Source organism: Pseudorca crassidens, unplaced genomic scaffold, assembly GCF_039906515.1.
Source record: "Pseudorca crassidens isolate mPseCra1 unplaced genomic scaffold, mPseCra1.hap1 Scaffold_64, whole genome shotgun sequence".
NCBI lineage: Eukaryota > Metazoa > Chordata > Mammalia > Artiodactyla > Delphinidae > Pseudorca > Pseudorca crassidens.
In genome coordinates this window covers 1,859,970-2,004,148 of record NW_027136316.1, presented here as the reverse complement: position 1 = coordinate 2,004,148, position 144,179 = coordinate 1,859,970, and the positions used below count along the sequence as shown (strand labels likewise).

Below are 144,179 nucleotides of genomic sequence, written 5' to 3'. Positions count from 1 at the left end.
CCCTTCCCACGCCCTGCCTCTGTGGACCACAAATCGGACTGTTATTGGATGAGTTTCTTTGCTTGTTGGTTGACTGTTGAAATATAACTGATCTACAACACTATGTTACTTCTTGTTACACAACAGAGTAATTTGGAATTTCTATACATTTCAAAATGAGCACCATTTCCTCTGCTTGGGGAGGGGCCAGGGCACCGGCGCTTCTGAGGCCCTGGGCCCCGCCGCCAAGTTCAGGGAAATGCCCCTGTCTGCGGAGGATGAGGCAGCCTCCAGGTGCCAGAGGATATGCTGGGATCGCGCCCCTTCTCTCTGTCCTCCGACCCCAATTTCCCGTGGCGGCGGCAGAGACACCGGGCTGTTCTGTGCGCCGAGGGAGAGAAGCGGGTGCGGTTCCTGCCCCGCGGGGCTGAGCCCGGCCGGCGGGAAGCCCTCTGCCGGGCCGAGGATCCGCTGTACCGCCCGGGGTGCTCCCATGACTGCCGCTTCCCGTGAGCGCGGAGGAGCGGGACCATCTCCTGGGCCTGTAGGCCGCCCCGCTCCTCTCCTCGCCGCCTCCAGGGCTCCCGCCATGCATCCAGCACCTGTGACGTCAGCGACGGAGGCAGGAGCTCGTGCGGGGATGGGCCCAGCAGCGATCGCCGCCCCAGCCCGGAGCCCTGCCGTGTGCTCCGCCCGCCCCGCGGTCACTCCTTCCCGGAACTGCTGGCCGAGCTGCAGGCGGAGCCGTGGAGACACTGACGCCAGAGGCGCCGTCGGGGTTCTCCTAGCCGGTCCGGCGACACCGGGCCGCTTCCACTTCTGGCTCCACGGGCTTCCCGGTCTGTAGCCTAAGAGCCGATGGACGCAGCGCCGGGCCGCTTCGCTGGCTGCAGGCTGCGGGCAAGGCCGGCACTGGAACAACAACGCAGGGGTCAACTACTTACTGCACCCCGCGTGCTACTTCTTTGATCCTTGTCTCTGGTGTGAAAGGGCCCAGATTTCCCATCCTGGACGAAAGAAATGTTCTTTATAACTGTTTTGTAGAAGGTGCTCTGGCCCCTGCCAAAATAAGACGTTTGGTGACTTGAACTGTCAGAGTCATCCGCTGGTGTTGGCCGTGAGGCTGAAGAACAGGTCACGGCCCCAACCCCATTTGGGTGCAGAGAACCCACAACAGCTGCCAGACTCCGCTGGCCATTAACCCTCAGAGAGGCTTGACTCTTAGCGGCTGGACTCCAAGCCAGGGGTGGGGCTGGAAAGGTGGCCTTCTGTCCCTCTGGGAGCCACAGAAGTTAGTAGTGAATTGATGGATGAGGATCTGTGCCCCGTAAATAACTATTGCTGAGAACTCTTTGGCTCCCTGCATGCGGTCGGACAGGGAGCACAGGGACAGGACAGTCTCACTCACTGCTTGTGGCTGGGAACGCCAACAGGAGGGGACCATACATGAGCAGAGGGGGGCACCCTGGGGGAGGAGTGAATCCCCTCACATCTTGGGCAGATTTCGGTAACTTGTTTTTTGTTTTGATTGTAGTTTTCATATTTTCTGGCGCAGGGCTAGTACAATCAATTCGTTTTCGAATGCTGGTCTCTAATGAGGGATGTTTGCACTGTAACTCGAGAGAACAGGCCCTTGCATCCTACATCCCATTGGCCAAATTCCACACCCAGCTTGTGCTGGTAGGAACTGCAAGCTAAGAGTGGTTTTTATATTTTTAAATGGCTGAAAATAATTCATAAAAAGATTATTTGCAACACACGAAAATTATATAGCATTCAAATTTCCTGTCAATGAATAATGTTTTGTTGAAACACAGTTATACTGCTTTATTTACATTTTACTGTAGCTGCTTTTTGGCTACAATGACTGAGCTGAGTAGAAACAACAGACATCATATGGCGAATCTAAAATATTTACTCTCTGGTCCTTTACACAAGTTTGCCAACCCCTGCTCCAGAAAAGTGGGAAAAAATGTTTTTGAAACTCATATGCTGGGATTTATACTTTTAAAACAATTAAACTTTTAGCGAATTTTGTCCCTGGAAACAAACTTTAGGGAGAAGTAATTATGTTACATTACTCTCAGTAATCTCAGTTAGAATAAACACTAATTCACAATTATTCCTGCACTGAGGAAAGGAATCCACCTGCAGATATTTTTATTTTCATCTCAGAAATAATCACAAATTAGTGTAACTAAAACCTAGCACCCACACAAATTAACATCAACTGCATAAACTGCTACATATTTCTGAGCCTCAAAATAGAACATTGTAAGCCATAAAAGTATTTACTTTAAATTTTGGTTTGGCGACATCTCTTGCCTGTGGCAGTATTTACCAAAGTTAATTGATCACGGAGAATTTCATCAAGAATCATTTTCTAATAGAAAACTATCAAGAGTTAATGCACTATAATTCACACTGGAGTAAAATAAACCAGAAAAAAATCACATTGATGAAGCAACGAATATGTAATTTACAAAAGAATATAAAAATATATAACAACAAAAAAATCACTTATTACCTTACTTTCTGTTATTAAATATAAAAACAGATTATGCAACTTCCAGGTATTCTTGCATCTGGTAAGCCATTTCTTTCTTAAAAGGGCATTATTGCATAATGAAACATATAGGTAAATGCATTTTTAGATTTTTATTTTGTATTTAGGAATACATTTAACTTCAAATTTACCACGAGTGTATATAATCGCATTGGGACTATATACACTACAGAACACACTGGGAAATTCTAGATTTTATGATAATAATGTGTTATTTTGGATTGCTTTGGGCTATCAAAAAACTTAGAAAGAAATTAAGAGCCCAATATAAAGAGCAAGATAGCAATCCTCTTTTCTGTTATCCTTTAAAATGATAACCAGTTGAATTTTGAATAAAATGGATAATGAAAGGAATTTTAAGAGGCACATGCAGCAGAATTTTTATCCTTATAAAAATCGTTACTGATTTTCAAACATGTAGTTTTGAATTCTAACAATTTAAAATTTTTATTTTTATTTTGGAATATAGAGAAGAGCAAACCTGGATCTTAAGACAGGAAATCTAGCTTTGCTCTCCCCCAATTCATGAAGACAAGCTTTTCCAAAATTGAGACTTTTTGTAAACTAGTTTTACTAACCAGTCTTTCTAAAAATATATAACTTTTCAAAGTTCCAGAATTGAGACTGTTTTAAATGTCAATTTTATTTTATGAAGTGCCAACTTTTTATTGTAGACCAGTAGTGATATTTTGTGACTATACAATGTATGAACATGTCTTTTTTTTAATGTCAGAAATTTTGTTTTGCAATTTATTCTTATTGCCTGCGTTAGAATATAGAGTTCTATGAAGAGAAAGGCGTTCTGTTATTTATGTTTAATCATCATAAAAATCCAGGTTCTGAAATATTGGAAGTTCTCATTAAATATTTAATAATTGAAAAGTTTATAAATAAGTGAACAGTTTATAAATGAATGAAAAGTTTATAAATGAATGAGCAGTGATTTATCTTATTTTTCTCCTGCATGAATCCTTTATGCTAATAATTCCTGAATCGCATTTTCCCTTTATGATCAGATAGTTGTTACACTGTCCCTCCCTTGAATGGGTGTCTGTGTGTGCATTCAGATGCATGTACACACAGTAATGTTGCAGGTAATATCATGGGTTTTTTAAAAAAATATTTTAAGATTTTTTTTGATGTGGACCATTTTAAAAGTTTTTTATTGAATTTGTTACAATATTGTTACTGTTTTCTGTTTTGGTTTTTTGCCTGCGAGCCATGTGAGATCTTAGCTCCCTGACCAGGGATCGAACCCGCACTCCCTGCATTGGAAGGTGAAGTCTTAACCTCTGGAATGCTAGGAAAGTCCCCATGATGGGCTTTATAGGCCCTAGAATACCATTTCTCAACCCATTAGACTTCAATGGACCTCAGGGCTATAACGGATGTTTTGGCCAACAAAGAAAAAGAAATTGAACTGAAAAAGGGCCAGAACTCATCATGCAGCCTGTACACTCTCCCTAGCTAGCTTCTTGAAGGTTTAATTGACAAAATAGACATTGTCTCTATGGTGAACTTTCTCCAGGCACTTTTTTTAGTAACATTTTTCTACATCAAACAGTAAAGCTTTAAAGGTAGACTTACCAATGGCTCTCTGAGGGATCTCCATTGTGTTTACATGATTTAGTATATGCACCCCTCAATGTTCTAATACATTCTTTAAGTAGAACTCTTTTTATGTCTGCAAAGATCTTTCACCTTCTCAGTCCTGAAGATATCTATCTGTTCTTCTTGGACAAAACGAACAAAGAAACCCTTGGCTACAAAATGCTAAGGAAGGATTAAACCACCGTCTGACTCTGAATTCTTGAGTTCTTCCTGTCCATGTACCCACAATTATTCACCTTTCTTTAAATATAATTAATGTATATTTTTTTAAGTCATACGGGAAATAGTAAATGCAAGTTAAGTAATAGAATTAATTGAAGCAGCAGAGGTTAATCACAAAGTATGTGTGTATTTATCCTTGAAGCCATTCATCCTGAATGTGTATACACATATTTGGACGCTAATGTAAGTGTTAACACACATCATACTATGCTTTACATTTTCAGTTAACATTCATCGTTGTTTCCTGACTGATCCCAGTCTTTGTAATTATGATGATAATTTTATAAAGACAGAAAGTGTCTAACTGATCAACAGTGACAGAGTATTAACAGAAAATGGGCCCATTCTTACGTATCACAATATTTCATGATTTTGAATGACACATTTGAATGATCTACTGAAGCAGGTTTGCCTCGTTTCTTCTTACTTGATACTGAATATTGCTTGCAGCACTTCTCAAACCCCTTCACCATCTACATCTTTATATTGTATATTTAATAATAAGACAATTGCTGAAGGACTTAATTATTGGCTCAGTTGCATGCTAACACATTCTTTATAGACTATTTTCCCAGTATGAGTTTTCTGATGTGAATAGCAAATGAAAGATTTTCCACATTGTCTATAGAATTGGCATCTCCTCAGTGTGAGCACTTTCTTTTTCAGTCAGGAATAAGGAATCACTGAATAATGTCCTTCCTTCATTACACTGAGACTATTTTTTTCAGTGTGAAACCTCTCACGTCTAATGACTCCATGACTAATGGAACTCTAGCATTCATTTCATCGGATTTCTTCTACAGCAGTGATTAGATGGCTTACACCAAGAGCGTTCTCCTCGTAGTAAACCTTGGGATGTCTTCTCTACTGTGTCAGGGATGCAGCCCACTCTGAGTTCTCTGTGTATTCTGAGGCTGGAGCTCCAACTGAAGGCTCTTCCACCATGATTACAGGGCCAGGGTTTCTCTCCACATGACTTTCCTGGTGGTTGAAAAGGGATAATTTCTGGCTGAAGGCTCAATATCCTTGATTACAGACACAGCGTTTCTACTCAGTATGAATTCGTTGGTGTTGATAAAAGTGGGAGCTCTGGGTAATGGCTACACCACATGGATTCCAGACATAGGGTGTCTCTCCTGCGAGTTTTCTAGTGCGTATAAGCATGAGAGCTGCGTTTAAATGCTTTTCCACATTCATTGCATTTGTAGGGTTTCTCATCAGTGTGAATTCTCCCCCATGACTAAGGTTATGGCTTGAATAAGTGTTTTCTCACATAAATGATATTAATTGTGGTTTCTATCTTGTGTGAATGTGCTCATGATATTAAAGTGTTGGATGGTCACTGTAAGCTCTTCCACAGTCATTCCAAACATAGGGCTTCTCTCCCCTGTGAGGCTATTGGTGTGAATAAAAGTCAACTCTGTCGCTGCATTACCTTTATAAGGTTCGTCTTCTCCAGTGTGAGCTGTTGGTGTATAAATGCGAGGCTTCAGCTGAATTATTTCCCACGTTCAGGACATTTGCAAGAGTCACTCCAGGGTGCACTCTCTCATGTTGTCTAAGGTTGGAGGGTGACTAAAAACCTTCCACATTCTGGTATCTGCATGGTTTCCTAGTATAATTAGCTTATGCTAATTCAGTGATGAATAAAGGCTGAAGTCTCTCCCATTCGGGCTGATAGTGTAACACACGTGGAGTTAAGGTTGTTGTATGTGACATGTCCTCATATTCATTGCATTCAGTGGGCTCTTCTCCAGCATGAAATCCCTGCTATTGACAAGGAAAGAGAGGCTGTTAAAAATTACTCACATAATAATCATTCAGTCATTTCTCTACATGTGACTTCTAGGCGGCTTCCTCAGTGATGGTCTTCATTGAAAATCTCCCCATGTTAGTTACATGCACAGGTAATGTTACTTTGTTGAATTCACACAGATTTTCTATCTGGTAAACCCTCACTTGTCATAGCTTTCTGATTAAGATTTAGGTCTTCTTTATGTTTCCAACACTATATCCATGAGCTATGTTTAATCAACTACTTTTTCATCAAAGCCCAGGTTAGTGTTTGACATGTAATGTCAAAAGACATGGGTCCACAGATTGTTCCATCCTCCATTAAATTGATAGAAAATCTCCTGACCACATGTCCAAGGACATGGAGGGTAGAGCTAGGGTTGAGTCTCTGATGTTGCTGATTTCCACATGGGGAGGAACCAAGTGACTGAGGGCAAGGACATCCAAGGTGGCGGGGGGCGCAACAGGGAAGGTAGGGTGCTAAAGTCCTGGAATGGGTGTTGGAGAACAAATGACGCTGCCTTTCACCAAGAATTATTAAATGAGAACTTTGCAAGAGGTGTCCTTGATGTGGAGACAGGACTCTCCAGGAGATCATGGTAAGGGTTACCTGGGAATAAGTGTTAATCCTAGGAACTGAATATTACTAAAATAATAAGTGAACAGTAAGTGGAATCAAAGTATAGAACCCCATAATTTGCATTGTTTTCTGCAAAATGGGGATATTATATCCTCTGCACATGCCGAGTAGCCAATGCAGCCTTGTTCTTGACAATGGGAAGAAAAAGCGTTCCTTCTGTCTGCGCATGTCTGTGGGTAAGGTGGGAGGAGTCACTCCCAGGTGAGTGGTTGGGGATTGATGCCTGATGTATCTAACAATACTTTGAAAGGCTGGGTTCTCATGGCTGTTTTCTCTTTCTTCAGATTTATCTGCTTGATTTCTGCATTGTCCCTGCATAAGGATGCAGAGGAGCGCAGGTAGTGGCAGAGTTCCTGATAATGAAACAACAAGTGAGAAAAAAGCTTACTTTGATTCCTGTATTTATCCATCTTTTGCCAAATGGTCAGGTTTCTACTTTGGGTCCGGGTCTTCTAAGTGCACCCAGGAAATATTAACGCCAGTTATGTTCACCACCCTGTTAGGGATATGGCAGGTCAGGGACCAATGTAGAAACACTCTCTTTCCCAACATTTACTTTCACTTGCTCCAGCCTCCATTAAGGCTGTGACCGCACAGAAAACAGGAGAAGTATTTTCCTTCTCTTTTTTGAAAGGTCATTCCTTGGGCTCAGTGGCCTCCTTCATCATGTTACTGGCTGCAGTGGACTTAGGAATGCGGTGAACACAGGGGATAGAGAATGACTCAGAACAGAAATCTCTAGGCCAGTGGGGAGCAGACGTTTCATCAGGTGAGTCCTATGTTATAGGTGCTGGGGTGAGTGGGGTTTGGTGAGAGACAGCAATAAAGGATCATTTATTTTTTCTAATTTTAAAAAGATTAACCTTTTACAGACTACTCATTAACATTTTGATAGCTTCAAAAAGATAAAGGTAAGTTCCTTAGCAAAATTATTCACATAACTCTGTTCCTTTGTGTTCTTAACCTTCATTCAAATTAGAAAGTTGAATTCAATGCCTGCAGATTCTTATTTTCTTAATTATGACTGTGTATGGACGAGAAGGGGCATAGTACACAAAACGAAGTGTAGAGCACTGGACAGCAAATGACAGTCTGTGGAGCTCCAAGACCTCACTCCCACACAGATCCATCAGTAAAACAACCAGGATCTGCCTGAATGAGCTGGGATTCTAGCCCAGGGAACCCCAGAAGTGGGAAAAATGGGCTTTCTGATCCCACCATTGCCAGCCCTGGTAAGTTTTCCTATTAGACCCGGGGATGTGTGTGTGTGTGTGTGCGTGTGTGTGTGTGTTTCTTCTTCCGGACACCCCTGTACTTGCTGAGTGTTTGTTACTGTTGCATGAAAGCTATGCTCATGTGGTGCTAAAGTTATAAGACCCTCTCCGTCTTGTATCTTCCTGCGTTGGATACATAAAATTTCTTTCATAGGTCCAGATGCAAATGTTCAGTTGTCTCCTTGGCTCCTACCTGCAATGGCATGGGGCTGTCTTCCTTGGGAAATCAGCTCTAGGCTCATGGAGAGAAGACCTGCACAGGTGTAGGGTGGGCAGAGATAATTGGAGCAACCAAATGAATTGCTAAGGTCTCCTGATAAGGAGGTAAGAGGCTGGGCACTAAGGGAACCCAAGTGTCCAGAGTCAGGGTTCTGACTGCAGAATTCTCCACATTAGCGTGAGGAGCGCATCTCCTTCGCGACATCCTCCTGCCCAAATCTTCCCAGCCCCGTCCGCTGCTAGGGGCCGGTAGCTCCTAGGTGGACGGCCCGAGACGAACTCGAGCGTTTGGGCGGTCGGAGCTGATCCCTCGCCGTCCAGCGATCAAAATCCATCGCGCTGACGTTCAAGCCCGTTGTCGGGAGCCATCTGGCGGCCGCTTTTATATTGTCCCTTCCCTCCTGAGCTTTGGCGACCTTCGCGAGGGATGTGACTCGCCCTCCAGGCGCGGGCCAGAGCTCCGGGAGGCCGACGACGCTGGTGGCGACCATGCCGGTGCTGCGGAGTGGTGGGCGCCTCCTGCTCTCACCAGAGATTGAATGTGGAGCGATGTGTGTTGTGGGGCCGGGGCTGAGCTCTCTTGCAGGTTTTGGGGGAGGTCTGCGCCGGTCGACCAGCATTCCCTGGTGCCCCTTGGCCCGCGGAGACCTCACGTCCTGTTACGTGTGACCACGACGCTGTGAACAGCGTCGTACACCGTGTGTCACGATCCGTCGGTGCCTCCTCGCCGACTTGGGGGCCCGGATCCATCCTGGTGCAGCTTTGGCGTTGGGGCTGCTCAACAAGGGCCACTTCATTTTCTCCGGGTTCCACGCGATGCGGTCACGGGGGCGGGTATCGCCCTGAGGCAGGGGCATGGGATGCGGGTCAACAGATGGGATCCACCCGGCAGATTGAACCAACGTCTACGCGGGGAGCTCCCTTCCCCACTCTTTGGCCGCCTCGTCAGCGTGGCGCTTGCGTTTCCAACCTGTTCAGGTCCCCTCACCGCGGACTGTCGAGGGCAAGCGTGTAGGGCGCTCCTGGAGGGGCGGCAGTTCTTCCTAGGCTTCCGTGGTCGTAGGTCGTAGCCGTTTCTCTTTGGGAAACAGGGCCCGCCCGGGGCATCCGTGATGGTCGGGAGGAAATACGAGCCAGGCCGCGGTCCTGGGTGGGCGCGGTTGTCGGTAGCTTCTCTGAAGAAGCTCTGCAGACAGTAAACGACCTATAGACGAGTGGGCGCAGGGGAGGATCACCCAGGGGGAGAAATGAGACCGATGGTGGCCTGGGTCGAGGACGGGTGTCAGGCACGATGCGGTGCGCCTTCGCCCGTGTGCGATCTGGATACTTACTGTTGAAGTTCACAGCAGTTGCACGTCACTTGGCGTCTGCAGCGGCAAGGTCGACCAGATGGCCAGATTTCGGTATTGGGGCAAGAAGAAATTTCAATGAATTGAAATTCTTTTTGTTGTGAGAGTCACTCCAATGTGAACATTAGTGAAATAAGAAATCCTCAGATTTACAGTAAACCCACATTACTGTAATAATTACTATCGTTTGCAGCTTTTTTTCACAAAGTGTTTATCTATGAAATTTAAAATATATTTAGTACATTTTTTTGCGATACAAATCTGCTAATGAGAAAAATGGAATTCTTTGACAAGGGGGATGCCATTTAGCTTATTACAGATTCCTATCATCAAAATTTCAGTTGTTAATGCTGACTTATAAGGAGATTTTGCATGGTTTATATGTTTCATATTTGAAAATTCTTTTCACACAGATATGTACTACCAAATACTGCAGTTCATGAGTGTGTGATTTTAATTGACCATATTCATTGTTTGGAAGGAATTTATAAAATTCTGTTTGATTCTTCTATTAATATTTGCCTTTTAGTATGTCATTATATTGTACATTAGTCATTGACAATTCTGTTTGCAGTTAATTTTAAAAACATTGATTCAAGTTTCTCTATCCACAGAGTATCTGATTGATTGAAGATGATGAAGAAGGGTTTTGGGATGCAGAATTTTCTAAAACCACCTGGAAGCCTGGGAACCTCTCCCTCCAGCCACAAGGCCCTGCCCCACACCCTGCAGCAGCCAATGTGGAAAATCAGACTCCAACCACCGCAACAATGCACCCCAAGGGTCAGGACTTGGTCAGTGACTCACAGCTTCATCATTTTCAGTCCTTTCCATGTAGAACCAAATGCGGGGAAAGCCAAATATGTTCCCTTAAGTAATCACTTAGGACGACCCTCTTCCTATCAACTTGTCTCCAGCCTCCTCACATCACAAGCTCTGGGGAGCACATGCCTTCCTTTTTTTGCCACCAGAAAGTGTCCCCACACTTATGTGTGCCCTGAGTCTCAGCCTGATGTGAGTGGTGGTGGCTGACTCCTGTGCTCTATAGACAAGTTCTGAGTAAATAGTGCTTGTTCTCATTTGGTGTGTGTGTGTTGGGGGGTCTTTTTTCATATCTACAGAGCTTAGGATGGCAGGAAGCAAATAAAACTCATGATAATGTTTCCCATGTTATTTTAAAAATCACATTTATTAATCACCATTTTTTAAGTTGAGACATAATTCACATACTATAAAATTCACCCTTTGAAAAGTGTAGAATTTAGTGACTTATAATCTATTCACAAAGTTGTGCAACCATTGGCACTAATAACAGAACATTTAATCACCTCAAAAAGAAACCTCATCCCCATTAGTCTCTTCTATTCCACCTATGCTCAGGCCGTGGCCACCACAAATCTGCTTTCTGTCTCTACAGATATGCCTATTCTCAATATTTCATGTGACTGGAATCATACAATATGTGCCCTTTATGTCTGGCTTCTTATACTGAATATCATGCTTTTGAGGCTCATGCTTTAGAATGTATCAGTAATGTACTCCTTCGTTTGGCCTAAGAATTTTTCTTTTTAAGCCATAAGGTTTTACGTACATTCACATGCCAGGGTTTTTGGAGGTTTTTTTTTAATTGTAAAACATATATTTTCCATTTTAACCATTTAAAGTCTACAGTTGACTAACATTGAGTACTGCTTCCCTGCCTGGCCCCAACTTACCCCACTCACCTGGAGCTGCCAGTAGGCCCAGAGGACACAAGCCCAGCCATGCTGCCCTTCCTTGGAATCCCCAACATCATCCAACATGACCATGACCCCACTATTAGTGTCCCTCATTGTGGCAAAATGAAGTCCGGACATGGAGAGACTCTAGTGAGGAGGGAAGCTGCCCCCAGGCAAGTTGTTGTGCTTGGGACAAGGAAGCAGTGCCCTGCGACCTGCAGTCACCCTGGGGTCACATGAGGTACAGTGCTGGTCTCCTGAGGGCATATTCTGCTGAGGTCACGGCCAGGCCCCTATGGAGGAGAACCAGTGAACCCTTAGGGACATCTCTTGTCATTCTTTTCTTCCTTCCTTCCTTTCTTTCTCTTTTTCTCTTTCCACCCGGAAGAGGTAAATCTTGACAAGAAAAAAAATAAATGACTTTCTAGACCATCCATATTTCAGGGCTGCCTCATGGACCTGTCCTTATTTTCTCAATGAAAACCCTCCAAGGAACTAAGATGTGCTATGTGTTCCATGCACGCTCACCTGTGTGCCTGCCCCGCACAGTCCCCCATCTTCCCTTCCCTCTTCCAACACTTCACTCCACTGTGGGGGTTTATTCAATGGCAAAGATTGCTGTGAGTTCCAGCATGGTGTCTGCCTCACCCACTTCGTGACTGTCTTGCTGACTCAATAGCCTGTGTTCTGGTTGCTCTGGAACCCTTGTCTGTCCTCTGCTCAGGGACACTGCTCATCATTAGGAACGTCCACCTGTATTCTCCACTGTTCAGGCCCTGGGAAATCGGCTGTCCTGACCTGGGACAGCTTTAAATATAAGAAATTGCTACCTTCCACCGCTGGGGTCAGAAGGTTGTGTGTGTAGCCCAAGGCTCTCGGAGGTGTTTTGCATCCTCCCAGAATCTCCTCTCACCTCCCTAAGAAACTCTACTACCAGGACACCTCCAACCAACACCTTCCATTAGGTGCTGAGCTGTCAACATTTCCAGCCCAGAAAGACCACAGCCTGTGTTTTGCAACAGGGAAAACCCTCCCCTCTACTTCCAGTCCATCCAAGTGTCCCCACCGTTACTCAGCTCGCACAGCCCACAGATGTTTTCTGAGTCTGTACAGCAGGTGAAGTCCCATAGGTGTCAGGTCCTGAGTCTCTTCCAGCTACCATGTTCCACTCAAACCTACATGACGAGTCCACGGTCCTCTGGGAGTGTAAGGGCCCCTCCCATGTGCCTCTTCTGGCACTGTTGCTGGATCTCCTTCCTCCTTAAATCAGGGCAAGAAGCTTGGTTTCTCTGGGCCTGTGAGTGGGGAAGGGTAGGAGGAGACGAGCGGCCTAGAGAGTCCAGTCTATTCTGCATCCCGTGGGCCCATGACTCTGGTGGGTGGAAACAGAGAGGGTAATGGGACAGCGAGGCTCTTGGCCTGCTTAGTGGCTTGGGATTTAGGGCACATTCAAGTGGAGGCTGAACCTAGTGGAGAATGTTGGTCAACAAGCAATTTCTGCATGTGTAGGAGCTGAACCAGTTCACCAAGCTCTCTCAAAACTAATAAACACTCTTACTTCTGGTAACAGGGGAAGGGCAGACGATGTTCCAGGAAACTTCTCCCTACCATCCTGGGAACATTCTGACAGGGTCTTTGAATATGCAACAAATGTCTGCTTTGGTTAAGAAGACATTGGATGATTTGAAGGTACATTCTGATAATGTAGAAAACGAAAGTACTTCAAAATTAAAATCCTATTTTATGATTTAGAATCTACTGTACTTAGATGACTGATAAATTATTTAATGAAGGCATTGGTAAAAATAAAAGCTGAGAGCTAAAGAGTTCTTTTTTTTTTTTTTTTTTTTTTTTGCGGTAGGCGGGCCTCTCACTGTTCTGGCCTCTCCCGTTGTGGAGCACAGGCTCCGGACGCACAGGCTCAGCGACCATGGCTCAGGGGCCTAGCCGCTCCACGGCATGTGGGATCTTCCCAGACCGGGGCACGAACCCGTATCCCCTGCATCGGTAGGCGAACTCTCAACCACTGCGCCACCAGGGAAGCCTGAGAGCCACAGAGTTTTAACATTACTTTCTACTTTCATAAATTTTAAATTATAGTCTACAACTGTGGCATGCTTTCCTATTTGTCCATCTATCTCTCCTTCTCTCTCTCTCTCTATAGTTTTAAGATGTTTGTCACTATTTTGAAGGTGCCAATTCTTCTGCAACACGCACACTTCATTGTGTAGGAGAAGTGGTAACGTTTGTTCACAGGAGTGTAAGTGAGGAGGTGATGCGCGGTCGGGCTGGGCCACTGCAATATGGTGAAAGAAGGACAGACATTGTCCAGGGGGGCTAGTCCCTGGACCCTAGGCTCCTGCTTTCATCCAGACATCTGGGGCTCCATTATTCACTCTTGACCCAGTAAACAGGGTGCCTAGAAAAGCTCTGTGAGCAGCCCTGGCCAGGAGCCCTTCACATACTTCTCTCCATTTACATCGTGGGCATGGAGTTCTCTCAAAGATCTTCAAAGTTCTCAGATCTTCTGCTTTCTATAGGCTTCACTTTTCTTCTTGCTAAGGATGTCACTAACTAAATCAGCCTATGTATGATTAATATGAACATATATTATTGATATATTAATAAATAGTATTATATTAAAATAACATTAGTATATCATATTTAACATTTTATTTACATTATATGTACATATATTTATATAGTATTATTTTATTATAATAAAATAAATAAATAAATATAAATAAGCTATTAATATGAATATATATTACACCTGTGAGTCAGGATTTGCCTCCAAGGTGCTCAGCTCTGCCCACTGAGCCAGACTGTTTGCCTGAAAAAATGAAGACTTCAGGGCCAACTGAAATGTGAGGGGGAGGTGGGCAGAGAAGACCCAACCTGCAGTCACAGTGAAGAATGAGGTGTGTTCTCAAGACCAGCTTGAAGCGCACATTCTTAGTGAGGGGAGTGGATGCAAACACTGTCGCCCGCCCCGTGCGCCCCGTCTGGAGTGGAGAGGGGAGGAAGCGTCCTCCAGGTATTTCTTCACCGGCTCCTCCCACCTGACCCCCTCTCCTCCCCAGTCTCTGCTGTGACACTTGTGTTTTGCCACCTGGAGGTGAATTGACCCCTCCCCCACTGTTCTCCTCCATCCTCTCTCTCTTTTCTTTCCCCTCTTTGAGGCTCTCAGGCCTGCTATCAGCCTGGCTGGGGGCCACAGCCAGTCATAAGCACCTTCTCTGCAGCCGGCGAGCTGTCCTTGCCCCATCTTCCTCCTTTCAGAGCTGTTCCATGGGCCTCGCTCCAGGCTGGTCTGTGCTGACGGCGTGATACATGGTGGGACTTCCTGAGTCCCCCGGGGGCTGGAGGCCAAGGTCAGGCACATGGTGGTCCCCACATTGACGTGACAGACCCCAATAAACCCTGCATTACAGGATTCAGGTGGGCTTCCCTGGGCTGTCACAGCCGAGGAAGCTGGACCCTCCTCATCCCCTGTCCTCGCTGATTTTAACTTGCATCATTCGCCATAATAAACCCTGGGTATAACAGATTCAGGGAATTCTGGGAGCTAGAAAAAAGAAGCCGCAGAGGGGGTCCCCGACTCTGCAGTTGGGGTCAGAAGTCGGTGGGGAGGATCTTGGGGCCCTGGAATCCGAAGGGCCCCCTACCAGGGGAGGGGTAGGAGACCCTGGGTGGTAGTTAAGCTGAGTCCAAGTCCCTCCTGCGTAGGAGGTTTCCTAGCCCCGGGGATCCTGAAGAGGCCGGCTCCCTCCTCCCCTCCACCTGCAGGCCTGGTCCCTGCTCTTGAGAGATTCCCTAGGGTGGCGTCCTGGTGCTGGAGGTGCCCCGATGCTGTGGCCTCCTGAGTCTCCAGTGAGGATAATGGGAGTGGGGGAAGACCTGTTCACAGAAAGGGAGCTTCTGCCGGAACAGAGCCTGGGTCTGCTGCCCCCGACCCCAGGTGCACTGGGGCAGGAATGTGAGAGCTAGAATTTGGCTAGAATGCAACTGTGAGACCCTGAGGGGTGAGGATTGGCTGACCTGGGCAGCCTAACCCTGCCGGCCACCCCTCCCCAGGTGTGCCTGCGTTGAGGTCAATATAAACACAGCTCCAGGCAGCAAGAGCCCCTGCAGCTGTGACTGACGCCATATTCTCTGCCCTGTCAGTAGTCTCAGGGCCGGGCTGCTGGGAGGGAGTAAGGGGCCACGGCTCTATGGGTGGCCTGGTGTGAGTGGGTCTCTGCTGGACTTTCTGCAGGAGTTGCCGGGCTGCCACCTGCTAAAGAAGAGGATGTGTCACCCATACCTTCTGCTGGAATTTCTCCCCGGGGCAGAGGTGAGGAAGGAAAAACACAGTGGGGGCCGGGACAGGAGGGGTACCTCAGGCAGGGAAATGGAAATCTTCCAGAAGAGCGCCGGGGGCCAGGACCATCCTGGCTGGCCTGCAGGCACCAACTCAGCCTGCGTGCTGTGGCTGGTGTGACTCCAAGCCCTTTCCTCTAGGCTTCAAGTCCTTGCACACATTCAGGTGTTTTACCTGGGAAGGGTGGGAACAGTTCAGCAGCAGCTGGCCTGGGGCTCAGCTCACGTTTACTCACAGACGCCTTGGCACCGTCCCCCAGCCTTGCGATGAGGACACTCCTTGCGGGGGAGCTGCTGGCTGCATGGGAGACGATTCCCCACCTTTGACCAACTTCAGAATTGTTTACCACTGGAGCAAGTGCCCTGATAGGGTTTTCCTCTGTATAACTAGTGGGTTCTTGATTAGCAACATGAGGGGTGACATCAGAAGTCCTGAATCAGGATGGAAATACTTATCCCCAACAGGTACAGGCGTAAAACCCTGGGGAGGCCGTGTGCAGCCGGCACATTTAGGGTTGGGCTTCCGACTGACCCTTCAACATTCTGGTGTCCAGTCACTGCTTTAGGATTTCTGAGGCCCAATGCTGACCCTAAGGGTTCTGTAATCCAGCCTCTGTGGGCCTTTAATGAGACCCGCACTCCAGGATCCTACAGAGCAGGGTCTGTGTGACCATTCTGTGGCTTCTGTAAGAAATGACCACAAGCTGGGTGGTTGAAAACAACAGGAATTCATCCTCCCCCAGTCCTGGAGACCAGACATCTGAGATCAAGGTGTTGCAGGACAGAAGTCTCTCCAAAGGCTCCAGGATAGGGTTCTTCCTGCCTTTTCCAGCTTTTGGGGGCTCCAGGCATTCCCAGGCTTGTGGCTGCATCCCTCCCGTCTCTGCCTTTGTCTTCACGTGGCTTCTCCTCTGTGTCTGTGTTTCTCCTTTTTGTGTCTCATAAGGACTCTCTCAATTGGATTGAGGGTCACCCTAACCCAAGATGACCTCAACTCGAGATACTTAACTACATATAGAAAGACCCTGTTCCAAGATATGGTCCTGTTCATGTGTTCAGCGGGGGGCACATCTTTCGGGGCCAGCATTCAACCCATTGCCTGTGTATAAAATAACCCTCATTTTAGGAGATTGCCAAGGTCCCGTATAGACTGGCACAGACAGCAGCCATGTGGGTGGGGTCTGGGCAGAGTGAGGACCCTGGAATCACCTGGAAAGAATGAAGTCGTGGCTGCATTAGGTGAGCTCTTCTACCACGGGGCACGTGGAAACAGCCACTCCACTCTGTCCGTGGAAAGGGACCCAGTGCCGAGTCCAGAAATGGTTATATTGGAAAGCTGGCTCTTCTGGGATTTCATCATCAATAGCATCATGTAAACAATAAATACAGGCTTGGGGGAATCGGTTTCTGGCATGTGATGACAGCACTGTCTCTTTAGGCTCATCCAGCCTAGAATAGGAATGTTTGAAGGAGAAGAGTTTGGGAGATTGTGAAGCTTTGTTGTCCAGGAAACTGAGAAGGTTTGTCAAGGAAACTTCTCCCTTAAACTGAAGGCAGGGCTGGGAGAGCTGAACTCCAGGGATCTTTTAAAGGGGCTTCTCTGAAGCACCATCCCCTGAGAGGTGGTTTCAGCGTGAGCTGGGGTTTGAGAAAAGTGTGATGAGATGAAGCCTGACTTTCTGTGACAGCTGGGGAGGGGTTTGTAAAGCACGTTGGCTTTTAAGACAAAGTTTGTTGCTCGAACAAAGTGTCTCCCAAAACTGGGCTGGAGCTCAAGATATGTATGTCCCCTTCTTGTGAGAGTCCAGGGCATGTGAGTGTCAGGTCCCAGGCTCTGGCCCCCTTGTTTCTCCTCCCTGCTTCCAGGTGAGGTCTCCAACCAGCAGGGTGCGATGAACAGCTGGGTTTCATGCCCTCTGTTGTAGGATGCAGGCTGGCCAAGGCCCTCACCAACTTCAACTGTTTCCCTTGATAACAGGAGACACTACGCCCCAGGTGGAAAGGGTGGGAATGCTGGGAGGTGCAGGGTAGCTGTGAACAGGAAAAAGGGAAATGGGTTCTGATGGCCAGCTGCGCAGCCCTGTTGTGACGGTCACCTGGAAGGTAGCCCACAGACACTGGGTCCTGTGAAGCTTCAGTGCTTTGTGGTTCTGGAAATCCTATAGGACACGGTCCACAGCAGGTGAAGCTAATGCTCTCAGTGGAGCTGGTGAAGCCAAAGATCTGCAGTTCAGACTGAAGGTGCCGATGTACATACAGGAGAAAACCATCTCGTGTGATTGGACTTCAGGCACGTTTAACATGAATGCAGCCATGTTAATGCCTAGCATCTTCTATCTTGTGCCTCCCCTCAGGGGCCCCCTCCTCAATTCCTGCGGTTCCTGTAACCCACGTACAGGGGGATGGAGAGTGGGCTGTGTCCAGTCTGAGCCCTGAGTTAACCCTGCGTGTGAGTCTGCTCAGGACCGCCGTAACAAATAGCACAGACAGGGCAGCTTGGGTAACAGACCTATCTCCCAGTCCTGGATGGTGTCGGAGATCAAGGTGTGTGCACGCTGGCTTCTCCTGAGGCCTCTCTCCTTGGTGGTTAGACAGCCATCTTCTCCCCAGGTCCTCACAGAGGAGATTGGTGTCCTAATCTCTTCTTGTAGGACATCAATCCTGTTGGATTAGGATCCACCCTAGTGACCTCATTTTTACCTTGATCACCTCTTTAAAAATCCCATCTCCAAATACAGCCACATCCTGGGGTCCTGGGAGTTAGGGATTCAGCATGTGAATTTGGAGGGACGTGACTGAGCCTGTACCATCCTCCTTAGGAACCAAGTGTGCTTCAGTCCTTCCTTCCGTCAAGTCACACGAGTTGATGTAATGGCTCAAGGAGAGGCCACTCGTGAGAGTTTGTGTCCCAGCTGGGGAACCCTTCTCTGCTGTCTCTGATCAGGTCGTGGCAGTGCCGGCGCAGTCCTGAGGTGAGCAGTTCTGGGGTTTCCTGCCGTGTCGCCCGGCCTGCTGAGGTGCTCATTGTCAGGGAACTCAGGAGCCAGCAGCCTAGTGGGGATGCTGGGGACCCTCAGGGCCTTGGCAGATGTCTCTCCCGGCAGATACCCTAGCGAAAGTGGGGAAACATTTGGGGGATTACAGGCGGGAGAGAGTCAGTCTCGTTTATGCTTCAGAAAGACCAGGTTGGGGTGGGATGTGAGACACACCGTGCGGGCAGGGAGCTTTGTCAGGCCTGATGGAGGAACCAGGCACCAGATCGGGCTTGGGCCAGGGCTGTGGGCGTAGAGGGGAATTAGTGTGGGAACTGGCCACAGACTGTTGTCGAAATCTCGGCTTCCCTGTGCACCGAGGCCGAACAGAAATACGGAGACAGGGATTTTGGAGGAAGAGAGAGATGGCTTTATGTTTCTGCCAGGCAGAAGGGAAGACACAGCTGGCTAGCGCCTCAAGAACTGGACACCACCCCCCTCCCTCCTTGAGAATCAGGAAAAATTTTATACGTGGAGCTCTCGTGGTCCAGGGTATAGGGTGAGGATAAAAGTAGTGAAGGTCTTGCATTCTTCCTTTCCTTTGCATTATTTCAAAACAGTCATAGCTGGCATCAGGCCGCATGGTAATTGGGGTCCAGCAGTCTGGTAATTGCATACGTTTGCCTCTGGTTTATCGGCGGTGACCTCATTTCTGAAATGCAAACGCTATAGGGGGTGATTTGTTATGAGGGGCTTATAGAATGTAAGTGCTGGACATAATAAGGTTAGGGAGTGAGAGTCAGGGGATGTAACTCACAGAGTCAGGGGTGATGGGTGCCGAATGTAAATTACATAGTGTCAGGGAGTGAGGTTAGCTTCGTAAAGTACAAATGTAGTTATTACAGATTAGTGACAACGTAAAACAAGGAACGATGAACTCTTGCAGGCCAGGTTATGTTTCTTCTCTAGCCTGTTCGCTGTTCCCTTTGTTTTACTTGTCCTCGGGGGAAGGAAAACTTCATTTCTACTTTTGCTGCAACAAGACTGGAGGAGCAGATGACAGTCTCTGGGGCATAAGGAGGGTGGGAGGCTGGGAGGCCCCAGTGTTACCGAACAAAACTTGGGTCCCCTTGCCCGAGTGCAGTAAAGCCAGTCTACTGACACCGGGTGTGGTGAAGGAAAGTGCAGCTTTAATTGTAAAAGTGCCAATACAAGGAGGCCAGGTGGCTTGTGCTCCAAAACCCCAAGCTCCCTGAAGGATTTCAGTAAAGCAATATGAAAGGCCAGGTGAAGGAGGGGCGTCGCAGGGTATGTGATCAGCTGGTGCACAATTCTCTGGTTGATGGTGAGGTAACAGGTGGTTAACATTATAAATTCTTAGGCGCCAGAAGCTCCGGAGCTACCTGTTCATGATCATCAAGTAGTTAAGTTCTTCCACTTGGTGGTAGAGGAAGCGTGCATCAGGCCCTGTTATCCAGGTACTTCAGAGAGGAGCTACAGCAGAGGATGTGGGGGCTGTGTCTGTCCTGGGAAGGCCCCGTAGGGCACAGCTTGGTTACAGCCGGTGCCTGGGCTCGGCAACCTGGGAAGGTGGGGCTGCTCCTGGGTGTGGGGAGCTGTGGGCCCAGTCCTCTGAGGGGCCTGTTAGCCCCCAAGGTGAGATGGGGGTGCAGTGGCTGGACAGAGGCGTCTGGCCTGGGAGAGGGGTCCAGGCTGGAAATGTCACGGGAATCATCACAGGGAGGGAGAGGAAAGGCCAATGGGGGCAGGTAGGTCACAGCAGACTACGTGCAGGTGACTGCGGTCCTGGTGGAAGCAACTCAGAGCCACAAAGGAGTGGCCGTCAGGGGCTCAGCTCCATTCTCCTGTGCCTTTGTAAAACCGCTGTGTCAGAGTTTGAGACACCGCCAGGAGACGTCTGGGCCCACTGCTGCCATGGCTTCATCAAAGGGCCCAGGGGGAACAGAGAACCACTGCAGGCCCCGCCCACGTCCGCACTGCGAATGAATCCCATCGGGGCTCCTGGGCTCACAGACTTGAGGGAACCTCTGTCCTCAGGACTGGTCTTCCTCCCTCCTCTCACCTGCTGGTCAGAGGCCCAGGAACCCCCAACCTGGCTCCACCCACAGGGCCTGGATTCTGGGACAGCTTAGGGGTAAGCAAGACCCTCATGCTCCTTTATCTGCCTGGGGGTGAGAATGTCTTAAACGCTGCAATTGACTGATTATGGAGGGCTGAATGTTTCCAGCAAGTATGGGTGGAAAGATGGGGTGGGTAATTCCTATGTCTGCAGGGTCTTCCAAGCATGAAGATCTGTGTGTTTCCCCCACCAGTCAACATCCTCCCAGGAAGCCCAGGTCCAGGATTACGAGGGCAGAGGCTCTCCCCTTGCTTATCTGTAACTTCCCACTCCCACAGCAAGGCTGTGGCTGGCTCCCTGGCTCCCACCATCTGCCATTTATCTGTGCATTTCTCCTTTCCAGGTTACATGTGCAGAGGTTTCAGAATTGTTAGCTACTACAGCCTGGAAAGAACTTCGTAGAATAAAGCCCACTGTTTATATACGGTCCATTTTGCCTTTAGTCTACAGATTCCATTCATTTCCAAAGGTGACTTAGGTCAGCACCTTTTATCCCATCCCCTACAGTGAGTTGCTTCCATATATTTCTAATACACTTAGATTCTGTGACATTATGTATTCCATCCTGCAACACTCCTACATCCTAAATAACTAAGTTTGAATAGATTATGATTGGCCCCTTGGGCTATGCACATCTGTGGGCTTAGACAAATGCATAGTGACAGGTATCCACTCTAGAGTATCACATGGACTACTTCAAACCCCCCACCCCATGATCTGCTTATCAGCTACGGAGCTTTGCATTTCCCGGAATGTCATCAATGGGGTCATACTGTGTGCAGCCTCCGCAGACTGGAGTCTTTCACTTAGCAGTATATACTGAAGATTTATCGATGTCTTTCCATAGGTTGGTGGTGCATTCCTTTCTGCTGAGTAGTATTCCACTGCACGTGTATCAGAGGAAAAACAATTTTCCCTCTACTTTTCTAAGTTCTTGGTTGAGGCCCCCCCCCGCCCCTGTAATAAAAGACAGATTACCAGGAGAAAAGCCGAAGTTTAATAACATGTATACCTTCTGGATACAGGGGTGATACCACGGAAAACTGAGTCACTCACTCCCTGTAATGACCAAAACCATCCCCTTAAATACTGTCTTCAGCTAAAAACAGAAGAAAGATGCTGGGGAAGGGGGGAAGGCCAGTTATGGCAGGTTATCATGCAAAGCACAGTAAACAAGGGTATGACTGTTTGCACATTTAAGTCAGGACTTCCCCATTGAAAAAAGTTACTTAATATTTAATTATCCTTCTATTTTTGGTGAAAAGAGGGACATACCCTTATAAATGGAGATTTCTGTTGTAAATGTCCTTCATAAAACGGCAATCTCAGTTTTCTGAGAGTTTTTAAAAAATTTATTATTTTTGGCTGCATTGGGTCTTCGTTGTGCGTGCAGGCTTTTCTCTGGTTGTGGCGAGCAGGGGCTACTCTTCATTGCGGTACGTGGGCTTCTCATTGTGGTGGCTTTTCTTATTGCGGAGCACAGGCTGTAGGCGTGTGGGCTTCAGTAGTTGTGGCACACGGGCTCAGTAGTTGTGGCTCGCAGGCTGTAGAGCACAGGCTCAGTAGTTGTGGCTCACAGGCTTAGTTGATCTGCGGCATGTGGTATCTTCCCAGACCAGGGCTCGAACCTGTGTCCCCTGAATCAGCAGGTGGACTCTTAACCACTGAGCCACCAGGGAAGCCCGTTTTTGTTTTTTTTTAAAGCAGACCAATAATGCTTATGCCAGAGAGACATATTTTGGGGTGCCTTATTTTACTCACGTTGACATGGATGTAACCCAATTTGCTTATGCATTCATCTTTTGAAGGATATCCTGATTTCTTCAAGTTTTTAGCCATTATGGAAGTGCTGCTGTGCATAATTGCATCCTTTTTTGCATTTGGACATAGATTTTCAAAGCAGTTGCCTAAATACTGGAAGTTGGATCCCAACGTGAGACTTGTTTGGTTTTGGAAAAAACTGCCAAATTGTCTTACAAGGTGGCTGCACATGCATGCCCCCAGCTATGAGGGAGAGTTCCTTTTGTTCCTCACCCTCTAGCAATTGGTATTGTCATATTTTTGGAGCTTAGCAGTCCTAATAGGTGTGCTGTGATTGCTCATGATTTTAATTTGTAATTCCCTAATGGTATATGATGTTGAGCTTGTTTCTTTCTTTCTTTCTTTTTTTTTTTTTTTTGCTGTATGCGGGCCTCTCACTGTTGTGGCATCTCCCATTGCGGAACACAGGCTCTGGACGCTCAGGCTCAGTGGCCATGTCTCACGGGCCCAGCCGCTCCGCGGCATGTGGGATCATCCCGGACTGGGGCATGAACCCGTGCCCCCCGCATCGGCAGGTGGACTCTCAACTACTGTGCCACCAGAGAAGCCCTTGAGCTTGTTTCTATATGACTTTTATTGTCTGTATATCTTTTTTGGCGGGATGTCTGTTCAGATCATGCTGTTCACGTTCATGCTGAGAGGAGCCCTGTCTCCTCAGGACCTGCTGGGGCTTTGGCTTCTGGAAGACGCAGAGCTGAGTCCACGCTGGTGGGCGGGCTTCGGGACAAGCCGGGGTCGGGTCCACACTAACAGAAGCCGGTTCTCCTCACGACCCGCTGAGCCTTCAGCTTTGGGACACTGTGGGGTCCAGTTCATGCTGACAGGAGCCTGGTCTCCTCAGGACCTGCCAGGAGGTGATGCCGCTGAGGGAGAAGGTGAGCAAAAGTGGGCAGAAGGTTCCTGTGCGTGGCTGACCGCTGAGGGTGTCTGTCTTCAGAGGATCCAGGAGAGGAAGGGCTTGATGTGGAAAACTGGGTTTTTGGCCCCTTTTGTGTGTGGTGTAGACAGAGAGCAGTGTTGCTCTTTGCCGTGTGGCATCTGGTTTTCCCAGCACCGTTTATTGAGGGGACTGCCCTTTCCCTGGTGTATGTTCTTGGCTCCTTTCTTGTGAATTAACTGACCACATACCTGTAGGTTGATTCCTGGGTTCTCTGCTCTGTTCCTCTGGTCTGTGTGCCTGTTTTTGTGCCAATTCCACACTTTTTGGGGACTGTAGCTTCGTAATGTAGTTTGAAATCAGTGAGGGAGATGCCTCCAGCCCGTTCTCCTTCCTCAGGGTCGCTTTGGCTCTTCTGGGTCCTTTGTGGTTCCACACACAACTTAAGATTATTTGTTCTGTTTCTATGGAACATGTCATTGGACTTTTGGGAAGGATTGCATTGAATGTGTACATTAATTTGGCTAGACTGTATATTTGTTTTAAATTAAACAAAAATTTGGGTCACACCATGTAGCATGCAGGATGCGGGATCTTAGTTCCCCAACCAATTATCGAACCCACGCCCCCTGCAGTGGGAGCTCAGAGGCCCAACCCCTGGGCGGCCAGGGAAGTCCCACCTTATAATTTTTCATATTTTCACTGTATTATTCTTTTTTTTTTTCTATTTGCGGTACGTGGGCCTCTCACCGTGGTGGCCTCTCCCGTTGTGGAGCACAGACTCCGGACGCGCCAGCTCAGTGGCCATGGCTCAAAGGCCCACCTGCTCCGCGGCATGTGGGATCCTCCCGGACTGGGCCACGAACCCATGTCCCCTGCATCGGCAGGCGAACTCTCAACCACTGCCCCACCAGGGAAGCCCTATTTTTTTTTTTTTTTTTGCGGTATGCGGGCCTCTCACTCTTGTAGCCTCTCCTGTTGCAGAGCGCAGACTCAGCAGCCATGGCTCAGGGCCCAAGCCCCTCTGCGGCATGTGGGATCTTCCCGGACCGAGGCTCGAAGCTGCGTCCCCTGCATCTGCAGGCGGACTCTCAACCACTGCGCCACCAGGGAAGCCCCTCCATTTATTTTCGTCTGTTCAGTGTCCTCTATCAGTGTCTTCCAGTTTTCAGTGTGCCGGTCCCTCACGTCCTTGGTTAAATTTACTCCTAGTTATCTTTTTGGATGCAACTGTAAGTGGGATTTTTTTTAAAATTCTTTTTCTGATGGTTCATTATCAGTGTATAGAATCACAAATGATTTTTGTGCATTGATTTTTCTTTTTTTCTTTTTGTATCCTGCAGCTTTACTGAATTCATTTTTCAGTTGTAACAATTTTTTGGTGGTTGAATGTGAAAAACTAGATTTCAGAAATCCCACTGTTTCATCTACATCCAGGCATCCACAGCACCCAAGACATAGTGGCTCTGAATGTAATCTTCCCATGGTGCCTCTTGTAGTATGTGGACTCCTACAAGGGTGATTAGCATCCCCACTGTGGGTGAACTGGATCTGGGTAGGGCTCGGCCTCTATAACAGAGTGTGATGTCTGTATTTCTGGCATGGTATGACATGGTTGTTTAGATAAGTACTTTATTTTCTAGTAAATTTCAAGTGTATAAAAGACTTTAAATAGCAGTATAAAGTTTTCCACCTTCACAAAATACTCCAGTTTGTTTTACCCTGTGAGAGTGGGAGGGCCACTCTCCCAGGGAACCAGCACATAACCCCAAAGTGAGGAATAATTAAGGTTTCCACATTATAATCCTATCCACAGACCCGCTTCAACTTTCACCAGCTGCCCCAGCTTTGTGGAAATGTATTTTTCTATTCGAATCCAGTTTTCTCTTCTTGGAACCATCACTGGGGCTTTTCCTCACTTTAAAAACCTTGCTGGATTGAAAGTGTACAAGATGAGCATGATCTGGGTGGGTTTTCTGTATGGCTTCTTTCACTTAGGATGTTTTCACTGTTTATCCACATTGTAACATTGATAATTATTTCATTCATTTTTTCCATTGTGATTAAAAACACATAACATTTGTCATTTAAACCATTTTTTAAAACCTTTTTTAAAAAATATTTTATTTTATTTTCTATTTTTTGGCTGTGTCGGGTCTTTGCTGCTGCACGGAGACTTTCTCTAGTTGCGGCAAGCGGGGGCTACTTTTCGTTGCCGTGTGAAGGCTTCTCATTGCGGTGGCTTTTCTCGTTACGGAGCATGGGCTCTAGGCGCACGGGTTTCAGTAGTTGTGGCACGAGGACTCAGTAGCTGTGGCTCGCGAGCTTAGTTGCTCTGCGGCATGCAGAATCTTCCAGGACCAGTGCTTGAACCCATGTCCCCTGCAATTGGCAGGCGGATTCTTAACCACTGTGCCATGGGGAGAGCCCTATTTAAACCATTTGTAAGTATCCAGTTCTATGGCCTTGAGTACATTCACATTGTTTTAAAAATATCCTCACCATCCATCTCCAGAACTTTATTTTCCCCATGTGAAACCGTAGCCATTAAACGCTAACTAACCTCACCCCCTGGCAACCTTATTCTACTTTGTCTTTGGATTTGACTTATCTGCATACCTCATACTAGTGGAATCATAGAACGTTTGTCCTTTTCGTGTCTGGCTGGTTTCACTTAGCATAATGACTTCAAGGTTCATCCACATTGTAGCATGTGTGAGAATTACCTTAGTTTTAAAGGTTGAATCATATTCCATTGCATATATACTACACTGTACTTATCCATTCATCTGTTGAAGGATGTGTTGTGTTGCTTCCACCTTTTGGCTATTGTGAATAATGTTGCTACGAATATGGGATACAGATATCTGTTCCAGTCCTTGCTTTCTAATATTCTGGGTGTACAGCCTGGAGTGGAATGAAGGGATCATACATTTTCCATGTTTTTGAGGAGCCACAATACAGTTTTACACAGCGGCTGTATAATTTTACTTTATTCCTTTATATGACAGAATAATGCAGCTTATGGATCTACCTTATTTTGCTTATCCGTTTACCTGCTGATGGACATTTAAATCTTTCCTACCCTGGGCTATTGTGAACAGTGTTGCTATGAATAATTGGTGTACAAGTTTTTGTTTGAACGCCTGTTTTCCATTTTTTTTGATATATAACTAAGAGTGGAGTTGTTGAACCACATGTTAATTATATTTTATATTTTTGAGTAAATGCTAAAGGTTTGTACACATAGACTGCACCATTGTACATATCCACAAGTAAATTTTAAAGGTTCCAATTTCTCTGCATTGTTGCCAACGTTTGTTATTTTTATTTACATATTTTAAAATTTATTTTAAAATTTATTTTTATTCTAGTGTGTGTGAAGGGACATCACACTGTGGCTTTAATTTGCATTTTCATAATGACTCCTGACGTTTGACATCTTTTCATGTCCTTGTTGATGATTTGTATGTCTTGCCTGGTGAGCAGTCCATGCAAGTTATTTGTCTGTTTCAAAAATTGTGTTGTTTGTCATTTTGTTGATGAGTTGGAAAAGTCCTGGGTACATTCTAGGTAAAGAGCCTTATGAGATATATAATGTGCCAATATTGTCTTCTGTTCTGTGGGCTGTCTTTTTACTTTCTGGATAGCCTCTTTTGATGCACAAAGGTTTGTAATTTTGAGGAAATCCAATGTATCTATTTTTTTCTTTCATTTCTTATGCTTTACTGTCAAATCTAAGAAACCATTGCTAAATTCATGGTCGGGAAGATTTAATTCCTTGGTTTATTTGAGAGTTCATTCAGTCATCCCTCGGTGCCCACTAGGCCAGGCTTTAGGCCTGGGGCTGAGTCAGTGTGACGGTTCAGCGGTCACGGTTTAGGGTTATGGGTCATTGTTGGAGAGTCATGGTGGAGGGTTGTGGTTAAAGGGTCAGGGATTAGAGTTTAGGGGTCCGTGGTGAGGGTCTAGGGGTCTGGGGCTAGGGTTGTTAGGGGGTTACGGTTAGAGGTTAGGGTTCTTAGGGTAAAGGTTAGAGTTAGGTTTAAGCACAATTGGCCCTTATTGTCCTCCCCTCTCCTTCTCTGTGAAGCCTCCAGAATGGATAGGACTTGCCCAGGGTCAAACAGGAGTCAGGGAGCTGAGGTGAATAACTGTTTTTCTGGCCTGCCTTCCCCCAGTCCTGGGCTCTGAGAGAAGAATGAACTGTCTGTTCTTGTCTAGGACTGTTTCTTATCCAACTCAACTTCTGTCAAGGATTGGGGAGGGTGTCAGAAATCATGCGTGGTTTCCTTCTGCCCTCCTACCTGGGAAGGGTGATGCTGGCCCTACTCTGCCTGGGCAGCCCCAGGTTCCAGCACAGCCCAGACAGGAGGGCACTCAGTGGACATGTGTGGATTTATACAGGACTGGGTGCAGTGACCTGCCAGCCCCCAGATGCTGCCTTCTTGAGGGCTGCTGGGGCCCTCCTGGCACTGGAGGCATCCTTTGTCCCATCTGAGTGGGCATGAATAGATGATCAAGTCTCAGGCAGGACAGCCCTCGACCTCTGACTATCCAGGCAGGCATCTGTGGTCCTCTAGCTCAGTCCAGCCTGGGCATTGTCAGGCCCTCATGTACAGCTACGGAGCTGACCATGATGCCGGGCAATTTAAGAGCTACCTGGGCAGTGTAGACATTCCTTTGAAAAGTTTCAACTACCAACATGCATGTGGCTGAGAAAAAGGCCTCCCGCTCACGGCCTCATAGGGTGCCAAGAGAGGTAGTAATCCTGTAGACATTGGAATGTGGCCCTGACACAACATCCATGCAGCAGACCATGGCCCTGCAATCCTCTGTCCTTTCGGTCGTTAGTAACTTTTCACATGCATATTCATTAAGAATCAAAGATATGGGAGCAACTGGACCTCCCAGTGTGAGGTTTACACTGCCACTGCCATTGTCTTGGAGAGCCATATGCATCTGTCCTTTTGGTCGTTAGTAACTTTTCACATGCATATTCATTAAGAATCAAAGATATGGGAGCAACTGGACCTCCCAGTGTGAGGTTTACACTGCCACTGCCATTGTCTTGGAGAGCCATATGCATCCATGTGGACTCTGGAAAGGCTGCCAATTTTGGGTTCCATGGTATGGAATAATTCTCGAGCCTCCCGTTACTTCATTGCACAAGTGTCCTTACCACCCTAGCATTTGGTTTCTTCCTCTTAGTAAAGGAGAGAGAAGAAACTGGAAAAGGAGCAGTATTGTTTTTCAGGGATGGGCAATTAATATGGCAAGGGAGATGACATAACTCAGGGCTCCCTCCTCTCAGGGGCAGGAATGAGGTGTGTGTGCCTTCTGAGGGCACATGGACTGTTCTGGGCCAGCCTCTGAGATATGAGGACCTGTAGCCCAAGGAAAGAGACTTGAGTTTACCACCACCAATGATCCTGACTTTTCAGCAAGTGAAAGAACTTCTTGCAGTCTTGGGAGGGACAGTAAGAGCACTGGATGAGTCGCTGCAGCCCCTGACCCTAAGTGAACCCCTTTCTTCCTTTTGTGTCAGATTCTGTGCTGTGCAGTGAACTGTCATTGACATAGAATCTGTTGCTTTCTCCCAGCCAGCATCTGTTCTCAGGCCCAAGTGCCTCAGTTTTCCTTTGGGAATTACATGTCACCTGCTTCCAGTCCGAACAGTTGCAGAAGGATGACCCCATGTTCCACCCAACCCGAAGATGGGTTTACAACCCACATCTAGCCAGTCCCATTTTCCATCTTCTGGTGATGGGTCAAGGATGAGAATGCAGCCCAAGCCAGACCAAAGGCATTTAAAACCATGAGTTTCTTGGAATCCAAGAAAAGGAGAAACTCTTTCTCGGAAAATGGATGGTGAGTGGTTGCCAGCCTAGAACTGCTGTTGGCCCAAGTGCAGTGAGAGAGCCTGTGCCTGTGAATGGGGTCCCCCAAAGGCACTGAGCGGGACAAAGGTTTGGAGAGAAACAAGGTCACACTGAGACAGTGTGAGCCCCTTGTCCTGCCAGGTCCAAACCCATTCTTCAACTTGCCACTTGCAAGTATTAATGTATTTCTACCCTTACAATAAATACTAATTTATTTTACTTCCGTAAGTGTGTCCAGTCAGTGGGAAAAGAAAAAGTCCTCGTTTATACATCTGAGTCAGTAATCCCTGAGCCTTCCTCAGGTGTCCTCACTGGGTAGGCATGGCTGGGGTAGGTGAAGACACTGGGTGGGGTCATAAATTAGGGGAGCTGGCAAACAGCTCTCTCCCTGCTCCTTCCCTGTCCCGGGAGAGGGAAAGCCTGGAACAGTGATAGGATAGCCAGTAGGGGAAGAGGTTCCTCAGTGGTTAATTGGTCTTTTTGTGTTTTCCTTCATTTAGGGTCCATTTTGGTAATGCGTTTTTACAAAGAAATCCCCCTTTCCCTCTAGATTTCCAGTTTGTTACTGTAGGTTTCTCTTATTTGACGTTTAATTTTTCCTGTCTAATTTTCTACAGAATCATGACAAATAATGAACAAAATACTGATACTTTACTATTAACTGAAGTCCTATTCACGTTCCCTTTGTTATACCTTTCCTTGTTCCAGGGTCTCAGAGGACATGGGGTCATCATGTCTGTTTAGTCTCTTCTGGGCTCTGACAGTTGCTCAGATTCTCCTTGTTTCCATGACCTTGACAGCATGGAGGAGGGTTGCTCAGGTATTGTATAGACTGCCGGGCACTGGGATTTGCTTGGTGGTTTTGTCGTGGTTAGACTTGGCTTTGAAAAAGCAGACCACAGATGTGAAGTGCTTCCTCTTCACTATATATCAAGAGGACAGACTCTTAAGGGAACTTCTCCCTTATATTCTTAATTTTGGCCACCTAGCTGAGGTAATGTTTGTCAGGTTTTCCCACAGTGAGGTTAATTCTTTCCCATGTCCATCCTGTGTGTCTGTAGGAGGCAGTCATAATGCAGAAGCCACACTTGAGGAGAGAGGGGTTAGCTTCACATCCTTGATGGACAGCTGAGTGGCTATATACATTGTTTAGAAGCTTTCTGCATAGGAGATTTCTGTTTAACACCATTCATCAAAAACTATGTAATTTATTTATACCAGTTTGGACACGTGAATAATTATTGTAATCTTTTGGTTATAATCCAGCACTACATTATTAGACTGCTTAGTTAATTCTTGCTTTGGCTGTTGAGAGCTTCTTCCATTTGCTCTTGTTTTCATTTTACATATTTTTTCTTTTGTGGGTTTAAAAAATTTTTGGTACTTCTTTACTTTCTGATATTTTAAGATTATCCTGCTTCATAGATTTACTGTCTCAGTCCTAGCAGCAGCCCTTTCTTCAAAGAGCCCTTGTTCCTTTTATTAGAGAATGGTATTAAAAACTTACATGTGGGAGCTAAATATGCTCAGCTGACAGTACATCGAAATATACGCATGTATCCCAGCCTATGCATATACACATAATTATAAAGATTTCCATGTGGAACTATGTGTAGGCTAAAGATAGTTAATACTGATATCTCCAAGGGGATCTGTTATGACATGGATATTGTAACCTTCTCCCTTTGTTTGACTGTAACATCCAACTCCAATGGTAAGAAACCTGGCTTCCACCATTTGTCATTTATGAAATTCAGTGCTTGTTCCATTTGATGACTGATATCGTAGTTTCAGTACTGTTAGCTGCTGCCCCTCCTGGGAAAGAACATAGAGTCCCCTGTGTGTGTACGGCACATTTTGTCTTTGGCCTACAGATTCTGTACATTTCCAAAGTTAACTTAGGTCAGCCCGTTTGTCCCACTACCAACAGTGAGTTTTTTCATACATTTCTGAATCAGTTAGCTTCTTCGTTACCTTCTGTATTGCAGTCTTTGACACTCCCATATCCTAGGTAGCTAAGTTTGGATAGATTGTAACTTACTTGTTGGGTTGTAAAAATCTGTGGGTGTAGCCAAATGCAGTGACAGGTATTCACCACTGAAGTATCATATGGACTATTTCAGCCACATATTCCGTAAACTGTTTACCGTGTCAGTTTTGCCCTTTCTAGAATGTCATATAAAGGAGGTCATACAGTGTGTAGCTCTTCAGACTGGATTCTTTCACTTAGCAATGTAAGTGTTAGATGCATGTATTTTTTTTTTTTTTTGGCACAGGTTGATGATCCATTCCTTTATATCTCTGAATACTATCGCACTGCATGTATATGAGAGGAAAAATAATTTTCCCTCTACACTTCTGTGTTCTTTATAGAGATCCCCCTTGTAATGAAAAAGACACGAACTGGAGAAAACAATCAGAAGTTTAATATATACCATGCGTACCTCCTGTATACTTGAAAGATACCCAGGAAAACTGAGTCACTCCTTGAAATGGCCCAAGCTGTTACCTTAAATGCTTCTGCTGAGAACAAAAAAAGATGTTAGGAAATGGAGGCAGCCATTTAAGGGATGTTATTAGGCAAAGCCCAGTAAACAAGGGTATGGTTGTTACACAGGTTTACATTCAGGCCTATTTCATTGACAAGCTTTTTTTTTTTTTTTTTAACATTTATTTATTTGGCTGCGCCGGGTCTTAGTTGCGGCCTGTGAAATCTTTAGTTGCGGCATGCGGGCTCTTAATTGCAGCATGGGGAATCTAGTTCCCCGAGCAGGGATTGAACCCTGGTCCCATGCATTGGGAGCATGGGGTCATAACTACTGGACCAGCAGGGAAGTCCCAACAAGCTTTTCTTTGTATTTAGTCATCATTCAATTCCTGGTCCAGAGAGGGGCATCCCTTACGAATGGAGATATCCTTAATAAATGTAAATTTACCTCCTAAAAGGGCATTTTCTGCTTAGTTTTGAAAGATTCTCCTGGGTCTGCTGTTTCTTAAATTAATCAGTCCAAAATAATCCTTTTGTCAAATGGGCATATTTTGGGGTGGTGTATTCTGCTCCCCTTGACATGTATGTGCCCTAATTTGCTTATGAATTCATCTACAGAAGAACATGCTGATATCTTTAAGTTTTTAGCCGTTATGAATAGAGCTGCTGTGCATTGCTTGATGCTAGTTTTGGTTTGAACACAGTTTTTCAAAGCAGTTGTCTAAATACAAGAGGTACACTTCTTGGATCCTAAGGTGAGACTTTTTGATTTGGAAAAATCTGTCAAACTGTCTTTCAAAGTTGGTTGTACATGCATCCACCAGCATCTTGAGTTTATTCTTGTATGCTTATTTACTGCCTGTTTATCTTCTTGGGCCAGGTGTGTGTTTCAATCTTTACCAGATTTTAATGGCATTGTTGGCATAATTTGAGTACAAATCCTTTATCAGATATGTGTTTTGGAAATAGTTTCTTGCAGTTTGTGGTTTGTCTTCCGGTTTTCTGAATAAGGTCACCAGACCCAAAGTCATGTAGATTGCCTTTTTTTTCCCTAGGATTTTTATAGTTTGGTAATTAAAATTTGTCTGTGGGCATTTTGAGTGAATTTTGGGTTAAGTCGTAAAGTTTGTGTCTACATTCATTTCATTACATATGGTTTGTAATTAATTGCTCCTTAACCATCTTTTGAGAAGATACAGTGAGATACTTGGCTCCATTTCAGTTTGGATTTCCAAACTTAGCATATACAGCAGAACTGCCTCCCAGACGAGGCCTCTGGGTTTGTGAGTGCGGCACTCCTGGCACTTTTCTCACATCCCACAGGGGGCGCCGAACCCACCTGTGTGACCCTAGGGGCACAGGTGCACCCTTTCCACAGACTTTGCTCTGTGACAAGCAGACAGGAGCTTTGTCTCCTGTCAGGGCCTAGGTTTCTGGACTATGAGGCATTGTCCACACTGACAGGAGCTGGGTTTTCTCAGGAACCACTGGCGAGGAGACTCCACAAGAGGAAAAAATGAGCAAGTGTAGAGCATCTTCCTGTGCAGCTGACTGCTGGGTGGGTGGGGTGCATCTTCAGGGGATTCAGGAGAGAAAGGGTTTAATGTGGAATACTGTGAACTTTTAGTTAGTTTTATGTGCAGTGTAGATGGTGACCAGTGTCGTTCTTTGGAGACTGGTGTCTAGATTTCCTGGCACTGTCTGTTGATGGCTTTAGGTAGAATAAACATTTTTTTTACACCTTTATTGGAGTATAATTGCTTTACAATGGTGTGTTAGTTTCTGCTTTATAACAAAGTGAATCAGTTATACATATACATATGTTCCCATATCTCTTCCCTCTTGCGTCTCCCTCGCTCCCACCCTCCCTATCCCACCCCTCCAGGTGGTCACAAAGCACCGAGCTGACCTCCCTGTGCTATGCAGCTGCTTCCCACTAGCTATCTATTTTATGCTTGGTAGTGTATATATGTCCATGCCACTCTCTCACTTTGTCACAGCTTACCCTTCCCCCTCCCCATATCCTCAAGTCCATTCTCTAGTAGGTCTGTGTCTTTATTCTTGTCTTACCCCTAGGTTCTTCATGACATTTTTTTTTCTTAAGTTCCATATATATGTGTCAGCATACGGTATTTGTCTTTCTCCTTCTGACTTAGTGCACTCTGTATGACAGACTCTATGTCCATCCACCTCATTACAAATCGCTGAATTTCATTTCTTTTTATGGCTGAGTAATATTCCACTGTATATATGTGCCACATCTTCTTTATCCATATATCTGATGATGGACAATTAGGTTGTTTCCATCTCCTGGCTATTGAAAATAGAGCTGCAATGAACATTTTGGTACATGACTCTTTGAATTATGGTTTTCTCAGGGTATATGCCCAGTAGTGGGATTGCTGGGTCATATGGTAGTTCTATTTGTAGTTTTTTAAGGAACCTCCATACTGTTCTCCATAGTGGCTGGACCAATTCACATTCCCACCAGCAGTGCAAGAGTGTTCCCTTTTCTCCACACCCTCTCCAGCATTTATTGTTTCTAGAGTTTTGGTGATGGCCATTCTGACTGGTGTGAGATGGTATCTCATTCTAGTTTTGATTTGCATTTCCCTAATGATTAATGATGTTGAGCATTCTTTCATGTGTTTGTTGGCAGTCTGTATATCTTCTTTGGAGTAATGTCTATTTAGGTCTTCTGCCCAATTTTGGATTGCGTTGTTTGTTTTTTTGTTATTGAGCTGCATGAGTTGCTTGTAAATTTTGGAGATTAATCCTTTGTCAGTTGCTTCATTTGCAAATATTTTCTCCCATTCTGAGAGTTGTCTTTTGGTCTTGTTTATGGTTTTCTTTGCTGTGCCAAAGCTTTGCAGTTTCATTAGGCCCCATTTGTTTATTTTTGTTTTTATTTCCATTTCTCTAGGAGATGGGTCAAAAAGGATCTTGCTGTGATTTATGTCATAGAGTGTTCTGCCTATGTTTTCCTCTAAGAGTTTGATAGTTTCTGGACTTACATTTAGGTCTTTAATCCATTTTGAGCTTATTTTGGCATATGGTGTTAGGGAGTGATGTAATCTCATACTTTTACATGTACCTGTCCAGTTTTCCCAGCACCACTTATTGAAGAGGCTGTCCTTTCTCCACAGTCCATTCCTGCCTCCTTTATCAAAGATAAGGTGACCATATGTGCGTGGGTTTATCTCTGGGTTTTCTATCCTGTTCCATTGCTCTATCTTTCTGTTTTTGTGCCAGTACCATACTGTCTTGATTACTGTAGCTTTGTAGTATAGTCTGAAGTCAGGGAGCCTGATTCCTCCAGCTCCATTTTTTGTTCTCAAGATTGCTTTGGCTATTCGGGGTCTTTTGTGTTTCCATACAAATTGTGAATTTTTTTGTTCTAGTTTTGTGAAAAATGCGTGGTAGTTTGATAGGGATTGCATTGAATCTGTAGATTGCTTTGGGTAGTAGAGTCATTTTCACAATGTTGATTCTTCCAATCCAAGAACATGGTATATCTCTCCATCTCTTTGTATCATCCTCAATTTCTTTCATCAGTGTCTTATAATTTTCTGCATAGAGGTCTTTTGTCTCCTTAGGTAGGTTTATTCCTAGATATTTTATTCTTTTTGCTGCAATGGTAAATGGGAGTGTTTTCTTGATTTCACTTTCAGATGTTTTCATCATTAGTGTATAGGAATGCCAGAGACTTCTGTGCATTAATTTTGTATCCTGCTACTTTACCAAATTCATTGATTAGCTCTAGTGGTTTTCTGGTAGCATCTTTAGGATTGTCTATGGATAGTATCATGTCATCTGCAAACAGGGACAGCTTTACTTCTTTTCCAATTTGGATTCCTTTTATTTCTTTTTCTTCTCTGATTGCAGTGGCTAAAACTTCCAAAACTATGTTGAATAAGAGTGGTGAGAGTGGGCAACCTTGTCTTGTTCCTGATCTTAGTGGAAATGCTTTCAGTTTTTCACCATTGAGGACGACGTTGGCTGTGGGTTTGTCATATATGGACTTTATTATGTTGAGGAGAGTTCCCTCTATGCCTACTTTCTGTAGGCTTTTTATCATAAATGGGTGTTGAATTTTGTCGAAAGCTTTGTCTGCATCTATTGAGATGACCATATGGTTTTTCTACTTCAATTTGTTTATATGGTGTATCACATTGATTGATTTACGTATATTGAAGAATCCTTGCATTCCTGGAATAAACCCCACTTGATCATGGTGTATGATCCTTTTATTGTGCTGTTGGATTCTGTTTGCTAGTATTTTGTTGAGGATTTTTGCATCTATGTTCATCAGTGATATTGACCTGTAGTTTTCTTTCTTTGTGACATCCTTGTCTGGTTTTGGTACCAGTGTGATGGTGGCCTCATAGAAGGCATTTGGGAGTGTTCCTCCCTCTGCTATATTTTGGAAGAGTTTGAGAAGGATAGGTGTTAGCTCTTCTCTAAATGTTTGATAGAATTTGCCTGTGAAGCCGTCTGGTCCTGGGCTTTTGTTTGTTGGAAGATTTTTAATTACAGTTTCAATTTCAGTGCTTGTGATTGGTCTGTTCATATTTTCTATTTCTTCCTGATTCAGTCTTGGCAGGTTGTGCATTTCTAAGAATTTGTCCATTTCTTCCAGATTGTCCATTTTATTGGCATAGAGTTGCTTGTAGTAATGTCTCATGATCTTTTGTATTTCTGCAGTGTCAGTTGTTACTTCTCCTTTTTCATTTCTAATTCTATTGATTTGAGTCTTCTCCCTTTTTTTCTTGATGAGTGTGGCTAATGATTTATCTATTTTATTTTCTCAAAGAACCAGCTTTTAGTTTTATTGATCTTTGCTATTGTTTCCTGCATTTCTTTTTCATTTATTTCTGATCTGATTTTTATGATTTCTTTCCTTCGGCTAAGTTGGGGGTGTTTTGTTCTTCTTTCTCTAATTGCTTGAGGTGCAAGTTTAGGTTGTTTATTCAAGGTGTTTCCTGGTTCTAAAGATGGGCTTGTATTGCTATAAACTTCCCCCTTAGAACTGCTTTTGCTGCATCCCATAGGTTTTGGGTCGTTGTGTCTCCATTGTCATTTGTTTCTAGGTATTTTTTGATTTCCTCTTTGATTTCTTCAGTGATCACTTCATCGTTAAGTAGTGTATCGTTTAGCCTCCATGTGTTTGTATTTTTTACAGATCTTTTACTGTAATTGATATCTAGTCTCATGGCATTGTGGTTGGAAAAGACACTTGATACAGTTTCAGTTTTCTTAAGTTTACCAAGGCTTGATTTGTGACCTAAGATATGATCTATCCTGGAGAATGTTCCATGAGCACTTGAGAAAAATGTATATTCTGTTGTTTTTGGATGGAGTGTCCTATAAATATCAATTAAATCCATTTTGTTTAATGTATCATTTAAAGCTTGTGTTTCCTTATTTATTTTCATTTTGGATGATCTGTCCATGGGTGAAAGTGGAGTGTTAAAGTCCCCTACTATGAATGTGTTACTGCCAATTTCCCGTTTTATGGCTGTTAGTATTTGCCTTCTGTATTGAGGTGCTCCTATGTTGGGTGCATAAATATTTAAAGTTGTTATATATTCTTCTTGGATCGATCCCTTGATCATTATGTAGTGTCCTTGTTTGTCTCTTCTAATAGTCTTTATTTTAAAGTCTATTTTGTCTGATATGAGAATTGCTACTCCAGCTTTCTTTTGGTTTCCATTTGCATGGAATATCTTTTTCCATCCCCTCACTTTCTGTCTGTATGTGTCTCTAGGTGTGAAGTGGGTGTCTTGTAGACAGCATTTATATGGGTCTTGTTTTTGTATCCATTCATCCATTCTGTGTCTTTTGGTGGGTGCATTTAATCCATTTACATTTAAGGTAATTATCGATATGTATGTTCCTATTCCCATTTTCTTAATTGTTTTGGGTTTGTTATTATTGGTCTTTTCCTTCTCTTTTGTTTCAGGCCTAGAGAGGATCCTTTAGCATTTGCTGTAAAGCTGGTTTGGTGGTGCTGAACTCTTTCAGCTTTTGCTTGTCTGTAAAGGTTTTAAATTCTCCATCAAATCTGAATGAGATCTTTGCTGGGTAGAGTAATCTTGGTTGTAGGTTTTTCTCCTTCATCACTTTAAATATGTCCTGCCTGTCCCTTCTGGCTACAGAGTTTCTGCTGAAAGATCAGCTGTTAACCTTATGGGGATTCCCTTATGTGTTATTTGTTGTTTTTCCCTTGCTGCTTTTAATATGTTCTCTTTGTATTTAATTTTTGACAGTTTGGTTAATATGTGTCTTGGTGTGTTTCTCCTTGGATTTATTCTGTATGGGACTTTTTGTGCTTCCTGGACTTGATCAATTATTTCCTTTCCCATATTAGGGAAGTTTTCAACTGTAATCTCTTCAAATATTTTCTCAGTCCCTTTCTTTTTTCTCTTCTTCTTCTGGAACCCCTATAATTCAAATGTTGGTGTGTTTAATGTTGTCCCAGAGGTCTCTGAGACTGTCCTCAGTTCTTTTAATTCTTTTTTCTTTATTCTGCTCTGCAGTAGTTATTTCCACTATTTTATCTTCCAGGTCACTTATCCGTTCTTCTGCCCCAGTTATTCTTCTATTGATCCCATCTAGAGTATTTTTAATTTCATTTATTGTGTTGTTCATCATTGCTTGTTTCCTCTTTAGTTCTTCTAGGTCCTTGTTAAATGTTTCTTGCATTTTCTCTATTGTATTTCCATGATTTTGGATCATCTTTACTATCATTATTCTGAATTCTTTTTCAGGTAGACTGCCTATTTTCTCTTCATTTGCTAGTCTGGTGGGTTTTTATCTTGCTCCTTCATCTGCTGTGTGTTTTTCTGTCTTCTCATTTTGCTTATCTTACTGTGTTTGAGGTCTCCATTTTGCAGCCTGCAGGTTCGTAGTTCCCGTTGTTTTTGGTGTCTGTCCCCAGTGGCTAAAGTTGGTTCAGTGGGTTGTGTAGGCTTTCTGGTGGAGGGGACTAGTGCCTGTGTTCTGGTGAATGAGGCTGGGTCTTGTGTTTCCGGTGGGCAGGTCCACGTCTGGTGGTGTGTTTTGGGGTGTCTGTGGACTTATGATTTTAGACAGCCTCTCTGCTAATGGGTGGGGTTGTGTTCCTGTCTTGCTAGTTGTTTTGCATAGGGTGTCCAGCTGTAGCTTGCTGGTCGTTGAGTGAAGCTGAGTGTTGGTGTTGAGATGGAGATCTCTGGGAGATTTTCGCCGTTTGATATTACATGGAGCTGGGAGGTCTCTTGTGGACCAGTGTTCTGAAGTTGGTTCTCCCACCTCAGAGGCACAGCACTGACTCCTGGCTGCAGCACCAAGAGTCTTTCATCCACACGGCTCAGAATAAAAGGGAGAAGAAGTAGAAAGAAAGAAAGAAAGAGGACAATAGAAAATAAAATAAAGTAAGGTAAAATGAAATAGTTATTAAAGTAAAAAATAATAATTAAGAAAAAATTTTTTTTAAAGTAGAAAAAACAAACAAAAAGGACAGATAGAACCCTGGGACAAAAGGTGAAAGCAAAGCTATGCAGACAAAATCTCACACAGAAGCATACACATACACACAAAAAGAGGAAAAGGGGAAAAAATCATAAATCTTGCTCTCAAACTCCACCTCCTCAATTTGGGATGATTCGTCGTTTATTCAGTTATTCCACAGATGCAGGGTACATCAAGTTGATCATGGAGCTTTAATCCGCTGCTTCTGAGACTGCTGGGAGAGATTTCCCTTTCTCTTCTTTGTTCGCACAGCTCCCGGGGCTCAGCTTTACATTTGGCCCCGCCTCTGCGTGTGGGTCGCCAGAGGGCATCTGTTCTTCGCTCAGACAGGACGAGGTTAAAGGAGCTGGTGATTGGGGGGCTAGGCTCACTCAGGCCGTGGGGGAGGGAGGGTCACAGAGTGCGGGGCAGGCCTGTGGCGGCAGAGGCCACCATGACGTTGCACCAGCCTGAGGAGCGCCGTGAGTTCTCCCGGGGAAGTTGTCCCTGGATCCTGGGACCCTGGCAGTGGCGGGCTGCACAGGCTCCCCGGAAGGGGGGTGTGGATAATGACCTGTGCTCGCACACAGGCTTCTTGCTGGCGGCAGCAGCAGCCTTAGCATCTCATGCCCGTCTCTGTGGTCCGCGCTGTTAGCCGAGGCTCGCGCCCGTCTCTGCAGCTCCTTTAAGCAGCGCTCTGAATCCTCTCTCTTCGCGCACCAGGAAACAAAGAACGAAGAAAACGTCTCTTGCCTCTTCGGCAGGTCCAGACTTTTCCCCGGACTCCTTCCCGGCAAGCCGTGGCGCACTAACCCCTGCAGGTTGTGTTCAGGCCACCAACCCCAGTCCTCTCCCTGCGCTCTGACCAAAGCCCAAGCCTCCGCTCCCAGCCCCGCCCACCCCGGCAGGGGAGCAGACAAGCCTCTCGGGCTGGTGAGTCCCGGGCGGTACTGATCCTCTGTGCGTGAATCTCTCCACTTTGCCTTCCGCACCCCTGTGGCTGCCCTCTTCTCCGCAGCCCTGAAGCTTTCCCCCTCTGCCACCCACAGTCTCCGCCCGAGAAGGTGCTTCCTAGTGTGTGGAAACCTTTCCCCCTCCCACTGGTGCAGGATCCATCCCTATTCTTTTGTCTCTGTTTATTCTTTTTTTTTTTTTTTTGTCCTACCCAGGTACGTGGGGAGTTTCTTGCCTTTCGGGAGGTCTGAGGTCTTCTGTCAGCGTTCAGTAGATGTTCTGTAGGAGTTGTTCCACGTGTACAAGTATTTCTGGTGTATCTGTGGGGAGGAAGGTGATCTCCGAGTCTTAGTCTTCCGCCATCTTCCCTCTCTCCCAAACATTTTAATAATAGTAATTTTTCTGATGCATGAGCATGGAATACTGTTTTCGATTGTGTCTTCAGTTTCTTTATCAATGCTTTATAGTTTCCTGAGTATAGGTCTTTCATGTCCTTGGTTAAATTTATTGCTAAATAGTTTGTTCTTTTTGATGGAATTGTAAATGGGATTGTTTTCTTAATTTTTCTTGCTGGTGGTTCATTATTAGTGTATAGAAACAAAACTGACTTGTGTATATTGATTCCATATTTTGCAACTTTACTGAATTTTTTTAGCATATTTTTTGAAGTAATGTGAAAAATTGCAATACTAAAATCTCACAGTTTCTACTGCACCCCAGGTAATCCACAGGACCCAAGAGATGGTAGCTACTAATGTACTCTTCCCACGGTGCCTCTTCATACCATGCGGACTCCTACAAGGGAAATAAGTATCACAACTTTGGTTGAACGTGGTCTGGGTAAGTCTTGGCCTCTATCACAAAATTTGATGTCTCCCTTCTCTGATTTTCTGGCATGATATTGACATGGTTGTCTAGAAAAGTAATTTAGTTTCCAGTAATTTAAAATGTACCGAAAAGTTGCAATAATGGCAAAAAGTACTCACGTTTGCCATTTCACACAAAATGCTCAGTGTGTTTTGCCCCAGGAACCAGCACATAACCCCTAAATGAAGAAATCCTGATGTCCACATTATAATTTAATACTCAGCCCCACTTCAACTTTCACCTACTGTCCCAACTGTATGAAAATGTCTTTTTCCATCCTGATCCAGTTTTCTTTTTCTGGAACCATTACTGCGTTTCTCCCTCATTTGGACATCCTTGATGGATTTGAAGCAGACAAGATGAGTATGGGATCTAGGTGGCCTTTTCTATATGGCTTTTTTCAGTAAGAATGTTTTTAATGTTCATTTTTGTAACAAATATCAGTGCTGCACTTTTTTTCATTGTCATTAAAAATACAAAACACGACTTTAGCATTTAATTCACTTTACGCATACAGTTTTGTGGTATTAACTACCTTTATATAGTTGCACAAACAAGTTAAGTAACATGTGTACCTCCTGTGTGCATGGCAGATACCCAGGAAATTGAGTAACACCCTGAAACGGCCCAAGACATCACCTTAAATACCGTCTTCATCTAAAAGGCAAAAAAAGGAAGGCTATAGTTGTTTGTCTACATTCATTTGATTGTATATGGTTTCCAGTTGATGTTGTTTAACTAGTTGTGGAGAAGTCATGGGGTAGGTGGCTTCATTTCAGTTTGAATTTCCAAATTTACTGGATTCTGCAGGCTTGATACAAGGTTTACAAACTTCATATCGGGTCAGGACATCCCATGGTGTAACTCAATTAAACAATTGAGTTCAACAATTAAAGCTCTGTGTGATGTGAGTTCATCCCGGAGTAATCCAGGTTAGTTTCTGTTATACATTTGTCCCAGGATGAAAGGACAGGAAAAATAAGACCTGATTTATAAAAGTGCCTTCAAACTAATTAATACTGAAGTATAGTTGACCTACGATATTGTGTTAATTTCTACTGTACAGCAAAGTGATTCATATATACATACATACATATACACATATTTTTCATATTCTTTTCCATTATGGTTAATTACAGGGTATTGAATACAGTTCCCTGTGCTGTGCAGGAAGACCTTGTCTATCCATCCTATATATAATAATTTGCATCTACTAATCCCAAACTCCCAATCCATCCCTCTCCCCTGTCTTCCCCTTGACAACCACAAGTCTGTTTTCTATATTTGTGAGTGTGTTTTGTTCTGTAGATAGATTCATTTGGGTCTCACTTTATAATCCACATATAAGTGATATGATATGGTAGGTGTTGTTCTCTGACTTACTTCACTTTGTATGATAATCTCTAGGTCCACCCATGTAGCTGCAAATGGCATTATTTCATTCTGTTTTATGGCTGAGTAATATTCCATTGTATATATGTACCACATCTTCTATATCCATTCATCTGTTGAGGGACATTCAGGTTGCTTCCGTGTCTTGGCTATCGTGAAGAGTGCTGCTGTGAAAGCTGGGGTGCACGTATCTTTTTGAATTATAGTTTTGTCTGGATGTGTGCCCAGGAGTGGGATTGCTGGTTCATATGGTAATTCTATTTTTAGTTTTTGAGGAACCTCCATACTGTTCTCCATAGTGGCTGCATCAATTTACATTCCCACCAGTAGTGTAGGAGGGTGCCCTTTTCTCCACACCCCTTCCAGCATTTATTTCTAGACATTTTAATGATGGCCATTCTGACCACTACGAGGTGATAACTCACTGTAGTTTTGATTTGCATTCTCTAATAATTAGTGATGTGGAACGTCTTTTCAGGTGCCTCTTGGCTATCTGTATGTCTTTGGAGAAATGTCTGTTTAGACCTTCTGCCTATTTTTTGATGTTTTTTTCTTTTTTGAGTTGTATGAGGTGTTTGTATATTTTAGAATTAAGCCCTTGTTGGTCGCAAATACATTTGCAGGTATTTTCTCCCAAACAGTGAGCACAGGTTCTGGAACAACGGGATACCCACATGCAGAAGAGTAAATTTGGACCCTTACCTCCCCCCACCCCATATAAAGAATCAACGCAAAATGGACCAAAGGTCCAGATGCAAGTACCAAAATTATAAAACTCTTAGAAGAAAACATGAGAGTAAATCTTCATGACCTTGGATTTGGTCATGTTTTGTTAGATCTACCAAAAGCACAAGCAACAAAAGACAAAATAGATGAATTGGACTTCCTCAAAGTGAAAAACAGTTGTGTATAAAAGGAGCAAGGAGTAAGATAATCCACCATCCAAAATGGCCCAAGATGTTTGCAAACCATGTATCTGATAAAGGACTGTAGCCCAGCAGCCAAGCTCCCGGTGGTCCAGGGGAGTGTCTGTGCGGCCCCTCGCGTCCTCGGTGATCAGGGGATTTCAGGCCCCACAGCACCCGAGGGGTGGACACGGGTCATCCTCAGCACCCTCAGGGAGTGAGTGTTGGATGGTTTTGAGCCCAGATGCACTCCCATTACTGCCCTCAAAGGCTGAAGGCTTCAGCATGCCTCCAGAAGGACACAGAGTATTTGCAAGTCTTTGAGAACCAAGGGGACAGTCTTCACTTTTCTGAAAGGGCATCTTATTATTTCACAGCATGACCATTTTCCATCTGGCTCTCAGGGGTGCCCTCCCACCTTCCTGATATCTCTGAGAGTGGCCATGGGGGTTTGGCTGTCCCCAGTCCTCACACCAGGTGACCAGGCCAGTGGGGCCAGACCCTGGTGGTCCTTAGCTTCGCTGGAGACTAACCCAGACTCTCAGCCTGTGATTGAACGTGGATGCCCCTGCTTCCCCCCGTCACCAATTCTCATCTCCTCCTCTGTCTCTCTTCCTCTTGCTTTTCAGTCTCAGATTTACCTGACGGCCACCACTCACAGCTCCCGAAGAGCCCAGAGATTTCTCCTGGAAGGAAAGGTTCTGGAAAATCAGAGAGATAAATAAAGGATGCAGCTGATTCCCGCCTTGTGCTGATGCCCAAGAGGGTGAGGAGAGTGAGTGTTTTCTCATTAGAATTTTAAATCCTCCAAGTAATAGATCATTGGGGGGGAGGCATCCAGTGTTCTCCTGCTCATTCTAAGAATGTCATTCCTAGATTTTAATGTGGTAAATAATTTATATTATAAATATGCAGAGGGGGGATATCCATTTAAAAATGTTAGAGGTAACTGCAAGGGATTTACAACAAACAAGGACACAGAACCCTGTGTCCAGACACTGGCTGAGAGGCTCCTACCCTGAGCCTCAGTCCCCTGGAGGGCGGAGTGGCCATGAGTCTCCTACCGCAGGTAAGCCCACACAGGCACATCCCACATGGGTCCACTGTATCGCAGAATCTTAGAGGGGCCGATGGCAGGCAGCTGGCTAGAGATGCGGACAAGAGAAAACTGCCCAGCAGCCTGGGACAACCCCGGGGTGAGGCCTTAGGAAGGGCCAGTGTCAGAGCCTCAGAGATAACTTGAAGAGAGTTCAGGCTGTTGAGGACATCATCAGAGATGCACTTAGGGACATATTCAGGGCCTTACTTATGGACAGGATCAGGGCATTATTTAGTGACAGCTTAGACTATAAGGGACAGCATCAGGGCCTAAGTTAGGGAGAGTGTCAGTGCTTCACTTAAGAGATAACGTGAGAGCCTTAGTTAGACATAGTTCAGGCTGTTATTAGGGATATCTTCAGGGCCTTAGAGCCAGCATCATGGCCATAATTAGAACCAGTGTCATGGTATTAGTTAGGGTCCAAACTAGGGTGTTAGTTAGGGAAAGAGTCAGGTCATTAGTTAAAGACAGTGTCAGGGTTTTAGGTAGGGACAGCGGCAAGTCCTTAGTTAAGAAGAGTGTCGGGGCCTCACTTAGGGGCAGCGTCAGGATGTTAGTTAGGGAGAGTCAGGACATTAGAATTTCAGATTCTAAAGTAGAGACAGCATCAGGGCCGTAGTTAGGGACAGCATCAGAGACTTACCTAGGGACATATTCAGGGCCTTAGTTATGGACAGGATCAGGGTGATACAGAGGAACGCCTAAGCATATTAGGGACATCTTCAGGGCCTCAATTAGCGATAGCATCAGGGTATTAGTTAGGGAAAGAGTCAGGCCATTATTATAGATAGTTTCAGTGTCTTACGTAGAGAGAGCATCAGGGCCTTAGTTAAGGACAGCATCAGAGACATACTTAGGGACACATTCAGGGCCTTGGTTATGGACAGGGTTAGGGCGTTATTGAGAGATACATGAGGGTATTAGGGACAGCATCAGGGTGTTCGGGAAAGAGTCGGCCGTTATTATAGACAGTGACAGTGCCTCAGGTAGAGACATCATCACAGCCTTAGGAAGAGGGTCAGGGCCTTGGTGAGGGACAGGGTCAGGCCAACAGTGAGGGACATCTAAGTCTATCAGGGACATTGTCAGGGCCTTAGATAGGGTCAGCATCAGGGCTGTAGTTAGAACCAGTGTCAGGGCGTTATTTAGGGACAAAACTAGGATGTTAGTTAAGTAAAAAGCCAGGAAATTAGTTACAGCCAGTGTCAGCTTCTCAGCTAGAGACTTCAAGGTCTCAGTGAGAGCATCAGCATCTCAGGTAGGAGCTGCATCAGGCCATTACTTATAGACAGTGTCAAGGCCTTAATTAGGGAGAATGTCAGGGCCTCAGAGAACAACTTGAGGGCCTTAGTAAGAGACACTTCAGATTGTCCGTTAGGGACATCATCAGAGCGTTATTTATGGACAGGGTCAGGGTATTAGTGAAAGACAGCTCAGGCAATTAGGCACACCATCAGGGCCTTGGGTAGGGGCAGCGTCAGGGAGTAGTTGGGGAAAGAGTGAGGCCGTTAGGTAAAGACAGACTCAGGGCCTTAGTTAAAGACAGTGTCAGGTTCTTTGTTAGGGACACTGTCATGGGCTCAGTTAAAGATAACTTGAGGGTCTTAGTTACAGATAGTGTCAGGGCCTTAGTTATGGACATCTTTATTGCCTCAGTTAGAGGTAATTCGAGGGCCTTAGTAGGAGACATTTTGGGTCATTAGTGACATCGTCTGGACCTTCGTGCCGTCTTCAGTACATCATTTATGGGCCGCATCAGGGCAATAATGAGGGACAGCTCATGTTATTAGGGACTGTGTCAGGGTCTTAGTTAGGGAATGTGTCAGGACCTTTGTTAGGGAAAGAGTGAAGACAGTAGTTAAAGACAGACTCAGGGCCTTAGTCAGAGACAGCCTCAGTTCTTAATCAGGGCCACAGTTAAAGATAAGTTGAGGGCCTTTGTTAAGGACAGCCTGCAGGCCTCAGTTAGAGACAGGTTCATGGGCTCGAGACTAAATTCAGGGTCTTAGTTAGGGACAGCATCAGGGATTTAGTTAGCATAAGAGACTCGACATTAGCTAAAGACAAGGTTAGGTTAAGGTCTAGGAATAGCGTCAGGAAATGATGTAGGGATAGTGTAAAGACCATAGCTACTTATAGCATCAGTGCCTCATTTAGAACCAGTGTCAGGGCTTCAAGTAGGGACAGCGTCACAGCCTGACTTAGGGAGAGCGACAGGGACTGAGTGAGGCCTAGAGTCAGGGTCTTCGCTGGGGACAGTGTTAAGGCAAGACTTAGGAACAGCATAAGGGCCTCGGTAGGAACAGCGTAAGGAGTTTCTTAAAGACATTATCAGGGCTTCTGTGAGAGACAGCCTCAGCCTCACATAGGGACAGCGTCAAGGCTTACTTTGGGACAGTTTCAGGAGCTTATTAAAACATGGGCCAGGATATAATAAGCTCAGGATACTGTCAGGACTTTAACTGTTGACAGCAGCAGGGCCTTAGTTATGGACAGTGTCAAGGCCTTAGATACGACTAGCATCTGGGTCTCTGTTAGGTACCGTGTCAGGGCCTGAGTTAGCAAGAGTGTTAGGGCCATATTTAGGGACAGTGTCAGGGCCGGATTTAGGATGAGCATCTAGGCCTCGGTTAGGGACAGTGTCACAGCCTTGGGACTAAATTCAGGGCCTGAGGTATTCACAGCATAAGGGCTTCAGTTAGCATAAGAGGCAGAACAGTTGCTAGGGACAGGCTTAGAGTAAAGTTTAGGGATCGTGTCAGGAAATGACCTAGGAGTAGTGTCAAGACCTTAGTCACTGAGAGTATCAGGGCCTTAATTAGAACCAGTGTCAGGGCTTCAGGTAAGGACAGCGTCAGAGCCTGACTTAGAGAGAGCCACAGGGACTGAGTGAGGCCTCGCGTCATGCCCTTAGCTGGGGACACTATCAGGGCATGATGTAGGAGTTGCATCAGGGCCTTTGTTGGGTCAGGAATAGGGTCTTAGTTAAAGACACGATCAGGGCCTGAGGTGGTCACAGCGTCAAGGCCTCAGTTAGGGATAGTTTCAGGGCCTAAGTTAGGCACAGCCTCAGGCTTTCACTTAGGGACAGAGACAGGGCTTTGTTAGTGTTAGTGTCAGGACCTTGATTAGAAATGGGTTAGATTCTGAACTCATGATAGTGTCTGGATTATAGTTATTGCCGGCAGTAGGACCTATATTAGTGACAGATTCCGGGCCATAGTTAGAAACAGTGTCATGGCCCTAGTTAGGACAAGTCTGGGCCTTACTTAGGGAGAGCATTAGGGCTTCTGTGAGGATAAGAGGCAGGAAATTAGCTCGGTAGAGAGTCAGGTTCCAGGCCAGGGATAGTGTCAGGAAATGAGCTAGGGATAATGTGAAGACCTTAGTTATTGAGAGCATCAGGGTCTTAGTTAAGACCAGTGTCAGGGCCTTAATCAGGACCAGTGTCAGGGCTTGATGTAGGGATAGCGTCAGAGCGTAACTAAGGTACGGCAACAGGGGTTAAGTGAGGCCTATCTTTAGGGCCTGAGTGAGGAACAGTGTCAGGGCACGACATAGGTGTTGTATAAGGGCTTCTGTACGATCAGCATTAGGGTCTTCGTTAAAGACATTCTCAGGGCCTCTGATAGAGACAGCCTCAGGGCTTCCCTTAGGGACAGCGTCAGGGCTTACTTAGGGACAGTTTCAGAACCTTGGTAAGACATGGGTCAGGATATTAGCTCAGGATAATGTCAGGACTTTAGATATTGACGGCAGCAGGGGCTTAGTTAGACACAGTGTCAGGGCATGCGTTAGGACTAGCATCTGTGCCTCTGTTAGGTACTGTGTCAGGGCCTGAGTTAGGAATGGCGTTAGGGCTTTAGTGAGGGACAGTTCTGGGCCATATTTAAGAAGAGCATCTAGGCCTCTGTTAGGGACAGTGTCACGGCCTTGGGACTAAATTCAGGGCCTGAGTTAGGCTCATCATAAGGGCTTCAGTTAGCATAAGAGGCTCGACATTAATCAAAGGCAAGGAGAGGTTAAGGTCTCGGGATAGTGTCAGGACATGACCTAGGAATAGTGCCAAGACTTCAGTTACTTAGAGCATCAGGGCCTAATTTAGGACCAATGTCCGGACTTCAGGTAGGGACAGCATCAGAGCCGGACTTAGGAAGAACGACAGGGCTTGAGTGAAGCCTAGTGTCAGGGCCTTAGCTAGGGACCGTATCAGGGCATGACTTAGGTGAATCATAAGTGCCTCGGTAGGATCAGACTCGGGCTTTGCTAAAGCCATCATCAGGGCCTCTGTTAGGGACAGCCTCAGGGTCTCACTTAGGGACAGTGTCAGGGCTTATGTAGGGACAGTTTCAGGACCTTGGTAAAAGATGGGTCAGGAAATGAGCTCAGGATACTGTTAGGACATTATATATTGACGGCAGCAGAGCCTTAGTTACAGACAGTGTCAGGGCCTGCGTTAGGACTAGCATCTGGGCCTCTGTTAGTTACAGTGTCAGGCACTGAGTTAGGAATATTGTTAAGGCATTAGTTAGGGACAGGACTGGACTGGATTTAGGACGACCATCTAGGCCTTGGGTACAGTGTCACGGCCTTGGGAGCAAATTCAGGGCCTGAGGTATTCACAGTATAAGGGCTTCAGTTAGCGTAAGAGGCAGGACAGTTGCTAGGGACAGGGTTTGGGTAAAGTTTAGGGATCGTGTCAGGAAATGACCTAAGGTAAGTGTCAAGACCTTAGGCACTGAGTGTATCAGGGCCTTATTTAGAACCAAGATCAGGGCTTCAGGTAGGGACAGTGTCAGTGCTTCACTTAGGGAGAGTGACAGGTACAGATTGAGGCCTACCATCATGCCCTTAGCTGGGCACACTGTCAGGGCATGAGGTAGGAGCTGCATAAGGGCCTTTGTTGGGTCAGAGATAGCGTCTTAGTTTAAGACATGATCAGGGCCTGAGGTGGTCACAGTTTCAAGGCCTCAGGTAGGCATAGCTTCAGGGCCTGAGTTAGACACAGCCTCAGGCCTTCACTTAGGGACAGAGACAGGGCTTTCTTAGAGACAGTGTTAAGACCTTGGTAAGAGATGGGTCAGGACATTAGCTCAGTATAGTGTCCGGATTTTAGTTATTGCCGGCAGCAATATTTAGTTATTGCCTATATTTGGGACTGATTCTGGGCCTTCGTTAGAGACAGTGTCGGGGCCTTAGTTATGAATAGTCAGGGCCTTAGTTAGGGAGAGCATTAGGGCTTCAGTGAGGACAAGAGGCAGGAAATGAGCTCGGGACAGATTCAGCTTCCAGACCAGGCATAATGTCAGGAAATGAGCTAGGGATAGCATGAAGACATTAGTTATTGAGAACATCAGGGCTTTAGTTAGGACCAGTGTCAGGGTCTTAATCAGGATCATTGTCATTTCTTGATATAGGGACAGCGTTAGAGCCTAACTAAGGTACGGGAACAGGGCTCAGTGAGGCCTATCTTTAGGACCTGAGTGACGGACCCTGTCAGGGTACTATAAGGGCCTCTGTAGGATCAGCATTAGGGTCTTCTTTAAAGACATTCTCAGGGCCTCCCATAGGGACAGCCTCAGGACCTCACTTAGGGACACCATCAGGGTTTACTTTGGGACAGTTTCAGGACCTTGGTAAGACATGGGTCAGAATATTAGCTCAGGATAATGTCAGGACTTTAGATATTGATGGCAGCAGGGCCTTAGTTTGACACAGTGTCAGGGCCTGCATTAGGACTAGCATCTGGGCCTCTGTTAGGTCCGTGTCAGTTCCTGAGTTAGGAATAGTGTTAGGGAATTAGTTTGGGACAGTTCTGTGCCAGATTTAGGACGAGTATCTAGGCCTGAGTTAGGGACAGTGTCACGGCCTTGGGACTAAATTCAGGGCCTGAGTTAGGCACAGCATAAGGGCTTTAGTTAGCATGAGTCAGGACTTTAGCTAGGGACAGGGTCAGGTTAACATCTAGGGATAGTGTCAAGACCTTAGTTACTGAGAGTACCAGGGCCTTACTTAGAACCAGTGTCAGGGCTTGTGGTAGGGACAGCATCAGAGCCTGACATAGGGAGAGTGACAGGGCCTGAGTGAGGCCTAGCGTCAGGACCTTAGCTGGGGACACTGTCAGGGCATGACGTAGGAGCATCATCAGTTCCTTTGTTGCATCAGCAATAGGGTCTTAGTTGCTAAGCAACATCCAGGCTTGTAGCCCTTTGGAGTCACTCTGTGTATGCCGTGTGTAGGGCAGCACACTGCACTGTTTCTTTGGGACAGCTTGATTTACCCAATACTCCCACGGTTTCACGAACACCTTTCTAGCATGTGCAACATGTCGTGGAAGTCTGACTCATTGCCCTAATCTAAGCTGCACTGAGAAAAACACTTGGCTTCGCATTGCATCTAAGACCTCCTACCTGAAGTCACACTGCCTCAAAGAATAAGTCGGCTTGCGTTCCTACTGCAACTAAAGATCAATTCTTCGAGTAACACTGCAGGCTTTTGAAGAGGCACAGGCCTGAATTCCTACCTAGGGCGTTCCTTGGTTGACATAGTTCACTAGATGCAGAACACCTTGCTTGGAGATTTTGATTCAGGGAAGAAACCAGTGTGTAACCTGTGTCTCTTTTGACTTGTTAGAAAGCACAGGGATGTATGCTGCGTGTGCCCATGGAAATGGGGGCCTGATGGAACTAGCCTTGCTTTCCCATTTTGAAAGCTCCCTTCATGTTGCCTTGAAGCTACGTGAAATTCACTGCTGTTGACAGAACTCTAGCCACTGTAGGCATGGCTCTGCAAAGAAAGAGAGTTTCCTCTAGCTAAACAGAGTTCTTCCAGTGCTTGGGTGGGGCTCAGGCTGCCATGCTCTAGAGCTAAATAGAAACTCAACTTGAGTACTTGCCTCGAGGTAAGGCCCTGAGTAGACATGCGGTAAGTGAGGCATGCGGCTGTTTCCATGAGGTTTTCATCGGGGTTCTGCCTTATTTTAAAGAAGTGCCCTTTCAGGACTCCTAGGCCCCTTGGGTGTGCATCACTTTCCCTCCAAGATCACTGAGTACCTCCAGACCTCGTGGGCCTGCTGAGCAAAATCGAGACCCATAGGTCCCTTGGAGGTCCTCTGTGTTTGACGAGTGATGGGCAACACATTGATCATTACTTAAGGAAAGCTACATTGCCAGAGCACTCGAACAGCATCAGGACCACATTTATAGCCAGTCCAAGGTGCCATGGAAGTCTTCATCATGGCTCTCGTCTGAGCTGCGATGAGAAATCACTCTGCTTAGAATTTTTCAAGGACCTCGTACCTGAGGTCACTAAACTCAGGTAGGAAGTCAGCATCCTACCATGCTGTGTCACTAATGGGACATTAAACGAGAGCACTTGCCTCGAGGTGAGGCCCTGAATTGCCAGGCAGCAGTGGAGGCGTGCAGCAGTTTCCATGAGGCCGTAGCCGCTGCTCTGCAGTATCTTAACGGCAGGACGCTTCTCAGGACACCTAGGAGCGTCGCGTGGCCACCTTGTTCCCGGCAGGAACAGTGAGTACCCCCAGCCCCCCCTGGGCCTGCTAAACAACTTCCAGGCTCGTAGCCCTTCGGAGTCACTCTGTGTATGCTGAGTATAGGGCAACACAGTGCCCTCTTTTTTGGGACAGCTTGATTTCCCCAGTACTCCCACAGGTTCAGGTAAACAGTTCTAGCACGTCCAACATGCCTGGTAAGTCTGACTCATTGCCCTAGTGTGAGCTGCACTCGGAAAAACATTCGGTTTCCCATTCCATCTAGGACCTCCTACCTGAATTCACACTGCTTCCAGGATAAAGTCGGCATACGTTACTACTTGAACTAAAGCCCAGTTCTTTGTGTAACACTGCAGGCTTTTAAAGAGCCACAAGCCCAGAGTTCCACCTAGGGGGTTCCTTGGATGACGTAGTTCACTAGATGCAGAACACCTTGCTTGGAGAAGTTGAATCAGGGAAGGAAGCAGTGTGTAATCTGTGTCTCTTTCGACTTGTTAGAAACCACAGGGATGTATGCTGCTTGTACACATGCAATGTGGGGCTGATGGAACTAGCCTTGCTTTCCCATTTTGAAAGCTCCATGCATGATGCCTTGAAGCTACCTAAAATTCACTGCTGTTGACAGGCCCCTAGCCAGTGTATGCCTGACTCTGGGAAGAAAATGAGTCTCCTCTATCTCAACCAGTTTCTTCCATGGCTTGGGTGGAGCTCAGCCTGCCATGCTCTAGAGATATAGGGAAACTCAACGTGAGTACTTGCCTTGAGGAAAGGCCCTGAGTACCGTAGAGAAAGGGAAGCATTTAGCGGCTTCCATGACGTCTTACTCACTGTTCGGCTCTATTTTAGAGGAAGTACCCTTTTCAGGACACCTAGGCCCCTCTGGTGTGCATCATTACCCTCCAGGATCACTGAGTACCTCCAGAACCCTGTGGGCCTGCTGAGCAACATCGAGGCCCATAGGTCGGTCCCTCCTAGGCCCTCTGTGTATGCAGACTGATGGGCAACACAGCGAATGTTCCTTAAGGAGAGCTACATTTCCAGAATTCTCGAACTGCCACAGGACCCCATTTCTGGACAGTGCGACGTGCTTGGAAGTCTTCGTCATGACCGTCGTGTGAGCTTCCTTGGGAAAACATTCTGCTTTCAAATCGTCGAGTAACTCGTACCTGAAGTCACTCTGCTCGAGGAGAAATTCAGCATCCTACCATGCTGTGTTGCTAACAGGACACTCAGTGTGAGCGCTTTCCTCAAGGTAAGGCCCTGAATTGCCGTGCGGAAGCGGGGGCGTGCAGCAGTTTCCATGAGGCCGTAGCCGCTGCTCTGCATCATCTTGAAGGCAGTACGCTTTTCAGGACACCTAGGAGCCTCGCTTGGGCACCCTATTACCGGCAAGAAGAGTGAGTACCCCCAGGACCCTCTGGGCCTGCTAAGCACCTGCCAGGCCCGTAACCCTTCAGAGCCATTCTGTGTATGCCGAGTATAGGGCAACACACTGCCCTCCTTCATGGGACAGCTTGAAATCCCCAGCGCTCCCACAGGTTCACGAAGACCCTTCTAGGATGTCCAACATGCCTGGTAAGTCTGACCCATTGCCCTAGTCTGAGCTGTGCTGAGAAAAACCCTCGGCTTCGCATTCCATCTAGGACCTCCTGCCTGAAGTCACCCTGCCTCCAGGAGAAAGTTGGCTTGCGTCTCGACTGCCACTAAAGCCCGATTCTTCATGTAACACTGCAGGCTTTTGAAGAGCCTCAGGCCCGAGGCCCAGCTAGGGCATACCTTGGTTGAGGCATTTTGCTAGATGCAGAACACCCTGCTTCGAAGAGGTGATTCAGGGAAGGAAGAACTGGGTACCCTCTGTCTCTTTTGCCTTGTTAGAAACCACAGGGAGGTATGCTGCGTGTGCCCATGGAAATGGATGCCTAATGGAACTAGCCTTGCTTTCCCATTTTGAAAGCTCCATGCATGCTGCCTTGAAGCTACCTGAAATTCATTTCTGTTTACAGGCCTCTAGCCAGTGTAGGCCCGGCTCTGGGAAAAAAAAGAATTTTCTCTATATAAACCACGTGCTTCCATGGCCGGTGTGGAGCTCAGCCTACCGTGCTCTAGAGCTAAAGGGAAACTCAACGTGCGTAGTTGCGTCGAGGACAGGCCCTGAGTATGCGTACAGAAAGGGAGGCATGCAGCTGTTTCCATGATGTCTTAGTCGCTGTTCAACTGTATATTAGAGCAAGTACCCTTTTCAGGACTCCTAGGCGCCTCGGGTGTGCATAATTCCCTCCAGGATCCCTGAGTAACTCCAAACACCTGTGGCCCTGCTGAGCAACATCGAGGCCCGTAAGTTGGTGCCTAGGAGGTCCTCTGTGTATGCTGAGTTTTCGGCAACACACTGAATGTTCCTTAAGGAGGGCTACATTTCCAGAATTCTCGAACTGCCTCAGGACCACATTTCTGGCCAGTCCCATGTGCCATGGAAGTCTACATCATGACCGTCGTCTGTGCTGCCATGGGAAAACGTTCTGCTTACAATTCTTCGAGGAGCTTGTACCTGAAGTCACTCTGCTCAAGGAAAATTTCACCATCCTACCATGCTGTGTCGCTAACGGGACACTCAGCGTGATCACTTGCCTCAAGGTAAGGCCCTGAATGGCCGTGCGGAAGCGGAGGCGTGCAGAAGTTTCCATGAGGCCGTAGCCGCTGCTCTCCATTATCTGAACGGCTTTTCAGGACACCTAAGAGCTCCGCGTGGGCTCCGAATTCCTGGCAGGTTCCCTGAGTACCCCAGGCCCCCCTGGACCTGCTAAGGAACGTCCTGGCGCGTATCCCTTTGGAGCCTGTCTGTTTATGCCGAGTGTAGCGCAACACAATGCACTCCTTCATGGGACATCTTGCAATCCCCTGCACTCCCAAAGTTTCAAGAACACGCTTGAAGCACGTGCAACATGCCTGGTAAGTCTGACCCATTGCCCTAGTCTGAGCTGCACTGAGAAAAGCCCTCGGCTTCGCATTCCATCTAGGACCTCCTGCCTGAAGTCACCCTGCCTCCAGGAGAAAGTCGGCTTGCTTTCCGACTTCCACTAAAGCCCGGTTCTTCATGTAACACTGCAGGCTTTTGAAGAGCTTCAGGCCTAAGGCCTAGCTAGGGCATACCTTGGTTGAGGCATTTTGCTAGATGCAGAACACCCTGCTTCGACGAGTTGATTCAGGGAAGGGACAACTGGGTACCCTGTGTCTCTTTTGACTTGTTAGAAACCACAGGGATGTATGCTGCGTGTGCCCATGGAAATGGATGTCTAATGGAACTAACCTCGCTTTCCCATTTTGAAAGCTCCATTCATTCTGCCTTGAAGCAACGTGAAATTCACTGCTGTGGACACGTCTCTAGCCACTGTAGGCCTGGCTCTGGGAAGAAAATGAGTTTCCTCTATCTAAACCAGGTGTTCCATGGCCTGGGTGGGGCTCAGCCTGTCATTCTCTAGAGCTAAAGGGAAACTCAACGTGAGTACTTGCCTCGAGGACAGGCCCTGAGTATCCGTACAGAAAGGGAGGCATGCAGCTGTTTCCATGAGGTCTTAGTAGCTGTTCTGCTGCATTTTAAAGGAAGTACCTTTTTCAGGACTCCTAAGCCCCTCGGGTGTGTTTCAGTTTCCTCCAGGATCATTGAGTACCTCCAGACCCCTGTGGGCCTTCTGAGCAACATCGAGGCCCATAGGTCGGTCCCTCGGAGGCCCTCCATGTAGGCCAAGTGATGAGCCACACACTACACGTTCCTTAATTAGAGTTGCATTTCCAGATCCCTCGAATATCCTCAGGACCACATTTCTGACCTCTCCGCCGTGCCATGGAAGTCTTCATTATGGCCGTGGTCTGACCTGCCATGGGCAAACATTTCGCTTACAATTCTTCGAGGACCTCGTACCTCTAGTCACTCTGCTTGAGGAGAAATTCAGCATCCTACCATGCTGTGTCGCTAACGGGACACTCAGCATGAGCACTTGTCTCGAGGTTAGGCCCTGAATTGCCGTGCAGAAGCTGAGGCACGCAGCAGTTTCCATGAGGCCGTAGCCACTGCTCTGCATTATCTTAAAGACAGTATGCTTTTCAGGGCACCTAGGAGCCTCGCGTCGGCACCCTATTCACAGCTGGAACACTGAGTACCCCCAGGACCCCCTGGGCCTGCTAAGCAACACCCAGGCACGTAGCCCTTCAGTGTCACTCTGTGTATGTCGCGTGTAGGGCAGCACACTGCACTCTTTTTTGGGACAGCTTGATTTCCTCAGCTGTGGCAGCAGTTGCTTTTTCATGGTGCCTGTTCTTCCCCTCAGCGTCCCCTGCTGGTTATTCTCTTGTCTGGTGACTGCTGGCCAAACTGACACCTGTAGCTCTTTTAGGAAACAACGTCCTTCCTCGAGGAGGCTCCCCACCCCACACCCTGGTCTGGCCTGTCCACCACAGCCCCTCGGCCTCCTGTTGGCTTAGTTGTTCCCCTTAATGTTCCGTGTCATAACACTTGTCACGCCACACTGTTATTTTCTGTCTGTCTGTCCTTTCCAGTATTTGTAAGTTTCCTCTGGGGCCGCCTGGCTGGCTGATAGGTAGAGGAATGGATCCTGGACCTGTTGTCCTAGAACAGGATGGGCAGGCAAAGCTTTTTCTCTCCATGTGCCTGCAGTCTTGGTGGAGTACAGGGCCTGGGACAAGGTGGGCCTGGGATTTGGGGAACATTCCAGATGCAAGTTCTGTGAAAGCAGATTCTGCCTGATATCTTTAGCTAACCACGTAACGTAACCACGTAACGTGGCCGTTGCTCTGTGGCAGAAGGCGTTTAGGCCTGTAGAGGAACTGCTTGCAGATAGGAACATCCGCCAATGTTTAAATTCCCAAGGGACTTCCTAAATCACTGGCTAATTCCCAGTGAAAAATCATTCTTTAGTCTTTAACTACAGACTGGTTAAAAGTTATTACGTACAATTAAAGGTTGAAGACAGACACAGTGGAATCACCCCAAGAAAAATAGTTCCAGACAGAAATTATAGTTGGTAAATGGAATTGGTGTGGAGTATAGATCTGAAGCACCTGTGTTCCCACAGTGACAACTCATATGATCGTGCAGTTCCTGGGGGTTGTAATGAGATCTACTAGCTACACTTTTTATGAGCTCCTGGGGGGGCAGAAGTCTGACAGCCTTGACAGAAGAGGCTTGAGCCTACTTGGGGCGCACAGTGAGAGTGGGCGGCCAGCTCTGCACTCAGGCAGACCGTCTGGACACTTGTCACTATGGCTTGACCTATACAGCCAATCTCATCGTTTCTGCCCTCCCTCCTCTCTCCCCAGTTTTCTGCTCCCAGACGCTCCCCGTGATATGTCCCGTCTGCCATCCCACCTCACCTGCCCAACAATCACCGAATCTCGTCTACTGCCTGCACATGGTCCCCTGGTGCGATCTTGTTCTGGCGTCTGCTTGGATGTGTGCACCATTTCCTAGCTGCTCTCTGCAGGGTGTCGCTCCCCTGCATTGTCATCACAGGGGCCCAGGGCTCACTCTAAACCCTGGAGCCTCCCAACCCTCTATCAGGGCCGCCCCGTTGTTCCCACCAGAAGCTCAGCCCCCCTCCTCAGGGGCCTGTGGTCCTGTCCACACAGTGTGTCCCGGGCCTGCCTTATGAGGCAGCCTCGCTGGCCGTAGCCCTGGGAATCTTCCCTTCCTCACCAACCCTCCTCCTCCTGCGGCTGCCCCTCCCACCCCGCATCCCCCATAGGGATCCTCAACTGTGGCTGGCTCTGGCACTTCCACTCTGGGGAGGGGCACAGGAATTATTCTCTGCCTCCCCCATCAGCCAGCACCTTGAGAACAGAAATTCTGCTTTTGTGTATTTATTCATTTAGGCCGGGCCATGCAGCATGCGGGATTTTAGTTCCCCCACCAAGGATTGAACCTGCCCCCCTGCAGTGGAAGCCCTGAGTCTTCACCTCTGGACCAGCAGGGAAGTCCCAGAGATTCTGCATTTAAACTCTATATCTGCCCAGTTTCTGTGTCCTGTGTTCCTGAGCGGCACGTGTTCGTAGAAGGGAGGTAAGATGTGTGGACTCTCTTTTCTGGTTGTTGGCTGAGTATCTAATGTCCACTGTGGGTCATCTAAGGGCAGAGACCAAGTACTCTGTTCCTGCTGTGACCCGTGCTTCTGCTACCACATACTGCACAGGGTAAGTACCTCAAAGTCCTAGCTGAACAGCTAATAGAGAGACAGGTCTCACCGTTGCTTCTCCACCTGCATCTTACAGAAGTGGAAAGTAGGAACTGCAGCCCAGCAAGCCACGGACCCAGGCAATCCTAAAACTGCAAAGTCGCCTGTGTTGATTCCAGCCAGCTTTTAGTAATTAAATCCGCGACTCCTGTAAGAAGAGATTTCAAAGGATGTGTACCTTCTACAGAATTCCCATTTAGTGAGGGGCGTGTGAAAAGGTATACACAATTTTAATCTATTTATTTGACTAATAACATATCTTAATGATTGAAAAATGGACTTTCCTGTAAATAAAAAGAAAACCAGAAAGTACTCATACTTTACACACCTAGTGTTCACGATCTGATGGGCCTGCTTCGACTTCCGCTCTCTCGTCTATCTGAGACTCCACGATGGACAGGACTCTCCTGGTGCAAGTGACGTGGGGTCAAGCTGGACTGTTGGTTTTCTGCTCCACCTCTGCTTCCTCTCTGCATCCTGGACTCTAAAGAAGATGAAAGAAATGTCTGCTCTGGTTGCTGACTGTTTCATCTCCAATTTAACCTCAGTCTGTGGTTGTGGAATGCCTCAGAAGTCGGGAAGGTCCCCTCTGCCAACATGGGGAGTGTGGGGCTAGACCCAGGTTCCAGCCCAGCTCTGACACGCAGTGTGCTCAGTGGGACGTGTTGGCATGCATGCAAGGCTGTAGTGCTGCCAGCCCCCATATGCTGCCTTCTTGAGGGCTGGCGGTGCCCTTCAGGACTGGCTGCATCCTTCGTCCCATTTGAGTGGGCAGTAGCAGATAATAAAACCTCAGAATATCCCTTGACCACTGACCACCCAGGCAGGCATCTGTGGCCCTCCAGCTCAGGCCTGCTTGGGCCTTGTCAAGTCCCTGTGGCCAATCACTGAGCTGACCTTGCCGCTGGGCAATCGAACAGCTACCTGGGCAGCGTAGACGGCCCCTTGGGATGTTTCAGTTCCCTACATCCACGTGATTGAGAAAAGGGCCTCCTCCCTCATAGCCTCCCAGCCTTCTGAGAGGAAATAACCCTCCAGACATTGAGTGTGGCCCTGGCCACCCTCAGCATACAGCAGACCGTGGCCCTGCAATCCCCTGGCCTTCGGGTTGTTGCAAACCTTTGACATTCATGCTCATGAAAAATCAAAGGTATGGGAGCAAGTGGCTTCCCAACTGGTGTTTTCCCACTGAGGCAGCATGGTCTCCAGGAGCCATGTGCATCCCGGACCCAGTGCCTGTGTTCTCCGGAAAGCCAGCCTACTGAGGCTTCCACGGTATAGAATAATCCTTGAGACGCTGTTCCATTGAGAAACAGTTTCCTTACCACCTACCATTTGGTTTCTGTTCTGTGTAAAGGAGAGAGCAGAGACAGGAAAATGAGCAGATGTGTTCTGTGGAGATGGGTGATTAATATAGTCAGAGGGCAGGTGTGACTCCTGGGCTCCCACCTCCCAGGGACACAAATGAAGTCTGTGTGCCTTTTGAGGTACACAGGCAATCAGGGCCAGCCTCGGATGTGATGCCCAAAGCAAGAGTCTTGAGTTTACCACCAACAGCAAAGTTGCTATTTTAGCTAGTGGAAGAGCTTCCTGCCATTAAGGGAGGACAGCCAAAGCCCTGGATAGGTGACCACAGTCACTGACCTTAACTGAACCACTTCTTTTCTGTTAAAATGGACATTGAGTGAGTGTCACCTGCAGTTTCTGGAAGCCCTGGACGCAGTGAGAGAGACTGTTCCTGTGAACGGGGCCACCCAAAGGCATTTACAGGACAAAGGATTGGAGAGAGACCACACCATACTGCAAGAGAGAGAGCCACCAGAACTGCCAGGTCCAAATCCACTCTTAAATCTATCTCTTGCAGTTATTCATTTATTTATATCATTTAAAAATAATGTTTTTATTTTACTTTAGTAAGTGTGTCCAGTCCATTGGAAAAAAATGTCATAGCTGATACATCAGAACAAATAATGCCTTAGTTAGGCACTGTGTCAGGGCCGGATTTAGGAAGAGCATCTAGACCTTAGTTAGGGACAGTGTCACGGCCTTGGGATTAAATTCAGGGCCTGAGGTATTCACAGCACGAGGGCTTCAGTTAGCTTAAGAGGCAGGACAGTTGCGAGGGACAGGGTTAGGGTAAAGTTTAGGGAACGTGTCAGGAAATGACCTAGGGATAGTGTCAAGACCTTAGTTACTGACAGTATCAGGGCCTTATTTATGACCAGTGTCAGGGCTTCAGGTAGGGATAGCATCAGATCCTGACATAGGGAGGGTGACAGGGCCTGAATGAGGCCTAGTGTCAGGCCCTTAGCTGGGGACACTGTCAGGGCATGATGTAGGAGCTCCATCAGGGCTTTTGTTGGATCAGCAATAGGGTCTTAGTTAAATACGTGATCAGGGTCTGAGTTAGTCACAATGTCAAGGCCTCAGTTAGGCATAGCTTCAGGGCCTCAATTAGGCACAGCCTCAGGTCTTCACTTAGGAACAGAGACAGGACTTTCTTAGAGACAGTGTCAAGACCTTGGTAAGACATGTGTCAGGATATTAACTCAAGATAATGTCAGGCCTTTAGATATTGATGGCCGCAGGGCCTTAAGACAGTGTCAGGGCCTGACTTAGGATGAGCATCAGAGCCTTAGGTACATTGTCTGGGACTGAGTTCGGATGAGCTTCCAGGCCTCAGTTAGTGACAGGGTCACGGCCTCGGGACTAATTTCAGGGCCTTAGTTAGGGACAGCGTCAGGGATTGTTTGCATAAGAGGCTGGACTTTAGTTAAAGGCAAGGTTAGGTTAAGGTCTAGGGATAGTGTCAGGACATGACCTAGGCATAGTGCCAAGACTTCAGTTAGTTAGAGCATCAGGGCTTAATTTAAGACCAGTGTCAAGGCTACAGGTAGGGACAGTGTCAGAGCCCGACTTTGGAAGAGCGACAGGGCTTGTGTGAGGCCTAGTGTCAGGGCCTTTGCCAGGGATAGTGTCAGGGCCTGAATTAGGAGCAGCAGAAGGGCCTCAGTAGGATCAGCCTCAGGGGCTTTGCTAAAGCCATTATCAGGGCCTCTGTTAGGGACAGCCTCAGGGTCTCACTTAGGGACAGCGTCAGGGTTTTTTAAGGGACAGTTTCAGGACCTTGGTAAGAGATGGGTCAGTGAATGAGATCAGGATACTTTCAGGACATTAGATATTGACGGCAGCAGGGCCTTAGTTAGAGGCAGTGTCAGGGCCTGCATTAAGACTAGCATCTGGGCCTCAGGTACCGTATCAGGGCCTGAGTTAGGAACAGTGTTAGGGCTTTAGTGAGGGACAGTTCTGGGCCGGATTTAGGAGGACCATCTAGGCCTTAGTTAGTGACAGTGTCATGGCCTTGGGCCTAAATTCAGGGTCTGTGTTAGGCACAGAATAACGGTTTCAGATAACATAAGAGGCAGGACATTTGCTAGGGATAGGTTTAGGGTAAAGTTTATGGATTGTGTCAGGAAATGACCTAGGGATAGTGTCAAGACCTTAGTCACTGAGAGTATCAGGGCCTTATTTAGAACTAGTATCATGGCTGCAGGTAGGGACAGCGTCAGTGCCTGACTTAGGGAGAGCTAAAGGGCTTTCTTAGGGACACTGTCAGGACCTTGGTTAGAAATGGGTCAGGATAGTGTCCAGATCATAGTTTTTGCTGGTAGCAGGACCTATATTCATGAAGATTCCGGGCCGTTGTTAGAGACGATGTCAGGGCCTTAGTTAGGACTAATCTGGGCCTTAGTTAGGGAGAGCATTAAGTCATCAGTGAGGATAAGAGGCAGTAAATTAGCTCGGGACACAGTCAGCTTCCAGGCCAGGGGTAGTATCAGGAAATGAGCTAGGGATAGCTTGAAGACCTTAGTTGTTGAGAGCATCAGGGTCTTAGTTAGGACCAGTGTCAGGGCTTTAATCAGGACTAGTGGCAGGTCTTTAATCAAGACCAGTGTCAGGGCTTGATATAGAGAGTTCGTCAGAGCCTAACTGAGGTACGGCAACAGGGCCTAAGTGAGGTTTATATTTAGGGCCTGAGTGAGGGACTGTGTCAGGGCATGATGTAGGAGTAGTGTAAGGACCTCTGTAGGATCAGCATTAGGATCTTCATTAAAGACACGCTCAGGCCCTCATTTAGGGACAGCGTAAGGGCTTAATTTGGGACAGTTGTAAGACCTTAGTAAGACCTGGGTGAGGATATTAGCTCAGGATAATGTCAGGACTTTAGATATTGACGGCAGCAGGGACTTAGTTGGACACAGTGTCATGGCCTGATTTAGGATTAGCATCAGAGCCTTTGTTAGGTACAGTGTCAGGGACTGAGTTAGGAGTAGTGTCAGGGCCTTGGTTACAGAGAGTATCGGGGTCTGAGTTAGGTGTAGTGTCAGGGACTTATTTAGGCTAGAGCCTCCAGGACCTTCCCTGAGTTCCAAAGGGCAGATTTGAACAGTTGCTAATCAGGGAAGGGTGGGGTTTCAGAGACAATGGAGGAACCATCAAGAAACAATAGTGCAGACTTGGGGTAGGATCCTGGTTTTGCCTCAAGGGATACAGGTATGAGTATCTTTGGACTCTTTACCAACTTAAAGCCCCCACAAAATAGAAGATTTTAGTCTTCTTTATTTCAGAGAAGCTCATCAAGAGACCATCTGAGGCCAGATTAAAGGGAGTTAAGGCCCTGTACACCCACTATTCCTTAGGAGCAACTGTGTCCTTAAACCATTGCTGTAAAACTCCTCACCAGATCCTCCCACATTGGGACACACGGTTTTTGAGGGCACGAGTTTTCTGTGTCCCCCTTTGGCTGCCAAAGCAGTAAAGCTGTTCTTTTCTACTTCCTCCAAACCTCTGTCTCTGAGATTCTATTTGGCACTGTTCCACAGAGGTCTAGTTTTTGACAAGAAATTTATTACCCAATGTAGGGCTGACTTGGGGATGGCCTCTGTGGGTTCCCTGACTCTTCCAGACACTGAGATTTTCTCTATGTCAGCCTCTTTCGAGAGACTGTAGGGTAGGAGAATTCCTTAAGAGGCCAGACCACCTGGGACTCTTGCCTGGAAAGACCGAGCCCCAGTCATCCCAGCAGTTAGAACTCTGAGACAGGAATAGATGGTTGAAGAGGGACCACCCTAACAGCTGCCCAGGCCGTCTTTGCCTTGAGGACGTTCCTCTCTTCCTCCTGCCTGGGCTACCCCGAATGTCCTACTCCAAGGGATTATTTTGGGGAACCAGAAAAATAGCATTTTGGAGGCTGCAGCACCTCAGCCAGTGTGTGGTAACTCCCCTGGCATGCAGTCTGAGGTCCTTTTAGCCCTGTACATTTGGGGGAACCGTGGTTCCCATTTGGGTGACTTTTCATTCCAGGAAATCTCATTTGGAAGGTGCACCCCTTGGACAGAGGTCACAGGCTAAGTTGAGACTTGGAAGCTGATTTGAGTCTTGTGCTGTTTGGTTCTTGGTTTCAGTTTGCTTTCTGGTTCCTTTGGTTTGAGGCTTCATTTGGTGTTTAGGACTTTGTTTTGTTTTTTTCCGTGTGTGAGTGTTCTATGATTCAAGCATAAGAAGTGCTTCTTCTTCAGTTCCATGTGATAGCCAATGGGCAAAATCCTGGCAGACTGGTCAACCTATAGTTGTAAACCTAAGACTAAGAAAAGAATGAAATTCTATTGTAATTTTGTCTGGCCAATGTATGGATACATTCTTGAAAAATGAGGAATGGTGGTCTTTGAAAGGTAGCCTAAATGACTATACCATCCTTCAGCTAGAGTTCTTTTGTCACAGGAAGAGAAAGAGAGAAGAAGTTCCATATGTTCAAGCATTTATGAAGCTACGTGATAAGGAAAGTGAGCAGCTAGGTAACAGGCTGATGGTACCAAGAGAAAAGAAAGTCCCTTTGTAGTAGAGCTGGTTGTGTCTGAATGCGGACAAAAATAAGGGGCAACATAAGATGGATACAGAAGGTGATGAACATTTGTGCAAAGGGAACACTGAGGAAAGAGTTGTGCATGACCAGGATTTTCTAAGATGGGTTTTTTTGGAAGTGGGTTAGGGCAAGCCTGGATTTGGTTTCTCCCTCCAAAGTTTTCTTGGAATGCTGCTTTTGATTGTGAACAGCTTGTGAGTTCCTTTGTCTGTGTCTGTGATCTGTATTTTTGTTCGAAATCTTTTTACTTTGGTTCAGTGAATAAGTGTTGTTTGGCCAATTCTAACAGTTCTTTTGATCTCCAGCTAACTTTGAGCTGCTTTCGAAGGCCCTTGAGCCATCTCAGAGAGAAATGTTTGATTAATATGTTAAATTACATGGAATTCCTAAAAAGCTAGTATGTCCTGGTAAAATTTCATCAGTCATAATTCTAGTTATTTTTAAATGTTGTATGTAACAGCAATAATGGTTTCTTTTGTCATTTACATTGTGGTCAAATGTTTAACCATGACATTTTAAGTCTTCATGTGATTTATAGATAGTTACTGTTGTGCTCTAACACTTTGCAAAAGTGCTCCATCTTCAAGAAGATCTATGTGAAGGACCTTTTGGCAAGCACAGGTCTCTGATAAATTTCATATCATAATGCCACACTGGGTAAGAAATGAAAAATCTTAATGGAGAATCGGATGGCTTCATAAAAAGTTAACAAGGATTGGTTACTGAGTAAACTGCTGAATATGGTTATAAGGTTTTAGTGTTTTTTTGCTACTGGCTTTGATCTGTGTTTTCCAGACACAGGGAAGTCCTTCCCCTCAAGCTACTTAGGACTTGGAGCAATTGGATAAATGACCCCTCTGTATGGAAGTGTGTATTTATGAAAGTTACTGTGTTGGCTTCATTTTGCCCTGATGTTTAAGAGGAAAGGAAAATTACCTAGTGAAGTTATGAGAATGTAACTACTCATGATGTACCACTGTTTGCTTTAGGTCTACTGCTAAAAGCACACGTGCAATGTTTGTGTGACAATTGGGTATGAATAATAAAATGTATGGCCTATATAAAGCGTTTTCTCATTAACATTCCTCTGAGCATGTTCACGATACCTGATCAGTATTCCCCCAATGTAGATTAACTAGGCAAATATAAAGGAGGCCTAATGCTGAGGGACATGATCTACACATGGGCCAAACAGCTGAATCATGCTGGCACTGAGGGATTGACATTTTAATCATCAATGCTTTCTATTGAAAGACTTGTAATCAAAAGGGAAAAAAACTCTTCACATTTTGAGGTGTGAGGAAGTCACTCTGGCTTATACATGGTTTAACTTAAATTTTACTGCCCAAAGTGGCCTGTTTTGTGGTCTTTTGGATATGAATTGTACATCTGCTTTGGCATTGAGGAGGGGAACGCATTTGACTGTCAAAAAGGAGTAACTGTGGTTCAGACATACGAGATAAACCTAAGTGTCCATTGTAGATGTGATTTAGATGCATTCCCGTATTCTTTGTTTTCTTTTTTTTCCTAAATCTTTATTGGAGTATAATTGCTTTACAATGGTGTATTAGTTTCTGCTTTATAACAAAGTGAATCAGTTGTACATATACATATGTTCCCATATCTCTTCCCTCTTGCGTCTCCCTCCCTCCCACCCTCCCTATCCCTCCCCTCTATGTGGTCACAAAGCAAGGAGCTGATCTCCCTGTGTATATCTTTTTGAATTCGTGTTTTTGTTTCCTTCAGAAAATTCCCCCAAGTGTAATTCCTGCATCACATGGTAGTTCTATTTTTAATTTCTTGAGGAACCTCTGTACTGTTTACACAATGGCTGCACCAATGAACATTCCCAAGAGAATGTGTGAAGGTTTTCCTCATCCTCACCAAGGCTTGTTATTTGTTGTCTTTTGGACGATAGCCAAGTTTTTAGGTGTGAGGTGATAATCTCATTGTTCTTTTGATGTGCGTTTCCCTGATGATAAGTGATATTGGTCATAGTTTCATATGTCTCTTGCCCATCTGTACGTACTCTTTGGAAAAATGTTCGGTCCCAAGTTTTAATTGGGTTTTTGGTTTTTGGAGGTTCAGTTGTGTGGTTCTTCATCTATTTTGGATATGAACCCCTTTTCAGACATATTGTTTGCAACTATTTTCTCACATTCGGTAGGCTGCCTCTTCATTTTGTGGATGGTTTCCTTTGCTATTGAAAAGCTTTAAAGTTGGTTGGAGTCCCACTGGTTTATTCTGCTTTTGTTCCCCTTGCTTAGGGAGGCACATCCAGAAAATATTGCTAAGACGGATGTCAAAGAGCATACTGCTTATGTTTTCTTCGAGGAGCTTTATGGCTTCAGGTCTTACGTTGAAGTGTTTGATTCACTTTAAGGTTGCTTGTGTAGGTGGTATAAGAAAGGATTCCAGTTTGATTCTTGTGCATGTAGTTGTCCAGTTTTCCCACCACCATTCATTGAAGAGGCTGTCTTTTCCCCATTGTATAGTCTCACCTCCGTTGTCATAGATGAATTGACCATATATGCCTATGTTTATTTTGGGGCTCTCAATTCTGTTCCATGGATCTCTGTGTATTTCTTTTGTTCCTATACCATACTGTCTTGATTATTCTAGATATGTAGTATAGTTTGAAACAGGGAGTGTGATATGTCCAAGTTTGTGCTTCTTTCTTAAGATCGTATTGACTATTCAGGTTCTTTTCTGTTTCCTTACACGTATTAGAATTCTTTGTTCTAATTCTCATAAAATTCCATTGGTATTTTTATAAGAATGGCATCAAATCACTAGCTTGCTCTGGGGTGTGGAATCATTTTAACAATATGAATTCTTCCAATCCATGAACACATTATATCTGTCCATTTGTCTGTGTCATCTCCAATTTCTTTCATCGGTGTCTTCCAGTTTTCTGAGTACAGGTCTTTTACCTCCTGGTTAGATGTATTCCTCTGTTTTTCATTTTTGTTAATACCATTGTCAATGTGTTTGTTTTCTTAATTTCTCATTCTGAAAGTTTGTTGCCAGTGGATAGAGATGCAACTGATTTCTATAGGTTAATTTTGTATCCTGCAACTTAACTGAATTTTCCAATGAATTCTCTTTGTTTGGAGGGTCAATTTAAGGATTTTCTAAATAAAACATCATGTCGGGACTTCCCCACTGGTCCAGTGGTTAAGACTCCGTGCTCGCAATGCAGGGGGCCTGGGTTCGATCCCTGGTCACGGAACTAGATCCCACATGCATGCCACAACTAAGAGTTCACATGCCACAACTAAGGAGCCTGCCTGCCGCAACTGAGGAGCTCACCTGCCACAACTAAGGCCCAGCGCAACCAGAATAAATAAATGAATAAATAAATAAAAAAATAAATGAAATATAAAACATCATCTCATCTACAAACACTGACAGTTTTACCTTTTCCTCTGCCATTGGATTCCTTTTATTTATTTTTCTCATCTAGTTACTATGTCTAGGACTTCCTAGACCATGTTGAATGAAAGTGGTGAGAGTGGTCACGGTTAGAGTTAGGTTTAAGCACAATGCACCCTCTTCCCCTTCCTCCCTCCCCACATCTCTGCGGCCTCCAGGAAGGACAGGACTTGTCCTGGGTCACACATGACTCAGGGAGTTGAACTGGACCACGGTTTCTCTGCCCCCCAGTCCTGGGCAGAGTTTTGTATACTATCTCTCTACCTTCTTTGTCCAGGTGTCTATTTAGAGCTTTCCCTATTTTTAATGGGGTTGTGTTGTAGTTCTTTGTATATTTTGAGACAAATTCTTTATTAGATATGTTTGCAGTTTTGTTCCCCCAGTGTGTGTTGTCTTTCGATTGTCTGAATGAGGTTTTTCACCCAGTAGAAATCTTTAATTTTATAAAGTCCACAGAATCCCTTGTTTTTCTTTCTGGACTGCTTTTTTGTGTTGTGTGTTAAAACCACGAAGCTTGTGATGGACATGACCAAGCCCAAGCTAATATCAATTTTCTTTTATGTTTTCTCCTATAATTTTGAATAGTTTTGCATTTAAAACTTGTCTCTGAATCATTTTGAGTGAATTTGGTGTAGGTTGTAAAGCTTGTGTCTACATTCATTTTATTCCATATGGTTTCCAATTCATTGTTCCTTAAGTACTTTGGAGAAGCTATGGGATATTGTCTTCATTTGTTTGAATTTCCACAATTTAATGGGTTCAGCAGTTCTGCCAGCAGGGTCGCTGTCTCCAGTGACCCGTGAGGGAGGGGCGGCCTGCACTTCCCGCACCGACCACAGGGTGACGCTGATCCCACCTCTCTGACCCACAGCGCATGCGCGTTCCCCGCGGACCGAGCTCTGAGCGCAGCTGAGGAGAGTTGTGTCTCCTCAGGCACCGCCGGGTTGTGGCTGCTGACGGGCGCTCGGTCTCCTCAAGGACTCTCTGGGGTTTCGGCTTCAGGACAACGTGGGGCTGCGTCCATGCTGACGGTGAGGATGCAGGTGACGCCGGAGGAATAGGTGAGGGGAAATTGAGGAAAAGTGGGGAGAAGCTTCCTGGGGGCCACTGACGGCTGCTGGGGTCCGTCTTCATGCGACCCAGGAAGGGCTTGGTGTGCAAAGCTGGGTTTTTGGTCAGGCTGGTGCGCGGTGGAGCCGCGTGGGTTACGGGGTGTGCAATTTCCCCGCACCGTTTACCGTGGGGCTGCCCTTCCGCTCGGTGTGTCCCTGGCCCCCTTGTCGTAACTTAACGGCCCCCTCCCCACCCCCCCACCGTGCTGGGTGGGTTCTGGGCTCTCCGTCCCGTCCCTCTGGTCTGTGCTCCTGTTTTGAGCCAGTTCCGCACTTTTTTGGGGACTGTAGCTTCGTGATGAAGTGTGAAGTCAGGGAGGGTGATACCTTCGGCCTGTTCTCCTTTCTCAGGGTCACCTTGGCTCTTTCTGGTCCTTTGTTGCTCCACACACATCTTAGGAGGATTTTCTCCATTTCTGTGAAAAACACCATTGGAACTTCAGGACGGCCTGCCTTCCCTGTGTGCACCGCTTTGGGTAGAACGGACATTTTAGCAACAGTAATTCTTGCATTCCATGAACACGGGGAGTCTTTCCACCGACTTGTGTCTTCTTCAATGTCTTCATGAGTGTCTTAAAGTTTTCAGGTCTTTCACATCCTCCGTTAAATTTATTCCTTGGTATTTTGTTCTTTTTGATGCAGTTGTAAATAGGGTGTTTTTTCTCTTCTGTTGGTTCATTATTAGTGTTTAGAAATGCAGTTGAGCTGTGTGTACTGATTTTGTGTCTTTACTGAATTCATTTATTATTTCTAACAGTTTTTTTTTGGTAGAATGTTGTGGAAAATTGAACTTCCAAAATCCCGCTCTTTCTACCACATCCAAGTCATCCACAACAGGGAAGAAAGGGAAGTCCTTTATATTGGGAAGTCCTAATAAGTCTTTCCACAGTGCCTCTAAATGACATGTGGACTTGGGGTGAACTGGATCTGGGTAAGGCTTGCCCTCTGTATGGAAGTTTGATGTTTCCTCTGCCTTTCTGGTATGGTTTTGACATGGTGTTTTGAAAAGTACTTGACTTTCCAGTAATTTCAAACATACAGACAGCTTTACATACAGAAAAGCAAGTCTTGTATGTTGATTAAATATATTCCTAAATATTAATGTTGACATTATTTAAAATGGACTTGTTTTCATAAGTTCTTTTTCAGATTATTTATTGCTAGTATATATGTATAAGATAGATTTTTGTGAATTGATATTTTTTTCTATAACTGTTGAATTAGTGATTAGTCAAATAATTTTTTGTTGTTATCGGAAGTTTTATATATAAGATGTTGTGATCTGTGTTCTGTGAATAGACACAGTTTTAATTTTTCCATTCACATATGGATGCCTTTGGTTTCTTCCCTCAAAACTCTGGGTAGAACTTCCAGTACATTATTATCAGTGGTGGAGGCCAGCTTCCTGGTCTTGTTTCTGATTTCAGGAGTAAATCTTTCAGTTTTTAACATTGCACATGTTGTTGGCTGTGGCTTTGTATACTCTTCTTTTTCATATAGAACAAACTTCCTTTTATTCCTACTTTCTTGAGTGCTTGTATCATGAAATAACACTGGATTTTGATTATAGCTTTTCTTGCAGTAATTGATAGGATCATGTGCTTTTACTTCACTTCTTTATAGTTCTTCAGTACATTGCTTAGGTTTAATATGTTGAACAACCTGACATTTCCAGTGTAGAGATACTTGCTTATGGCATTATCCATTTAATGTTCTGTTGGCTCCATGTCGTTCTATTTTTGTGGAGGATTCTTGCATTCATATTTCTAAGGTATACTGGTGTACTTTTCTTTCTCATGATGTATTTGTGTGACTTGATTAGATGTGGCTTGGCTTTGGTGCTTTGAAGGGTCAGCATTAGGGCTGGGACTGGGTTATGGTTGCCCTAAGCGACCCTGACATTGCAGCCCAGGCCGCCCGCCTCTGACAGCCGCGTTCCCCCGCCAGCTCTGGGGTGGCTCTCTAGAGACGCCCCCCATCCTTGGAGGGCAGGGCTGACCGCCCCTCGGCCTCCCTCCCCCCTCTGCCCATCCGTCCGTCCTCCCTGAGTCAGGACACCCCGTCCTCCATGAGGCTCCTGAATTCCGGCCTGGGCGACCCACACGCCCCCACGACCTGTGTCGACCACGATAATTGTCACCTCAAGAGGCCCCGGAAGACAGACTCCACGGGACCTCAGTATGGGACTTTGTGTACAGATGGGCCACCACAGAGCTGCCCGTGGTGAGCCGAGGTTACTGACCGGTGTGCGGGCGTCCTCATGGGGCGTATTTGGACCCAGACACATGGGGGTGAAGGTGATGTCATGGCAGAGACGGAGACGGGGCTGGGAGTGGCCTGGGACTGACGGACCCCAGAAGCCGCGGAGGAGCGGGCCCCCAGCACCTTGACCTTGGGCTCCAGGCCTGAGAGGAAGTGTCCCCTGTCCCAACCCCGCCCCCCATCTGGTGTTCTGTGCTGGGGCCACAGGAATCCCACACCCGGCCTGCGGGGCACGGCGCTGTGCTTGCTGACACCCAGGACCGTCACTGGTCTCCCCCACTCTGGGCATGACCCCCACTCCTCGGGGAGGGACCCAGGGCCCAGGACCCCCGTCCCACAGTTCCCCATCACAGCAACCTCCCCCACTCCCCCAGCCACCCCTGGGGCATCTCAGGCCCCAGAAAGGAGCCACAGCAGCGTGGTGACTTGGAGAGGGGTCACAGGCCACCACACCCACCCCGAGACCTGAGTGTGGCCATCTGAGAAGGGACCCACAAGCCCCCCGACCCAGGAGCCCCGTTTCACAGGGCAGGTCCTCTTGCCGAGTCTCTGGAGGGGAGTGTCGAGCAGGGGTGACTGAGGCCTGTGAACATGTGGGCCAGAGAGGTCCTCCCCAGGAGTCCAGGCACAGTGAGCCCGTGGCGTGTGCATCCCTCCCCTCCTGTACCCCATGGAGTGAGGATAAAGCCCCAGTGACCCCCAAGAAGAGACAAGACACCCAGAGGACTAGACCCTCCATTGACCAGGGACTGAGTGTCCAGCTCATTTCCCTGGAGAGAACAGTGTGTTCACCGGGACTGCAGCCGGGCCCATGTGCCCACAGACACCCAGCTTTAGTGAACCAGCCACACAGCAAACCCCCTTCCAGGGTCCCCTGTGTTACTATACACAACCTTCAGGGCAGGGGACAAGCCCAAGTGAGGATGCATGTGCTCCAGCGCTGGACATGCACTGCCCGTCGCCCTGCCCATCTCCCGGCCCCCTCCTGCACCCTGTGACATCACCCCCTCAGGAACCCTCCTCTCCAGGCTCCGAGCACCCACATTTCCCACCTCCACCCCATCACTCTCCACTTCAGTGTGCCCGTTTCCCCGCCAGGTGAAGTGGACAGCAAACGTCCCACACTGGTGTTTTCAGCAGCGGAGACGGGGCTTCCTTTTTCTTGCCGGCTGGGGTCTGTCCGGACATCAGGGTCTGGCCCTGCAGGGAGCAGCCCTGATCTCGCCCTGAGTATAACAGCTTCTGGGAATTCTGGGAGCAAGAAAAAAGAAGCCGTGGAGGGTGTCCCCTACCCTGCAGTTGGGGTCAGAATGCGGTGAGGAGGATCTTGGGGCCCTGGAATCTGAAGGGCCCCTCTACCAGAGGAGGGGTAGGAGACCCTGGGTGGCAGTTAAGCTGAGTCCAAGGCCCTCCTGCGTAGGAGGCTTCCTAGCCCCGGGGATCCTGAAGAGGCCGGCTCCCTCCTCCCCTCCACCTGCAGGCCTGGTCCCTGCTCTTGAGAGATTCCCTAGGGTGGGGTCCTGGTGCTGGAGGTGCCCCGATGCTGTGGCCTCCTGAGTCTCCAGTGAGGATAATGGGAGTGGGGGAAGACCTGTTCACAGAAAGGGAGCTTCTGCCGGAACAGAGCCTGGGTCTGCTGCCCCCGACCCCAGGTGCACTGGGGCAGGAATGTAAGAGCTAGAATTTGGCTAGAATGCAACTGTGAGACCCTGAGGGGTGAGGATTGGCTGACCTGGGCAGCCTGACCCTGCCGGCCAGTCCTCCCCAGGTGTGCCTGCGTTGAGGTCAGTATAAACACCGCTCCAGACAGCAAGAGCCCCTGCAGCTGGGCCTGACGCCATATTCTCTGCCCTGTCAGTAGTCTCGGGGCCGGGCTGCTGGGAGGGAGTGACGGGCCACAGCTCTGTGGTTGGCTCCGTGTGAGGGGGTGTCTGCTGGACTTTCTGCAGGAGTTGCCGGGCTGCCACCTGTTAAAGAGAGGATGTGTCACCCATACCTTCTGCTGGAATTTCTCCCCGGGCAGAGGTGAGGAAGGAAAAACGCAGTGGGGGCCGGGACAGGAGGGGTACCTCAGGCAGGGAAATGGAAAGCTTCCAGAAGAGTGCCCGGGACCAGGACCATCCTGGCTGGCCTGCAGGCAGCAGCTTGGCCTGCGTGCTGTGGCTGGTGTGACTCCAAGCCCTTTCCTCTAGGCTTTCAAGTCCTTCCACACACAGGTGTTTTACCTGGGAAGGGTGGGAACAGTTCAGCAGCAGCTGGCCTGGGGCTCAGCTCACGTTTACTCACAGACGCCTCGGCACCGTCCCCCAGCCTTGCAATGAGGACGCTCCTTGCGGGGGAGCTGCTGGCTGCATGGGAGACGATTCCCCATGTCTGACCAACTTCAGAATGGTTTACCACTGGAGCAAGTGCCCTGATAGGGTTTTCATCTGTATAACTAGTGGGTTCTTGATTAGCAACGTGAAGGGTGACATCAGAAGTCCTGAATCAGGATGGAAGTACTTATCCCAACAGGTACAAGCATAAAAACCTGGGGAGGCCATGTGCAGCCGGCACCCTTAAGGATGGCCTCTGACTGACCCCTCAACATTCTGGTGTCCAGCCACTGCTTTAGTATTTCTGAGGCCCAATGCTGACCCTAAGGGTTCTGTAACCCAGCCTCTGTGGGCCTTTAATGAGGCCCGCACTCCAGGATCCTACAGAGCAGGGTCTGTGTGACCATTCTGTGGCTTCTGTAAGAAATGACCACAAGCTGGGTGGTTGAAAACAACAGGAGTTCATCCTCCCCCAGTCCTGGAGACCAGACATCTGAGATCAAGGTGTTGCAGGACAGAAGTCTCTCCAAAGGCTCCAGGATAGGGTTCTTCCTGCCTTTTCCAGCTTTTGGGGGCTCCAGGCATTCCCAGGCTTGCAGCTGCATCCCTCCCGTCTCTGCCTCTGTCTTCACGTGGCTTCTCCTCTGTGTCTGTGTTTCTCCTCTTTTGTCTCTCATAAGGACTTTCTCAATTGGATTGAGGGCCACCCTAACCCAGGATGACCTCACTTCGAGATCTTTAACTACATATAGAAAGACCCTTTTCCCAGATATGGTCCCATTCACGTGTTCTGGGGGGGGCACGTCTTTCGGGGCCAGCATTCAACCCATTGCCTGTGTATAAAATAACCCTCATTTTAGGAGATTGCCAAGGTCCCGTATAGACTGGCACAGACAGCAGCCATGTGGGTGGGGTCTGGGCAGAGTGAGGACCCTGGAATCACCTGGAAAGGATGAAGTCCTGGCTGCATTAGGTGAGCTCTTCTACCACGGGGCACGTGGAAACAGCCACTCCACTCTGTCCGTGGAACGGGACCCAGTGCCGAGTCCAGAATTGCTTATATTGGAAAGCTGACTCTTCTGGGATTTCATCATTAATAGCATCATGTGACCAATAACTACGGGCTTGGAATCGTTTTCTGGCACGTGATGACAGCACTGTCTCCTTAGGCTCATCCAGCCTAGAATAGGAATGTTTGAAGGAGGAGAGTTTGGGTGATTGTGAAGCTTGGTTGTCAAGGAAACTGAGAAGGTTTGTCAAGGAAACTTCTCCCTTAAACTGAAGGCAGGGCTGGGAGAGCTGAACTCCAGGGATCTTTTAAAGGGGCTTCTCTGAAGCACCATCCCCTGAGAGGTGGTCTCAGCGTGAGCTGGGGTTTGAGAAAAGTGTGATGAGATGAAGCCTGACTTTCTGTGACAGCTGGGGAGGGGTTTGTAAAGCACATTGGGTTTTAAGGTAAAGTTTGTTGCTGGAACAAAGTGTCTCCCAAAACTGGGCTGGAGCTCAAGATGTGTCTGTCCCCTTCTTGTGAGAGTCCAGGGCAGGTGAGTGTCAGGTCCCAGGCTCTGGCCCCCTTGTTTCTCCTCCCTGCTTCCAGGTGAGGTCTCCAACCAGCAGGGTGGGGTGAACAGCTGGGCTTCATGCCCTCTGTTGTAGGATGCAGGCTGGCCAAGGCCCTCACCACCTCCACCCGTTTACCTTGGTAACACGAGACACTATGCCCCAGCTGGAAGGGATGGGAAGGCTGGGAGGTGCAGGGTAGCTGTGAACAGGAAAAAGGGAAATGGGTTCTGATGGCCAGCTGCACGGCCCTGTTGTGATGGTCACCTGGACGGTAGCGCACAGACACTGGGTCCTGTGAAGCGTCGATGCTTTGTGGTTCTGGAAATCCTATAGGAGACGGTCCACAGCAGTTGAAGCTAATGCTCTCAGTGGAGCTGGTGAAGCCCAAGATCTGCAGTTCAGACTGAAGGTGCCGATGTACATACAGGACAAAACCATCTCGTGTGATTGGACTTCAGGCACGTTTAACATGAATGCAGCCATGTTAATGCCTAGCATCTTCTATCTTGTGCCTCCCCTCAGGGACCCCCTCCTCAGTTCCTGGGGTTCCTGTAACCCACGTACAGGGGGATGGAGAGTGGGCTCTGTCCAGTCTGAGCCCTGAGTTAACCCTGCGTGTGAGTCTGCTCAGGACCGCCGTAACAAATAGCACAGACAGGGCAGCTTGGGTAACAGACCTATCTCCCAGTCCTGGATGGTGTCGGAGATCAAGGTGTATGCACGCTGGCTTCTCCTGAGGCCTCTCTCCTTGGTGCTTAGACAGCCATCTTCTCCCCAGGTCCTCACATGGTCTCCCCCTGTGCCTATCTGTGTCCTAATCTCTTCTTGTAGGACATCATTCCTGTTGGATTAGGATCCACCCTAGTGACCTCATTTTTACCTTGATCACCTCTTTAAAAATCCCATCTCCAAATACAGCCACATCCTGGGGTCCTGGGGGTTAGGAATTCAGCATGTGAATTTGGAGGGACGTGACTGAGCCTATACCATCATCCTTAGGAACCAAGTGTGCTTCAGTCCTTCCTTCCCTCAAGTCACTCGAGGTGATGTAATGGCTCAAGGAGAGGCCACTCATGCAGAGTTTGTGTCCCAGCTGGGGAACCCTTCTCTGCTGTCTCTGATCAGGCCGTGGCAGTGCCGGCCCAGTCCTGAGGTGAGCAGTTCTGGGGTTTCCTGCCGTGTCGCCCGGCCTGCTGAGGTGCTCATTGTCAGGGAGCTCAGGAGCCAGCAGCCTAGTGGGGATGCCGGAGACTCTCAGGGCCTTGGCAGATGTCTCTCCCGGCAGATACCCTAGCGAAAGTGGGGAAACATTTGGGGGATTACAGGCGGGAGAGAGTCAGTCTCGTTTATGCTTCAGAAAGACCAGGTTGGGGTGGGATGTGAGACGCACCGTGCGGCAGGGAGCTTTGTCAGGCCTGATGGAGGAACCAGGCACCAGATCGGGCTTGGGCCAGGGCTGTGGGCGTAGAGGGGAATTAGTGTGGGAACTGGCCACAGACTGTTGTCGAAATCTCAGCTTCCCTGTGCACCGAGGCCGAACAGAAATACGGAGACAGGGATTTTGGAGGAAGAGAGAGATGGCTTTATGTTTCTGCCAGGCAGAAGGGAAGACACAGCTGGCTAGCGCCTCAAGAACTGGACACCACCCCCCTCCCTCCTTGAGAATCAGGAAAAATTTTATACGTGGAGCTCTCGTGGTCCGGGGTATAGGGTGAGGATAAAAGTAGTGAAGGTCTTGCATTCTTCCTTTCCTTTGCATTATTTCAAAACAGTCATAGCTGGCATCAGGCCGCATGGTAATTGGGGTCCAGCAGTCTGGTAATTGCATACGTTTGCCTCTGGTTTATCGGCGGTGACCTCGTTTCTGAAATGCAAAAACTATAGGGGGTGATTTGTTACGAGGGGCGTATAGAATGTAAGTGCTGGACATAATAAGGTAAGGGAGTGAGAGGCAGGGGATGTAACTCACACAGAGTCAGGGGTGATGGGTGCTAAATGTAAATTACATAGTGTCAGGGAGTGAGGTTAGGTTTTAAAAGTACAAATCTAGTTATTACAGATTAGTGACAAAGTAAAACAAGGAGTGATGAGCACTTTCAGGCCAGGTTATGTTTCTTCTCTAGCCTGTTCACTGTTCCCTTTGTTTTCCTTGTTCTCAGGGGAAGGAAAACTTCATTTCTACTTTTGCTGCAACAAGACTGGAGGAGCAGATGACAGTCACTGGGGCACAAGGAGGGTGGGAGGCTGGGAGGCCCCAGTGTTACCGAACAAAACGTGGGTCGGCTTGCCCGAGTGCAGTAAAGCCAGTCTACTGACACCTGGTGTGGTGGAGGAAAGTGCAGCTTCAATTGTAAAAGTGCCAATACCAGGAGGCCAGGTGGCTTGTGCTCTAAAACCCCAAGCTCCCTGAAGGATTTCAGTAAAGCAATATTAAAGGCCAGGTGAAGGGGGGGAGTCGCAGGGTATGTGATCAGCTGGTGCACAATTCTCTGGTTGATGGTGAGGTAACAGGTGGTTAACATTATAAATTCTTAGGTGCCAGAAGCTCCGGGGCTACATGTTCATGATCATCAAGTAGTTAAGTTCTTCCACTTGGTGGTGGTTTTAGCATCTGTAAAACAACTCAGGAAGCGTGCATCAGATACTGTTATCCAGGTACTTCAGAGAGGAGCTACAGCAGAGCATGTGGGGGAGGGGTCTGTCCTGGGAAGGCCCCGTAGGGTCCTGCTTGGTTACACCCGGTGCCTGGGCTCGACAACCTGGGAAGGTGGGGCTGCTCCTGGGTGTGGGGAGCTGTGGGCCCAGTCCTCTGAGGGGCCTGTTAACTCCCAAGGTGAGATGAGGGTGCAGTGGCTGGACAGAGGCGTCGGGCCTGGGAGAGGGGTCCAGGCTGGAAATGTCATGGGAATCATCACAGGGAGGGAGAGGAAAGGCCAATGGGGGCAGGTAGGTCACAGCAGACTATGTGCAGGTGACTGCGGTCCTGGTGGAAGCAACTCAGAGCCACAAAGGAGTGGCCGTCAGGGGCTCAGCTCCATTCTCCCGTTCCTTTGTAAAACTGCTGTGTCAGAGTTTGAGACACCACCAGGAGACGTCAGGGCCCAGTGCTGCCATGGCTTCATCAAAGGGCCCAGGGGGAAGAGAACCACTGCAGGCCCCGCCCATGTCCTCACTGGGAATGAGCCCCATCGGGGCTCCTGGGCTCACAGATTTGAGGGAACCTCTGTCCTCAGGACCGGTCTTCCTCCCTCCTCTCACCTGCTGGTCAGAGGCCCAGGAACCCCCAACCTGGCTCCACACCCAGGGCCTGGATTCAGAGGCCCAGGAACCCCCAACCTGGCTCCACATCCAGGGCCTGGATTCTGGGACAGCTTAGGGGTAAGCAAGACCCTCATGCTCCTTTATCTGCCTGGGGGTGAGACGTTGACTGATTATGGAGGGCTGAATGTTTCCAGCAGGTATGGGTGGAAAGATGGGGTGTGAAATTCCTATGTCTGCAGGGTCTTCCCAGCATGAAGATCTGTGTGTTTCCCCCACCAGTCAACATCCTCCCAGGAAGCCCAGATCCAGGATTACGAGGGCAGAGGCTCTTCCGTTGCTTATCTGTAACTTTCCACTCCCACAGCAAGGCTGTGGCTGGCTCCCTGGCTCCCACCATCTGCCATTTATCTGTGCATTTCTCCTTTCCAGGTTACATGTGCAGAGGTTTCAGAATTGTTAGCTACTACACCCTGGAAAGAACTTCGTAGAATAAAGCCCACTGTTTATATACGGTCCATTTTGCCTTTAGTCTGCAGATTCCATTCATTTCCAAAGGTGACTTAGGTCAGCACCTTTTATCCCATGCCCTACAGTGAGTTGTTTCCATATATTTCTAATACACTTAGATTCTGTGACATTATGTATTCCATCCTGCAACACTCCTACATCCTAAATAACTAAATTTGAATAGATTATGATTGGCCCCTTGGGCTATGCACATCTGTGGGCTTAGCCAAATGCATAGTGACAGGTATCCACCCTAGAGTATCACATGGACTATTTCAAACCCCCCACCCCATGATCTGCTTATCATCTACGTAGCTTTGCCTTTCCCGGAATGTCATCAATGGGGTCATACTGTGTGCAGCCTCCGCAGACTGAAGTCTTTCACTTAGCAGTATATACTGAAGATTTATCCATGTCTTTCCATAGGTTGGTGGTGCATTCCTTTCTGCTGAGTAGTATTCCACTGCACGTGTATGGGAGGAAAAACAATTTTCCCTCTACTTTTCTAGGTTCTTGGTTGAGGCCCCCCCTGCCACTGTAATAAAAGACAGATTACCAGGAGAAAAGCCGATGTTTAATAACATGTATACCTTCTCAACACAGGGGGGATACCATGGAAAACTGAGTCACGCCCTGAAATGACCGAAACCATCCCCTTAAATACTGTCTTCAGCTAAAAACAGAAGAAAGATGCTGGGGAAGGGGGGAAGGCCAGTGATGGCAGGTTATCATGCAAAGCACAGTAAACAAGGGTATGACTGTTTGCACATTTAAGTCAGGACTTCCCCATTGAAAAGAGTTACTTAATATTTAATTATCCTTCTATTTTTGGTGCAAAGAGGGACATACCCTTATAAATGGAGATTTCTCTGTTGTAAATGTCCTTCATAAAACGGCAATCTCAGTTTTCTGAGATTTTTTAAAAAAATTATTATTTTTGTCTGCATTGGGTCTTCGTTGCCGTGTGCAGGCTTTTCTCTGGTTGTGGTGAGCAGGGGCTACTCTTCACTGCGGTGTGCGGACTTCTCATTGTGGTGGCTTTTCTTATTGCGGAGCACAGGCTGTAGGCATGTGGGCTTCAGTAGTTGTGGCACACGGGCTCAGTAGTTGTGGCTTGCGGGTTCTTGAGTGCAGGCTCAGTAGTTGTGGCTCACAGGCTTAGTTGATCTGCGGCATGTGGGATCTTCCCGGACCAAGGCTCGAACCTGTGTCCCCTGAATCGGCAGGTGGACTCTTAACCACTTAGCCATCAGGGAAGCCCTTTTTTTTTTTTTAAAGCAGACCATCTCTCCTTATGCCAGAGAGACATATTTTGGGGTGGCATATTTTACTCGCTTTGACATGGATGTACCCCAATTTGCTTATGCATTCATCTTTTGAAGGATATCCTGATTTCTTCAAGTTTTTAGCCATTATGGAAGTGCTGCTCTTCATAATTGCATCCTTCTTTGCATTTGGACATAGATTTTCAAAGCAGTTGCCTAAATACTGGAAGTGTGATTGTTGGATCCCAACGTGAGACTTGTTTAGCTTTGGAAAAAACTGCCAAATTGTCTTACAAAGTGGCTGCACATGCATCCCCCCAGCTATGAGGGAGAGTTCCTTTTTTTCCTCACCCTCTAGCAATTGGTATTGTCATAGTTTTGGAGCTTAGCAGTCCTAATAGGTGTGCTGTGATAGCTCATGATTTTAATTTCTAATTCCCTAATGGTATATGATATTGAGCTTGTTTCTTTTTTTCTTTTTTCTTTTTTTTTGCGGTACGCGGTCCTCTCACTGTTGTGGCATCTCCCGTTGTGGAACACAGGCTCTGGACACGCAGGCTCAGCGGCCATGGCTCACGGAACCAGCTGCTCCGCGGCACGTGGAATCTTCCCGAAACGGGGCACGAACCTTTGTCCCCCGCATCGGCAGGTGGACTCTCAATGACTGCGCCACCAGAGAAGCCCTTGAGCTTGTTTCTGTATGACTTTTACTATCTGTATATCTTTTTTGGCGGGATGTCTGTTCAGATCATGCTGTTCATGTTCATGCTGAGAGGAGCCCTGTCTCCTCAGGATCTGCTGGGGCTTTGGCTTCTGGAACACGTGGGGCTGAGTCCACGCTGATGGCCGGGCTTCGGGACAAGCCAGGGTCGGGTCCACACTAACAGAAGCCGGGTCTCCTCAGGACCCGCTGGGCCTTCAGCTTTGGGACACTGTGGGGTCCAGTTCATGCTGACAGGAGCCTGGTCTCCTCAGGACCTGCCGGGAGGTGATGCTGCTGAGGGAGAAGGTGAGGAAAAGTGGGCCGAAGGTTCCTGTGCGTGGCTGACTGCTGAGGGTGTCTGTCTTCAGAGGACCCAGGACAGGAAGGACTTGATGTGGAAAACTGGGTTTTTGGCCCCTTTTGTGTGTGGTGTAGACAGAGTGCAGTGTTGTTCTTTGGCGTGTGGCATCTGGTTTTCCCAACACCGTTTATTGAGGGGACTGTCCTTTCCCTGGTATATGTTCTTGGCTCCTTTCTTGTGCATTAACTGACCACATACCTGTAGGTTGACTCCTGGGTTCTCTGCTCTGTTCCTCTGGTCTGTGTGCCTGTTTTTGTGCCAATTCCACACTTTTGGGGGACTGTAGCTTCATAATGTAGTGTGAAATCAGGGAGGGAGACGCCTCCACCCTGTTCTCCTTCCTCAGGGTCGCTTTGGCTCTTCTGGGTCCTTTGTGGATCCACACACAAATTAAGATTATTTGTTCTGTTTCTATGGAAAATGCCATTGGACTTTTGGTAAGGATTGCATTGAATGTGTACATTAATTTGGCTAGGCTGCATATTTGTTTTAAATTAAACAAAAATTTGGGTCACACCATGTAGTATGCAGGATGCGTGATCTTAGTTCCCCAACCCAGGATGGAACCTGTGCCCCCTGCAGTGGGAGCACAGAGTCCCAACCCCTGGACAGCCAGGGAATTCCCGCCATAGAATGCATATTTGCACAGTATTCTTTTTTTTTTTTTTTGCAGTACGCGGGCCTCTCATCGTTGTGGCCTCTCCCGTGCGGAGCACAGGCTCCAGAAGCGCAGGCTCAGCGGCCATGGCTCACGGGCCCAGCCACTCCGCAGCATGTGAGATCCTCCCGGACCGGGGCACGAACCCGTGTCCCCTGCTTTGGCAGGTGGACTCTCAACCACTGAGCCACCAGGGAAGCCCTTGTTTTGTTTTGTTTTTTTGTGGTATGCGGGCCTCTCACTGTTGTGGCCTCTGCCGTTGCAGAGCGCAGGCTCAGCGGCCATGGCTCACAGGCCCAGCCGCACCAAGGCATGTGGGTTCTTCCCAGACTGGGGCACGAACCCACGTCCCCTGCTTCGGCAGGCGGACTCTCAACCACTGCCCCACCAGGGAAGCCCCTCCATTTATTTTCATCTGTTCAGTGTCCTCTATCAGTGTCTTCCAGTTTTCAGTGTGCCGGTCCTTCATGTCCTTGGTTAAATTTATTCCTAGTTATCTTTTTGGATGCAACTGTAAGTGGGATTTTTTAAAAATTCTTTTTCTGATGGTTCATTATCATTGTATAGATTCACAAATGATTTTTGTGCATTGATTTTTCTTTTTTTTTTTTTTTTTTTGGTATCCTGCAGCTTTACTGAATTCATTTTTTAGTTGTAACAGTTTCTTGGTGGTTGAATGTGGAAAACTAGAATTCAGAAATCCCACTGTTTCATCTACATCCAGGTCATCCACAGCACCCAAGACATAGTGGCTCCCAATATAATCTTCCCATGGTGCCTCTTGTAGTATGTGGACTCCTACAAGGGTGATTAGCATCCCCACTGTGGGTGAACTGGATCTGGGTAGGGCTTGGCCTCTATAACAGAGTTTGATGTCTGTATTTCTGGCATGGTATGACATGGTTGTTTTGATAAGTACTTTATTTTCTAGTAAATTTCAAGTGTATAAAAGACTTTAAATAGCAGTATAAAGTTTTCCACCTTCACAAAATACTCCAGTTTGTTTTACCCTGTGAGAGTGGGAGGGCCACTCTCCCAGGGAACCAGCACATAACCCCAAAGTGAGGAATAATTAAGGTTTCCACATTATAATCCTATCCACAGACCCGCTTCAACTTTCACCAGCTGCCCCAGCTTTGTGGAAATGTATTTTTCTATTCGAATCCAGTTTTCTCTTCTTGGAACCATCACTGGGGCTTTTCCTCACTTTAAAAACCTTGCTGGATTGAAAGTGTACAAGATGAGCATGATCTGGGTGGGTTTTCTGTATGGCTTCTTTCACTTAGGATGTTTTCACTGTTTATCCGCATTGTAACATTGATCATTATTTCATTCATTTTTTCCATTGTGATTAAAAACACATAACATTTGCCATTTAAACCATTTTTTAAAAGCTTTTTAAAAAAATTATTTTCTATTCTTTGGCTGTGTCGGGTCTTTGCTGCTGCATGCAGGCTTTCTCTAGTTGCGGCCAGCGGGGCTAGTCTTCATTGCTGTGTGCAGGTTTCTCATTGCGGTGCCTTCTCTCGTTACGGAGCACGGGCTCTAGGCACACGGGTTTCAGTAGCTGTGGCATGAGGGCTCAGTAGCTGTGGCTCACGAGCTTAGTTGCTCTGCGACATGCATTATCTTCCAGGACCAGCGCTTGAACCCGTGTGTCCTGCAATTTGTAGGCAGATTCTTAACCACTGTGCCACGAGGAAAGCCCCATTTCAACCATTTGTAAGTATCCAGTTCTATGGCCTTAAGTACATTCACATTGTTGTAAAAATATCCTCACCATCCATCTCCAGAACTTTATTTTCCCCATGTGAAACCGTAGCCATTAAACACTGACTCACCTCACCCCCTGGCAACCTTATTCTACTTTGTCTTTGGATTTGACTTATCTGGATACCTCATACTAGTGGAATCATAGAACGTTTGTCCTTTTCGTGTCTGGCTGGTTTCACTTAGCATAATGACTTCAAGGTTCATCCACATTGTAGCATGTGTGAGAATTACCTTAGTTTTAAAAGTTGAATCATATTCCATTGCGTATATACTACATTGTACTTATCCATTCATCTGTTGAAGGATGTGCTGTGTTGCTTCCACCTTTTGGCTATTGTGAATAATGTTGCTATGAATATGGGGTACAGATATCTGTTCCAGTCCTTGCTTTCTAATATTCTGGGTGTACACCCTGGAGCGGAATCAAGGGATCATACGTTTTCCATGTTTCTGAGGAGCCACCACACAGTTTTCCACAGCGGCTGTATAATTTTACTTTATTCCTTTACATGACAGAATAATGCAGCTTATGGATCTACCTTATTTTGCTTATCCGTTTACCTGCTGACGGACATTTAAATCTTCCCTGCCCTGGGCTATTGTGAACAGTGCTGCTATGAATAACTGGTGTACAAGTTTTTGTTTGAATGCCTGTTTTCCATTTTTTTGGTATATATCTAGGAGTGGAGTTGTTGAACCACATGGTAATTATATTTTATATTTTTGAGTAAATGCTAAAGGTTTGTTCACATACACTGCACCATTGTACATCTCCATAAGCAACTTCTAAGGGTTCCAATTTCTCTGCATTGTTGCCAACGTTTGTTATTTGTATTTACATATTTTAAAATTTATTGAAAAATTTATTTTTATTCTAGTGTGTGTGAAGGGGCATCACACTGTGGCCTTAATTTGCATTTTCATCATGACTCCTGACATTTGACATCTTTTCATGTCCTTGTTGACCATTTGTATGTCTTGTCTGGAGAGCAGTCCATGCAAGTTATTTGTCTGTTTCAAAAATTGTATTGTTTGTCTTTTTGTTGAGTTGGAAAAGTCCTGGGTACATTCTAGGTAAAGAGTCTTATGAGATATATAATGTGCCAATATTGTCTTCCATTCTGTGGGCTGTCTTTTGACTTTCTGGATAGCCTCTTTTGATGCACAAAGGTTTGTAATTTTGAGGAAATCCAATTTATCTATTTTTCCTTTCACTTATGCTTTACTGTCGAATCTAAGAAACCATTGCTAAATTCATGGTCGGGAAGATTTAATTCCTTGGTTTATTTGAGAGTTCATTCAGTCATCCCTCGGTGCCCACTAGGCCAGGCTTTAGGCCTGGGGCTGAGTCAGTGTGACGGTTCAGCGGTCACGGTTTAGGGTTATGGGTCATCGTTGGAGAGTCATGGTAGGGGGTTGTGGTTAAAGGGTCAGGGATTAGAGTTTAGGGATCCGTGGCGAGGGTCTAGGGGTCTGGGGCTAGGATTGTTAGGGGGTTACGGTTAGAGGTTAGGGTTCTTAGGGTAAAGGTTAGAGTTAGGTTTAAGCACAATTGGCCCTCATTGCCCTCCCCTCTCCTTCTCTGTGAAGCCTCCAGAATGGATAGGACTTGCCCAGGGTCAAACAGGAGTCAGGGAGCTGAGGTGAATAACTGTTTTTCTGGCCTCCCTTCCCCCAGTCCTGGGCTCTGAGAGAAGAATGAACTGTCTGTTCTTGTCTAGGACTGTTTCTTATCCAACTCAACTTCTGTCAAGGATTGGGGAGGGTGTCAGAAGTCACGCATCGTTTCCTTCTGCCCTTCTACCTGGGAAGGGTGATGCTGGCCCTACTCTACCTGGGCAGCCCCAGGTTCCAGCACAGCCCAGACAGGAGGGCACTCAGTGGACATGTGTGGATTTACACAGGACTGGGTGCAGTGACCTGCCAGCCCCCAGATGCTGCCTTCTTGAGGGCTGGTGGGGCCCTCCTGGCACTGGAGGCATCCTTTGTCCCATCTGAGTGGGCATGAATAGATGATCAAGTCTCAGGCAGGACAGCCCTCGACCTCTGACTATCCAGGCAGGCAACTGTGTTCCTCTAGCTCAGTCCAACCTGGGCATTGTCAGGCCTTCATGTACAGTTACGGAGCTGACCATGATGCCGGGCAATTCAAGAGCTACCTGGGCAGTGTAGACATTCCTTTGAGAAGTTTCAACTACCAACATGCATGTGGCTGAGAAAAAGGCCTCCCGCTCACGGCCTCATAGGCTGTCAAGAGAGGTAATAATCCTGTAGACATTGGAGTGTGGCCCTGACACAACACCCATGCAGCAGACCATGGCCCTGCAATCCTCTGTCCTTTTAGTCGTTAGAAACTTTTGACATGCATATTCATTAAGAATCAAAGATATGGGAGCAACTGGACCTCCCAGTGTGAGGTTTACACTGCCACTGCCATTGTCTTGGAGAGCCATATGCATCCATGTGGCCTCTGGAAAGCCTGCCAACTATGGGTTCCATGGCATGGAATAATTCTCGAGCCTCCCGTTACTTCATTGCACAAGTGTCCTTACCACCCTAGCCTTTGGTTTCTTCCTCTTAGTAAAGGAGAGAGAAGAAACTGGAAAAGGAGCAGTATTGTTTTTCAGGGATGGGCAATTAATATGGCCAGGGAGATGGCATAACTCAGGGCTCCCACCTCTCAGGGGCAGGAATGAGGTCTGTGTGTCTTCTGAGGGCACATGGGCTGTTCTGGGCCAGCCTCTGCGATGTGAGGAACTGATGCCCAAGGAAAGAGACTTGAGTTTACCACCACCAATGATCCTGACTTTTCAGCAAGTGAAAGAACTTCTTGCAGTCTTGGGAGGGACAGTAAGAGCACTGGATGAGTCGCTGCAGCCCCTGACCCTAAGTGAACCCCTTTCTTCCTTTTGTGTCAGATTCTGTGCTGTGCAGTGAGCTGTCATTGACATAGAATCTGTTGTTTTCTCCCAGCCAGCATCTGTTCTCTGGCCCAAGTGCCTCAATTTTCCTTTGAGAATTATATGTCACCTGCTTCCAGTCCAAACAGTTGCAGAAGGATGACCCCATATTCCACCCAGCCCGAAGATGGGTTTACAACCCACATCTAGCCAGTCCCATTTTCCATCTTCTGGTGATGGGTCAAGGAGAGAATGCAACCCAAGCCAGATCAAAGGCATTTAAAACCTTGACTTTCTTGGAATCCAAGAAAAGGAGGAACTCTTTCTCGGAAAATGGATGGTGAGTGGTTGTCAGCCTAGAACTGCTGTTGGCCCAAGTGCAGTGAGAGAGCCTGTGCCTATGAATGGGGTCCCCCAAAGGCACTGAGCGGGACAAAGATTTGGAGAGAAGCAAGGTCACACTGAGACAGTGTGAGCCCCTGGACCTGCCAGGTCCAAACCCATTCTTCAACTTGCCACTTGCAAGTATTAATGTATTTCTACCCTTACAATAAATACTAATTTATTTTACTTCCGTAAGTGTGTCCAGTCGCTGGGAAAAGAAAAAGTCGTAGTTGATACATCTGAGTCAGTAATCCCTGAGCCTTCCTCAGGTGTCCTCACTGGGTAGGCGTGGCTAGGGGAGATGAAGACACTGGGTGGGGTCATATACTAGGGGAGCTGGCAAACAGCTCTGTCCCTGCTCCTTCCCTGTCCCGGGAGAGGGAAAGCCTGGAACAGTGATAGGATAGCCAGTAGGGGAAGAGGTTCCTCAGTGGTTAATTGGCCTTTTTGTGTTTTCCTTCATTTAGGGTCCATTTTGGTAACGTGTTTTTACAAAGAAATCCCCCTTTTCCTCTAGATTTCCAGTTTGTTACTGTAGGTTTCTCTTATTTGACGTTTAATTTTTCCTGTCTAATTTTCTACAGAATCATGACAAATAATGAACAAAATACTGATACTTTACTATTAACTGAAGTCCTTATTCACGTTCCCTTTGTTATACCTTTCCTTGTTCCAGGGTATCAGAGGACATGGGGTCATCATGTCTGTTTAGTCTCTTCTGGGCTCTGACAGTTGCTCAGACTCTCCTTGTTTCCATGACCTTGACAGCGTGGAGGAGGGCTGCTCAGGTATTGTATAGACTGCCGGGCGCTGGGATTTGCTTGGTGGTTTTGTCGTGGTTAGACTTGGCTTTGAAAAAGCAGACCACAGAGGTGAAGTGCTTCCTCTTCACTATATATCAAGAGGACGGGCTCTTAAGGGAACTTCTCCCTTATATACTTAATTTTGATCACCCAGGTGAGGTAACGTTTGTCAGGTTTTCCCACAGTGAGGTTAATTTTTTCCCATGTCCATCCTGTGTGTCTTATGTAGGAGGCAGTCATAATGCAGAGGCCACACTTGAGGAGAGAGGGGTTAGCTTCATATCCTTGATGGACAGCTGAGTGGCTATATACGTTGTTTAGAAGCTTTCTGCATAGGAGATTTCTATTTGACACCATTCATCAAAAACTGTGTAATTTATTTTTACCAGTTTGGACACGTGAATAATTAGTGTAAACTTTTGGTTATAATCCAGCACTACATTATTAGACTGCTTAGTTAATTCTTGCTTTGGCTGTTGAGAGCTTCTTCCATTTGCTCTTGTTTTCATTTTACATATTTTTTCTTTTGTGGGTTTAAAAAATTTTTGGTACTTCTTTACTTTCTGATATTTTAAGATTATCCTGCTTCATATATTTACTGTCTCAGTCCTAGCAGCAGCCCTTTCTTCAAAGAGCCCTTGTTCCTTTTATTAGAGAATGGTATTAAAAACTTACATGTGGGAGCTAAATATGCTCAGCTGACAGTACATCAAAATATATGCATGTATCCCAGCCTATGTATATACACATAATTACAAAGATTTCCATGTGGAACTATGTGTAGGCTAAAGAGAGTTTATACTGATATCTCCAAGGGGATCTGTTATGACATGGATATTGTAACCTTCTCCCTTTGTTTGACTGTAACATCCAACTCCAGTGGTAAGAAACCTGGCTTCCACCATTTGTCATTTATGAAATTCAGTGCTTGTTCCATTTGATGACTGATATCGTAGTTTCAGTACTGTTAGCTGCTGCCCCTCCTGGGAAAGAACATAGAGTCCACTGTGTATGTACGGCACATTTTGTCTTTGGCCTACAGATTCTGTACATTTCCAAAGTTAACTTAGGTCAGCCCGTTTGTCCCACTACCAACAGTGAGTTTTTTCATACATTTCTGAATCAGTTAGCTTCTTCGTTACCTTCTGTATTGCAGTCTTTGACACTCCCATATCCTAGGTAGCTAAGTTTGGATAGATTGTAACTTACTTGTTGGGTTGTAAAGATCTGTGGGTGTAGCCAAATGCAGTGACAGGTATTCACCACTGAAGTATCATATGGACTATTTCAGCCACATATTCCGTAAACTGTTTACCATGTCAGTTTTGCCCTTTCTAGAATGTCATATAAAGGAGGTCATACACTGTGTAGCTCTTCAGACTGGATTCTTTCACTTAGCAATGTGTTAGATGCATCTTTTTTTTTTTTTTTTTTTTGGCACGGGTTGATGATCCATTCCTTTATATCTCTGAATACTATCGCACTGCATGTATATGAGAGGAAAAATAATTTTCCCTCTACACTTCTGTGTTCTTTATAGAGATCCCCCTTGTAATGAAAAAGACACGAACTGGAGAAAACAATCAGAAGTTTAATATATACCATGCGTACCTCCTGTATACTTGAAAGATACCCAGGAAAACTGAGTCACTCCCTGAAATGGCCCAAGCCGTTACCTTAAATACTCCTGCTGAGAACAAAAAAAAGATTTTAGGGAATGGAGGCAGCCATTTAAGGGATGTTATTAGGCAAAGCCCAGTAAACAAGGGTAAGGTTGTTACACAGATTTACATCCAGGCCTATTTCATTGACAAGCTTTTTTTTTTTTTTATTTTTTTAAACATTTAGTTATTTGGCTGCACTGGGTCTTAGTTGCGGCCTGTGGAATCTTTAGTTGCGGCACGCGGGCTCTTAATTGCAGCATGCGGGATCTAGTTCCCTGACCAGGGATTGAACCCTGGTCTCCTGCATTGGGAACATGGGGTCATAACCACTGGACCAGCAGGGAAGTCCCAACAAGCTTTTCTTGATATTTAGTCATCATTCAGTTCCTGGTCCAGAGAGGGACATACCCTTACAAATGGAGATATCCTTAATAAATGTAAATTTACCTCTTAAAAGGGCATTTTCTACTTGGTTTTGAAAGATTCTCCTGGGTCTGCTGTTTCTTAAACTAATCAGTCCAAAATAATCCTTTTGTCAAATGGGCATATTTTGGGGTGGTGTATTCTCCCCTTGACATGTATGTGACCTAATTTGTTATGAATTCATCTACAGAAGGACATACTGATATCTTTAAGTTTTTAAGCATTATGAATAGAGCTGCTGTGCATTACTTGATGCTAGTTTTGGTTTGAATACAGTTTTTCAAAGCAGTTGTCTAAATACAAGAAGTATACTTCTTGGATCCTAAGGTGAGACTTTTTGATTTGGAAAAATCTGTCAAACTGTCTTTCAAAGTTGGTTGTACATGCATCCACCAGCATCTTGAGTTTATTCTTGTATGCTTATTTACTGCCTGTTTATCTTCTTGGGCCAGGTGTGTGTTTCAATCTTTACCAGATTTTAATGGCGTTGTTGGCATAATTTGAGTACAAATCCTTTATCAGATATGTGTTTTGGAAATAGTTTCTTGCAGTTTGTGGTTTGTCTTCCGGTTTACTGAATAAGGTCACCAGACCCAAAGTCATGTAGATTATCTTTATTTTTCCTAGGATTTTTATAGTTTGGTAATTTAAATTTGTCTATGGGCATTTTGAGTGAATTTTGGTTTAAGTTGTAAAGTTTGTGTCTACATTCCTTTCATTACATATGGTTTGTAATTAATTGCTCCTTAACCATCTTTTGAGAAGATACAGTGAGATACTTGGCTCCATTTCAGTTTGGATTTCCAAACTTAGCATATACAGCAGAACTGCCTCCCAGACGAGGCCTCTGGGTTTGTGAGTGCGGCACTCCTGGCACTTTTCTCACATCCCACAGGGGGCGCCGAACCCAGCTGTGTGACCCTGGGGGCACAGGTGCACCCTGTCCACAGACTTTGCTCTGTGACAAGCAGACAGGAGCTTTGTCTCCTGTCAGGGCCTAGGTTTCTGGACCATGAGGCATTGTCCACACTGACAGGAGCTGGGTTTTCTCAGGAACCACTGGTGAGGAGACTCCACAAGAGGAAAAATTGAGCAAGTGTGGAGAATCTTCCTGTGCAGCTGACTGCTGGGTGGGTGGGGTGCATCTTCAGGGGACTCAGGAGAGAAAGTGTTTAATGTGGAATACTGTGAACTTTTAGTTAGTTTTATGTGCAGTGTAGATGGTGACCAGTGTCGTTCTTTGGAGACTGGTGTCTAATTTTCCTGGCACTGTCTGTTGATTGCTTTAGGTAGAATAAACATTTTTTTACATGTTTATTGGAGTATAATTGCTTTACAATGGTGTTTTAGATTCTGCTTTATAACAAGATGAATCAGTTATACATATGTTCCCATATCTCTTCCTTCTTGCGTCTCCCTCCCTCCCACCCTCCCTATCCCACCCCTCTAGGTGGTCACAAAGCACCGAGCTGATCTCCCTGTGCTATGCGGCTGCTTCCCACTAGCTATCTGTTTTACGCTTGGTAGTGTATATATGTCCATGCCACTCTCTCACTTTGTCACAGCTTACCCTTCCCCCTCCCCATATCCTCAAGTCCATTCTCTAGTAGGTCTGTGTCTTTATTCCCGTCTTACCCCTAGGTTCTTCATGACATTTTTTTTCTTAAGTTCCATATATATGTGTCAGCATACGGTATTTGTCTTTCTCCTTCTGACTTACTTCACTCTGTATGACAGACTCTAGGTCCATCCACCTCATTACAAATCGCTCAGTTTCATTTCTTTTTATGGCTGAGTAATATTCCATTGTATATATGTGCCACATCTTCTTTATCCGTACATCCGATGATGAAAACTTAGGTTGTTTCCATCTCCTGGCTGTTGTAAATAGAGCTGCAACGAGGTACATGGTACATGACATGGTACATGACTCTTTTTGAATTATGGTTTTCTCAGGGTATACGCCCAGTAGTGGGATTGCTGGGTCATATGGTAGTTCTATTTGTAGTTTTTTAAGGAACTTCTATACTGTTCTCCATAGTGGCTGTACCAATTCACATTCCCACCAGCAGTGCAAGAGTGTTCCCTTTTCTCCACACCCTCTCCAGCATTTATTGTTTCTAGATTTTTTGGTGATGGCCATTCTGACTGGTATGAGATGGTATCTCATTCTAGTTTTGATTTGCATGTGTCTAATGATTAATGATGTTGTGCATTCTTTCATGTGTTTGTTGGCAGTCTGTATATCTTCTTTGGAGTAATGTCTATTTAGGTCTTCTGCCCAATTTTGGATTGGGTTGTTTGTTTTTTTTGTTATTGAGCTGCATGAGCTGCTGGTAAATTTTGGAGATTAATCCTTTGTCAGTTGCTTCATTTGCAAATATTTTCTCCCATTCTGAGGGTTGTCTTTTGGTCTTGTTTATGGTTTTCTTTGCTGTGCAAAACTTTGCAATTTCATTAGGTCCCATTTGTTTGTTTTTGTTTTTATTTCCATTTCTCTAGGAGGTGGGTCAAAAAGGATCTTGCTGTGATTTATGTCATAGAGTGTTCTGCCTATGTTTTCCTCTAAGAGTTTGATAGTTTCTGGCCTTACATTTAGGTCTTTCATCCATTTTGAGCTTATTTTTGTGTATGGTGATAGGGAGTGATGTTATCTCATACTTTTACACGTACCTGTCCAGTTTTCCTAGCACCACTTATTGAAGAGGCTGTCCTTTCTCCACAGTACATTCCTGCTTCCTTTATCAAAGATAAGGTGACCATATGTGCATGGGTTTATCTCTGGGCTTTCTATCCTGTTCCATTGATCTATCTTTCTTTTTTTGTGCCAGTACCATACTGTCTTGATTACTGTAGCTTTGTAGTATAGTCTGAAGTCAGGGAGTCTGATTCCTCCAGCTCCATTTTCGTTCTCAAGATTGCTTTGGCTATTCGGGGTCTTTTGTGTTTCCATACAAATTGTGAAATTTTTTGTTCTAGTTCTGTGAAAAATGCCAGTGGTTGTTTGATAGGGATTGCATTGAATCTGTAGATTGCTTTGGGTAGTAGAGTCATTTTCACAATGTTGATTCTTCCAATCCAAGAACATGGTATATCTCTCCATCTCTTTGTATCATCCTCAATTTCTTTCATCAGTGTCTTATAATTTTCTGCATAGAGGTCTTTTGTCTCCTTAGGTAGGTTTATTCCTAGATATTTTATTCTTTTTGTTGCAGTGGTAAATGGGAGTGTTTTCTTGATTTCACTTTCAGATGTTTTCATCATTAGTGTGTAGGAATGCCAGAGACTTCTGTGTATTAATTTTGTATCCTGCTGCTTTATCAAATTCATTGATTAGCTCTAATGGTTTTCTGGTAGCATCTTTAGGATTGTCTATGTATAGTATCATGTCATCTGCAAACAGTGGCAGCTTTACTTCTTTTCTGATTTGGATTCCTTTTATTTCTTTTTCTTCTCTGATTGCTGTGGCTAAAACTTCCAAAACTTTGTTGAATAAGAGTGGTGAGAGTGGGCAACCTTGTCTTGTTCCTGATCTTAGTGGAAGTGCTTTCAGTTTTTCACCATTGAGGAAGACGTTGGCTGTGGGTTTGTCATATGTGGCCTTTATTATGTTGAGGAAAGTTCCCTCTATGCCTACTTTCTGGAGGGTTTTATTCATAAATGGGTGTTGAATTTTGTGAAAAGCTTTGTCTGCATCTATTGAGATGACCATATGGTTTTTCTCCTTCAGTTTGTTAATATGGTGTATCACATTGATTGATTTGCGTATATTGAAGAATCCTTGCATTCCTGGAATAAACCCCACTTGATCATGGTGTATGATCCTTTTAATGTGCTGTTGGATTCTGTTTGCTAGTATTTTGTTGAGGATTTTTGCATCTGTGTTCATCAGTAATATTGGCCTGTAGTTTTCTTTCTTTGTGACATCCTTGTCTGGTTTTGGTATCAGGGTATGGTGGCCTCGTAGAATGAGTTTGGGAGTGTTCCTCCCTCTGCTATATTTTGGAAGAGTTTGAGATGATAGGTGTTAGCTCTTTTCTAAATGTTTGATAGAATTCGCCTGTGAAGCCATCTGGTCCTGGGCTTTTGTTTGTTGGAAGATTTTTAATCACAGTTTCAATTTCAGTGCTTGTGATTGGTCTGTTCATATTTTCTATTTCTTCCTGATTCAGTCTTGGCAGGTTGTGCATTTCTAAGAATTTGTCCATTTCTTCCAGGTTGTCCATTTTATTGGCATAGAGTTGCTTGTAGTAATCTCTCATGATCTTTTGTATTTCTGCAGTGTCAGTTGTTACTTCTCCTTTTTCATTTCTAATTCTATTGATTTGAGTCTTCTCCCTCATTTTCTTGATGAGTCTGGCTAATGGTTTATCAATTTTGTTTATCTTCTCAAAGAACCAGCTTTTAGTTTTATTGATCTTTGCTATCGTTTCCTTCATTTCTTTTTCATTTATTTCTGATCTGATCTTTATGATTTTTCCCTTCTGCTAACTTTGGGGGTTTTTTGTTCTTCTTTCTCTAATTGGGTCATCGTGTCTCCACCGTCATTTGTTTCTACGTATTTTTTGATTTCCTCTTTGATTTCTTCAGTGATCACTTCATCGTTAAGTAGTGTATCGTTTAGCCTCCATGTGTTTGTATTTTTTTGCAGATCTTTTCCTGTAATTGATATCTAGTCTCATAATGTTGTGGTCAGAAAAGATACTTGATACAATTTCAATTTTCTTAAATTTACCGAGGCTTGATTTGTGACCCAAGATATGATCTATCCTGGAGAATATTCCATGAGCACTTGATAAAAATGTGTATTCTGTTGTTTTTGGATGGAGTGTCCTATAAATATCAATTAAGTCCATCTTGTTTAATGTATCATTTAAAGCTTGTGTTTCCTTATTTATTTTCATCTTGGATGATCTGTTCATTGGTGAAAGTGGGGTGTCAAAGTCCCCTACTATGAATGTGTTACTGTCGATTTGCCCTTTTATGGCTTTTAGTATTTGTCTTCTGTATTGAGGTGCTCCTATGTTGGGTGCATAAATATTTACAATTGTTATATATTCTTCTTGGATCGATCCCTTGATCATTATGTAGTGTCCTTGTTTGTCTCTTCTAATAGTCTTTATTTTAAAGTCTATTTTGTCTGATATGAGAATTGCTACTCCAGCTTTCTTTTGGTTTCCATTTGCATGGAATATCTTTTTCCATCCCCTCACTTTCTGTCTGTATGTGTCTCTAGGTGTGAAGTGGGTGTCTTGTAGACAGCATATATATGGGTCTTGTTTTTGTATCCATTCAGCCAGTCTGTTTCTTTTGGTGGGAGCATTTAATCCATTTACATTTAAAGTAATTGTCGATATGTATGTTCCTATTCCCATTTTCTTAATTGTTTTGGGTTTGTTATTATTGGTCTTTTCCTTCTCTTGTGTTTCAGGCCTAGAGAGGATCCTTTAGCATTTGCTGTAAAGCTGGTTTGGTGGTGCTGAACTCTCTCAGCTTTTGCTTGTCTGTAAAGGTTTTAATTTCTCCATCAAATCTGAATGAGATCCTTGCTGGGTAGAGTAATCTTGGTTGTAGGTTTTTCTCCTTCATCACTTTAATCATGTTCTGCCAGTCCCTTCTGGCTTGCAGAGTTTCTGCTGGAAGATCAGCTGTTAACCTTATGGGGATTCCCTTGTGTGTTATTTGTTGTTTTTCCCTTGCTGCTTTTAATATGTTTTCTTTGTATTTAATTTTTGACGGTTTGATTAATATGTGCCTTGGTGTGTTTCTCCTTGGATTTATCTTGTATGGGACTCTCTGTGCTTCCTGGACTTGATTAACTATTTCCTTTCCCATATTAGGGAAGTTTTCAACTATAATCTCTTCAAATATTTTCTCAGTCCCTTTCTTTTTTCTCTTCTTCTTCTGGAACCCCTATAATTCAAATGTTGGTGCGTTTAATGTTGTCCCAGAGGTCTCTGAGACTGTCCTCAGTTCTTTTCATTCTTTTTTCTTTATTCTGCTCTGCAGTAGTTATTTCCACTATTTTATCTTCCAGGTCACTTATCCGTTCTTCTGCCTCAGTTATTCTTCTATTGATCCCATCTAGAGTATTTTTAATTTCATTTATTGTATTGTTCATCATTGCTTGTTTCCTCTTTAGCTCTTCTAGGTCCTTGTTAAATGTTTCTTGCATTTTCTCTATTTTATTTCCAAGATTTTGGATCATCTTTACTATCATTATTCTGAATTCTTTTTCAGGTAGACTGCCTATTTCCTCTTCATTTGTTAGGTCTGGTGGGTTTTTATCTTGCTCCTTCATCTGCTGTGTGTTTTTCTGTCTTCTCATTTTGCTTATCTTACTGTGTTTTAGGTCTCCATTTTGCAGCCTGCAGGTTCATAGTTCCCGTTGTTTTTGGTGTCTGTCCCCAGTGGCTAAAGTTGGTTCAATGGGTTGTGTAGACTTCCTGGTGGAGGGGACTAGTGCCTGTGTTCTGGCAGATGAGGCTGGATCTTGTCTTTCATGTGACCAGGTCCACGTCTGGTGCTGTGTTTTGGGGTGTCTGTGGCCTTATTATGATTTTAGGCAGCCTCTCTGCTAATGGGTGGGTTTGTGTTCTTGTCTTGCTAGTTGTTTAGCACAGGGTGTCCAGCACTGTAGCTTGCTGGTCATTGAGTGAAGCTGGGTGTTGGTGTTGAGATGGAGATCTCTGGGAGATTTTCGCCATTTGATATTACATGGAGCTGAGAGGTCTCTTGTGGACCAGTGTCCTGCAGTTGGCTCTCTCACCTCAGAGGCACATCACTGACTCCTGGCTGCAACACCAAGAACCTTTCATCCACACGGCTCAGAATAAAAGGGAGCAAAAGTGGAAAGAAAGAAAGAGGACAATAGAAAATAAAATAAATTAAGGTAAAATAACATTAAGTTATTAAAATAAAAAATAATTATTAAGAAAAAAATTTTGAGAAAGAAAAAACAAACAAAAAGGACAGATAGAACCCTGGGACAAATGGTGAAAGCAAAGCTATACAGACAAAATCTCACACAGAATCATACACATACACACAAAAAGAGAAAAAGGGGTTAAAAATCATAAATATTGCTCTCAAAGTCCTCCTCTTCAATTTGGGATGATTTGTTGTCTATTCAGGTATTCCACAGATGCAGGGTACATCACGTTGATCCTGGAGCTTTAATCCGCTGCTTCTGAGGCTGCTGGGAGAGATTTCTCTTTCTCTTCTTTGTTCACACAGCTCCTGGGGCTCAGCTTTGGATTTGGCCCGCCTCTGCATGTAGGTCGCCGGAGGGCGTCTGTTCTTCGCTCAGACAGGACGGGGTTAAAGGAGCCGCTGATTGGGGGGCTAGGTTCACTCAGGCCCGTGGGGAGGGAAGGGCACGGAGTGCAGGGCAGGCCTGCAGCGGCAGAGGCCGCCATGATGCTGCACCAGCCTGAGGAGCGCCGTGCGTTCTCCCGGGGAAGTTGTCTCTGGTTCCCGGACCCTGGCAGTGACGGGCTGCACAGGCTCCCTGGAATGGGGGTGTGGATAGTGACCTGTGCTCGCACACAGGCTTCTTGGTGGCAGCAGCAGCAGCCTTAACGTCTCATGCCCATCTCTGGGGTCCGCGCTGTTAGCCGTGGCTCGCGCCCATCTCTGGAGCTCCTTTAAGCAGCTCTCTGAATCCCCTCTCCTCATGCACCAGGAGACAAAGAGCGAAGAAAAAGTCTTTTGCCTCTTCGGCAGGTCCAGAGTTTTCCCCGGACTCCCGAGTAGCCGTGGTGCACTAGTCCTCTGCAGGCTGTGTTCATGCTGCCAACCCCAGTCCTCTCCCTGCGCTCCGACCGAAGCCCGAGCCTCCGCTCCCAGCCCCGCCTGCCCAGGGTGGGGAGCACACAGGCCTCTCGGGCTGGTGAGTGCCGGTCGGCACCGATCCTCTGTGCGGGAATCTCTGCTTTGCCTTCCACACCCCTGTGGCTGCACTCTCCTCCGCAGCCCCGAAGCTTTCCCCCTCCACCACCCACAGTCTCCCCCCACGAAGGGGCTTCCTAGTGTGTGGAAACCTTTCCTCCTTCACAGCTCCCTCCCACTGGTGCAGGGCCCGTCCCTATTCTTTTGTCACTGTTTATTTATTTTTGTCTTACCGAGGTACCTGGGGAGTTTCTTGCCTTTTGGGAGGTCTGAGGTCTTCTGTCAGTGTTCAGTATGTGTTCTGTATCAGTTGTTCCATGTGTAGATGTATTTTTGGTGTATCTGTGGGGAGGAAGGTGATCTCTGCGTCTTACTCTTCCACCATCTTCCCCCCTCCCAAACATTTTAATAATAGTAATTTTTCTATGCATGAGCATGGAATATTGTTTTCTACTGTGTCTTCAGTTTATTTATCAATGCTTTATAGTTTTCTGAGTATAGATCTTTCATGTCCTTGGTTAAATTTATTGCTAAATAGTTCGTTCTTTTTGATGGAATTGTAAATGGGATTGTTTTCTTAATTTTTCTTGCTGGTGGTTCATTATTAGTGTATAGAAACAAAACTGATTTGTGTATATTGATTCCATATTTTGCAACTTTACTGAATTTATTTTTTAGCATATTTTTTGAAGTAATGTGAAAAATTGCAATACTAAAATCTCACAGTTTCTACTGCACCCCAGGTAATCCACAGGACCCAAGAGATGGTAGCTACTAATATACTCTTCCCATGGTGCCTCTTCATACCATGCGGACTCTGGCAAGGGAAATAAGTATCACAACTTTGGTTGAACGTGATCTGGGTAAGTCTTAGTCTCTATAACAAAATTTGATGTCCGTCTTATCTGATTTTCTGGCATGATACTGACATGGTTGTCTAGAAAAGTAATTTACTTTCCAGTAATTTAAAATGTACCGAAAAGTTGCAATAATGGGAAAAAGTACTCACGTTTGCCACTTCACACAAAATGCTCAGTGTGTTTTGCCCAAGGAACCAGCACATAACCCCTAAATGAAGAAATCCTGATGTCCACATTATAATTTAATACTCAGCCCCACTTCAACTTTCACCTACTGTACCAACTGTATGAAAATATCTTTTTCCATCCTGATCCAGTTTCTCACTCATTTGGACAACCTTGATGGATTTGAAGTAGACAAGATGAGTATGGGATCTAGGTGGCCTTTTCTGTACGGCTTTTTTCAGTAAGAATGTTTTTAATGTTCAGTTTTGTAACAAATATCAGTGCTACACTTTTTTTTCATTGTCATTAAAAATACACAACACGACTTTAGCATTTAATTCACTTTACGTATACAGTTTTGTGGTATTAACTACCTTCATATAGTTGCACAAACAAGTTAACTAACATGTGTACCTCCTGTGTGCATGGCAGATACCCAGGAAATTGAGTAACACCCTGAAACAGCCCAAGACATCACCTTAAGTACCATCTTCATCTAAAAGGCAAAAAAAGGAAGGCTATAGTTGTTTGTCTACATTCATTTGATTGTATATGGTTTCCAATTGATGTTGTATAACTAGTTGTGGAGAAGTTATGGGATAGGTGGCTTCATTTCAGTTTGAATTTCCAAATTTAGTGGATTCTGCAGGCTTGATACAAGGTTTACAAACTTCATATTGGGTCAGGACATCCCATCGAGTAACTCGTATTCATGGTTTGTTCAACAATTAAAGTTCTGTGTGATATGAGTTCATCCCAGAGTAATCCAGGTTAGTTTCTGTTACACATTTGTCCCAGGATGAAAGGACAAGATAAATAAGACCTAATTTATAAAAGTGCCTTCAAACTAATTGATATTAAAGTATAGTTGACGTACAGTGTTGTGTTAATTTCTACTGTACAGCAAAGTGATTCATATATACAAACATACATATATACATGTTTTTCATATTCTTTTCCATTATGGTTAATTACAGGGTATTGAATACAGTTCCCTGTGCTGTGCAGGAAGACCTTGTCTATCCATCCTATATATAATAATTTGCTTCTACGAATCCCAAACTCCCAATCCATCCCTCTCCCCTCTCTTCCCCTTGACAACCACAAGTCTGTTTTCTATATTTATGAGTGTGTTTTTGTTCTGTAGATAGGTTCATTTGGGTCTCATTTTATAATCCACATATAAGTGATATCATATGGTATTTGTTGTTCTCTGTCTGAGTTACTTCACTTTGTATGATAATCTCTAGGTCCATCCATGTAGCTGCAGATGGCATTATTTCATTCTGTTTTATGGCTGAGTAATATTCCATTGTATATATGTACCACATCTTCTATATCCATTCATCTGTTGAGGGACATTGAGATTGCTTCCATGTCTTGGCTATTGTGAATAGTGCTGCTGTGAATGCTGGGGTGCACGTATCTTTTCGAATTATAGTTTTGTCTGGATGTGTGCCCAGGAGTGGGATTTCTAGTTCATATGGTAATTCTATTTTTAGTTTTTGAGGAACCTCCATACTGTTTTCCATAGTGGCTGCATCAATTTACATTCCCATCAGTAGTGTAGGAGGGTTCCCTTCTCTCCACACCCCTTCCAGCATTAATCTCTAGACATTTTAATGATGGCCATTCTGACCACTATGAGGTGATAACTCACTGTAGTTTTGATTTGCATTCTCTAATAATTAGCGATGTGGAATATCTTTTCAGGTTCCTATTGGCTATCTGTATGTCTTTGGAGAAATGTCTATTTAGACCTTCTGCCTATTTTATTTCTTTTTTGAGTTGTATGAGGTGTTTGTATATTTTAGAATTAAGCCCTTTTTGGTCACGTCATTTGCAGGTATTTTCACCCGAACAGTGAGCACAGGTTCTGGAACAATGGGATACCCACATGCAGAAGAGGAAAGTTGGACCCTTACCTCCCCCCACCCCATATAAAGAATCAACGCAAAATGGACCAAAGGCCTAGATGCAAGTACCAAAATTATAAAACTCCTTGAAGAAAACATGAGCGTAAATCTTCATGACCTTGCATTTGGTCATGATTTCTTAGATCTACCAACAGCACAAGCAACAAAAGACAAAATAGATGAATTGGACTTCCTCAAAGTGAAAAACAATTGTGTATAAAAGGAGCAAGGAATAAGATAATCCACCATCCAAAATGGCCCAAGATGTTTGCAAACCATGTATCTGATAAAGAACTGTAGCCCAGCAGCCAAGCCCCCAGTGGTCCAGGGGAGTGTCTGTTAGGCCCCTCCCGTCCTCGGTGATCAGGGGATTTCAGGCCCCACAGCACCCGAGGGGTGGACACGGGTCATCCTCAGCACCCTCAGGGAGTGAGTGCTGGATGGTTTTGAGCCCAGATGCACTCCCATTACTGCCCTCAAAGGCTGAAGGCTTCAGCATGCCTCCAGAAGGACACAGAGTATTTGCAAGTCTTTGAGAACCAAGGGAACAGTCTTCTCTTTTTGGAAAGGGCATCTTATTATTTCACAGCATGACCATTTTCCATCTGGCTCTCAAGGGTGCCCTTCCACCTCCCTGATTTCTCTGAGAGTGGCCATGGGGTTTTGGCTGTCCCCAGTCCCCACAACAGGTGACAAGGCCAGTGGGGCCAGACCCTGGTGGTCCTTAGCTTTACTGGAGACTAACCCAGACTCTCAGCCTGTGATTGAACGGGGACGCCCCTGCTTATCCCCGTCTCCAATTCTCATCTCCTCCTCTATCTCTCTTCCTCTTGCTTTTCAGTCTCAGATTTACCTGACGGCCACCACTCACAGCTCCCGAAGAGCCCAGAGATTTCTCCTGGAAGGAAAGGTTCTGGAAACTCAGAGGGATAAATAAAGGATGCAGCTGATTCCCACCTTGTGCTGATGCCCAAGAGGGTGAGGAGAGTGAGTGTTTTCTCATTAGAATTTTAAATCCTCCAAGTAATAGATCATTGGGGGGGAGGCATCCAGTGTTCTCCTGCTCATTCTAAGAATGTCATTCCTGGATTTTAATGTGGTAAATAATTTATATTATAAATAAGCAGAGGGGGGGATATCCATTCAAAAATGTTAGAGGTAACACCAAGGGATTTACAACAAACAAGGACACAGAACCCTCTGTCCAGACACTGGCTGAGAGGCTCCTACCCTGAGCCGCAGTCCCCTGGAGGGCAGAGTGGCCATGACTCTCCTCCCGCAGGTGAGCCTACACAGGCACATCCTACGTGGGACCACTGTATCACAGAATCTTAGAGTGGCCGATGGCAGGCAGCTGGCTAGAGATGCGGACAAGAGAAAATGGCCCAGCAGCCTGGGACAACCCCGGGGTGAGGCCTTAGGAAGGGCCAGTGTCAGAGCCTCAGAGATTACTTGAAGAGAGTTCAGGCTGTTGAGGACATCATCAGAGATGCACTTAGGGACATATTCAGGGCCTTACTTATGGACAGGATCAGGGCATTATTTAGTGACTGCTTAGACTATAAGGGACAGCATCAGGGCCTAAGTTAGGGACAGTGTCAGTGCTTCACTTAGAGATAACGTGAGAGCCTTAGTTAGACACAGTTCAGGCTATTACTTAGGGATATCTTCAGGGCCTTAGAGCCAGCATCATGGCCATAATTAGAACGAGTGTCAGGGCGTTAGTTAGGGCCAAAACTAGGGTGTTAGTTAGGGAAAGAGGTCATTAGTTACAGACAGTGTCAGCGTTTTAGGTAGGGACAGCAGCAAGTCCTTTGTTAAGAAGAGTGTCGGGGCCTCACTTAGGGGCAGCGTCAGGATGTTAGTTAGGGAGAGTCAGGACATTAGAATTTCAGATTCTGAGGTAGAGACAGCATCAGGGCCTTAGTTAGGGACAGCATCAGAGACTTACCTAGGGACATATTCAGGGCCTTAGTTATGGACAGGATCAGGGTGATACAGAGGAACACCTAAGGGTATTAGGGACATCTTCAGGGCCTCAATTAGCGATAGCATCAGGGTATTAGTTAGGGAAAGAGTCAGGCCATTATTATAGATAGTGTCAGTGTCTTACGTAGAGAGAGCATCAGGGCCTTAGTTAAGGACGGCGTCAGAGACATACTTAGGGACATATTCAGGGCCTTGGTTATGGACAGGGTTAGGGCGTTATTGAGAGATACATGAGGCTATTAGGAACAGCATCAGGGTGTTAGGGAAAGAGTTGGCCGTTATTATACACAGTGACAGTGCCTCAGGTAGAGACATCATCACAGCCTTAGTTAGGAAGAGGGTCAGGGCCTTGGTGAGGGACAGGGTCAGGCCAACTGTGAGGGACATCTAAGTCTATTAGGGACATCGTCAGGGCCTTAGATAGGGTCAGCATCAGGGCCGTAGTTAGGACCAGTGTCAGGGCGTTATTTAGGGACAAAATTAGGATGTTAGTTAAGGAAAAAGCCAGGAAATTAGTTACAGACAGTGTCAGCTTCTCAGGTAGAGACTTCAAGGTCTCAGTGAGAGCATCAGCATCTCAGGTAGGAGCTGCATCAGGCCATTACTTATAGACAGTGTCAAGGCCTTAATTAGGGAGAATGTCAGGGCCTCAGAGAACAACTTGAGGGCCTTAGTAAGAGACACTTCAGATTGTCCGTTAGGGACATCATCAGAGCGTTATTTATGGACAGGGTCAGGGTATTAGTGAAAGACAGCTCAGGCAATTAGGCACACCATCAGGGCCTTGGGTAGGGGCAGCGTCAGGGAGTAGTTGGGGAAAGAGTGAGGCCGTTAGGTAAAGACAGACTCAGGGCCTTAGTTAGAGACAGTGTCAGGTTCTTTGTTAGGGACACTGTCATGGGCTCAGTTAAAGATAACTTGAGGGTCTTAGATAGAGATAGTGTCAGGGCCTTACTTATGGACATCTTTAGGGCCTCAGTTAGTGGTAATTTGAGGGCCTTAGTAAGAGACATTTTGGGTCATTAGTGACATCGTCTGGACCTTCGTGCCGTCTTCAGTACATCATTTATGGGCCGCATCAGGGCAATAATGAGGGACAGCTCATGTTATTAGGGACTGTGTCAGGGTCTTAGTTAGGGAATGTGTCAGGACCTTTGTTAGGGAAAGAGTGAAGACAGTAGTTAAAGACAGACTCAGGGCCTTAGTCAGAGACAGCCTCAGTCCTTAATTAGGGAGAGTGTCAGGGCCTCAGTTAAAGATAAGTTGAGGGCCTTTGTTAAGGACAGCCTCCAGGCCTCAGTTAGAGACAGGTTCATGGCCTCGAGACTAAATTTAGGGTCTTAGTTAGGGAGAGCATCAGGGATTCAGTTAGCATAAGAGACTCGACATTAGCTAAAGACAAGGTTAGGTTAAGGTGTAGGAATAGCGTCAGGAAATGATGTAGGGATAGTGTCAAGACCAAAGCTACCTAGAGCATCAGTGCCTAATTTAGAACCAGTGTCTGGGCTTCATGTAGGGACAGCGTCAGAGCCTGACTTAGGGAGAGCGACAGGGACTGAGTGAGGCCTAGAGTCAGGGACTTAGCTGGGGACAGTGTCAGGGCATGACTTAGGAACAGCATAAGGGCCTCGGTAGGAACAGCGTAAGGGTTTGTTAAAGACATTATCAGGGCCTCTGTGAGAGAGAGCCTCACAGCCTCACGTAGGGACAGCATCAAGGCTTACTTTGGAACAGTTTCAGGACCTTAATAAAACATGGGCCAGGATATAATAAGCTCAGGATACTGTCAGGACTTTAAATGTTGACGGCAGCAGGGCCTAAGTTAGGGACAGTGTCAAGGCCTTAGATAGGACTAGCATCTGGGTCTCTGTTACGTACCGTGTCAGGGCCTGAGTTAGCAAGAGTGTTAGGGCCATAGTTAGGGACAGTGCCAGGGCCGGATTTACGATGAACATCTAGGCCTTAGTTACGGACAGTGTCACGGCCTTGGGACAGGCCTGAGATATTCACAGCATAAGGACTTCAGTTAGCATAAGAGGCAGAACAGTTGCTAGGGACAGGCTTAGGGTAAAGTTTAGGGATCGTGTTAGGAAATGACCTAGGAATACTGTCAAGACCTTAGTCACTGAGAGTATCAGGGCCTTAATTAGAACCAGTGTCAGGGCTTCAGGTAAGGACAGCGTCAGAGCCTGACTTAGAGCCACAGGGAGGGAGTGAGGCCTAGAGTCACGCCTTTAGCTGGGGACACTGTCAGGGCATGATGTAGGAGTTGCATCAGGGCCTTTGTTGCATCAGCAATAGGTTCTTAGTTGCTAAGCAACATTCAGGCTTGCAGCCCTTCGGAGTCACTCTGTGTATGCCGTGTGTAGGTCAACACACTGCACTGTTTTTTGGGACAGCTTGCTTTACCAAATCCTCCCACAGGTTCTTGAACACCATTCTAGCACGTCCAACATGCTGGGGAAGTCTGACTCATTGCCCTAGTCTGAACTGCACTGAGAAAAACCCTCGGCTTCGCATTCCATCTAGGCCCTCCTGCCTGAAGGCACCCTGCCTCCAGGAGAAAGTCAGATTGTGTTCTGACTGCCACTTAAACCAGTTCTTTGTGAAACACTGCAGGCTTTTCAAGAGCCACTGGCCCGGAGCCCTAGCCACGGTCTACCTTGGTTGAAGCAGTTTGCTCTGAAGAACACCCTGCTTCGAGGAGTCGATTCAGGGAAGAAACCACTGGGTAACCTGAGTCTCTTTTGACTTGTTAGAAACCACAGGGATGTATGCTGCCTGTGCCATTGGAAATGGGGGCCTGATCGAACTAGCCTTGCTTTCCCAATTTGTAAGCTCCGTTCATGCTGCCTTGAAGGTAACTTAAATTCACTGCTGTTGACAGACCCCTAGCCAATGTAGGCCTGACTCTAGGAAGAAAATGAGTATCCTCTATCTAAACCAGGTCCTTCCATGTCTGGGTGGAACTCAGCCTGCCATGCTCTAGAGATAAAGGGAAACTCAACGTGAGTACTTGCCTCGAGGAAAGGCCCTGAGTACCGTACAGAGAGGGAGCCATTTAGCGGCTTCCATGAGGTCTTAGTTGCTGTTCTGCTGTAGTTTAAAGGAAGACCCCTTTTAAGGACTACTAGGCCCCTCGGGTGTGCATCATTTCCCTCCAGGATCACTGAGTACCTGCAGACCCCTGTGGGCCTGCTGAGCAACATCAAGGACCGTAGGTCGATCCGTCGGAGGCCCTCTGTGTTTGCCGAGTGATTGGCAGCACACTGCATGTTCGTTAAGGCGAGCTACATTTCCACAGCCCTCGAACAACCTGAGGACCACATTTCTAGTGAGTCCGACGTGCCATGGAATTCTTCGTCATGGCCATCGTATGAATTGCCATGGGAAAAGAGTCTGCTTACAATTCTTTGAGGATGTCGTACCTGAAGTCACTCTACTCGAGGAGAAATTCAGCATCCTACCATGCTGTGTCGCTAATGGGACACTCAGCGTGAGAACTTGTCTCAAGGTAAGGCCCTGAATTTCCATGAAGTAGCGGAGGCATGCAACAGTTTCCATGAGGCTGTAGCCGCTGCTCTGTGTTATCTTAACGGCAGTACGCTTTTCAGGACACCTAGGAGGCTCGCGTGGGCACCCTATTCCCGGCAGGAACGGTGAGTACTCCCAGGACCCCATGGGCCTTCTAAGCACCTGCCAGGCCCGTAGCCCTCCCGAGCTACTCTGTGTATGCCGAGTATAGGGCAACACAGTGCACTCCTTCATGGGACAGCTTGAAATCCCAGCAGTCCCACAGGTTCACGAACACTCTTCTAGCACCTCCAACATGCCAGGTAATTCTGACAGAATGCCCTAGTCTGAGCTAAACTGAGAGAAACACTCGGATTCCAGTTCCACCTAGGAACTCCTGCCTGAAGTCACCCTGCTTCCAGGAGAAAGGCGGCTTGCATTCCGACTGCCACTAAAGCCCAGTTCTTCATGTAACAGTGCAGGCTTTTGAAGAGCCTCAGGCCCAAGGCTTAGCTAGGGCATACCTTGGTTGAGGCAGTTTGCTAGATGCAGAACACCCTGCTTCGAGGAGTTGATTCCTGGAAGTAACCAGTGGGAATATGTGTCTCTTTTGACTTCTTTGAAATCAAAGGGATGTATGCTGCATGAGCCCTTGGAAATGGGGACCTGATGTAACTATCCTTGCATTCCCATTTTGAAAGGTCCATGCATGCTGCCTTGAAGCTACCTGAAATTCACTGATGTTGACAGGCCTCTAGCCACTGTACACCTGGCTCAGGGAAGAAAATGATTTTCCTCTATCTAAACCAGGTGCTTCCATGGCCGAAGTGGAGCTCAGCCAGACATACTCTAGAGGTCAAGGGAAACTCAACATGAGTAGTTGCGTCGAGGACAGGCCCTGAGTATCCATAAAGAAAGCGAGGCATGCAGCTGTTTCCATGAGGTCTTAGTCACTTTTCTGTTGGAATTTAATGGAAGTACCCTTTTCAGGAGTCCTAGGCCCCTCGGGTGTGCACCATTTCCTTCCAGGATCCCTGAGTAACTCCAAACACCTGTGGCCCTGCTGAGCAACATCGAGGCCCATAAGTTGGTGCCTCGGAGGTCCTGCGTGTATGCCGAGTGTTCGGCAACACACTGAATGTTCCTTAAGGAGGGCTACATTTCCAGTATTCTCGAACTGCCTCAGGACCACATTTCTGGCCAATCCAACGTGCCATGGAGGGCTACGTCATGACCGTCGTCTGTGCTGCCATGGGAAAAGGTTCTGCTTACAATTCTTTGAGGAGCTTGTACCTGAAGTCACTCTGCTCAAGGAAAAATTCACCATCCTACCATGCTGTGTCGCTAACGGGACACTCAGCATGAGAACTTGCCTCAAGGTAAGGCCCTGAATGGCCGTGCGGAAGCGGAGGCGTGCAGAAGTTTCCATGAGGTCTTAGCCGCTGCTTTGCAATATCTTAACAGCAGTACGCTTTTCAGGACACCTAGGAGCCTCGCATGGGCATCCTATTACCGGTAAGAACAGTGAGTACCCCCAGGACCCCCTGGGCCTGCTAAGCACCTGCCAAGCCCGTAACTCTTCAGAGCCGTTCTGTGTGTGCCAAGTATAGGGCAACACACTGCCCTTCTTCATGGGACAGCTTGAAATCCCCAGCAGTCCCACAGTTTCACGAAGACCCTTCTATGACGTCCAACATGCCTGGTAAGTCTGACTCATTGCCCTAATCTGAGCTGCACAGAGAAAATCCCTCGGCTTCGCATTCCATCGACGACCTCCTGCCTGAAGGCACCCTTCCTCAAGTACAAGGTCGTCTTGCATTCCGACTGTCACTAAAGCCCAGTTCTTCATGTAACAGTTCAGGGTTTTGAAGAGACACAGGCCTGAGAAGTATCTAGGGCATACATTGGTTGAGGCATTTTACTAGATGCAGAACACCCTGCTTCGAGGATTTGATTCAGGGAAGTAACCAGTGGGAACATGTGTCTCTTTTGACTTCTTAGAAACCGAAGGGGTATATGCTGCATGTGCCCTTGGAAACGGGAAGCTGATGGAACTATCCTTGCATTCCCATGTTGAAAGCTCCATGCATGCTGCCTTGAAGCTACGTGAAATTCACTGCTGTTGACAGGCCTCTAGCCATTGAAGCCCAGGCTCTTGGAAGAAAATGGATTTCCTCTATCTAAGCCAGGTGCTTCCATGGCCGGGGTAGAGCTCAGCCTGCCATGCTCTAGAGATAAAGGGAAACTCAACGTGAGTAGTTGCGTCGAGGACAGGCCCTGAGTGTCCGTAAAGAAAGGGAGGGATGCAGCTGTTTCCAAGAGGTCTCAGTCGCTGTTCTGCTGCAGTTTAAAGGAAGTACCCTTTTCAGGACACCTAGGCCCCTCGGGTGTGTATCATTACCCTCCAGGATCACTGAGTACCTCCAGAACCCTGTGGGCCTGCTGAGCAACATCTAGGCCCATACGTCGGTTCCTCTTAGGCCCTCTCTGTATGCAGACTGATGGGCGACCCAGTGAATGTTGCTTAAGGAGAGCTACATTTCCAGAATTCTCCAACTGCCTCAGGACCACATTTCTGGACAGTCCGACGTGCTTGGAGTCTTCGTCATGACCGTCGTGTGAGCTGCCTTGGGAAAACATTCCGCTTACAAATCTTCTAGGACCTCGTACCTGAAGTCACTCTGCTCGAGGAGAAATTCAACATCCTACCATGCTGTGTCGCTAACAGGACACTCAGTGTGAGCGCTTTCCTCAAGGTAAGGCCCTGAATTGCCGTGCGGAAGCGGGGGCGTGCAGCAGTTTCCATGAGGCCGTAGCCGCTGCTCTGCATCATCTTGAAGGCAGTACGCTTTTCAGGACACCTAGGAGCCTCGCTTGGGCACCCTATTACCGGCAAGAAGAGTGAGTACCCCCAGGACCCCCCCTGGGCCTGCTAAGCACCTGCCAGGCCCGTAACCCTTCAGAGCCATCCCGTGTATGCCGAGTATAGGGCAACACACTGCCCTCCTTCATGGGACAGATTGAAATCCCCAGCGCTCCCACAGGTTCACAAAGACCCTTCTAGGATGTCCAGCATGCCTGGTAAGTCCGACTCATTGCCCTAGTCAGAGCTGCACTGAGGAAAACCATCGGCTTCGCATTCCATCTAGGACCTCGTGCCTGAAGTCACCCTGCCTCCAGGAGAAAGTCGGCTTGCTTTCTGACTGCCACTAAATCCCGGTTCTTCATGTAACACTGCAGGCTCTTGAAGAACCTCAGGCCCAAGGCCTAGCTAGGGCATACCTTGGTTGAGGCATTTTGCTAGATATAGAACACCCTTCTTCGAGGAGTTGATTCAGGGAAGGGACAACTAGGTACCCTGTGTCTCTTTTGACTTGTTAGAAACCACAGGGAGGTATGCTGCGTGTGCCCATGGAAATGGAAGCCTAATGGAACTAGCCTTGCGTTCCCATTTTGAAAGGTCCATGCATGCTGCCTTGAAGCTACCTGAAATTCATTTCTGTTTACAGGCCTCTAGCCATGGTAGGCCCGGCTCTGGGAAAAGAGTGAGTTTTCTCTATCTCTATCTGATATTCGATTTGGCACTGGTGCGCAGATGTCGAGTTTTCGAACACAAATTTAGTACTCAATGTCGGGCTGACTTGGGGATGGCCCCTGTGGGTCCCTGACTTGATCCGAAACAGAGATTTTGTCCACTCCAACCTCTTTCGAGAGAGCGTAGGGTTGGAGAATTCCTTTAGAGGCCAGACCACCTGGGACCCTTGCCTGGAAGGCTGTGTCCCAGTCATCCCAGCAGTTAGAACTCTGGGGCAGGAATAGATGGTGGAAGTGGGACCTCTCTAGCAGCTGCCCAGGCCATCTTTGCCTTGAGGACGTCCCTCTTTTCCTCCTGCCTGGGCTGCCCCAAATGTCCTACTCCAAGGGATTATTTTGGGGCACCAGGAAAATAGCATTTGGGATGTTGCTGCACCTCAGCCAGCATGTGATAACTCCCCTGGCATGCAGTCTGAGGTCCTTTTAGCCCTGTACATTTGGGGGAACCGTGGTTCCCATTTGGGTGACTTTTCATTCCAGGAAATCTCATTTGGAAGGTGCACCCCTTGGACAGAGGTCACAGGCTAAGTTGAGACTTGGAAGCTGATTTGTGTCTTGTGCTGTTTGGTTTTGGGCTTCAGTTTAGTTTCTGGTTTCTTTGGTTTGACGCTTCCTTTGATGTTTAGGATTTTGTTTTATTTTTGTCCGTGTGTGAGTGTTCTATGGTTCAAGCATACGAAGTGCTTCTTCTTCAGGTCCATCTGATAGCCAATGGGCAAAATCCTGGCAGACTGGTCAACCTATAGTTGTAAACCTAAGACTAAGAAAAGAATGAAATTCTATTGTAATTTTGTCTGGCCAATGTATGGATACATTCTTGAAAAATGAGGAATGGTGGACTTTGTATGGGAGCCTAAATGACTATACTATCCTTCAGCTACAGTTATTTTGTCACAGGAAGAGAAAGAGAAAAGAAGTTTCATATATTCAAGCATTTATGAAGCTACGTAATAAAGAAAGTGAGCAGCTAGGTAACAGGCTGATGGTACAAAGAGAAAAGAAAGTCCCTTTGTAGTAGAGCTGGTTGTGTCTGAATGCAGAAAAAAATAAGGGGCAATATAAGATGGATACAGAAGGTGATGAACATTTGTGCAAAGGGAACACTGAGGAAAGAGTTGTGCATGACCAGGATTTTCTAAGATGGATTCTGTTAGAAGTGGGTTATGGCAAGCCTGGATTTGGTTTCTCCCTCCAGAGTTTTCTTGGAATGCTGCTTTTGATTGTGAACAGCTTGTGAGTTTCTTTGCCTGTCTGTGATCTGTATTGTTGTTTGAAATCTCTTTACTTTGGTTCAGTGAATAAGTGTTATTTGGCCAATTCTAACAGTTCTTTTGATCTCCAGCTAACTTTGAGCTGCTTTCGAAGGCCCTTGAGCCATCTCAGAGAGAAATGTTTGATTAGTATGTTAAATTACATGGAATTCCTGAAAAGCTACTATGTCCTGGTAAAATTTTATCAGTCATAATTCTAATTATTTTTAAATGTTGTATGTAACAGCAATAATGGTTTCTTTTGTCATTTACATTGTGGTCAAATGTTTAACCATGACCTTTTAAGTCTTTATGTGATTTATAGATAGTTACTGTTGTGCTCTAACACATTGCAAAAGTGCTCCATCTTCAAGAAGATCTATGTGAAGGACCTTTTGGCAAGCACATATCTCTGATGAATTTCATATCATAATGCCACAGTGGGTAAGAAATGAAAAATCTTAATGGAGAATCGGATGGCTTCATAAAAAGTAAACAGAAGGATTGGTTACCGAGTGAACTGGTGAATATGGTTATGTTTTTATTTTTTTGTTTCTGGCTTTGATCTGTGTTTTCCATACACAGGGAAGTCCTTCCCCTTAAGCTACTTAGGACTTGGAGCAATTGGATAAATGACCCCTCTGTATGGAAGTGTGTATTTATGAAAGTTACTGTGTTGGCTTCATTTTGCCCTGATGTTTAAGAGGAAAGGAAAATTACCTAGTGAAGTTATGAGAATGTAACTACTCATGATGTATCACTGTTTGCTTTAGGTCTACTGCTAAAAGCACATGTGCAATGCTTTTGTAGCAATTGGGTATGAATAATAAAATGTATGGCCTATATAAAGCGTTTTCTCATTAACATTCCTCTGAGCATGTTCACGATACCTGATCAGTATTCCCCCAATGTAGATTAACTAGGCAAATATAAAGGAGGCCTAGCACTGAGGGACATGATCTACACGTCGGTCAAACAGCTGAATCATTCTGGCACTGAGGGATTCACATTTTGATCATCAATGCTTTCTATTGAAAGACTTGTAATCAAAATGGAAAAAATCTCTTCACATATTGAGGTGTGAGGAAGTCACTCTGGCTTATACATGGTTTAACTTAAATTTTACTGACCAAAGTGGCCTGTTTTGTGGTCTTTTGGACATGAATTGTACATCTGCTTTGGCGAGGAGGGGAATGCATTTGACAGTCAAAAAGGAGTAACTGTGGTTCAGACATACAAGATAAACCTAAGTGTCCATTGTAGATGTGATTTAGATGCATTCCCGTATTTTTTTTTTTTTAACATCTTTATTGGAGTATAATTGCTTTACAATGGTGTGTTAGTTTCTGATTTATAACAAAGTGAATCAGTTATACATATACATATGTTCCCATATCTCTTCCCTCTTGCATCTCCCTCCCTCCCACCCTCCCTATCCCACCCCTCTAGGTGGTCACAAAGCACCAAGCTGCTCTCCCTGTGTATATCTTTTTGAATTCGTATTTTTGTTTCCTTCAGAAAGATACCCCCAAGTGTAATTCCTGCATCATATGGTAATTCTATTTTTAATTTCTTGAGGATCCTCTGTACTGTTTTCCACAGTGGCTGCACCAATGAGAATTCCCAGGAGAATGCATGAGGGTTTTCCTCATCCTCGCCAAGGCTTGTTATTTGTTGTCTTTTGGACGATAGCCAAGTATTTAGGTGTTAGGTGATAATCTCATTGTTCTTTTGATGTGCGTTTCCTTGATGATAAGTGATATTGGTCATAGTTTCATATGTCTCTTGGCCATCTGTACGTACTCTTTGGAAAAATGTTCAGTCCCAAATTTTAATTGGGCTTTTGGTTTTTGGAGATTCAGTTGTGTGAGTTCTTCATCTATTTTGGATATGAACCCCTTTTCAGACATATTGTTTGCAACTATTTTCTCACATTCGATAGGCTGCCTTTTCATTTTGTGGATGGTTTCCTTTGCCATTGAAAAGCTTTAAAGTTGGATGGAGTCCCATTGGTTTATTCTGCTTTTGTTCCCCTTGCTTGGGGAGACAGGTCCAGAAAATATTGCTAAGACGGATGTCAAAGAGCATACTGCTTATGTTTTCTTCGAGGAGCTTTATGGCTTCAGATCTTACGTTGAAGTATTTGGTTCACTTTGAGGTTGCTTGTGTAGGTGGTATAAGAAAGGATTCCAGTTTGATTCTTGTGCATGTAGTTGTCCAGTTTTCCCACCACCATTTATTGAAGAGGCTATCTTTTCCCCATTTTATAGTCTCACCTCCTTTGTCATAGATGAATTGACCATATATGCATATGTTTATTTGGGGGCTCTCAGTTCTGTTCCATGGATCTATGTGTATTTCTTTTGTTCCTATACCCTACTGTCTTGATTATTCTAGATATGTAGTATAGTTTGAAACAGGGAGTGTGATATGTCCAAATTTGTGCTTCTTTCTTAAGATCGTATTGACTATTCAGGTTCTTCTCTGTTTCCTTACACATATTAGAATTCTTTGTTCTAGTTCTCATAAAATTCCATTGGTATTTTGATAAGAATGGCATCAAATCTCCAGATTGCTCTGGGGTGTGGAATCATTTTAACAATATGAATTCTTCCAATCCATGAACACATTATATCTGTCCATTTGTTTATGTCGTCTCCAATTTCTTTCATCAGTGTCTTCCAGTTTTCTGAGTACAGGTCTTTTACCTCCTGGGTTAGATGTATTCCTAGGTATTTCATTTTTGTTAATATCATTGTCAATGGGGTTGTTTTCTTAATTTCTCATTCTGAAAGTTTGTTGCCAGTGTATAGAGATGCAACAGATTTCTATAGATTAATTTTGTATCCTGTAACTTAACTGAATTTTCCAATGAATTCCCTTTGTTTTGGCTGTAAATTTAAGGATTTTCTATATAAAACATCATGTCAGGACTTCCCCGGTGGCACAGGGGTTAAGATTCCATGCTCCCAATGCAGGGGCTTGGGTTCGATCCCTGGTCACGGAACTAGATCCCACATGCATGCCACAACTAAGAGTTCGCATGCCACAACTAAGGAGCCTGCCTGCCGCAACTAAGGAGCTCACGTGTCACAACTAACACCCAGTGCAACCAGAATAAATAAATCAATAAATGAAATATAAAACAATATCTCATCCACAAACAGTGACAGTTTTACTTTTTCCTCTGCCATTGGATTCCTTTTATTTCTTTTTCTCATCTAATTACTATGTCTGGGACTTCCTAGACCATGTTGAATGAAAGTGGTGAGAGTGGTCACGGTTAGAGTTAGGTTTAAGCACAATGCACCCTCTTCCCCTTCCTCCCTCCCCACATCTCTGCGGCCTCCAGGAAGGACAGGACTTGTCCTGGGTCACACATGACTCAGGGAGTTGAACTGGACCACGGTTTCTCTGCCCCCCAGTCCTGGGCAGAGTTTTGTATACTATCTCTGTACCTTCTTTGTCCAGGTGTCTATTTAGAGCTTTCCCTATTTTTAATGGGGTTGTGTTGTAGTTCTTTGTATATTTTGAGACAAATTCTTTATTAGATATGTTTTCAGTTTTTTTCCCCCAGTGTGTGTTGTCTTTCGATTGTCTGAATGAGGTTTTTCACACAGTAGAAATCTTTAATTTCATAAAGTCCACAGAATCCCTTGTTTTTCTTTCTGGACTGCTTTTTTGTGTTGTGTGTTAAAACCACAAAGCTTGTGATGGACATGACCAAGCCCAAGCTAATATCAATTTTCTTTTATGTTTTCTCCTATAATTTTGAATAGTTTTGCATTTAAAACTTGTCTCTGAATCATTTTGATTGAATTTGGTGTAAGTTGTAAAGCTTGTGTCTACATTCATTTTATTCCATATGGTTTCCAATTCATTGTTCCTTAAGTACTTTGGAGAAGCTATGGGATATTGTCTTCATTTGTTTGAATTTCCACAATTTAATGGGTTCACCCAGCAGGGGGCGCTGTCTCCAGTGACCTGTGAGGGAGGCACGTCCTGCACTTCCCGCACCGACCAAAGGGTGGGGCTTATCCCGCCTCTGTGACCCCCAGTGCATGCGTGTTCCCGGCGGACAGGGCTCTGAGCGCGGCTGAGGGGAGTTGTCTCTCCTCAGGCACTGCCAGGCTGCAGCTGCTGATGGGCACTCTGTCTCCTCAGGACTCGCTGGGGTCGGCTTCAGGACAACGTGGGGCTGCGTCCACGCTGACGGGATCTGGGTTTCCTGAGGACGCGGGTGACGCCGGAGAGAAGGTGAGGAGACAGTGAGGAAAAGTGTGGAGAAGCTTCCTGGGGGCGACTGACGGCTGCGGGGTTCCGTCTTCATGCGACCCAGGAAGGGCTTGGTGTGCAAAGCTGGGTTTTTGGTCAGGCTGGTGCACGGTGGAGCCGCGTGGGTTACGGGGTGTGCAGTCTTCCCCGCACCTTTTACCATGGGGCTGCCCTTCCGCTTGGTGTGTCCTTGGCCCCCATGTCGTAACTTAATGGGCCCCTCTCCCCCCACCGTGCGGAGTGGGTTCTGGGCTCTCCGTCCCGTCCCTCTGTTCTGCGCGCCTGTTTTGAGCCAGTACCCCACTGTTCTGGGGACTGTAGCTTCGTGATGAAGTGTGAAGTCAGGGAGGGAGATGCCTGCGGCCCGTTCCCCTTTCTCAGGGTCGCCTTGGCTCTTTGGGGTCCTTTGTGGCTCCACAGATATCTTAGGAGGATTTGCTCCATTTCTGTGAAATACACCATTGGAACTTCAGGACGGCCTGCCTTCCCTGTGTGCACCGCTTTGGGTAGAACGGACATTTTAGCAACAGTAATTCTTGCATTCCATGAGCACGGGGTTTCTTTCCACCGACATGTGTGTTCTTCAATGTCTTCATCAGTGTCTTAAAGTTTTCAGGTCTTTCACATCCTCGGTTAAATTTATTCCTTGTTATTTGTTCTTTTTGATGCAGTTGTAAATAGGGTTTTTTTCTCTTTCTGATGATTCATTATTAGTGTTTAGAAATGCAGTTGAGTTGTGTGTACTGATTTTGCGTCTTTACTGAATTCATTTATTATTTCTAACAGTTTTGTTTGGTGGAATGATGTGGAAAATTGAACTTCCAAAATCCCTCTGTTTCTACCACATCCAAGTCATCCACAACAGGGAGCAAAGGGAAGTCCTTTATATTGGGAAGTCCTAATAAGTCTTTCCACAGTGCCTCTAAATGACATGTGGACTTGGGGTGAACCGGATCTGGGTAAGGCTTGGCCTCTGTATGGAAGTTTGATGTTTCCTCTGTCTTTCTGGCATGGTTTTGACATGGTGTTTTGAAAAGTACTTGACTTTCCAGCAATTTCAAACGTACAGACAGCTTTACATACAGAAAAGCAAGTCTTGTATGTTGATTAAATATATTCCTAAATTTTAATGTTGACATTATTTAAAATGGAATTGTTTTCATAAGTTCTTTTTCAGATTATTTATTGCTAGTATATATGTATAAGATAGATTTTTGTGCATTGATATTTTTTTCTATAACTTTGCTGAATTAGTGATTAGTCAAATAATTTTTTGTTGTTATCGGAAGTTTTATATATAAGATGTTGTGATCTGTGTTCTGTGAATAGACACAGTTTTAATTTTTCCATTCCCATATGGATGCCTTTGGTTTCTTCCCTCAAAACTCTGGGTAGAACTTCCAGTACATTATTATCAGTGGTGGAGGCCAGCTTCCTGGTCTTGTTTCTGATTTCAGGAGTAAATCTTTCAGTTTTTAACATTGCACATGTTGTTGGCTGTGGCTTTGTATACTCTTCTTTTTCATATAGAACAAACTTCCTTTTATTCCTACTTTCTTGAGTGCTTGTATCATGAAATAACACTGGATTTTGATTATAGCTTTTCTTGCAGTAATTGATAGGATCATGTGCTTTTACTTCACTTCTTTATAGTTCTTCAGTACATTGCTTAGGTTTAATATGTTGAACAACCTGACATTTCCAGTGTAGAGATACTTGCTTATGGCATTATCCATTTAATGTTCTGTTGGCTCCATGTCGTTCTATTTTTGTGGAGGATTCTTGCATTCATATTTCTAAGGTATACTGGTGTACTTTTCTTTCTCATGATGTATTTGTGTGACTTGATTAGATGTGGCTTGGCTTTGGTGCTTTGAAGGGTCAGCATTAGGGCTGGGACTGGGTTATGGTTGCCCTAAGCGACCCTGACATTGCAGCCCAGGCCGCCCGCCTCTGACAGCCGCGTTCCCCCGCCAGCTCTGGGGTGGCTCTCTAGAGACGCCCCCCATCCTTGGAGGGCAGGGCTGACCGCCCCTCGGCCTCCCTCCCCCCTCTGCCCATCCGTCCGTCCTCCCTGAGTCAGGACACCCCGTCCTCCATGAGGCTCCTGAATTCCGGCCTGGGCGACCCACACGCCCCCACGACCTGTGTCGACCACGATAATTGTCACCTCAAGAGGCCCCGGAAGACGGACTCCACGGGACCTCAGTATGGGACTTTGTGTACAGATGGGCCACCACAGAGCTGCCCGTGGTGAGCCGAGGTTACTGACCGGTGTGCGGGCGTCCTCATGGGGCGCATTTGGACCCAGACACATGGGGGTGAAGGTGATGTCATGGCAGAGACGGAGACGGGGCTGGGAGTGGCCTGGGACTGACGGACCCCAGAAGCCGCGGAGGAGCGGGCCCCCAGCACCTTGACCTTGGGCTCCAGGCCTGAGAGGAAGTGTCCCCTGTCCCAACCCCGCCCCCCATCTGGTGTTCTGTGCTGGGGCCACAGGAATCCCACACCCGGCCTGCGGGGCACGGCGCTGTGCTTGCTGACACCCAGGACCGTCACTGGTCTCCCCCACTCTGGGCATGACCCCCACTCCTCGGGGAGGGACCCAGGGCCCAGGACCGCCGTCCCACAGTTCCCCATCACAGCAACCTCCCCCGCTCCCCCAGCCACCCCTGGGGCATCTCAGGCCCCAGAAAGGAGCCACAGCAGCGTGGTGACTTGGAGAGGGGTCACAGGCCACCGCACCCACCCCGAGACCTGAGTGTGGCCATCTGAGAAGGGACCCACAAGCCCCCCGACCCAGGCGCCCCGTTTCACAGGGCAGGTCCTCTTGCCGAGTCTCTGGAGGGGAGTGTCGAGCAGGGGTGACTGAGGCCTGTGAACATGTGGGCCAGAGAGGTCCTCCCCAGGAGTCCAGGCACAGTGAGCCCGTGGCGTGTGCATCCCTCCCCTCCTGTACCCCACGGAGTGAGGATAAAGCCCCAGTGACCCCCAAGAAGAGACAAGACACTCAGAGGACTAGACCCTCCACTGACCAGGGACTGAGTGTCCACCTCATTTCCCTGGAGAGAACAGTGTGTTCACCGGGACTGCAGCCGGGCCTATGTGCCCACAGACACCCAGGTTTAGTGAACCAGCCACACAGCAAACCCCCTTCCAGGGTCCCCTGTGTTACTATACACAGCCTTCAGGGCAGGGGACCAGCCCAGGCGAGGATGCACGTGCTCCAGCGCCGGACATGCACTGCCCATCCCCCTGCCCATCCCCCGACCCCCTCCTGCGCCCTGTGGCCTCACACCCTCAGGAACCCTCCTCTCCAGGCTTCGGGCACCCACATTTCCCACCTCCACCCCGTCACTCTCCACTTTAATGTGCCGGTTTCCCAAACAAGTGAAGTGTATGGCAAACGTCCCATGCTGGTGTTTTCAGCAGTGTAGATGGGGCTTCCTTTCTCTTGCCAGCTGGGGTCTGGCTGGACACCAGGAGCTTCCAGCAGCACGGGGCTATGCGCCGCCCTGCAGGGAGCAGCCCTGATTCCGCCCTACAGCGCCGCCTGTTGGTCTCTCCGTCCTCCCATCCGGCACAGTCTTCACCTTCCCCGCTGCCTCCGATGGTCTCTCCACACTGTCTGGCGGTCAGCCCCTCGTGCCCACCGCCATCACCCCCAGCCCCACACCCCTCCTCCAGACTCAGAGATGACCCATGACCCTTCCTGGTTTCCCCGCCTGCCCACCCTTGGTCTGTGTCCTCAGTTCACCTGTGCAGACAGGTGAGGATCCTCTCCAGAGGCTTCCAAATGCTTCATTCCTACCTCCTCCCTGGGGTCGACCCGTGTCCTGTTGGGATGTTCCACCCTCAGCAAGCCCCCAAGTACATGGCAAGGGCAGGCATCAGGCCTGCTGCGTGCACTGCTGTGCATCCTGCTCTATGCACAGGCATGACCCTGCCCCAGGGTGCAGGAAAGTCAGCGTTACCTCGGGACGTGTGGAGATGGGCTGCCCACAGGGTGAACGTCAGCTCTCGGCTCACCAGGCGAGGGCGGCCAGGTTCTCGCTCCTTGGAACATTTCTCATCCAGCCAGACCATGACCTAGCTTTGTTCCCACCCTTGTTGTCCCTCCATTGGCCTCGTTCTTGTGAGCAGAGAACAGTGTGGTTTGTGGTTACAGGCTGAGACACACAGACACTGGCTGACTTGCGTGCACCCATGCTGACCCCACGGAACGGGCACTGCAGCAGGGCCTGTGCGGTGTGGGTTCACCTGCCCACAGAGATGCTGGGCCTCTGTCCTGGCTCCAGAGGTCACCATGAGTCTGACGGGAGTGTCCGTGCTCCATGGGCCTCGCTCCAGGCTGGTATGTGCTGATGGCGTCATACACTGTGGGGCTTCTTGGGTCCCCCCGCGGGGGCTGGAGGCCAAGGTCAGGCACATGGTGGTCCCCACATTGATGTGACAGACCACAATAAACCCTGCACTTAATGAATCAGGTGGGCTTCCCTGGGCTGCCACAGCCAAGGAAGCTGGACCCTGCTCATCCCCCTGTCCTCGCTGATTTTAACTTGCATCCTTCACCATAATAAACCCTGAGTATAACAGCTTCAGGGGATTCTGGGGGCAAGAAAAAAGAAGCCGTGGAGGGGGTCCCCAACCCTGCAGTTGGGGTCAGAAGATGGTGGGGAGGATCTTGGGGCCCTGGAATCTGAAGGGCCCCCTACTAGGGGAGGGGTAGGAGACCCTGGGTGGTAGTTAAGCTGAGTCCAAGTCCCTCCTGCGTAGGAGGCTTCCTAGCCCCCGGGATCCTGAAGAGGCCGGCTCCCTCCTCCCCTCCACCTGCAGGCCTGGTCCCTGCTCTTGAGAGATTCCCTAGGGTGGCATCCTGGTGCTGGAGGTGCCCCGATGCTGTGGCCTCCTGAGTCTCCAGTGAGGATAATGGGAGTGGGGGAAGACCTGTTCACAGAAAGGGAGCTTCTGCTGGAACAGAGCCTGGGTCTACTGCCCCCGACCCCAGGTGCACTGGGGCAGGAATGTGAGAGCTAGAATTTGGCTAGAATGCAACTGTGAGCCCCTGAGGGGTGAGGATTGGCTGACCTGGGCAGCCTAACCCTGCCGGCCACCCCTCCCCAGGTGTGCCTGCGTTGAGGTCAATATAAACACCGCTCCAGGCAGCAAGAGCCCCTGCAGCGGGACCTAACGCCACATTCTCAGCCCAGTCAGCAGTCTCAGGGCTGGGCTGGTGGTAGGGAGTGAGGGGCCACAGCTTTGTGGGTGGCCTGGTGTGAGGGGGGCTCTGCTGGACTTTCTGCAGGAGTTGCCGGGCTGCCACCTGCTAAAGAAAAGGATGTGTCACCCATACCTTCTGTTGGAATTTCTCCCCGGGCAGAGGTGAGGAAGGAAAAAACAGTGGGGGCCGGGACAGGAGGGGTACCTCAGGCAGGGAAATGGAAAGCTTCCAGAAGAGCGCCCGTGGCCAGGACCATCCTGGCTGGCCTGTAGGCACCAACTCGGCCTGCGTGCTGTGGCTGGTGTGACTCCAACCCATTTCCTCTAGGCTTTCAAGTCCTTGCACGCATTCAGGTGTTTTACCTGGGTAGGCTGGGAACAGTTCAGCAGCAGCTGGCCTGGGGCTCAGCTCACGTTTACTCACAGACACCTTGGCACGGTCCCCCAGCTTTGCAATGAGGACACTACTGGTGGGGGTGCTACTGGCTGCATGGGAGACGATTCCCCACCTCTGAACAACTTCAGAATTGTTTACCACTGGAACAAGTGTCCTGATAGGGTTTTCATCTGTATAACAAGTGGGTTCTTAATTAGCAACGTGCTGGGTGACATCAGAAGTCCTGAATCAGGATGAAAATACTTATGCCCAACATGTACAGGTGTAAAAACCTGGGGAGGCCGTGTGCAGCCAGCACCCATAAGGATGGGCTTCCCACTGAACCGTCAACATTCTGGTATCCAGCCACTGTTTTACTTCTAGAGATAGAAGACTTTACACCTCGAGATAGAAGATTATACTTCTTGAGATAGAAGACTATAAACCAAGGGATAGAAGAATGTACTCCTAGACATCGAAGTCTTTACATCTAGAGACAGAATATTGTACATCTAGAGATAGAAGGCTATACACCTACCGATAGAAGGGTATCTTCCTAGACATAGAAGGCATTACACCTAGACATAGAAAATTATACTTCTAGAGATAGAAGACTGGATAGAAGACTATACACCTAGAGATAGAAGAGTATACTCCTAGAGATAGAAGACTTTACACCTAGAAATAGAAGACTATACACCTAGAGACAGAAGACTATATTTCTAGAGATCAAAGACTATACACCTAGAGATAGAAGAGTATACTCCTAGAGATACAACACTTCACACATAGAGATAGAAGATTATACTTCTACAGATAGAAGAAAATACACCTAGAGATAGAAGAGTATACTCCTAGGGATAGAAGACTTTACACCTATAGATAGAAGATTATACCTCTAGAGATAGAAGACTATACACCTAGAGATAGAAAAGTATACTCTTAGAGATAGAAGACTTTACTCCTAGAGATAGAACAGTATACTTCTAGAGATAGAAGACTAGACACACAGAGATAGAAGAGTATACTCCTACAGATAGAAGACTTTACACCAAGAGATAGAAGATTTTACTACTAGAGATATGAGACTATACTCCTAGATATAGAAGAATGTACTCCAGAGATAGAAGACTTTACACCTAGACATAGAAGATTATACATCTACAGATAGAAGAATATACAACTAGAGTTAGAAGAGTATACTCCTAGAGATAGAAGACATTACAGCTAGAGATAGAAGACTATACTCCTAGAGATGGAAGACTTTACAACTAGAGATAGAAGATTATACTTCTAGACATCGAAGACTATACACGTAGAAATAGAAGAGTTTACTCCTAGAGATAGAAGAGATTACACTTAGAGTTTGAAGATTATATATCAGAGTTAGAAGAATATACACCTAGAGATAGAAGAGTATACTCCTAGAGATAGAAGTCTTTATAACTAGAGATAGAATATTATACTTCTAGAGATAGAAGACTATACACCTAGAGATAGCAGATTATACTTCTAGAGAGAGAAGATTTTACACAGAGAGATAGAAGATTATACTTCTAGACATAGAAGTCTATATACCTAGAGATAGAAGATTATACTCCTAGAGGTAGAAGACTTTACACCTAAGGATAGAGGATTATACTTCAAGTGATAAAAGACAATACATGTAGACATACAAGAGTATACCCTAGAGATAGAATACACCTTGGAATATAAAAGTATACTCTTAGAAATAGAAGACTTTACACGTAGAGATAGAAGATTATACTCCTAGAGATAGAGAAGTTTACACCTACAGATAGAAGATTGTACTTCTACAGATAGAAGACTATACAGCTAGAGATAAAAGAGTGTACTCCTAGAGACAGAAGACATTATACCTAGAGATAGAAGATTATACTTCTAGAGATATGAGACTATACACCTACAGATAGAAGAGTATACTCCTATAGATAGAAGACTTTACACCGAGAGATATATGATTATACATCTAGAGATAGAAAACTATTCACCTAGAGATAGAAGAGTATACGCCAAAGGATAGAAAATTTTACACCAAAAATAGATATGTATACTCTAGATATAGAAGACTTTACCCCTAGACATACAAGAGTACACTTCTAGAGATAGAAGTCTATAAACCTAGAGATAGAATAGAAAACTCCTAGAGGTGGAAGACTTTACACCAGAAATAGAAGATTATTCTTCTAGAGATAGACGAGTATACACATAGGCATACAAGAGTATATCCTAGAGATATAAGAGTTTACAACTAGAAAGAGAGAAGTATACTGTTAGAAGACTTTACACCTAGAGATAGAAAATTATACTTGTAGAGATAGAAGACTATACACCTAGATATAGAAGAGAATACTCCTAGAGACAGAAGACATTACACATAGATATAGAAAATTATACTTCAAGAGATAGAAGACTATATACCTAGAGAGAGAAGAGTATACTCCTAGAAATAGAAGACTTTACACCTAGAGATAGAATATTATAAGTCTACAGATGGAAGACTATGTACCTAGAGATAGAAGAGTATACTTCTAGTGTTAAAAGACATTACGCCTATAAATAGAGAAGTATACTCTTAGAGATAGAAGACTTTACACCTAGAGATAGAACAGTATACTCCAAGAGATAGAAGACTTTACACCTAGAGATAGAAGATTATACTCCTAGAGATAGAAGACTTTACAACTAGAGATAGTTCAGTATCTTCGTAGAGGTAGAAGACATTACACCTAGAGATAGAAGATTATACTTCTAGAGATAGAAGCCTATACAGCTAGAGATAAAAGAGTATACTCCTAGAGATACAAGACTATACACGTAGAGATAGAAGAGTGTACTCCTAGAGATAGAAGACTACAGCTAGAGATGAAAGATTATACTTCTACAAATAGATGACTATACAACTAAAGATAGAAGAGTATACTCCAAGAGGTAGAAGACTTTACACCTGGAGATAGAAAATGATACTTCTAGAGATAGAAGACTTTACACCTACATATAGCAGATTATACTTCTAGAGAAAGAAGACTTCGCACATACAGATAAAAGATTATGCTTCTAGAGATAGAAGATTATATACCTAGATATAGAAGAGTATACTCCTAGATATAGAAGAATTTACACACAGAGAAGATTATACTTCTAGAGACAGAAGAATATACACCTAGACATAGAAGAGTATAATACTAGAGATAGAAGACATTACACATAGAGATAGAAGAAAGTACTTCTAGAGATAGAAGACTAGACTCCTAGAGATAGAAAAATGTACTCCAAGCGATAGACAACCTTACGCCTAGAGATAGAAAATGATACTCCTAGAGAGCGAAGACTTTACAACTAGAGATAGAAGATTATACTTCTAGAGGTAGAACACTATACACCTAGAGAGAAGAAAATACTCCTAGAGATAGAACAATATACACCTAGAGATAGAAGAGTATACTTCTAGAGACAGAAGACTATACACATAGAAGAGTATACTGCTAAAGATAGAATACTTTACACCTAGAGATAGAAAAGTATACTCCTACAAATAGAAGACTTTACACCTAGAGATAGAAGAGTATACTCCTAGAGATAGAAGAGTTTACACTTAGAGATAGAATATTATACTTCTACAGATAGAACACTATACAGCTAGAGATAAAAGAGTATACTCCTAGAGATAGAAGACATTACACCTAGAGATAGAAGATTATACCCCTAATGATAGAAGACTTTACATCTAGTGATAGAAAAGTATTCTGCTAACGATAGAAGACTATACACATACAGATACAAGAGTATACTCTTAGAGATAGAAGACATTACACCTAGATACAGAATATTATACTTCTAGAAATAGAAGACTTTACAACTAGAGATAGATGATTATACTTCAAGTGATAGAAGAGTAAACACCTAGACATACAAGAGATTATACTAGAGATAGAAGACTTTACACTTAGAAATAGAAAAGTATACTCTTAGAAATAGAAGACTTTACACCTAGAGATAGAAGATTATACTCCTAGAGACAGAAGAGTTTACACCTAGAGATAGAAATTATAAGCTACATATAGAAGACTATACAGCTAGAGATAAAAGAGTATACTCCTAAAGATACAAGAGTTTACAACTAGATATAAGATATTATACTTCTAGAGATAGAATACTATACTCCTAGAGATATAAGAATGTACTCTTAGAGGTAGAATACTTTACACCCAGAGATAGAAGATTATACTTCTAAACATAGAAGACTATACACGTAGAGATACAAGAGCATAATCCTAGAGATAGAGTACTTTACACTGAGAGATATATGATTATACTTCTAGTGATAGAAGACTATGCACCTAGAGATAGAAGAGTATACTCCTAGAGATAGAATATTTTACAGCAAAAATAGAAAAGTATACTCCAAGAGATAAAACGCTTTGCACCTACAGATAGAAAAGTATACTACTAGAGATAGAAGACTTTACACCTATAGATAGAAGTGTGTACTTCTAGAGGTAGAAGATTTTACACTTAGAGATAGAACAGTATACTCCTAGAGATGGAAGACTTTACACCTAGAGATAGAAGATTATACTTCTAAAGATAGAAGACTATACACCGAGAGATAGAAGATTATACTCCTAGAGACAGAAGACTTTACACCAGAGATAGTAGATTATACTTATAGAGATAGAAGACTCTACACCTAGAGATAGAAGACTGTATTCCTAGAGATAGAAGAATTTACACCTAGACATAGAAGTTTATACTTCTTGAGTTAGAAGAATATATAGATAGAGAAAAAAGCATATACTCCTCGAAATAGAAGACAGTATACGTAGAGATAGAAGATTATACTTCTAGAGATAGAAGACTTTACACCTAAATATAGAAGAGTATACTCCTAGAGACAGGAGACTTTACACCGAGAGATATAGGTTTATACCTCTAGAGATAGAAGACTATGCACCTAGAGATAGTAGATTGTACTCCTAGAGATAGAAGATTTTACACCAAAACTAGAAAAGTATACTCCAAGAAAGAGAAAACTTTACATCTAAAGGTACAAGAGTATACTCCTAGAGATAGAATACTTTACAACTAGAGATATGAAATTATACTTGAAGAGAAAGAAGACTATACACCCAGAGATAGAAGAGTATACTCCTAGAGATAGAAGACTTTACACCTAGAGAGAGAAGATTATACTTCTAGAGATAGAAGACTATGCACTTAGAGATAGAAGTGTATACTCCTAGAGATAGAATATTTTACACCAAAAATAGAAAAGTACACTCCTAGAGTAGAAGATTGTACATCTAAATATAGAAGAGTATACTCCTAGAGATAGAAGACTTTACAAGTAGAGATAGAACATTATAGTTGAAGAGATAGACTATTCACCTAGGGATAGAAGAGTATACTTCTGTGTTAGAAGACTTTATGCATAGAAATAAAATGTATCCTCGAAGAGACAGAAGACTTTACACCTAGAGATGGAACAGTAAACTGCTAGAGGTAGAAGACTTTACACTTAGAGATATAAGATTATACTTCTAGAGATGGAAGATTATACACCTAGAGATAGAACAGTGTACTCCTAGTGATAGAAGACTTTACAACTAGAGATAGAAGATTAAACTTATAGACATATAAGACTCTAGAGTTAGAGATAGCAGAGTATACTCCTCGAGTTAGAAAATTTCAAAACTATACATAGAACGTTATACTTCTAGAGATAGAAGACTTTACTCCTAAATATAGCAGAGTGTACTCCTAGAGGTAGAAACTTTACACCGAGAAATATGATTTTACTTCTAGAGATAGAAGACTCTGCACCTAGAGATAGAAGATTATACTCCTAGAGATAGAAGATTTTACACCAAAAATAGAAAAGTATATTCCTAGAGATAGAAGACTTTACATCTAAAGATAGAAGAGTATACTCCTAGAGATAGAAGATTTTACACCTAGAGATAAAAGATTATACTTCTTGTGATAGAAGTCTATACACCTAGAGCTAGAAGAGTATACTCCTAGAGATAGAAGATATTACACCAAAAATAGAAAAGTATACTCATAACGTAGAAGATTTTACATCTAAATGTAGAAGAGTATATTCCTAGATATAGAAGATTTTACAAGTAGAGATAGAACATTATAGTTGAAGACATAGAAGAGTATACACCTAGAGATAGAAGAGTATACTTCTAGGGATAGAAGACTTTACATCGAGAGTTATATGATTATACATCTAGCGATAGAAGACTATGCACCTAGAGATAGAAGACTATATTCCTAGAGATAGAAGACTTTAAACCTAAACATAGAAGGTTATACTTCTAGAGTTAGAAGAGTATATAGCTAGAGAAAAGAGCATATACTCCTCGATATAGAAGACGCTATACGTAGAGATAGAAGAATATACTTGTAGAGATAGAAGACGATACACCTAGAGAGAGAAGATTGTAGTCCTAGAGATAGAAGACTGCACAACTAGAGATAGAAGATTACACTTCTGGAGGTAGAAGACTTTACAACTAGAATAGAAAATTATACTTGAAGAGATAGAAGACTATACAACCAGAGATAGAAGAGTATATTCCTAGAGATAGAAGACATTATAAGAAAAGGTAGAAGATTATACTTCTAGAGATAGAAGACTATACACCGAGAGATAGAAGAAAATACTACTAGAGATAGAGGACTTTACAGCTAGGGATAAAAGATTATACTTCTAGAGATATCAGAATATACACCTAGAGAGAGTAGAGTATACTCCTAGAGATAGAAGACTTTACACCTAGAGATAGAATATTATACTTCTAAAGATGGAAGACTATACACCGAGAGATATGAGTATACTCCTAGAGTGAGTAGACTTTACAACTAGAGACAGATTATACCTCTAGAGATAGAAGAGGTTAAACCTAGCGATAGAAGATTGTACTTATAACGATAGAAGACTATATACCTAGACATACAAGAGTATATTCTAGAAATAGAAGACCTTACAGCTAGAAATAGAAAAGTATACTATTAGATATAAAAAATTTTACACCTAGAGATAAAGAGTATACTCCTAGAGATAGAAGATTTTAAACCTAGAGATAGTAGATTATACTTCTAGAAATAGAATACTATACTCCAAAAATAGAGAAATGTACTCCTAGAGATAGGAGACTTTACAACCAGAGAGAGGAAATTATACTTGAAGAGATAGAAGTTTATACACCTAGAGCTAGAAGTGTATACTCCTAGAGATAGAAGATTTTACACCAAAAATAGAAAAGTATACTCCTAGCGATGAAGATATTCCATCTAAAGATACAAGAGTATATTCCTAGAGATAGAAGACTTTACAAGTAGAGATAGAACATCATAGTTGAAGAGATAGAAGACTTTACACGGAGAGATAGAAGAGTATACTTGAAGAGATAGAAAACTACAAAAGCAGAGATAGAAGACAAAACTTCTAGAGATAAGAGACTTTACACCTAGAGATAGAATAATATACTTCTAGAGATAGAAGACTATACTCCTATAGATAGAAAAATGTACTCCTAGATATAGAAGACTTTATACCTAGATATAGAAGATTTTACTTATAGAGATAGAAGACTTTACAGTTAGAGTTAGAAGAGTATATTCCTAGAGATAGAAAACTTCAAAACTAGAGATAGAAGATTATACATCTAGAGACAGAAGACTTTACACCTAAGAATAGAAGAGTATACTCCTAGAGATAGAAGACTTTACACCGAGAGATATATGTTTATGCCTCTAGAGATAGAAGACTATGCACCTAGAGGTAGAAGAGTATACTCCTAGAGATAGAAGAATTTACAACAAAAATAGAAAATTATACACCTAGAAATAGAAAACTTTACATCTAAAAGTAGAAGTTTATACTCCTAGAGATAGAAGACTTTACACCTAGAGATAGAAAATTGTACCTGAAGAGATAGAAGACTATACACCCAGAGATAGAAGACTATACACCCAGAGATAGAAGACTATACTCCTAGAGATAGAAGACATTAAACCTAGAGATAGAAGATTATACTTCCAGAGATAGAAGACTATACACCGAGAGACAGAAGAAAATACTCCTAGAGATAGAGGACTTTACAGCTAGGGATAAAAGATTATACTTCTAGAGGTATAAGAATATACACCTAGAGATAGAAGAGTATACTCCTAGAGATAGAAGACTTTACAACTATAGAGATAAATTATACTTGAAGAGATAGAAGACTATACACTCAGAGATAGAAGAGTATACTCCTAGAGATAGAAGATTTTACACCTAGAGATAGAAGATTATACGCCTAGCGATAGAAGACTTTACACCGAGATATATATGTTTATACCTCAAGAGATAGAAGAATATGCACCGAGAGATAGTAGAGTGTACTCCTAGAGATAGAAGATTTTACACCAAAACTGGAACTGTATACTCCTAGAAAGAGAAACCTTTACATCTAAAGGTACAAGAGTATACTCCTAGAGATAGAGTACTTTACAACTAGATATAGAAGATGCTACTTCGAGTGATACAAGTCTATACACCTAGAGCTAGAAGTGTATAGTCCTAGAGATAGAAGATTTTACACCAAAAATAGAAAAGTATACTCCTAGATTAGGAGCTTTTCCATCTAAAGATAGAAGAGTATATTCCTAGAGATAGAAGACTTTACAAGTAGCGATAGAACGTTATAGTTTAAGAGATAGAAGACTATACACCTAGAGATAGAAGAGTATACTCCGAGAGATAGAAAACTTCAAAAGTAGAGATAGAAGACTAAACTACTAGAGATAGAAGACTTTACCCCTAGAGATAGAAGATTATACTTCTAGAGACGCAAGACTATACTCCTAGAGATAGTAAAGTGTACTCCTAGATGTAGAAGACTTTATACCTAGTTATAGAAGATTTAACTTATAGAGATAGAAGACTTTACAGTTAGAGATAGAAGAGTATACTCCTAGAGAGAGAAAACTTCAAAACTAGAGATAGAATATTATACTTCTAGAGACAGAAGACTTTACACCTAAAGATAGAAGAGTATACTCCTAGAGATAGAAGACTGTACAGCGAGAGATATATGTTTATACCTCAAGAGATACAAAACTATGCACCTAGAGATAGTAGAGTGTACTCCTAGAGATAGAAAATTTTACACAAAAACTAGAAAAGTATACTCCTAGAAAGAGAAAGCTTTACATCTAAAGGTAGAAGAGTATACTCCTAGAGATAGAATATTTACAACTAGAGATAGAAAATTATACTTGAAGAGATAGAAGACTATACACCCAGAGATAGAAGAGTATACTCCTAGAGATAGAAGACATTACACCTAGAGATAGAAGATTATACTTCTAGGGATAGAAGACTATGCACCAAGAGATAAAAGTGTATACTGATAGTGATAGAATGTTTTACACCAAAAATAGAAAAGTATACTCCTAGAGATACAAGATTTTACATCTAAAGATAGATCTTAAGATAGAAGACTACACTCCTAGAGATAGAAGACTTTACAAGTAGAGATAGAACGTTATAGTTGAAGACATAGAAGAGTATACACCTAGAGATAGAAGAGTATACTCCTAGGGATAGAGGACTTTATCTCGAGAGTTATATGATTACATATCTAGAGATTGAAGACTATGCACCTAGAGATAGAAGACTATATTCCTAGAGATAGAAGACTTTAAACCTAAAGATAGAAGGTTATACTTCTTGAGTTAGAAGAATATACACCTAGAGACAAGAGCGTATACTCCTCGATATAGAAGATATTATATGTAGAGATAGAAGAATATACTTCTAGAGATAGAAGACTATACACCGAGAGATAGAAGAAAATACTCCTAGAGAGAGAGGACTTTACAGCTAGAGATAGAAGAGTATACTCCTAGAGATAGAAAAATGTACTCCTAGATATAGAAGAATTTATACCTAGATAAAGAAGATTTTACTTATAGAGATAGAGACTTTACAGTTAGAGATAGAAGAGTATATTCCTAGAGATAGAAAACTTCAAAACTAGAGATAGATTATACATCTAGAGGTAGAAGACTTTACACCTAAGAATAGGAGAGTATAGTCCTAGAGATAGAAGACTTTACACTGAGAGATATATGTTTATGCCTCTAGAGATAGAAGACTATGCACCTAGAGATAGAAGAGTATACTCCTAGAGATAGAAGATTTTACAACAAAAATAGAAAAGTATATACCTAGAAATAGAAAACTTTACATCTAAAGGTAGAAGTTTATACTCCTAGAGATAGAAGACTTTACAAGCAGAGATAGAAAATTACACTTGAAGAGATAGAAGACTATACACCCAGAGATAGAAGAGTATACTCCTAGAGATAGAAGACATTACACCTAGAGATAGAAGATTATACTTCTAGATATAGAAGACTATACATCGAGAGATAGAAGAAAATACTCTTAGAGATAGAGGACTTTACAGCTAGGGATAAAAGATTATACTTCTAGAGGTATAAGATTATACACCTAGGGATAGAAGAGTATAGTCCTAGAGATAGAAGACTTTACACTGAGAGATATATGTTTATACCTCAAGAGATAGAAAACTATGCACCTAGAAATAGTAGAGTGTACTCCTAGAGATAGAAAATTTTACACCAAAACTAGAAAAGTATTCTCCTAGAAAGAGAAACCTTTACATCTAAAGGTAGAAGAGTATACTCCTAGAGATAGAATACAACTAGAGATAGAAGATGCCACTTCGAGTGATAGAAGTCTATATACCTAGAGCTAGAAGTGTATACTCCTAGAGATAGAAGATTTTACACCAAAAATAGAAAATTATACTCCTAGAGTAGAAAATTTTCCATCTAAAGATAGAAGAGTATATTCCTAGAGATTGAAGACTTTACAAGTAGAGAGAGAACATTATAGTTGAAGAGATAGAAGACTATACACCTAGAGATAGAAGAGTATACTCCTAGAGATAGAAGACTTTACACCTAGAGATAGAAGAGTATACTCCTAGAGATAGAAGACTTTACAACTATAGAGAGAAAATTATACTTGAAGTGATAGAAGACTATACACTCAGAGATAGAAGAGTATACTCCAAGAGATAGAAAACTTCAAAAGTAGAGATCGAAGACTAAACTACTAGAGATAGAAGACTTTATGCCCAGAGATAGAAGATTATACTTCTAGAGAAGCAAGACTATACTCCTAGAGATAGTAAAGTGTACTCCTAGATATAGAAGACTTTATACCTAGATATAGAAGATTTAACTTATATAGATAGACTTTACAGTTAGAGATAGAAGAGTATACTCCTAGAGATAGAAAACTTCAAAACTAGAGTTAGAATATTATACTTCTAGAGATAGAAGACTTTACACCTAAAGATAGAAGTGTATACTCCTAGAGATAGAAGACTTTACACCGAGAGATATATGTTTATACCTCAAAAGATAGAAGACAATTTAACCAAAGATAGTAGACTGTACTCCTGGAGATAGAAAATTTTACACCAAAACTAGAAAAGTATACTCCTAGAAAGAGAAACCTTTACATCTAAAGATAGAAGAGTATACTCCTAGAGATAGAATACTTTTCAACTAGAGATAGAAAATTATACTTGAAGAGATAGAAGACTATACACCCAGAGATAGAAGAGTAGACTCCTAGAGATAGAATACTTTACACCTAGAGATAGAAGATTATACTTCTAGAGATAGAAGACTATACACCGAGAGATAGAAGAAAATACTCCTAGAGATAGAGGACTTTACAGCTAGGGATAAAAGATTATACTTCCAGAGGTATAAGAATATACACCTAGAGATAGAAGAGTATACTTCTAGAGACAGAAGACTTTACAGCTAGAGAGAGAAAATTATACTTGAAGAGATAGAAGACTATACACTCAGAGATAGAACAGTATACTCCTAGAGATAGAAGATTTTACACCTAGAGTTAGAAGATTATACGCCTAGAGATAGAAGACTTTACACCGAGAGATATATGTTTATACCTCAAGAGATAGAAGAGTATGCACCTAGAGATAGTAGAGTGTACTCCTAGAGATAGAAAATTTTACACCAAAACTAGAATACTATACTCCTAGAAAGAGAAACCTTTACATATAATGGTAGAAGAATATACTTCTAGATATAGAATACTTTACAACTAGAGATAGAAAATTATACTTGAAGAGATAGAAGACTATACACCCAGAAATAGAAGAGTATACTTCTAGAGATAGAAGACATTACACCTAGAGATAGAAGATTATACTTCTAGAGATAGAAAACTATGCACCAAGAGATAAAAGTGTATACTCCTAGTAATAGTAAGTTTTACACCAAAAATAGAAAAGTATACTCCTAGAGATAGAATATTTTACATCTAAAGATAGAAGAGTATACTCCTAGCATAGAAGACTTTACAAGTAGAGATAGAACATTATAGTTGAAGACATAGAAAAGTATACAGCTAGAGATAGAAGAGTATACTCCTAGGGATAGAAGACTTTACGTCGAGAGTTATATGATTATACATCTAGAGAAAGAAGACTATGCACCTAGAGATAGAAGACTATATTCCTAGAGATAGAAGACTTTAAATCTAAACATAGAAGGTTATACTTCTTGATTTAGAAGAATATACAGCTAGAGAAAAGAGCGTATACTCCTCGATATAGAAGATATGATATGTAGAGATAGAAGAATATACTTCTATAGATAGAAGACTATACACCGAGAGTTAGAAGAAAATACTCCTAGAGAGAGAGGACTTTACAGCTAGGGATAAAAGATTATACTTCTAGAGGTCTAAGAATATACACCTAGAGATAGAAGAGTATACTCCTAGAGATAGAAGACTTTACAACTAGAGAGAGAAAATTATACTTGAAGAGATAGAACTCTATACACTCAGAGATAGAAGAGTATACTCCTAGAGATAGAAGATTTTACACCTAGAGATAGAAGATGCTACTTCGAGGGATAGAAGTCTATACACCTAGAGTTAGAAGTGTATATCCTAGAGGTAGAAGATTTTACCCAAAAAATAGAAAAGTATACTCCTAGAGTAGGAGATTTTCCATCTAAAGATAGAAGAGTATATTCCTAGATATAGAAGACTTGACAAGTAGAGATAGAACTTCATAGTTGAAGAGATAGAAGACTTTACACGGAGAGATAGAATAGTGTACTCCAAGAGATAGAAAACTTCAAAAGTAGAGATAGAAGACTAAACTTCTAGAGATAGAAGACTTTACACCTAGAGATAGAATAGTATACTTCTAGAGATAGAGGACTATACTCCTATAGATAGAAAAATGTACTCCTAGATATAGAAGACTTTATACCTAGATATAGAAGATTTTACTTATAGAGATAGAAGACTTTACAGTTAGAGATAGAAGAGTATACTCCTAGAGATAGAAAACTTCAAAACTAGAGATAGAATATTATACTTCTAGAGATAGAAGGCTTTACACCTAAAGATAGAAGAGTATACTCCTAGAGATAGAAGACTTTACACTGAGAGATATATGTTTATACCTCAAGAGATAGAAAACTGTGCAGCTAGAGATAGTAGAGTGTACTCGGAGAGATAGTAAATTTTACACCAAAACTAGAAAAGTATACTCCTAGAAAGAGAAACCTTTACATCTAAAGGTAGAAGAGTATACTCCTAGAGATAGAATACTTTACAACTAGAGATAGAAAATTATACTTGAAGAGATAGAAGACTATACACCCAGATATAGAAGAGTATACTCCTAGAGATAGAAGACATTACACCTAGAGATAGAAGATTATACTTCTAGGGATAGAAGACTATGCACCAAGAGATAAAAGTGTATACTCCTAGTGATAGAAAGTTTTACACCGAATATAGAAAAGTATACTCCTAGAGATACAAGATTTTACATCTAAAGATAGATCTAAAGATAGAAGTGTATACTCCTAAAGATAGAAGACTTTACAAGTAGAGATAGAACATTATAGTTGAAGACATAGAAGAGTATACACCTAGAGATAGAAGAGTGTACTCCTAGGGATAGAGCACTTTGCCTCGAGAGTTATACGGTTACATATCTAGAGATAGAAGACTATGCACCTAGAGATAGAAGACTATATTCCTAGAGATAGAAGACGTTAAACCTAAATATAGAAGGTTATACTTCTTGAGTTAGAAGAATATACAGCTAGAGAAAAGAGCGTATACTCCTCGATATAGAAGATATTATATGTAGAGATAGAAGAATATACTTCTAGAGATAGAAGACTATACACCGAGAGATAGAAGAAAATACTCCTAGAGAGAGAGGACTTTACAGCTAGGGATAAAAGATTATACTTCTAGAGGTCTAAGAATATACACCTAGTGATAGAAGAGTATACTCCTAGAGATAGAAGATGTTACACCTAGAGATAGAAGATTATACTTCTAGAGATCGAAGACTATGCACCAAGAGATAAAAGTGTATACTCCTAGTGATAGAAAGTTTTACACAAAAATAGAAAAGTATACTCCTAGAGATAGAAGATTTTACATCTAAAGATAGAAGACTATACTCCTAGAGATAGAAGACTTTACAAGTAGAGATAGAACATTATAGTTGAAGACATAGAGGAGTATACACCTAGAGATAGAAGAGTATACTCCTAGGGATAGAAGACTTTACATCGAGAGTTATATGATTATACATCTAGAGATAGAAGACTATTCACCTAGAGATAGAAGACTCTATTCCTAGAGATAGAAGACTTTAAACCTAAACATAGAAGGTTATACTTGTAGAGTTAGAAGAATATATAGCTACAGAAAAGAGCGTATACTCCTCGATATAGAAGACATTATTCATAGAGATAGAAGAATATACTTCTAGAGATTGAGGACTATACACCTAGAGAGAGAAGATTGTACTCCTAGAGATAAAAGACTGCACACCTAGAGATAGAAAATTACACTTCTAGAGGTAGAAGACTTTACACATAGAAAGAAAATTATACTTGAAGAGATAGAAGACTATACACCCTGAGAGAGAAGAGCATATTCCTAGAGATAGAAGACATTATAAGAAAAGGTAGAAAATTATACTTCTGGATATAGAATACTATACACCAAGAGATAGAAGAAAATACTCCTAGACATAGAGGACTTTACAGCTAGGGATAAAAATTATACTTCTAGAGATATAAGAATATACTCCTAGAGATAGAAGAGTATACTCCTAGAGATAGAAGACTTTACAACTAGAGAGAGAAAATTATACTTCAAGAGATAGAAGACTATACACCTAGAGATAGAAGAGTATACTCCTAGAGATAGAAGACTTTACACCTAGAGATAGAAGAGTATACTCCAAGAGATAGAAAACTACAAAAGTAGAGATAGAAGACTAAACTACTGGAGATAGAAGACTTTACACCTAGAGATGAAGATTATACTTGTAGAGATAGCAGACTATACACGTAGAGATAGAAAAGTAAACTTCTAGAGATACAAAACTTTACAACTATAGATTCAAGATTATCCATCTAGAGCTAGAAGTCTTTACACCTAGAGATAGAAGATAATACTTCTAGAGATGCAAGACTATACACCTAGAGATAGAATAGTATACTCCTAGAGATAGAAAAATTTACACCTAGAAATAGAAAATTATACTCCTAGAGACAGAAGACTCTACACCTAGAGATAAAAGATTATATTTATAGAGATAGAAGACTATACAGCTAATGATACAAAGTATACTCCTAGAGATAGAAGACATTATAACTAAAAGTAGAAGATTATACTTCTAGAGATAGAGGACTATGCACCGATATATAGAAGAAAATACTCCTAGAGATAGAAGACTTTACAGCTAGGGATAAAAGATTATATTTCTAGGGGTATAAGAATATACACCTAGAGATAGAAGAGTATACTCCTAGAGATAGAAGTCTTTACAACTAGAGAGAGAAAATTATACTTGAAGAGATAGAAGACTATACACCCAGAGATAGAAGAGTATACTCCTAGAGATAGAAGACTTTACACCTAGAGATAGAAGACGCAACTTCGAATGATAGAAGTCTATACACATAGAGCTAGAAGTGTATACTCCTAGAGATAGAAGATTTTACACCAAAAATAGAAAAGTATACTCCTAGAGTAGGAGATTTTCCATCTAAAGATAGAAGAGTATATTCCTAGATATAGAAGACTTTACAAGTAGAGATAGAACATCATAGTTAAAGAGATAGAAGACTCTACACGGAGAGATAGAAGAGTATACTCCAAGAGATAGAAAACTACAAAAGTAGAGATAGAAGACTAAACTTCTAGAGATAGAAGACTTTACACCTAGAGATAGAATAATATACTTCTAGAGATAGAAGACTATACTCCTATAGATAGAAAAATGTACTCCTAGATATAGAAGACTTTATACCTAGATATAGAAGATTTTACTTATAGAGATAGAAGACTTTACAGTTAGAGATAGAAGAGTATATTCCTAGAGATAGAAAACTTCAAAACTAGAGATAGAAGATTATACATCTAGAGATAGAAGACTTTACACCTAAGAATACAAGAGTATACTCCTAGAGATAGAAGACTCTACACCGAGAGATATATGTTTATGCCTCTAGAGATAGAAGACTATGCACCTAGAGATAGAAGAGTGTACTCCTAGAGATAGATGATTTTACAACAATAATAGAAAAGTATACACCGAGAAATAGAAATCTTTATATCTAAAAGTAGAAGTTTATACTCCTGGAGGTAGAAGACTTTACAAATAGAGGTAGAAAATTATACTTGAAGAGAGAGAAGACTATTCACCCAGAGATAGAAGAGTATACTCCTAGAGAAAGAAGACATTACACCTAGTGATAGAAGATTATACTTCTAGAGATAGAAAACTATACACCGAGAGATAGAAGAAAATACTCCTAGAGAGAGAGGACTTTACAGCTAGGGATAAAAGTTTATATTTCTAGGGGTATAAGAATATACACCTAGGATAGAAGAGTATACTCCTAGAGATAGAAGTCTTTACAACTAGAGAGGGAAAATTATACTTGAAGAGATAGAAGACTATATACCCAGAGATAGAAGAGTATACTCCTAGAGATAGAAGATTTTATACCAAAAATAGAAAAGTAGATTCCTAGAGTAGAAGATTTTCCGTCTGAAAATAGAAGAGTATATTCCTAGAGATAGAAGACTTTACAAGTAGATATAGAACATTATAGTTGAAGAGATAGAAGACTATACACCTAGAGATAGAAGAGTATACTCCAAGATATAGAAAACTACAAAAGTAGAGATAGAAGACTGAACTACTAGAGATAGAAGACTTTACAACTAGAGATAGAAGATTATACTTCTAGAGATAAAAGACTATACTCGTAGAGATAGAAAAGTGTACTCCTAGATGTAGAAGACTTTATACCTAGATATAGAAGATTTAACTTATAGAGATAGAAGACTTTACAGATAGAGAGAGAAGAGTATACTCCTAGAGATAGAAAACTTCAAAACTAGAGATAGGAAATTATGCTTCTAGAGATAGAAGACTTTACACCTAAAGATAGAAAAGTATACTCCTAGAGAAAGAAGACTTTACACCGAGAGATATATGTTTATACCTCAAGAGATAGAAGACTATGCACCTAGAGATAGTAGAGTGTACTCCTAGAGATAGAAAATTTTACACCAAAACTAGAAAAGTATACTCCTAGAAAGAGAAACCTTTACATCTAAAGGTAGAAGAGTATACTCCTAGAGATAGAATACTTTACAACTAGAGATAGAAGATGCTACTTTGAGTGATAGAAGTCTATATACCTAGAGCTAGAAGTGTATACTCCTAGAGATAGAAGATTTTACACCAAAAATAGAAAAGTATACTCCTAGAGTAGAAGTTTTTCATTCTAAAGATAGAAGAGTATATTCCTAGAGATAGAAGACTTTACAAGTAGAGATAGAACATTATATTTGAAGAGATAGAAGACTATACCCCTAGAGATAAAAGAGTATACTCCTAGATATACAAGACTTTACACCTAGAGATAGAAGAGTATATACCAAGAGATAGAAAACTTCAAAAGTAGAGATAGAAGACTAAACTACTAGAGATAGAAGACTTTACACCTAGAGATAGAAGATTACCCTTCTAGAGACACAAGACTATACTACTAGAGATAGTAAAGTGTACTCCTAGATGTAGAAGACTTTATACCTATATATAGATGTTTTAACTTATATAGAGAGAAGACTTTACAGTTAGAGATAGAAGAGTATACTCCTAGAGATAGAAAACTTCAAAACTAGAGATAGAAGATTATACTTCTAGAGATAGAAAACCTTACACCTAAAGATAGAAGAGTATACTCCTAGAGGTAGAAGACTTTACACCGAGAGATATATGTTTATACCTCAAGAGATAGAAGACTATGCACCTAGGGATAGTAGAGTGTACTCCTAGAGATAGAAAATTTTACACCAAAACTAGAAAAGTATACTCCTAGAAAGAGAAACCTTTACATATAAAGGTAGAAGAGTATACTCCTAGAGATAGATTACTTTACAACTAGAGATAGAAAATTATACTTGAAAATATAGAAGACTATACACCCAGAGATAGAAGAGTATACTCCTAGAGATAGAAGACATTACACCTAGAGATAGAACATTATACTTCTAGAGATAGAAGACTTTGCACCGAGATAAAAGTGTATACTCCTAGTGATAGAAAGTTTTACACCAAAAATAGAAAAGTATACTCCTAGAGATAGAAGATTTTACATCTAAAGATAGAAGAGTATACTCCTAGAGATAGAAGATTTTACAAGTAGAGATAGAACATTATAGTTGAAGACATAGAAGAGTATACTCCTAGCAATAGAAGACTTTACATCGAGAGTTATATGATTATACATCTAGAGATAGAAGAGTATGCACCTAGAGATAGAAGACTATATTCCTAGAGATAGAAGACTTTAAACCTAAACATAGAAGGTTATACTTCTAGAGTTAGAAGAATATATAGCTAGAGAAAAAAGCATATACTCCTCGATAGGGAAGACATTATACATAGAGATATAAGAATATACTTCTAGAGATAGAAGACTATACACCTAGAGAGAGAAGATTGTACTCCTAGAGATAAAAGACTGCACACCTAGAGATAGAAGATTACACTTCTAGAGGTAGAAGACTTTACACATAGGAAGAAAATTATACGTGAAGAGATAGAAGACTATACACCCTGAGATAGAAGAATATATCCCTAGAGATAGAAGACATTATAAGAAAAGGTAGAAGATTATACTTCTAGATATAGAATACTATACACCAAGAGATAGAAGAAAATACTCCTAGAGATAGAGGACTTTACAGCTAGGGATAAAAATTATACTTCTAGAAGTATAAGAATATACTCCTAGAGATAGAAGACTTTACAACTAGAGAGAGAAAATTATACTTGAAGAGATAGAAGACTATACACCTAGAGATAGAAGAGTATACTCCTAGAGATAGAAGACTTTACACCTAGAGATAGAAGAGTATACTCCAAGACATAGAAAACTACAAAAGTAGAGATAGAAGACTAAACTACTAGACATAGAAGACTTTACACCTAGAGATAGAAGATTATACTTCTAGAGATACAAGAGTATACTCCTAGAGATAGTAAAGTGTACTCCTAGATGTAGAAGACTTTATACCTAGATATAGAAGATTTAACTTATAGAGATAGAAGACTTTACAGTTAGAGATAGAAGAGTATACTTCTAAAGATAGTAGATTTTACACCAAAAATAGAAAATTATACTCCTAGAGATAGAAGACTTTACATCTAAAGATAGAAGAGTATACTCCTAGAGATAGAAAACTTTACAACTAGGGATAGAAAATTATACTTGAAGAGATTGAAGACTATACACCTAGAGATAGAAACGTATACTCCTAGAGATAGAAGACTTTACACATAGCGATAGAACATTATATTTCTAGAGATAGAAGACTGTGCAACTAGAGATAGAAGAGTATACTCATAGTGTAAGAAGACTTTATGCTTAGGAATTGAAAAGTACACTGTTAGAGACCGAAGACTTTATACCTACAGATATAACAGTAAACGCCTAGAGATAGAAGACTTTACACCTAGAGATGAATATTATACTTCTAGAGATAGCAGACTATACACCTAGAGGTAGAAAAGTAAACTTCTAGAGATACAAAACTTTACAACTGACTTCTTAATGACAATATTCCTGAACAAATAGCAAATAATATATAATAATATATACTTTTTATTTATTGGTTTTTGTTATGTGAGAAGCACTTACCTATTAGATCATGTAATCACTCAACTCTCTCAAGAGGTTATGAAACTTATTCACACCTGAAAATTGTGAAGTTCAACATTGGAAATAATTTGCCCACAATCAAAGCTGATTAGTGGCAGAAGATGGATATTTCTTGCCTTGTGTTATCTGTAGATTTAATAAAAATTGGTGGAACACAGGGTTTATTTATTAATTCCCAAGTACAAATATTATAATTGCTAGCCCGGAACTCAGAACTTACATTCTGTCATAGAATGTGCTGGTTATTTCACACCACTTATGTGATATTCCTTAATCATGAAAACTATTGTGTGTTTAGAGTGTGCACATTTCTGTGATGCATTTGAAAGACATATGCCAAGTCAGCCCAGAGAAATATTGGACTTGGCCTCAAGAAGCGTTTGAGCTTTTGATACACACAGCTGCCTTATCCCAGTGCAGTCACCCTCAACCATCACCTCTGGATACTCTTGGGCATGGAGAAGCCTGAACCAGAAAGCCCAGCATGTTTTTAGGAATTAGCCACCTGTCAAAGTCCTGGGACCTACACATCAACAGACAGTTCCTTAACATCTGAAGCAATGGTCAGCATCCTTCTGTTCTGGGGAAGGGCTGGTGGTGCTGCCAGAGCTCAGGACGCCCTTCTCTGTGCTGCTTTTTCCTGTTGGCCTTGCTTCTCCTCCTGATGTGAACCTGAAGACCACACGCAGATCCCAAATCAGAACTCCAAATCCATATACATTTTTCCACAAATGGTTTTTGCCTCTACAAGTAGATGTGATTTCCCAGCCGTAATCAGGAGAAGAGGTGTAGAGGAAGAAAGAGGATTCCCAGAGTCCCAGCTCTAGGTGGGCTCCAGGCTCTTGAGATTCTATGTGGAGAGGGGCCTGGTCAGTGAGAGAGCAGGACCTGTAATGTCAACTGCAGATTTCCTTGAAGAAGAAGTCTTCTCACACCTTGTAAGGCCAATGCAGAAATACCACTCCAATGGTGTCCTAATTCTTTGAGCACATTAATCTCTATTCATCTAACTTTATGTACATTCCTTGGCTTCTGAGAAAGTGCTCTTTCTGTTACTGTTATTCATGTAGCAACTTTTGTTTCAGTCTCTCCCTTTTGTTGATTTACTGTGTCTTAATCTCCCTGATATCCCACCTTCATTTTATTTTTCAGTCATTTTACTCTTAAAAATAGTATACATCATCAATGTTCTATATCACGTATCTAATTGTTGCTATATTCCTCCATTTCACATCTTTTCTCTGTGTTAAAGCCAATACTTGACACATACTTACATTAGCCTTGTGAGCATTTGCAAAATTCTCCTTCCCCTAAGTCACTGTAGCTATTTCTTTTCTCTTTTTCTCAGACATGGAAGGTGACCTTAAAAAACATGAAGTGATACCAACACAGCATGCGTTCAGGAAGGACCCATTTATCTGCAGGTCAACAGTATGTTTCTTGGGGATGAACTCAGTCGTCACATAAGAGACCTGGTAATGGGATAAAATAGGAGTTCATGACAATCTGCTGATGGATAAAACGCCTGAGCATAAATTCTGTCCCAGTAGAATATTTGGAATACTTTAAATTTTGGAATAACATTTCCCTGAAGACAAACTGGAACTTCAGTTTCAATAAAAGGGGAATTGCCTCAACATAGCTCATGTATATAACGTGTGAAAAATAAAGAAGACTTAAAATTTAATCAGAAAGTTATGCAGGCGAGAGGCTACACAATAGAAAATCAGTGTGAATTCACCAAGTAACACTGCATGTGAATAGAACGAACATGGGCCGTTTATTTTAAAAGAAGACTACCAGTGAGAGAGCAGACTAGAGTCAGTACGTAGAGAAATGAGTACATGGACGTGTGTGAACATCTGTAACAGCCTCTCCTTTCCTTGTACATAGCAGAGTCTTCACTCAGGAGGAGAGTCCATGGAATGTAATGCATGTGAGGAGATTTCACATGCAACAACGTGAATTTCACAGGTATTAACTCAAACAGGAGAGAATCCCTATAAATGCTATGAATGTGGGAAAGAATTCAACTAGAGCCTTCACCTTTATATACACCAAAAATTCACACAGGAGAAAAATCCTAAACTTGTCACTAATCTGGAAGAGTCTTTGGCCAATATTCCTTTTTTAAGTATCAATAACATAAGGTGAATTATACTGCAGAGAAACCACATAGATCCTATCAATGTGGGAAAGCTTTAGTCAATGCTCTAAACTTAGATGGCATGAGAGAACTCACCGTGGAGGGACGCCTACAAATGTTATGACAGTGAGAAATAGTTCAGCTGGAGTTTTGCCTTTACACACATGAAAAATCACACTGGAGAGAAACCCTAAAAACGAAGTGAATGTGGAAGACCCTTCATCAGAGGCCAACTTTCATTCAGATATATAAGCTCAAATAGCAGAGAAGTTCTATGTCTGGAATAAATCTGGAAGAGCTTTCAGTTGAACCTTGGTTACTTCAAAGTCGTGGACTCATTCACACTGGAGAGGAAACCTTGTGAGTGTCATCATGTGGGAAAACATAAGACAAAGCCATGACCTTGGACATCATGTGAGAAGTCACATTGGGAAGAAGCCCTATAAATATAATAAATGTGGAAGAACTCTTAGATGCTGCTCTCACATTTATATGTACCAGGGAACTCAAGAAGAGACACTCTATATCTGCAATCAATGAGGTAGAGCCTTCAGCTAGAATTTCTCTTTCTTCAACCACCGGGACACTCAAGTGAAGAGAAACCCTACACCTGTACTCATGGTGGAAGAACCTTCAGTTGGAGCTCCAGTCTCAGCACACACAGAGAACTCAGAGTCAGCATTAATTCAACTAATCCTGTTACTTCAATTTTTAATGTATCATTTCTCTCATAAATTAAAAGAAAATTATAAATTAATTTACTCTTTTACAAGGCTGCTACTCCTGGAGAACTGTGTGTACCTGGACAGAAAAATTCCAAGAACTCAGAGTCAGGCAGTGGTTTATCCCCTATATTAGAATTTTGGAGCCAAAGGATTTTTCTCACAAGAAGGGCAGATACCTATCTC

At 44.4% G+C, this 144,179-nt stretch overlaps 3 long non-coding RNA genes across 3 annotated transcripts in view; all 3 read left to right on the top strand.

The window, feature by feature from the left end:
• The window catches only part of LOC137218245 (uncharacterized), a 15,874-nt gene extending 15,805 nt beyond the window's left edge, over positions 1-69 (top strand). The window contains exon 3 of the long non-coding RNA XR_010940568.1: positions 1-69. This exon is cut by the window's left edge and continues 2,077 nt beyond it. This is a non-coding gene — a long non-coding RNA (uncharacterized lncRNA).
• Positions 70-9,315: 9,246 nt separating this feature from the next.
• Positions 9,316-10,733, top strand: LOC137218246 (uncharacterized). Its single transcript, XR_010940569.1, has 2 exons — positions 9,316-9,808; positions 10,269-10,733. It is a non-coding gene; the product is annotated as an uncharacterized lncRNA (long non-coding RNA).
• A 30,349-nt stretch (positions 10,734-41,082) lies between these two features.
• Positions 41,083-101,498, top strand: LOC137218242 (uncharacterized). The gene is made up of 3 exons (XR_010940564.1): positions 41,083-41,199; positions 44,153-44,298; positions 101,359-101,498. It is a non-coding gene; the product is annotated as an uncharacterized lncRNA (long non-coding RNA).
• Positions 101,499-144,179: the final 42,681 nt, after the last annotated feature.